Below are 144,179 nucleotides of genomic sequence, written 5' to 3'. Positions count from 1 at the left end.
GGCCACCCTAATCCCCTGAATACAGACTTCAAAATAGAACTAACACTAAGCTGCAAAATCTTTATAAGAAAGTCCAGTGAAGTTATGGTGTTTCCCCATGATATTTACATGGGTGCTTTTTTAAAATCTCAAATATTGAGCTAGTTTAACTAGTGACTCTTGTACCAATTCTTATAAAGTAATTCCACTATTGGTTAATTTTAATTTCACATTAGAATCACCAAACTATCAATGCCTGGGCCCAAACTCAAATCAATTAAACCAGATGCACAAACTATCAATGCCTGGGCCCAAACCCAAATCAACTAAACCAGAATATTTGGGGGTGGCACCTGAGCATTAGTAGATATGTGAAAGCTCCCCAGGAGTACCTAATGTGCAGCCAAGATTTAAAACCCGTCCTACAAGTGTGTGTGTGTGTGTATGTTCGGGCTTACCAGTGTGTGTGTGTGTGTGTGTGTGTGTGTGTGTGTGTGTGTGTGTGTGTGTGTGTTTTCTATCCCTCTCAGTGTTATTTCTAAATATTTATTGTGAGTGAAATACACATACAAAAGATCCCAATTATATGTATGTTTTTTAAAATAACAACAGGAAAAAGATACTCGACCCAAAACACCAAACTTGTTGAGTCCACTCAGCTAAAGAACTGGGATGTTTCCAAAATACACAAAGCCTATTTTTTGTTTCCCTATTTTGTTCCCCGCCAGCCAGGTAACCACTATCCGGAATTTTGCTTCTATTCTTTCCTTCTTTTCTTTATGTTTTTTTTTTCATAGATTTTGTACTTCTACAAAATATTGTTTACCTCTGCCTGTTTTCAAATTTTTATACCTGAATTCCTACTAGATACATTCTCCTGCACCTTGCTAATTTTGCTCAAAATTATGTTCTGAGAAATTTTACATGTTTTTCATTTAATGCCCTCAACAACCCCATAAGTGAGTTTCTGTAGATAAGAAAACCGAGGCTTGCAAAGGCAACTACTTTGGCCAGAGCCACATTCTAACAGTAGCAGAAATGGAGTCAGAACATAGATCTGTCCATATCGAAGCTTAGCCATTGAACTACATTGGCTAATCACCATGCTGAACTTGCCACAAAATCGTGAGGAACATGAGAAGTCAAGTCTCTGTATAACAAAATTAAGAGTTAGAAACACAAATTATGCTATTTTACCATGTCTATGCTATGCTGTGTTCGCTGAAATTGCCAGAGAAAGTCATAAAGTCCTGTGCAGAATTTTGGGAATTTTACATCTTCCCATAGAATGGATGTGTTCATTTCACTTACAAAGCAAGTGTATAGAACTGATGTACATTCTCATTTCTTTGGAACTACTGAACTTTAAAGTGCTAAACTGATGACCATATAAGACATGTCTACCATAAGATTGACCTATTACTGTACAGTATAACCTTGGATTGCAAATAACTTGTTCTGGAGTTTTCCATAAGACAAGCATATTTTTCTAATCACTTTTAACTTGATAAACCAGCAATGTCTTGCAGTACAAGTAGTACGTGATGCTGAACATCACGTGATCACAAATCTCCCTCTCTCTTCCTCTCTCTCTCTATCTCTGGGGGATTGTGGGTGATTGTCTGCCATGCTCAGATGCCAGGTCTCAGGCGGTGATGTTTGGTAGAAATCAGTAATTTTTCAGAACATTGGAAGGTGCCCACAACTGGCACTAGTGTATTTTTTGCCACACAAAGCACCTATGGACAGTCCTCTGCTTTTCCATACAAGAGTAATAAATGCTTTGCTTCATTCTAGGTCAGTCTGCATGCAGATGTAGACCATGTCCTCTGCTTCTTTATTTCCAGTTACATTAAATACAGTATATGACAAGAGTTTATTAATACTGTATTGTAGTCAACATCTGTACAAGCATATACAATGGCCCTCATGCAGATAAAGACTCTATTCAGCCAACAGATAGCAGTGATTCCGTTAGTGATAGTCAAAGTCTTCCTACACAATAACCTTCCTCTCTCTTGTCCCCCTCACACCAGCCATGAAAGTTTTCAAAGGTAAGTGCAGGTTAATTTATTTTTCTTTATATTTTGCATTTTCCTTATTATTTTGTATTATGTCACAGTATTGTAATCAGTTTCATATGAATATTTTTGGATTATGGAACAATCAGCTGAGTTTCCATTATTTCTTATGGTGAAATTCGCTTTGCTATATAAGTGTTTTGGATTACAAGCATGTTTCCACAGAAAATTATGCTTGCAAACCAAGGTTTTGCTGTATATAGATAAATGCTAGCAATTCTCTTATCCATTTTACCATATTAAATAAAGATAAATTTTTCCCACAAGCAACTGTGAATTTTATAAGTTGTAAATTATAAATAAAATTATAATTGTAAAATTATAAATGAAATGTGTTATTTTAAAGACAAATCATGCCTAATAATTCCTTCCATTTATATATCTGTTGCCACCTTAATTTGGTTAAATTATCATCCAAAATCTGCTATAAATTTCAAGGGTAAACATTATGACTTGATGTATATATCATGTGCATTCTTTTCTATTCTTTTTTGTTGCTGTTGTTAACTTAGTTGAGATTCACACTATAAACCTTCAGACTGTTGTTTGGAATAGAAAGTTTTTGGTGAAGTTGGAGTGTTGGTCAAGACATTTGTTTTGATATATTCCTCCTATCAAGGTTCTAACCTCCAGATCTTGCCTACAGCTAGGGACTGAAACCTTTCACAGGCTGGTTTACAGAGCGTAAACCCAAATACCTATTTATTCCTTAGCCATGAGAAACTCAATGGTGAAAAGGTCTAGGACACTTGCATCACTGGGCAAAACAAGTAGGAAACCTTTGTATGAATGGAAGTTTGCAGAGTCAACAATGGAACCAGAAAAAGAGGGAGCTGCTGGCTGATTCTATAGGAGACGCTTGCTGCTGGCACCGGAAGAGTCTGGGGTTCTGGACTCCCCATTTACTGGCCAATATTGGCTTAGCATCTCCTGGTTCATGCTCCTTGGACTTCCCTTTGGTAAGCCCTGAGCTGACTATCTTCAGGAAAACCTTTCCTGGTTGTCTATGACGTGGATTTAGATACAGGTGTAACTGCTGTACTAACTCTGTGATCTTACTTAGACATAAGTGCTTTAAGCCTGGGTCTCCTTATCTATAAAGTGAAAGTAATATTCTTCCCTTTCAGGATTATATGAGAACTAAGTGAGATAATAACTTTAATGCACTTAGAATAGTGCCCATGACTTAGTAGGTGCTTACTATATGACATCTACTATTACTTTTAAAAACAATTTTTTAAATAGAAGCATATATCATTTAAAATGTATATCTAATATTGGCATCTAACTTCTTCATGGAAGGAAAAACAAAGCACTATTATCTGCTCATTGAAATGAACAACAGTCCTTAGAATAGAGCTTTATGGGGATGCCTGGGTGGCTCAGTTGGTTAAGCATCCAACTTTGGCTCAGGTCATGATCTTGAGGTTCATGAGTTCGAGCCTCAAGTCAGGCTCCGTGCTGGCAGCTCGGAGCCTACTTAGAATTCTGTGTCCCTCTCTCTCTGCCCCTCCCCCCTCTCAAAAATAAACAAACATTTAAAAATATATAAGGGCGCCTGGGTGACTCAGTCAGTTGAGCAACCAATATAGACTTAGGTCATGATCTCACAGTTCCTAGGTTGAGCACTGCGTCAGGCTCTGTGCTGGCAGCTCAGAGCCTGGAGCCTGCTTCAGAGTCTGTGTCCCCTCTCTCTCTGCCCCTCTCCTTCTCACACTCTGTCTCTCTCTCAAAATAACAAACAAACATTTAAAAAACATTTTTTAATATAGAGCTTTGTGCAACACTGGGGATCACCTCTTTTTATTAAAGAAGGAATATTTATGGGCACAACTGTAATAAAAGCAAAAAACAAAAGCACTGATTGTGTTTGTATGTGAGTAAGGCTTGTAAAATACTTCTTCAATTCAGAGTTCAGAAATGCAGAAAGGAAAAAGGACTTCAGGGTCAAAAAGTGTTTCTGTGGGTCATTTCATCTACATGAAAGGGAATATTTAGAAAACCTAAAAAGGTCAAAGTAACCTGAACCCAAATTTTATTGACAAAAGCTTAAGCTACCTTTAGCATATGTCATCACACTATAATCAGGACCATCAACAAATATTTACTGAGGGCCTCCTGCACCCCACACAGCAGTGTGGGCCATATTTATGGTTACGTGATCTGGAGAATTACTAAGAACTATACAATAAGCCACAGCCTTGAATAAATACAATCTGACTTAGGGAGACAGGACAGAGCATAAAAATAAATCTGTAAAAAAAATTATGGAAAAAAACCCAGCTTGCAAAATTTTTCAATGTTTTTTAGAATGTCCTTGTATTACTATAACAGAAAAAATATTTTAAAACAGAAATCTTAAGATGAGGGAAAGACTAAACAATTCTCTATCACAAATTTTTTGTCAATAACCTCACAAAACAAAAATTTCAGATCAAAAAAAAAAAATTTCAGATCGAATGGTATGAAAATGCCAATTTCAACCATGCTTTTTTACATGGGAACAAAATTTTATATGGTTCAGCCTTTGTTACAGTGAGTCATTTTTTTAAAGTCAAATACGTATTGGTCTATGTTTAATACCTATAATCTATCTACTCTAAAGTCCTGCTTATTTCTTCTGGAGCCTATTCAGATATGAGGCAATTTGGGGAGAAAAAAAATTACTTAATGTTTAAACTCTGGGATTGAAAAACTAGCACAAAGAGTTGATCAGTGATGCAGAAAAGTTTCACCTAATACATTTCATAAGGGACAAAAATTTAAATGCACATGGTAGATCCGCTCCAGCGAACCTTGTTAGTACAGTGATATTCTCTAACAACCAAATTTAAGAATAATTGCCCTCCAAAGAATTTGCTTTGCTTCGAAGATTATGCAGATTGTGAACATTCATGGAATATAATTGCCATCCCAAATATATAACTTCACAATAGACAGTAAATTGTTTCAATGTCATAGAATGGAAAAAGTTTTCATATCTTTAGAAGGTGTCCAATTTGACTAATGTCCCTTTTGTCCCATGCAATGAATCTTAAAATCCAAAACTCATCTATATCTTGTTACGTATTTTCAAAACAATTTTCAATTCCCACACAACATTAATTACCACCAGAAATCTAAAATCTGAGTTTTTAAGAATGACATGTGATCACCTTACTTGAATACACAAAGAAAAATTTAGCAAATAAACAAAGTATAGGTAATATATTGACTTGTTTAATATAGTTAAAGAGTTGTTTGACTATCATTCTTTGATCATCTAAAAAGTCTCATGATATGAAAGACTGTCATCTAATTTATGAGCTTTGAAAATCTAAGGACCATGTATCAACTCCTTGAAGACACCAACCACTATGCCCAAAATATATCCCAACATTGAACCAACATTCATGGTTCAGCAGCACTTCATAAGGGACAAATGCTCTTTCTGCTTTATGTGATTTTAAGACAATCTGTGAGGCACTGGTCTGATTACATCTTTTCCTAGCCATTTTAACATTAGAGTATCTGATATAAATTTAATAACATAGGGAAAAAAAACTAAAACTTACCTTCTTTGAGAGTTGGAGAATATAATTCTTAATCAAACGATTGGTAACAGATTCTGAAGATATTTGAAGCTACATGTTCATTTATCTGACTGATCAGAACCTTAGAACCTACCAAAATAAGATCTATAAACCAAATGTTTTTTTTGGACAAAGCTAATACTGTTTATTTAAGAATTGATAGCTTGCCCAGGAGATTCATTTCTGTTTTCAGATAAGTTTTGTTTACTAAAAGAAAGCACAGAACAACTATCTCAAAAACCATCAATAATTTTTTTCCAAAAGATAGCAAATATGCTATTCATAGGGAAGGGAGATGCTAACCGCCACTGGTATTCATGGCGAACACACCACAAACTGGCAACAAAAGTGGAGTTTGCAAAGCAACAAGTATTTTTCATTCTGAGCTTCAGAGGTGAAAACCTGTACTGAGAAAAAAGACGCTTCAAAATCCCAATTATAATGGAAAACAGGTTAATATTCTTAATAGCTAAAGAGCTCTTTAAAATCTATCTTAAAAATAACACATGTGACGGGCCCCTGGGTGGCTCAGTTGGTGAAGCATCCAACTTCAGCTCAGGTCATGACCTCATGGTTGGTGAGTTCGAGCCCTCCGTCGGGTTCTTACGCTGACAATGCAGAGCCTGCTTGGGATTCTCTCCCTCCCTCTCTCTGTCTCTCCCCCACTTGTATGCACACACGTGTGTGCTCTCTCAAAGTAAATAAACTTAAAAAAATAGAACATGTGAACAGAAAAACTAGCAGAAGATTTATAAAAGACAGAATACTTAAAGGCTAATAAACATAATTTTTTTCAAGTTCAACTAGTAACGAAAGGATTACAGATTTTTTAAATGGTATGTCACCAGTCTTGAAATCACATTTATGGTCTGATGACAGGAAACAGGCAATGTGGAATACTACTGGTGGAAACACAAGTTGTTACAGCCTTCTTAGAATTGCCTTCAGCTCAAAATCTCAACACACTGAAAGAAAGAAAAAGCTTTCCTATTGTCTCATCTACATTTCAGAATAATATAACTGAAAGCCTACTTCATTCATACAAGCAAAAAAAAAAAATCCTTTCTAGCCATAGATAAAATCTCTAAAAATATATAATGGTACAGATTCAGAAACTTAATATTATGAATGTTACTATATTTCCAAAATTTGTTTCTAAACTGAGGCCTCCTAGAGGAATAGACACATGAAAATAGCCTAACCATATATGAAAAGAAATAAGAGAGTTACCCCACAGTTATTGGCAAGCATTGTTTTAAAACTAAGATTGATGCAGTGAAAGACAGTTCATTAATGCAACCAAATTACAAATAGAACTGTTAAGGACTAAATGCATCTACCCAAAATTCATAAGTACCTCAGAATCTTGATTATATTTGGTGATAAGCTTTTTAAATAGGTAATTAGGTTAACATGAGGGTCATTAGGGTGGGCCCTAATCCAATAATGACGGGGATCCTTATAGGAAGAGGAAATTAGGACATGTAAAAACTGGCAAAATCAGAATAATGCCTGTAGATCAGTTAACACTATTTTACCAATGGCAATTTCCTTATTGTAATAATGTGCTATGTATGGTTCTATGAGATGTTACCATTGAGGGAAGTCACATATTACAGGGAAACTCTCTGTAATATGTAAACTTCTTGTAAATCGATACATACTCTAAAAGAAAAAAATTTTAGAAGTATACATTGTAATAGACCTTTTTTTTGGGGGGGGGGGGCAGGAGGAGGCCCACTTAGTCAACCACTCCTCCTTTCTGAGATCACTTGATTTCCTTTTAGAGAAAAACGGTAAAAATATTGCCCCACTGCACACAGACAATGGAGTTCTAAATCAAGGAGCTTTTATACTTCCAAGCCTCATGCATCTATATTGTCCATCACGTATGACGCCAGCAAGAAAATTCCTCTCAGAGCCAAGGTGTAGGGACATGATCCAAGCTGGTCTAATCAGACTCTCCAGGGCTTTTCACTTGGGTCAGTGATGCAACAAAGGAAAGACAGTCAGGGGTTATTCATTCCTAAGTGCCCACAAAGCTCTTGTTGCCCTGGTCTTCCAATGGCTTGTTACCCTGTGATCTACTGAGCATCTTTTCAGTATATTCCCTTTTGCTTGAGTTAGCGGACATGGTAAACAAAGAACTGTAACTGAATACATGGTGTCTTATCCAGGCTTATTTTAAATAAAGAGTTAAGGGAACTTGTCCTCCTGTGAGTTCCCTCTCCAATTAGGGACAGTCGGTTACAGACTCTCATTGCTTTGCATGAGAGCTTAAATTAAAATATTTTCATCTCTGTCAAAACTGAGCAGCAGATTCTTATCATTTGAGTCCGTTGGGTCTCCAGACTGATGCTTTCAGGAAGCAGTTTTGCCCACCAGATCAATTTTTTGGACAGACATCTGAAGATCTTTGGTTTCACCTCAGGAATATTATCTATCAAAACTAAAAAACTTCAAGACTTCTGCTCACCATTCTCTGGGACTTTATTTAAGCAAAGGAACTCTTACGTGGTCACACATAAGACAACAGACTTTCAAATCCAACAGACCTAATTGGACGCTGTCATCAATCACTGTGTACTGGTATTCAGAGCTTGTGCAACAGACCTGACCTCCTTAAGCTTCTGTTTTCTTCTTCAAAAACTAAAGGTAATATCATTACCCTGTGGATTACTTGGAGTATTAAATAAGAGTTTCCAGGGACACTTGGCTGGCTCAGTTGGTAGAGCACATGACTTTTGATCTTAAGGTCATGAGCTCAAGCCCCACGTGGGCTATAGAGATTATTAAAAAAAAACTTTTTTTAATAAATCAGTATATGGAGTTGAATCATTTTATTCCTTTAGTCTCTTTTCCAACCAACTTTATTGACATTTTATTGCATCATAACATTGTAGGAGTTTAAAACTTTAAAAAATTGCTTTATGAAATAATAAATAAATAAATAAGAGTTTCTATAATACCCCTGAAGCCGTCAGGCACTAAGTAGACATTCCTTAAACCTTTGGCACTGCATCAGACAACTTAAGCAAGAAGAAGGAGGAGGAATAAAGAGGAAAAAATATGCTCCTTCCTATCCCTTAAAGACAAGGGAACTTACACTGTTTTAAGTTTTCATGTCACTTTATATACATTATTTCATGTGTTCACATCATACATGTGAAATCAGGCAAGTATTCTTTTTCCTGCTGTAATTGGGAGACACTGAGGCATCATGTTGAGTTAGAAGCAGAACCAGGTCCAGAACCAAAGTTCCTACCCTGCTTCTCTGATGCCCTTTGCCAGATCCACATTTTTCTTTATTTGTTTTAATGTTTGTTTGTTTGTTTGTTTTGAGAGAGAGAGAGAGAGAATAAGTGGGGGAAGGGCATAGAGAAAGAGGGAGACACAGAATCCAAAGCAGGCTCCAGGTTCTTAGCTATCAGCACAGAGCCTGATGGGTGGTTGAATTCATGAATCATGAGATTATGACCAGAGCCAAAGTCAGACACTCAATCCACAGGGCCACCCAGGCACCCTGGTCCACATATTTTTAGAAAAATTATTTTTTATACATCTACAAACACCTGGTTCAGAAATATCAAACTCCCAGGCCAAAAATCAGGATATATTTGTCAACTGGTATTGTAATTTGAGTAATCTCTTTGGCTATGTGTGTAAAAAAAAAAAGTTTTATATGTGTATAAAAGTAACAGATACTAAAATCGTCCTCTAGTCTAGTCATAAAATTGGGACAATTATATAGAAAATACTTCAGATTGTGTTAACTAAAGGATGTAATTATATGCATATTATATGATGTATCCTTCTGAGCTATACCAGCTATCTAATCAGGCCAGAACAAAAATCTGACTTCTTACTGCTCCTCTGTTAGAGAAAAGATGGCCTCTTAAAAAATTCTCTCTCCATATTTTGTATTTTGTGACTTCAATAATATCCCACTTGGGGTAGGAAAAGCAAGATCATTCTAGCAAATGTATTATTGCAATAAAGTACAGCAATAAAAGAAGACATAGACCATAGAATAATAGCTGGCTCCCATCACAATTTCAATAATACAAGTAAGAGTCTGGAGTAATTTATCAAAATGTTTAATCTATCAGTGGAGGTGCAATTCAAGGTAGGTTCATAAAATGTTAGATTTGAAGAAACATTAGGGATTATGACTATAACCATCAACCCTCCTCCTCCAATTTTAGATTGTGAATCTGAAGATCAGAGAGGTTCAGTTAACATTGCAGGGTAACATAAACCCAGACCAATAAGATGGTGGGAAGATTTCAAGATAGGAATCTGGAATTTGAGTTGTGTCTCTGCCTCATGCCACTTATATCACCTTTCATATGTTATTTAATAATCTAGACATAATTTATAATAATTTATATTTTGCCACTTGGGGGGAAATAGTCCAACTGTTTTCTCAAAGTAAAATGGTATAATGATGAAAAAACGCAAAAATAATTCCTATATCTGAGGTTGTAGTGAGAATTAACCAAAATGCCCTTCTATCAAAAAGCACTTTGCAATCCATAAATTTCCATGCAAATGTTGGTTATTAGTAATAGGATGCTGAGTGTTAGAAATTTCTTACTGTTTTTCCAAACTGTTGGATTCTGCTGAGAGTTCCAAGATTTTCTTATTCACCATTGTTTCCGAGAAACTTGTCACAGTGTATGGTATATAGAAGGCAGTCAACAACTATTTGTTAAATTGGTATGTTATTTTTGGAAATTATGTCTCATTCCATAGTTCATATTACTACATAATTCTCTGATGACTTTTCTTTTTGATCTCAAGGAAAATCTCTGTGTCCTCCAGAACAGGCTTTTCAGTTAGCTAGGAGAGAAACAAGATGGTGGACTGAACTGCCTCCTGCCAACCGCACATCACTAAAAATGAGGGGGAAAAAAAGTGAAGTCCAGTTCTACTTTTTTTTTAATGTCCTTTGGGCTACATTCTGAGAAATGCTTTGACCTTATTTTCTAGTTCACTAGCTTACCCCTTATCTGGTCTTGATGTCTGTCATTCTTCTCATCTATTGAAGTCTCTTTTTTTCCAACGTCATATTTGTATTTTCTAGAGTCTTTATTTTTTCTCTCTTTTGGACATGGTAGCTTTCACATCTCCTTGAAGTGTTTAAAGATACGTGATATAACCTATTGTAAAGTCTGGTGCCTTTTTTTTTTTTCATTTTTTTTAATGTTTTATTTATTTCTGAGAGAGCGAGGGAGAGACAGCATGAGCAGCAGAGGGTGAGAGAGAGAGGGAGACACAGAATCCGAAACAGGCTCCAGGCTCTGAGCTAGCTGACAGCACAGAGCCCGACGCGGGGCTTGAACCCACGAACCGTGAGATCATGACGTGAGCTGCAGTTGGACGCTCAACCTACTGAGCCACCCAGGTGCCCCTGTAAAGTCTGGTTCTATTTGTTCTATTAACTCTGTGGATAGAGTTAGAAGCCTTTTTCTTTGTTGGTGATTTCTCTCCTAGATGTTTAATGTTGGTTTCATACTTACCTTTTAAGTTGAGCTTTGTCATTAGTTCGTCTGTGATTTATTTTTTTATCAAAACCTCTTCTTGGATATATCAGCGAGTGGAATATACTGCCACAGGTAAAGTAATTACTAGTTTTGGTGCATGACGCTCCCCATTACTCTTAGATGATGCTGAAGCCAGGGGACTTCATGCCCATCTGAACCAAGACTCCACATTCACAGTTTCTTCTGGAGGATAACAATTTTGACATCTGCTACATGGCTCCTGCCTATCTCTTCTTGGAGCTGTTTTTCAACCTAGTACCCTCTCCTGTGTCTTCTTAGTCCTATCTCTGATTAGGGACATATCTAGAGCCACTGTTACCTTGCTAGCACTCTTCCCCTGTACATGTCTTGGGCAGTATTTTCCTCCTATATGTTTATCTCAGAACATATGTTTGGTGTGTCTGGGCTTTCTCATAGCTCTTGGCCTACCAAGAGCACCCCTTCTATTTCTAGCATGGCTATTGGTTAATTTTTTTAATTTCATTTTTAGGCTAGATCCAAAATTTCAAATATTTGAAAATGAGAGTGCCTATAGGAGAGAATAGAGAGAATGGAAGAGAGAAAATACTCAATGCAGTAGTAAAAAGAAATATTCCAGAACAAACAAAAAAAAAACCCTCAGACTAAAAGGCAAAAGTGAATAAAAAATGAATCACACTATGCATTACTATAAAAATTTCAATACACCAAATGCACAGAGAAAATCCTGATGTCTTGCAAAAAGAGAGAAAAAATAAAAGCTGATCATCAACTAAGAAAACAGAATCATACTGACAATAAACTTTTCTTCAGTAACTCTGAACACAAGATGACAGTGAAGTAGACATTTCAAAGGTCAGAATACAAATATTTCTAAACTCAACCAAGATGTAAGAGCAAATAAACACATTATCACACTCGTGAAATCACAGAAAATTCAATAGCCACAAGCTATCATTTAAAGCATTACTGGAGGGGCACCTGAGTAGCTCAGTTGGTTAAGTGTCCGACTTCAACTCAGGTCATGATCTTGCAGGTTGTGGATCTGAGCTCCACACTGGGCTCTGTGCTGACAGCTCAGAGTCTGAAGCCTGCTTCAGATTCTGTGTCTCCCTCTCTCTCTACCCTTCCCCAACTCGCATTCTGGCTCTCTCTCTTTCAAAAATAAACAAATATTAAGAAAAAATTTTAATAAAAAATGAGTAAAGCATTACTGGAGATGTTTTAAAGAAAAAAAATTTATCCAAAACAGGGATGTGAGAGCAAAAGCAATGATGATGAGTACAATGAGGGACATAGACCAATGGAATAGAACTGAAAGTCTAGAAATAAACACAAGCATTTATGGTCAACTGATTTTGATAAGGGCACCCCAATAATTCAGTGAGAAAAAAAAAGAGTCTTTTCAATGAGACACTACTAAATAGTGACATGCTTAAGGATGAAACTGGACAACCAGCTTACCCAATATACAAAAAATTAACTCAAAACAGATAAAGTATCTAAATGTAAAAGCTAAAATCATAAAACTCTAAAAATAAGTCAGAGGTGTAAATTTTCATGTCTTTGGGTATATTTTCTTAGATATAACATCAAAAGCATACAATAAAATTTAAAAAAATGATAATTTGGAGTTCACCAAAATTAAAACCTTTGGACTCAAAGGATACTATCAAGGAAATGAAAGCACAAAGAATGGTAGAAAGTATTTTCAAACCATATATCTGATAAAAGATTTGTATCTAAAGAGCTACAACTCAATAATAAAGAGACATATAGCCCAATTTTATAAATGGCTAAAGATCTGAACAATATCTCTAAGGAAGCTATACAAATGGCCAATGAGCACCTGAAATGTGGTCAATGTCACAAATCTTTAGAGAAATTCAAATCAAAACCCCAATGAGATATTACTTCATACTTACTAAGGTGACTATAATCAAAAAGACCAACAACAACAGATATTGGAGACGATGTGGAGAAATTCCCTCACGCGTTGCTGGTGGGAACGTATAACAGGACAATGGCTTTGGAAAACAGTTGGGCGGTTCCTCAAAAAGACATACATAGAGCTATCATACGATCTAGCAAGTCCACTCCTAGGTATATAAACAGGAGAAAGGAAAAACAAACATCTACACAAAAACTTGTACAAAATGTGACAGCAGCATTATTCACAATAACCAAAAGTTAAAGCAATCCGTATGTTCACCAACAGATAAACAGATTTGAAATGTATCATATTGAGGAGGCGCCAAGATGGCAGAACAGCATGGAAGGTATTTTTTACATCAGTTGTGTCTGAAATGCAGCCAGATCAACACTGAACCATCCTGCACACCTAGAAAACTGACTGGAGGGTTAACACATCAATCTGCACAACCTGAACCACAGAACCTGGCAGGTACCCAGCAAAGAGAGATGAATCAGGGGAGAGAGGAGAAGCTGTATTTGCTTGCAAAGAGAGGATGGAGATGGGGGGGGGGGGGCGGTGAGAGTAAGAAAAAGCACCCTCTAAAAGCAGCTGGAGAGAAAATGGAAAAGTGGAAACAGCCACAGGGACTGAACAAAAAAGGGAGAAAAAAGAGGGTTTACATTCCATTAAGGCTCTATAAACAGGGGGCGCACAGAGTCCGAAACTCCATAGCTCGATACCTGGTGGTGCTCTAGTGGGAAGGGCGAATCCCCAGGAGCGGAGAGCAAGGTCCGAGGGATCCACGGGCCATACGGAGAGTGGCGGTTCCCCTGCAGGGAGGACATTTGGTGAGGCTGTGAGGCTACCCCTCAGGCAAAAGTCCCAGCAGACCCCAGAGAACAACCACATTCACTAGTGTTGGAACAAGGATGTTAAGGGGGAAGCCTGGCACTACATGTGTGTTGCGATTTACCATAAACCCTGAAATGCTGCCATTACAAAATCATGGGAACTTTTCCTGAGGCGGGCTGACACCACTGTTGTTTAACATAGTGTTGGAAGTCCTAGCATCAGCAACTAGACAACAAAATGAAATAAAAAGCATCAAAATTGGCAAAGAAGAAGTCAATCTTTCACTTTTTTGCAGACGACATGATAATCTACATGGAAAACCTGAACGACTCCACCAAAAGACTGCTAGAACTCATACATGAATTCAGCAAAGTCGCAGGGTACAAAATCAATGTACAGAAATTGGCTGCATTTTTGTATACCAATAATGAAGTGACAGAAAGAGAATTAAAGAAACTGATCCCATTTACAATTGTACCAAGAGCCATAAAATACCAAGGAACAAACCTAATCAAATATGTAACAGATCTGTATGCTGAATATTATAGAAAGCTTGTGAAGGAAATTGAAGAAGACCAAAGAAATGGAAAAACATTCCATGCTCATGGATAGGAAGAATAAATATTGTTAAAATGTCAATACTATCCAAAAAAATCTACAGATTCAATTCAATCCCAATCAAAATTGCACCAGCATTCTTCTCAAAGCTAGAACAAACAATCCTAAAATTTGTCTGGAACCACAAAAGACCCTGAATAGCCAAAGTAATATTGAAGAAGAAAACCAAAGTGGGAGGCATCACAATCCCAGACTTTGGCCTCTACTACAAAGCTGTAGTCATGAAGACAGTATGGTATTGGCACAAAAACAGACACATAAACCAATAGAAGAGAACAGAGAACCCAGAATTGGACTCACAAATGTATGGCCAACTAATCTTTGACAAAGCAGGAAAGAGTATCCAATGGAAAAAAGACAGTCTTTTTAGCAAATGGTGCTGGGAGAACTGGACAGCAACATGAAACTAAACTACTTTCTTACGCCATACACAAAAATTCAAAATGGATGAAAGACCTGAATGTGAGACAAGGAAACCTTTAAAACACTAGAGTAGAAAGCAGGCAACAATCTCTTTGACCTCAGCCGCAGCAATTTCTTGCTCGACACATCTCCAAAGGCAAGGGAATTAAGCAAAAATGAACTATTGGGACCTCATCAAGATAAAAAGCTCCTGCACTAAAAAGGAAAAAATCAACAAAACTAGGGGCACCTGGGTGGCTTAGTTGGTTAAGCGTCCGACTTTCGCTTAGGTCATGATCTCGCAGTTCGTGGGTTCGAGCCCCGTGTCGGGCTCTGTGCTGACTGCCGGCTCAGAGCCTTGAGCCTGTTTCAGAGTCTGTGACTCCCTCTCTCTCTGACCCTCCCCTGCTCATGCTGTCTCTTTCTCTCTCTCCTAGAAATAAATAAAACATTAAAAAAAATTTTTTAAAAAAAAAAACAAAAAAAAATCAACAAAACTAAAGGAATGAGAAAAGATATTTATTTACAAGTGACATATCGGATAAAGGGTTAGTAACCAAAATTTATAATGAACTTACCAGACTCAACACCTAAAAAACAAATAATCCAGTGAAGAAATTGGCAGAAGACATGAATAGACACTTTCCCAAAAAAGACATTCAGATGGCCAACAGACACATGAAAAGATGCTCTGCGTCACTCAGCATCAGGGAAATACAAATCAAAGCTACACTGAGATACCACCTCACGTTGGTCAAAATGGCTAAAATGAACAATCAGGAAACTACAGATGCTGGCGAGGAGGTGGGGAAATGGGAACCCTCTTGTGCTGTTGGTGGGAATGCACACTGGTGCAGCCACTCTGGAAAACAATGTGGAGGTTCCTCAAAAAATTAAAAATAAAACTACCCTATGACCCAGAAATAGCACAACTAGGAACTTACCCAAGGGATACAGGAATGCTGATGCATAGGGGCACATGTACCCCAATGTTTATAGTAGCGCTTTCAACAATAGGCAAATTATGAAAAGAGCCTAAATGTCCATCAAGTGATGAATGGATAAAGAAGATGTTTTGTGTACAATGGAATACTACTTGACAACGAGAAAGAATGAAATCATGCCACCTGCAGCAACATGGATGGAACTGGAAGGTATTATGCTAAGTGAGATAAGTCAGTCAAAGAAGGACAGATATCATATGTTTTCACTCATATGTGGATCTTGAGAAACTTAACAGAAGACCATGGGGGAAAGGAATGGGGGGAAAATAGTTACAAACAGAGAGGGAAGGAAGGAAACCACAAGAGACTCTTAAACACAGAGAACAAACTGAGGGTGGATGGGGGGGTGGCATAGAGGGAAAATGGGTGATGGCCATTGAGGAGGGCACTTGTTGGAATGAGCACTGGGTATTGTATGTAAGCCAATTTGACAATAAATTATATTTTAAAAATAAAATAAAATAAAATGAAATAATAAAATGTATCATATTATCCATGCAATTGAATAATATTTGGCCATAAAAAGGAATGAAGTACTTATGCATGTTACAACACAAATTAACCTTAAAAACATTATGCTAAGTGAAAGAAGCCGGTTATAAAAGACCACGCATTATAAGATCCCATTTACATGAAAAATCCAGAAAAGGCAAATATATAAAGACAAAAGGAAGAGTAGTGGTGGCTTACGAGGACAGGAGAGAGGAAAAGAGAGAGGAAATAGGATTTCTTTCAGAGGAAACAAAAATATTCTAAAATTAGACTGTGGTGTTGGTTGTATATACTGTGAATATGCTAAAAAGACTGAAAAATGCATTTTAAACACATAAATTGGTAAACCATAATTGTATGAATTTTTTTCTCAAAAAAGCTGTTTTTTAAATAACTGGATACTTTATAGTGTTATGCACATTGGTATATGTTGAAAAGGATAACAATAAGCTGTGAAGAGGGAAAGCCAAGGCTTTGCCACTAAAGCAGTATTCAGGGGGAAAGTCAGTGCCTTAAATGTATTCATTAGAAAACCAAAATGCCAAAAGGAAGAAAGAGAGAGAGAGAGAGAGAGAGAGAGAGAGGGAGGGAGGGAGGGAAGGTGGGAGGGAGGAAGGAAAGAAGGAAAGCAAGAAGAAAGGAAGAAAGAAAGAGACGAGGAGAGAGATGGAGGGGGAAGGAAGAGAGAGAGAAAGAAAACCAAAAAGACTAAAAATAAATTAGGTAAACCTTCAATTCAAGAAATTAAACAATTGGGGCACCTGGGTGGCTCAGGCGGGTAAGCGTCAGACTTCAGCTCAGGTCATGATCTTGTGGTTCTTGGGTTTGATTCCTGCATCGGGCTCTGTGCCGACAACTCAGAGCCTGTAGCCTGCCTCGGATTCTGTCTCCCTGGCTCTCTCGGCCCCTGCCCCGCTCGTGTGCGCGTGCGCCTGCATGCGTGTGCGCATGCTCCCTCTCAAAAATAAACATTAAAAAAAATTTTTTTTAAGGAAATTAAAGAACAACAAAATACCCTCCCAAAAAAGGCAGAAGAAAGGACTGAATAAATAGAAATGCAGAAATCAATAAATCAACAAATAAAACTACACGGTTAGTTTTTAAATTGCTAATCAGTAATATAGCTTTTTTTTCCTTCTTTTCTTTGAAAAGGACAGTAAGATTAGGCATAATAATATGAGGAGGTGCTCTCTATAGGACTTACTTATTTTCTATACTCTCACTGCAACGTTCTCCCCAAAGCACCTCCTCGCACAACGCACCCCTCCCCCAACCCTGCAAAATCCGCATCCGTCCGCTTCCTCTACCATCTCCAGTGATGCTCCTGGAAACCACCTCAGCCAGTGCGAAAGTTCTCCGACGTCACACTACCCTGAAGGTTGTGAAAGTATACCGCCAAGAGGGGAGCGCAAAGACAGTCGGTGGGATGGCGGGGACCACTGAGGAGCCCTCACTTTGAGACACTGTGCTGAAGTTCTCCGGGCGGGACAACAGATGTCAAGGTGACCTCTGGTACTGGCCTAGTGATAAGCCAGGACGTGCTGAGTTTCACAAAAGAATCTTACAGAAGGCACATCAACGATCACATAAAATTCATCAGAGACAAACTCAAGGAAACAAAGCCATACCGAGTACAACCTTTAGGAGCAGAGCTACAACAGGTAACAGTTAGCTGTGCCAGACACCGGTTTAAGTTCTTTGCGTGCATTAACTCATTTAATTGTCACAATATGGCAATATAAATACTATGATTAACTCCGTTAATCTTAATCTCCGTTAACTCTTACTTACAAATAAGAATCTGGGGCAGAGCATTTAGTCTATTTGCACTAGGTCACAATGGTAGTACGTGGTAGAGCCAGGACTTGAATGTAAGCCTCTGGCTCTAGAATCAATGCTCTGAGCCACTCTAAATAATCCCAGTAATTTAAAAAGCAACAACAGATATGAATCCAAATGGCAGTAGAATACTTTACCTAAATAAATGATTTTATTTATGGAGAGTTTTTAAAAAGAAACATATTGGGGCACCTGGGTGTCTCAGTCAGTTGAGCATCCGACTTCAGCTCAGGTCATGATCTCATAGTTCATGAGTTGGAGCCCCGCATCGGACTCTGTGCTGACAGCTCCAAGCCTGGAGCCTGCTTCAGATTCTGTCTCCATGTCTCTCTGCCTTTCCCCTGCTCCCGTACTCTCTCTGTCTCTGTCTTTCTCTCTCTCCGTGTGTCTCTCTGTCTTTCAAATACAAGTAAACACATTTAAAAAAGAAAAATAACAATTGTGGCCAATAAAATGTCATCATAACTGTCTATTGCTTTCCTCTTCCACTGGAAATCAAGATTTAGATTTTGATTTATACTTGTTTGTAATAGAGGCTTTTAAAAAAATTCATGTAGGTTAACCAAAATAAAACATTAATTTTTTAAAAGTGGAATAAAAAAACATAGTAAATGTAGAGATTCTGAAAAGTAAGGGCAGACGAGGTAAAAATTAGTATCAAGAAAAGTGAAACAATGAAATATGGTTAAACTTCAAAAAAAAAGTATCAATTCTGATATATGAATAAATAAAGTTAAACATACCAGTCATTACATAATAAATTAGAAAGTGAGTCAAATTCTATCTCCTAAGAAAAGCACTGGATCTGAATAGTGTAACAGACAAATTTTTCAAAATTTTCAAGTAATAAGTCTTATAAATATAAACTAACCAACAACAGTCAGGATACTATAGCATATGAAGGCCTGTCACCTGCTTTTGTAAATGAAGTTTTATCAATACACAGACACATGCAGTCATTTTGCACATGGTCTATGGCTGTTTTACTGCTACAAAGGCAGAAGCCTGAAATACTTGTCATGTGACTCTTTCTAGAAAACCTTGACCTAGAGGAAGGGAATCCAATGGTCAATAAACATATGTGGTGGCCATGAAAATGCACCACTCAGATCTTCTGCTGTGGAAGGCACAAATGACAGACATCCTGATGGCTGCTATGGCCAAATCCATTGCTGTGTTCATACGGAGGCCATGATTCTCTTGAGCTGCTTCAAACCAGTGACTAAGCACGGCTGGGCTGCTAGGCACAGGTTTCCTGTGAGGCACAGGCACAAGATTCCTCTGACAGGTGACTAGCTCAAGGGCTCCATATCAGCTTGGGTGAGGTGTGCTTAGAACCACACTGTAGTCTAAGAGTCTGCCCACCCCACCTTCCTTCCCTCTCCTTGGCCCTCTACCTCCACCTCTCTCTTTTGTGGGCCTAGACCTGCATGGTGATCTGATGACCGCATCATTTGCTCTCTCCTCTTCTCTCCTCACAAGCATTTTCCCTAATCAACCTCTTCACATCTAATCTAGTTTTGGTTTCTGCTTCTCAGAGGACCTGAAGTAGCATAGCATGTTAAAACTCCTATCCCTGATTATTCCTGCATCAGGGAAATGCAAAATAAAACAACCACACACTACTTTTCACTCGCTCAGGTTAGCAAAATTTTCTAAATTAGATCCTATCAATTGTTGGTGACTGTGGAGAAATGGATTTTCTCATACTCTTCTGGAAGTAAACTGGTTCAGCCACGTAAGAAAGCAAATTGAGGAGTGAGTGCACGTGTTAACCAAGTTATTCTGCATCTCCATAACTGTCCTAGAGAAATACTGGAAATATTTACAGTAAGCATGCATAAGGTATTTCATTGCAACATTGTCGGTAATCATGAAAAACTGGGAATATCCAATGGTATGATTAAAGTTATGAAATGTCTCTGTAATGAAGTAGGCTGCAGGATACCATGGGAAGGGAGATAGATCTATGTATTTTGAGAGATCTACAGGACATCATGTTAAGTGATAAAAGGTGAAGAGGAATACATAGTATATAATACTGTTTATGTTAACAATATGCTAAAAAATATCCCTCTCTTTCTCTTTCTGTCTCTCCCCCCATCATATTTAGGTAGAAGAATAGAACTAGGGGTGGTAAAGGAAATTTTACTTTACTTGATATTTTGTTAATACTCACAAGGAGATTTTCATGGAAAAAAATATATTTTTTTTTAATTCAAGTGTGATGGGCATTGAGGAGGGCACTTGTTGGGATGAGCACTGAGTGTTGTATGTAAGCAATGAATCATGGGAATCTGCCCCCAAAACCAAGAGCATGCTGTATACACTGTATGTTAGCCAACTTGACAATACATTATATTATTAAATAAATAAATAAATAAAGTCAAGTGATAGCAATTCTTCTTTCTCTCTATGGGGTGCCTGGTAATACCTGAGGCTCCATAAACACTGCATGTAATGGCATATATTACATATGCAGGATCTATCCACTCCTCCAAAGATCAAGGTTGCAAAGAAATCGCATTATCTAGGAGTTCTGTGTCTACTAAGTCAATAGAAAAACACTGCATGGTTATCAGAGAAGAATCCATAGAACACGTACTTCCAACAAACTTTATACATGGTTAAGAGAGCCCTCATTCAAGATAAGTAGATAGGTGGTTAGATAGATAAAAGATAGATAAGAAGAAACACATATATTCAATCACTATCTAGATAAATCAAAATATACATTACACTAGTGTTTGTAATTTGTAGTCTTATGACCCGGACTAAGCATCAGATGGAAAAATCTGACAGGTCAGGAGCTGTACGAACTACTGGCTGTCAGTCTTTGAATGTGGTAAATGCTCCTGTCCTTGAGACTCATAACCAGATAAACCATTTTATGAAGAACAAGTCTGGAACCACAGAACATTACCCAGACTGTATACTGGTTCTTTTTCTACTTCAGCCACCGTACTTTCATGAGACTCATTTACTGAAGATGAGATCATCTATCTATCTGCCCATAGTTCTCCATCTGCCCCTGTTATCTCTCCAGTGAAACCTTTAATACCACATGAGCGGGACATCAATTCCTAATAGCAGCAAGAGCACATATTTTGGCTTCCTCTGTAAAAACATCAATAACTCAATAGTTAGCTTCCGGTCACCCTGAGCGCTCTCTTCCATATTAGGCCACAGTGTAAACTGTGGAGCAGGATTGAAAATCATGTACGCAATAATGTTTTCTCAGTGGTTGGGGTTTTATGACTGTTGATAGCAAACTACGAGACCCCTGGTAGTGATGAATCAATCTGAATCCCAGGAATTGGAGACTTCAGGGTTCTATAGGAGTCTTGTAGGGTCTGTAAAGACTAGTGAGTCACTGCGGCCTGGCAGTGACTTCTAGGAGTGAAGCTGGCTCATAATCGTGTCCCTTTACTCACTTCTGCCCTGCCTGCAGTCAGAATATGCCTGTGCCACTGGAATCCCTAAGTGCAGTGCCCTTGGCCCAAAGTCAACTAAGGTAGAGAGAAAGAATATCAGCAGAAAAATATGCTCACCCAGGGCACCCTGTACCACGGCAAGGTTCACTCATGCCTCCTAGCATCTTGTCCTATTTAACTGTGCCTTTGGATCCCTATCTCTACCTGGGGTGTGCCTGCCCGTACCAGCAAGACTTGATATTCCTCCTTCAACTTGTGCAAACACAATATTATTATTGTTTATGCATCAGGTTAGCTATTTTCTTTATAACATAATGACCAATGATCTGTTGAGGCGCTACCATCGACCAGGCACATTCCACCGGTGTTCTTACATAATCTTCACAACCACCCCAAAAGACAGGCATTACTTTTGGTCCCACTTCACTGCTGAGGATAAGAAAGATACTTTACCCAGGGATGCCTGAGTGGCTAAGTCAGTTAAGTATTTGACTCTTGGTTTTGGCTCAGGTCATGATTTCATGGTTTCGTGAGTTCAAGCCCTGCATCGGGCTCCCTGCTGACAGTGCAGAGCCTGCTTGGGATTCTCTGTCTCTCTCTCACTCTCTGCTCCTCCCCAACTCACACTGTCTCTGTCTCTTTCAAAATCAATAAATAAACTTTAAAAAAAGAAAGAAAGATACTTTACCCAAGAACACACAGCTTGAAAGTGGTGAATCAGAACTCAGAGCTGGATCTCTCTGATTTCAAAGTCCAAGCCCTTAACCACTATATAATAGGGTCCCCAAATGTGCTAGCACCCCAGGCTGGTCATCAAATAACATTTAAGATTGTTTCTGACAGGGGCGCCTGGGTGGCTTAGTCCGTTGGGCGTCCGACTTTCACTTAGGTCATGATCTCGCGGTTCGTGGGTTCGAGCCCCGCGTTGGGCTCTGTGCTGACTGCCAGCTCAGAGCCTGGAGCCTCTTTCAGAGTCTGTGACTCCCTCTCTCTCTGACCCTCCCCTGCTCACGCTGTCTCTCTCTCTCCTAGAAATAAATAAAAATATTAAAAAAAAAAAAAGATTGTTTCTGACAGATCCAATTTCATGGAGACTATAGAACTTTTTTAAAATTTTTTAATGTTTATTTATTCTTGAGAAAGAGAGAGACAGAGACAGAGCACAAGCAGGAGAGGGGCAGAGAGAGAGGAAAACACAGAATCTGAAACAGCCTCTAGGTTCGAGCTGCCAACACAGAGCCTGATGTGGGGCTCGAACTCTCAAACTGTGAGACCATGACCTGAACTGAAGTCGGATGCTTAACCAACTGAGCCATCCAGGTGCCCCTGAGACTACAGAATATTTTAAATTCGTATATATTCATGCATACACCAGAATATATTTATTGGAGGTCTGCTCTGTCTCATTACAGATGCAGCAAAGATTCAAGTATTAGGAAGATATTATATCTCAAATGTTCACAGTCTGGCAGAGGAGACAGACACACATACCATAATCCAAGGAGATAGAAGCAAAGCAACGGAAATACAACCCCAAGTTTCTTCTGCTCTACAGATTTTCCTTGTTGTCTCAGCCCTTACTGGATTATCTATACTTTTATAATTTTCATAACTACATTTTTGCATCTCACAAAGAATTTTTATATTTTCTCTCCTTCATCTAAAATTATCAGATTTGTTAAGGAACCCACAACCTACCAATGCTTTGCCAAAATTTTATACTTGTAATTGTTCTTAAAATTGTTCATGATTTCTTTCCACAATGCTAAGATTAATTTAAGTGTCCCAAAGATTACTAACTTAAAAAAAACTGTTATGGGAGAAAATATTTGCAAAAGACCTATCTGATGAAGGACTATTACCCAAAATTAACAAAGAACTCTTAAAAATTAACAATAAGAAAATGAACAACTCAGATTAAAAATGGGCAGAGGCACCTGGGTGGCTCAGTGGATTAAGCGTCCATTTTCAACTCAGGTCATGATCTTAGGATCATGAGTTCAAGCCCCACGTCAGCCTCTGTGCTGACAGCTCAGAGCCTGGAGCCTGCTTGGGATTCTGTGTCTCCTTCTTTCTCTGCTCCTCCCCCACTTGTGCTCTGTCTCTCTCTCTCCCTCAAAAATAAGTAAACATTAAAAAAATTTTAAAATGGGCAAAAGATCTGAACAGACACCTCACCAAAAAAGATATACAGATGGCAAATAAATACACGAAAAGATGCTCCACATAACATTTCATTGGGGGATGTAAATCAAAACAACAATGAGATACCACCACATACCTACAAGAGTAATCAAAATCTGGAATACTAACAACACTAAATGCTGGAAGATGCTGGCAATGATGTGGAGTAGGAGGAACTCTCATTCATTGCTGGTTGGGATGGAAAATGACACAGCTCCTTTGGACGACAGACTGGCAGTTTCTTACAAAATTAAATCTACTCTCACCATATGAGCCAGCAACCATGATTCTTCGTATTTGCCCAAAGGAGTTGAAAACATGTCCACACGAAAACCTGCACACAGATATTTATAGCACCATCATTCATACCTGCCAAAACTTGGAGCAACCATGATGTTCTATCAGTAGATGAATAAATGAATAAACTGTGTTAATCCAGACAAGGGAATATTATTCAGTGCTAAAGAGAAATGGGCCTACCAAGGCATCCAAAGACCTTAAATGTATATTTCTAAGTGAAAAAAAGCCAGTCTGAAAAGGCTACATGCTGTATGATTCCAACTATATAACATTCTGGAAGGAGCAAATCTATGGAGACAGTAAAAAAAAAAAAAAGTCAATGGTTTTCAGGGTTGAGGGGAGGGATGAATAGGTGGTCCACAGAAGATTTGTAGGGCAGTGACTGTGTGCTACTATAATTATAGGTACCTGTCATTATGCATTTGTCAAAACTTCACAGAATGCACGAAAACAAGAGAGAATCTTGATGTAAGCTATAGACTTTTGATGATAATGGTATGTCAAGGTAGGTTAATTGATTGTAATACATATACCACTCTGGAGCGAGATTTTGATACTGGGGGAGGCTAGAGGTGGGGAGGAGGGGAGAGGGGAGGAGAGAGTATGGGAGAAATCTCTATATCTTTCACTCAGTTTTGCTGTGAACCTAAAACTTCTCTAAAATGTAAAGTCTATTTAAAAAAAAACTTCGATCAAAATCTATTTTGGTTTGTTTATTCTATCTAGTCATAGATTAAATGTATTTTTCCCGTAAGGATTTATAATCCTCTCCAATGTCCAAACCACTCAATTCATTTCAGCTAAATGCAATGAATAAAAGCAGCTCCAGAAAGGGAATCTGAATCATTGAGATGAGCAGCGTTCAGTGCGTGTACCTGAGTCAATCCACGTAGCAAGATAAAGTCACATGTCACATCTATTAGGCAGCCACAGGGCAAACAGGCTCTTGTCCCTTCAAATACAATAACGTCCAATGTTATTTAGTCAACCTCTTAGAACTCTCTGGAAATGGCCGAGTCCTTCCTCTACTCTTCTTACTAACCACATGTTTTGGAAAAATACCATTAGGGTGCAACTGGCACTGATATTTTCCAAATAAAACATTTATTTCTGAAAATATAAATTGTCTTATTTTTCTCTTGTAAGCACTGGTTTTCTTGGCAAATGGAAATATGAGTTGCAATTATTGTGGCAAGGCAGTTGGAGCGCCTGTGGGTTTTTTTTCCGTATTTCCACAGGCTGGTGGCCATGGCGATGGCTTTCCATCAAGCAGAAGTCTTGGCAACTCCCCAGGTGCCTCTGATCGACTTCTTGGCAACAGGACATGGGCCCATGATGCAGATGTGCTACTCTAAGTTCCTTGAAAACTCATCTCTTTCTTCACAGCTGTCCATTTGCCATTGGGATTATAGTATTTCTGCTATGTTTTTATAACTACAGGTTTGGTAAACAGTTATGTTTCACAATATTATCCTCTGTGTATCACAGAGCAATCATCCATTGCTACATTGCAAACCACTCCCCAAAAATCAGTGGCTTACAACAATACTAATTTATTATTTCTCATGACTCTATGGGTTGCCTGGCCAGTCCTTCCATTCATTGCTGGCATCCCCCATGTAGTTGTACTCAGCTGAAAAATTGCCTCAGGGTTGGGCTCAACCAGAACACTGGGATAGTTAGGCCTCTCTCACTATGTGTTCTTAGGATCTCTCTCCAAACAGACCAGCCAGACGCAGTCTTCCTTGCATGGCGTCTGTATGGCGAGAGGGCAAGCCCCAGGGTGCAAGTGCTCATCAAACTTCTGCTTACATCACACCTGCTGATGTCCCATTGTCCAAAGCAAGTGATATGGCCGAGCCTGGAGTCCTGTGAAGTGGGGAAGGATTGTACAAGGGTATTAATACTGGGATGTGTGATTCATTGGTGGCCATCCATGTAACAGTCTACCCAGAAGGAGGAAAAAATAACTATCTGATTGAGGTGATTTAGTTTAACAACAAAGGTAGTAAATATGCAAACATAATGGTTGGGCACATAAGGGTGTAACTTCAGTAACAACTAATATATAAATTGACAGTTATGATATGCCAGGCATTTAGACTAAACATTTCGTATTTACTATTCCACTTAACCCTCATATCAACGATACAAGATGGGTCCCCTCAGAAATCCTCATTTTTCGATGACAGAACCAATCTCCAGATATGGGAGCACACGGTAGAACGCAGGGTTCAGGTGAAAGTCCAGTGAATTTAACTCCAAAGTTCATGCTTTTAATCCCCAGGTTATCATACTTGTAAACGTATGGTATAGAGGTCCCCACTGTAGTGACAGTGGCTGGTTAAAATTTAACCTTTAACATTAAATGGAAGTCAATCATCCTAATTCCCAAACTAGTGAGTCAGAATGGCCTCCTGTCAACCAAGGTCTCTGCTGAACAGACTGCTTTTCTCCTCATCCAATTCACCTAGATTTCCCTTAGACCGTTACTTCAGCTTTAAAAAGAAGCTAATCACAGTGTCTGCGTCAAGAGTTTAGGAGAAGGTTAAATTAGATAAAGTTTACAAGCAGCTCAACTGCAGTCTCTGGTACAAAAATAAATGGTAACTACTATTATTTAGGATTAAGTGCTTTTCAGAACTTCTTTGGAAGCTGCCTTTTCCTTGCGGGCCATATATTCTGTGAGAAACATTCCAGAGACTTCCACCGGGGGAGGAACTTTCTAAGGACAAACAGCAGAGCCATGTAGACTATATGTTAGCTTACTTGTAAGAGATAGTCAAGGAAAAGTTTTAAAGAATCCACTTGACTTGGCCAGGGGAAAAAAAAAAAGGCAATGTGGTTCCCAAAGATATGTGAACCATATTTCCCAAAGTCATATATTATATATCCCATCCGTTTGTATGTCACCTCAACCTCTGTGCTGAGGGTAATAAAATCAAACTGCATGGGTGAAGAATGACATTGAAATGCATTCTTTTAAATCTAATGTTTTGCTCAATTTTATGTATTCTTGCTAAAAGAAGAAAAATTCAAACACAAACATTGAGTTAAGAGTCGAATGAGTCTTTAAAAGAGGCATAAACACTTCGTAGTTTTTTTTTCATGTATTTTACAAGCTTAGCATTCCTCACATTGCAACAACCGTGAACAACTAAAGTTCCACGTGGACGACAGGCCATCATGTTAAGCTTATAAAATGGGGAAGTATTTTATAATTACTTACAAACTCTTCCGGCCCCTTTAAATATATCACAAGCAAAAGGAAACCATGAAAGATATGAAACCAAAATAAAGCCCGCAAGATAATCTTCACAATTCCCTGTTGCTTGTGTATCAGGGTCGTCTAAGGAGCTGAGGGTGGTTTAGGAAACTTAAATAAGTATCCATTCAAATGTCTCTTTTTCTAAAACATGAAAATTTCAGTCTTCTCAATGAAGCCTGTTTTGAGTACTTTTTTCCACTTTCAGTCACTTTGAACAAATAATGAAAGCAGTAGGGCCATCATGGTACAGGAGGGAAAGCGAGCGCTGAGTCTGCCAGAACTGAGTGTGAATCCCACATCCTTCCACCCGTTTGTTTCACGACCGAGAGTGAGTCCCTTTTAATCACTCTAACCCTTTTCCCCCCATCGGCAAAAAAATGAGAATCCTAATTCTTCCTTTAATAATTCATCTGAAGGGGGTTCCTGGGTGGCTCAGTTGGTTAAGTGTCCGACTTTGGCTAGGGTCATGATCTTGCGGTTCATGAGTTCAAGCCCTGTGTCGGGCTCTATACTGACAGCTCAGAGCCTAGAGTCTGCTTCAGATTCTGTGTCTCTGTCTCTCTCTACCCCTTGCCCGCTCACACTCTGTCTCTCTCAAAATAACATTAAAAATTTAAAAAAAAAAAGAATTCATCTGAGGATGGGGTGCCTGCATAGCTCAGTCAGTGAAGCATTTGGCTTCTACTCAGATCATGATCTTGTGGTTCGAGAGTTTGAGCCCCACTTTGGGCTCTGTCACAGAGCCTGGAGCCTGCTTCAGATTCTGTGTCTCCCTCTCTATCTCTGCCCCTCCCCCACCAGTGCTCTGTCTCTCTCTCTCAAAAATAAATAAACACTTAAAAAAAAAGAATTAATGTGAGGATTAGATGAGTCATTGTAGATGAAAATGCTTGGTACACCATTTGGCACAGAATAGGCATTTGTTAAATGTTTATTTTGTTCTGCTTTCTCAGTAGGCTTTCTTTCTTAACACCAATTACCTTCAAACCTACAGCAAATTAGAAGAAAAGTCCTTATTAAAAGCCTTAGTCATTGGCAAATATAAGCTTTCACCTAAAAGCGTTACATTAAGGGATTAAATTCTTTGCAAACCTTAACAGCAAAATTAACAATCACCTTCCAAACATGGGGCAGGTGAACTAATCATACAGTTCACGTTCAATACATACCATCTTGCTTTGAGAATGAATCATTAGATTTTATGCCTATGTACATAACCAGGAACTTAATTGAAGCCAGCTAACTTTTTTAGGAGTACAACAGTTGATGCACAAGTGCATTTGCTGCCAAAATAGCCCTGTGGGCTTAATTCGTCCTCTACAAAAAAAATCACAAGATCCCAATTATCCATGCTCAATTTTTCCAGGTGCCAGTAAGTTAGGTCATTAACACACAGAGCTACTCCAATGCTCTATGGAAGGAGGGACAGCTGTCAGAAGGACTGGAACCCATTCTCCTGACTCTCTGGCCACTGCACACTGTCACATCACTAAGTCCCTCTCTGAGCAGCCTTAAATCCTTTTTGTTAATTTAGGGGCAGGAGAGGGAGCAATACAGTAGAGTGGATCCTGGGGATTGGCACTCAATATGCACTTCTTCCTTCTTGTAGTAATTTCTTTTTCAAACTGCCAGTTGCCATCCTTTAGTCGGTCATGAAATCAACTTAGGATGAAGACTGGCATTTCTTCATGAAGTGGCATAGCCCATAGGAGTACAGAATTGCACAGCAGAGACTAGAATAGAATCTGTCAGGGCATCCCACTGTTTTGTGAATCTTGTATTTCAGGTAGACATGACAGTGACTCTATGCGTGTGTGTTGAATTTTAGAGTAAAGCATATCATAAAGTTTGAAAAACAGTGTTCCAGTATGCCTTTCTGTACCTCTGACATTGGGAAGCTAAATACTGTTTCCCGGAATCCCTTCAGAAAAGACTCCAGGTGTAATTTGGGTTTTGACAGTTAGAGGCCCAAGTGTGAGATCTGGAAGATGACAGTAGTCACACCTCTACTGCTACTGCTATTTCTGTTGGCAAGCATGTGGTGGACACTTTTGGTGTTCGCTGGCATCATATGCAGAAGACCCAGCAGACAGTCACAAGGTGCACAGATTCTGAGAGATAAGGCTCAAGGCATCCATTTCCTTCTGGCCCAGGTGGCAGCAGGAAATGGGAGTTAGCAGCAAGAAAGGAGGCATCACAGTAGCTTCCAGATCTTGGTAGGATCGATGAGATTCTGGATCCTCTGGCTTTCGGACTACAGAAGTAGCAGCAGCTCTTGGTGGTTTCGTTCTGTGGTGTGCCTTTGGGAACTGCAATGGAAAATTCAACCTCAAGTCTATTCTTCAGCCTTCACATGATTCTGCAAGCCACTTAATACCCTCTAGTAAATCCTTTCTTGGTTAAGCTACTTGGAGTAGTGTCTATTCTGACACTACACTGTTAAAACTAAGAGAAAATGGAAATATAGAATAAAATCTTTTGATACTCAACACTATACTGGAAACTAGTTATGAATCTCTATAGAGAATTCTAAAAACAAGGAGAAAACCAAGTAATTTAAGTCATTGATATTTGGGGGCTTTTTTGTTGTTGTTGTTCTGGTTTTTGTGAGTCCTATACCACCAACTGATCAATAAACACATGTTCATGGATAAAACTACATGATGGAAAACATCAAATGGCTTCATGTTTTCATAATTAGTTACAAGAAAAATGAATGAATCTGTCAAACAAAGCTAAGCCCCTAAAAATGGTCCTGGAAAGACCCTGAGATGGGAATTTGGAGGCAGAGGATTTGCTGAATTGCACATTTAGAACAAAACCTGTAAGAAAGTAGGAAAGCAGAGGAAGCAGCTGAAGTATGATGCACTTGAACAGAGGACTTGGCTGGTCTTATGGGCTGGTGTAGTTCTGAATGACATGACCCTTCAGAGTGGTCTTGAATACAGGAAAGAAGGCCAGGTCTTTGTACTCCCACACTGACCAGTCACTAGATACAAACTGCCTTTGGGAAAAGTCTGACCCAGGATGAGGTAACTCCCTCCAGCCAAGGGCAAGTCCTTGCAAGGAACTCAGCTATGGATTGTCAAGAGCCAACAGCTCTGGGCAGCTGAAGGCGTGCTTGAGTCCTAAAGGGGGAGCCTGGGTGGTGAATTACAGCATCTGCTCAGCACTCAGAGAAGTCTGAATGAGTAAGAGATAATGGGGTGGAAGGAAAGAGCAGATAGATAAGGGAGAAGAGGTAGAGCAGATAAGGCTTTGTGATTTATCCAATGTGGGAGGAGGAAGAGGAACAAGTCAGATTCCCTCCCTAAACCCAGCCTTGGACATCTGAGCAGATGTCAGGCCATGGGCTGAGGCAGGGAGCCCAGAAGAGAAGAAGGCTATTGGCGAAAAGATGATAGAGGCAGAAATTATAAATTCAACATTGCAAAACAATAAATTAATTAAAATAAATTTAAAAATGGGCCACCTGGGTGGCTCAGTTAGCTGAACATCTGACTCTTGATTTCAGCTCAGGTCATGATCCCAGGGTTATGGGATCAAGCCCTGCATCTGGCTCCTCACTGAGCACAGAGCCAAAGATCCCCTCCCTTTCTCTCCCTCCCCCCCACCCTTCTCCTCCACTCTTGCTCTTTCTAAATAAATAAGTAAATAAATAAATAAATAAAATTCAACATTGCTCAATAATGCTCTACATTATTTAATCCTTATAGTAATCTTGTAAGATGGGGCATAATTTTCCCCATCTTCTCCAGTTCCACAAACTGAGCGGTTTAAACAATATAAACATACCATCTCACAGTTCTGGAGGCCAGACGTCTGAGACACCAGCTGAAGCAGTAGAAACAGAGACAGAGGGAAGTTGAGTCTTCTTGGTATCAAAGGAAACCGGCAAGCATAGGGCCCGTAAGGGAACCCAGCTGTGACAGCCGCCCTGTACCCTGCATCTGGTGCTCCAGTTGCTGGACTGTCAACCACATTCTGGTTTCTGTGCTGTATAACTCTTCCTCCCCAAATTCCGACTGTGAGGTCAAGATTCCCACCCCACACTCATATCCACACTTATCTTTACATTAACCTCTCATTTCACTTTTGTTTCCTATAACCTTAAAATAATCTGACTCGAGCACCCAGAGAGGCTGATGATGACAGCGCAGAACCTGCTTGAGATTCTCTCTCCCTCTCTCTCTTCCCCTCCCCCACTCATGTTTGCTCTCTGTCTTTCTAAATGAATAAATTAATTTAAAAAAATTTAATGTTTATTTTTGAGAGACAGAGACAGAGCATGAGCAGGGGCGAAGCAGACAGAGAGGGAGACACAGAATCTGAAGCAAGCTCCAGGCTCTGAGCGGTCAGCACAGAGCCCGATGCAGGGCTCAAACCCATGAACTGTGATATCATGACCTGAGCCAGAGTCAGATGCCTAACCAACTGAGCCACCCAGACACCCCATAATTTAAAAACATGAGCTAACAAAGATTTGCTAACAAAAATGGGAGAACTGGGTGAGTGGAGACCGAAGCCTTCACACAAAAGATGGTGTGAAGAGGAGGTGAGACCAGAAAGACAGGGAAATAAAGCCCTAAGGAGAAGTTGTTGGGAGAGTAGAGAGACTGATTTAAGACACACATATTTAAATGCTGAGGGGGAAAAAAGCCACAAAGGAAAGTGAGGCTGAAAACACTTTCTAGACAGAGGACAACTGATGGGATGAAGTTAGTGAGGATGCCAGAGACCAGCCGGAGGAAATAACCAGAGGCAGGAAAAGGGAAGGAAGCCACGATGCACGTACACACGTATCAGGCTATTTTAGGATCGGATATTAAAGATATTTCCTGTAATGGCTTCTATTTTGTGGGTGAAAGAGAAGACAAGATTATCTGCTGACAGTGAAGAAAGAAGACAGGTTAAGAGCCTTGAGGAAGAGAAGGGTATTTGCAATGACTAGTCATTTTGGAAAATGGCCGCGAGCTCTAACTGGAGAAGTGAGAAGGGTGACCAGTTAGCCCAGAGGGCTCAGGTGAGGCCAGGGGCCTGAATTGGCAGGGCACCGTGATTCCCTCCAGTCTCGTCCAGTGGGGCAGGAAAAGCAACAGAAACTGTTAGTTGGGACTAATTCACATCTGAGGGACGAGGGGCAAGGACACAAGGAATTGAAGACGTTGGGAAAAGAAAAGCTGAAGAAAGGAACCAGAGTATCGAGGCTGACCCCTGAAGGCAAGGCTAGTAGGGAGAAAACGTGAGAACCAAGGAAACCCGAAGAGCACCCGTGTGGGGGTAAGAGATGGAGGTCTGCGATGGTAAGAGTTTATGGAGATTGTAAGATTTTAGAGGTGGAGACATGGGAGGTGACTAGAAGATCCTAAATCTGACCACGGGTCAGAGATGTGTGCTGTGTGCCTAGGCGTCCAGCTCTCCTTCTGTCATTACATACAGTTCTGGTTGAACAGGTCACCCCGGACCCTCACCCCACCCCCCTCGCTGCAGCGGTTGGCATGGGATGCAGGCCAGTGAGTTCATCCCCCCGGCACAGGGCTCGGTACGGAAGGAGAGCGTGGCCGAGAAGAGATGATCAGACTCTTCTTCCCTGGCATTCCTGCCATGAATGTTGGTGGCAGACAGTGTCTCATTTTCTCAGCTCATGAGTTGTAAAGACCATGTAGCTGCTGGTGATCATCTCTGCTGGCAGCACAGAGAAACCCACCACCAGAAGGAGAAAGGGAGACCAACATGCAAAGACCAGAAAATCAAGGAGTAAAGAAGATGGGTAGAAGCAAGAAAGAATCCAAATAACAATTTTAAATCCCTGGATCTAGCTGTGCTGAAGCTAGTCTACCCTTGAATCTTTCAAATGAGCACCCTCCCCCACCCCCAAATTCTCTTTGACTTACAGTAATGTAAATTGGATTGCTATAAACTGCAATCTAAGGTGTAAGCAATCTAAGGTGCCCCAAAAAATGTTTATTTATTTTTGAGAGAGACAAGATGGGTGAGGGACAGAGACAGAGGGAGACAGAGGATCCAAAGCGAGCTCTACATTGACGGCACAAACCATGAGATTGTGACCTGAGCCAAAGTCAGATGCTCAACTGATGGAAGCACCCAGGAGCCCCACTATGAACCACGAAGAACATACAGAATGTTAACAGGCAACTTCAGGGGCACCTGGTGGCTTAGTCGGTTAAGCGTCCAACTTTCACTTAGGTCATGATCTCGCGGTTCATGGGTTCGAGCCCCGCGTCAGGCTCTGTGCTGACTGCCAGCTCAGAGCCTGGAGCCTGTTTCAGTCTGTGACTCCCTCTCTCTCTGACCCTCCCCTGCTCANCTGTGACTCCCTCTCTCTCTGACCCTCCCCTGCTCAAGCTGTCTCTCTCTCTCTCCTAGAAATAAATAAAACATTAAAAAAAAAAAATTAAAAAAAAAAAAACAGGCAACTTCAATGAGGACCAAGAGAAAAGTTATATTCAGTTAGCAAGGAGCCTCAAACGAGTAATGGTTTTTATACAAAGACACGGGCATAAGAGTGTAGAGGCTGCATAGGGGAGAGAGAAGCATACGGACCCCATTTACTGAGGAGAAGCTAAGCGGGGTTGTGCAGTAATGTGGATAAGATCACTATTGCATAGAGTGGGCAGAGCCTTCCCAATCAAAGGTTATATAGCCATGAAATGCTTCCCGGTGAAAATTAAACTCCACTTCCAAGTCCTAAGTATTATTACAATATAAATAATATAGACATTCTTTAACCACTTTCCAGCCCATCACCCCTTGACCTTGAATCACTCACTGTTCATCTGTAAGACAGATTGACCATAAGGTAGAACTGATCAGGTTTAATTCTTTTTTTTTTTTTTCCTAATGGAGCTACTTTATGCATGCATTTAAATGTCTCAGACAATGACCAGAATAATAACCTCAAAAGCAATTATCACTCAAATGTATTTGGTAGAAGAGTTAGTGTTAAATATTTTAAAACCCTTGTTTAGAAAATCTCATCACCATAACATGTTTTATTGGCCAACATAAAATATACATGGATAGAAGAACAAAATCTAACACAAAAATGTGAGGCTGGGCTGCCAGTTCTCGAGTGAATGCCACAGAAGGAAAGCCACCAGTCAACTGGCATTTCAACAAGGAGGGAAATGGCTTTATTAAGGGATTTCGCTTCGTCTAAATGACAAATAGTTAATGTGCATATGGACTATATACAGAGACAGAACGTATTTTTCTTATGCCATGAAATGGGAAAATATTTTTATGACAGTTTATGGTTCCGAAGTGATGTTGAATAGTGTTGAAAATAAATTCACAGAGAAATAAATGAAGGTCATTAAAGATTGTATTTGGAAAATGAGAACAAAGGGAAGGTATAAAAACAAGCCATCCATCTCTGAGCACCCCCCACTGTTCTAGGAGCGGCTAAAGCAAGGGCCACTCGGCAACTCAGTCCTCTAGGGACCCAGACAGTAGAGTCGCCTCCTCTGCTCTGAGTGTGGGTCCAGGACAGCGGCCTCTGCGGAGCATGGGAGGGGGTCTCCAGAGCCTGCATGACTTCCGCTGGGAAAATCCAACGCTGCGGCTCCAGCCTGTTGCGGACCTAGCTGTACCCTCAGTCAGGGCTGCGCAGGTGTGTTTATCCAGTTGCAAAAGCTACTTTGTACTGTCTTTGCCCACGAGGGAGAAAGTCCGGCAACCATGACCCCTTCCCCAGGGGACACCCTTGGTTACTCTTCCTCTGTGTGATCTGTCCTCAGTAAATGTCAAACTCATTTCCTTTCCACTAAAATTTGCTTTTCCTATATTTTAAAAAGTTTTATTTATTTATTTATTTTGAAAGTGAGAGTGCACACACGCACCAGCCTAGGAGCAGCAGAGAGAGAGAGGGAGAGAGGGAATCCCAAGCAGGCTCCTCGCTCTCAGCACAAAGCCCAACTCGGAGATTGATCTCAGGAACTGTGAGATCATGACCTGAGCCGAAATCAAGAGTCAGAGGCTTAACCAACTAAGCTACCCACATGCCCCATAGAATTTGCTTTTTCTCTGGTTGGATGTAATTTATTCTCCCCCCTCTCCTTTCGTGAGACACCAATGCTTTTTTTCAGAAACTATTAAAAAAACTCATATGGCAAAAAATAAGGTAATCACCCAAGAAAGTAAACGTTTTTCTCAATAAAGTTAAAAACATGGTTTCCTGAAAAATATCTGTGAAATAGAAATTTAACAAGAAGGCAGAAAATGAAAGAAAGTCATAAAACTCCAATCCGAAAAAAGTACCCATGCTGTCCGTGCCTCTGATAAACTGGTGAATAAAATTGTGTAGGATATCATCTGACAGGATTCACGTTCAAGGTTTCATTTTTCAAGGACTGAGATCAACCCTCCTCCAACATGAAAAATTGCTACCAAATGTTGATCTGGCAGCCACATTTCAAACAGGTAACTTTCTTATAGGACCTCAGGCCTAGGTATGTTTTACTAAATAAGTTGGTATATTGCTTTTTAAAGAAATCATATGGGTAATGTTCATAAATCTGTTACGTTTTGGGCTTCAATTCTTGATTGTAGGAATGTTTTCCTTGCCTTTCGGGAGCAATTTTCACCTGGATCTCAGGAATTCAGGAGAAACTGGAGAAGTGTAGTGTAGCAGAGAAGTCACAGCCTTTGAACCAGAGCCAGCATGGTAAGGCTTCTGGTTCAATTACTAACCAATTGCAACCTTGGGTAGGTAATACCCTCTCTGAGCCCCAGAGAGGTTATAAAATCTCCACATGGCTATTATGAGAATTAAATTGGGTAGTAAAGCCCCTGACTCATAAAAGGAATCCCATCAATGTAAATTTCCTACCACCATTACCCATTCTAGTTGGCAATCTACTGGGACTCTTCTGGGTCCCAAAGTGCTAGCAAATAAAACAATAGGTGTTTTCAGTGTCAAACATTTCCCTACAGCTGGCACCTCTGAGATCCCTTTTTGTAAATGATGGATTCTTGTTCTATCATCAAAGTATATGGTATTCACATACTGATCAGATTTCAAAAGTTTAGGGAATTAGTGAAATTAGAATTGTCTGCCATCCCTTAGCTCCACCTCGTTCAAGAGACATGGTGTTCAATGAAGGAGTTTTAAGTGACTTTGTGGGTGCCTATCTCGCTCAGGCGTCACATCTTTGAGGCAGGCACAGGTGACAAAATGATGATGATGTGAATGGATCAGTCTTTCAAGACATTTGATGATTTCATAGTCAGGAAGTGCAAGACTGGTCATGTTCAAGCCCAGCATCTGGGCAACCACCTCCCTGAAGTCCACCAGCTGCAATATCAAACACACACGTTAAGGGTGAGAACAAAATGTACTGATTCCTGCTAGGCTGAAGACAACCAAACAAACAAAAGTCCCCGGGAGGGACATAAGGTAGGCAAATTACTTACTGTTTTGTACCTTGGGCCTCTCACTTATAAAATAGGAAGGGGAATCTACTAAACCCTAAAGTCTTTCAGGCGCCAGCTCTCAGTGATTTCATAGTCACTCTTCTGATGAGCCCATTAGTGTGACACTGGCTACCAAGTCAAGAACCTCAGTGAAAAGCAACCATGAATGAGACCCATGTCCTCACTTCCAGAGGGGAATAACCATGTGCCTACTTCCCAGGGCTGTTCTGAAATTCAGATCAAATGAAACAATGACTGTGTATGTGTTCTGTATACTAGGAAGTGCTTTGCAAATGGTTGTAGCCATGGGTGGTAAGTGGAATTTTAAGTGGGCATGGAACCACTAAACTAAAGGAAAAACAAAGGGCAAGAAACTATGAGCTGATGAAAAGAGAAGGACTTCTAAATAATGACCAAATGACATCACATAAACAGCATCCTCACAATCTATAACACTGGACCCTCTGGAATTACTCTCTGTCCATCACAAAAAGAAAAATGGAGAGGTGGTGAGCTTGGAGACAATGGATGAAAAGATGCCTCACAGTCCTTCAAATTCTCCTCCACGGGTCACTGTGATTCTGTGCTCAAGTAGGAGAGATACGTCAGGGATATCTGGGCAACCCCTTGCCAGAAGTACCTTCCATTTTAGAAGAGATGCGATCCAATATGAAGACAGATGTTACCCCCATGAAAACTGCCTTCCAAACATCCTCACCACGTGTCCATTCACATCCCAACCTCCTTCCTATGCTGAGTCCAACTTAGGGAACATAATACCCTCTCCACCCTAGTGTCCCTGGGAAGAAAGCTTCCCTCAAATGTTTCTTCCCTTTCAAATTTGGTCAAAGCTCTTAATTCCTGAGAGGTTTCCCTCTGAGAAGGCGTATGTTAGAGTTTGGCCTTCCTCAGCTCTGCCTGACATGTGAGCGAGAGCAGAGGCAGCCAAAGAGAAAAAAATATCCTAGGATCAGAGTCCATTCTCTGCCCTTTTGAGCTTCAGAAAGAGAGGGAGATGAAAGCCAAAAGCAATGGGGGTCAGACTGCCCGGTACAGTTCTTTGTGCCTGACCTCCTGATGTGCTCACCAGATAAAACTCTCCTCCTTGCAACCAGCCAGCGAGTGAGGGCTGTTTTATGGCTTCCATCTGGGCTAGATTGGCCATCGAGTCTGGGTGCCACTGTTTGAGAATTGGGACCGTTTCCTGCCACTGATCTCTGCTGGAGATAAGCTTTCCCTCCTGAGGCTGAAGCCTGGGATGATGTGAACTTCAGAGGCAATCAGGGAACATAATAAAACCTCTCCACAACCAGAAACTGGCGTTTCACAGGCTTTCCGCTGCTTTGATAAGAACGTCTTTTTCTTTTCTACAATTCATTCCATGAACACATGAATTATTATTCTTAGCAGAGTAAATCATAATGGTTATTTTAGTGCCAAAAAGATGTGAGAGGGCAGGCTGATACACTGAAATGGTATAGAAAGATTTGTAAATTGTTTTTGAAGAAATGTATGAATAATTTTCAAGCTTTTGAATTGTCCTATCTTTTCTAAACAAGATTTCACCACCAGATTTCTACGCACCTGCTTTTCTCTCTTTTCTGCTTCTTCCAGAGATGTTTTTAGTGTCTTCATTTCGCTGGTTACCACTTCTATCATGTTCCTGGCTCTCTCTTTATCCTCCTTAGCCTCATGCTCTGTAGAATACAGTTCTGACTTGACAGACATTAGCTTTTTCTCAGCTTTCTCCTTCATCTTCTCAAGTTTGTCTCTGGATTTATTTAGGTCTTCAATGGCTTTGGTCTGTTCCAAAGTCTTAATCTAAGAAGTTAAGAGAATGCCAATAATTTCTTTTATATTGATTTAGGACAATTATATCAACAAGATAAACTAGAAGTCAATGAAATGCACTTAATAACTTTTTTATGAACAAAGAATGGAATTCGCCCCAGTTATACAGACTTTGCAAAGCATACATGCTGGGCAAACATGTCTTAAGGCCATTTGTCAACATGTCAGAGAACCATTTTGGAGGATGTGGAGTGTGACGCACATTGTCTTTATAACAAAACAGGAATAAAAAGTGTTGAAATTCTAACAGATACTACAACATGGATGAACCTTAAAGACATTGCAAGAAGTAAACTAAGCCAGACACAAAAGGACACCTATTGTATAACTCTGTTTATAGGCAGTACCTAGCATAGGCTGGCTCATAGAGATAGAAGGTAGAACAGAATTCCATCCCCAGTGGAGGAATGGGGACTTATTTAATGGGCACTGAGTTTCTGCTTCAGATGATAAAATGTGCTAGAAATGGATAGCGGTGATGGTTGCACAACACTGTGAATGTACTTAACACCACTGAATTGCACACTTAAAAATGGTTAAAATGGTAGCTTTTATGTTCTGTATATTTTACCACAATTTTAAAAAAAAGAAATGGAGGTAGTTTTGCATATTTGACACAAAATTTTTAAAACTGACTATAAAAATAAATATGAATGAGCTACCACTTAACATCCACTGCGATGGCCACAATCAAAACGAGACACAAAACATAGGACCCAGCAATTCCACATCCAGGTTTATATGTTCAAGAGAACTGAAAACTTACATCACATAGAACATGTATACAGAAGTTCACAGCAGCACATTATTACCAAAAAGTCAAAACAACCCAAACACCCATCAACTGATCAGCAGATACATAAAATGCGGTCTCTCCATGCGCTGGAATGTCATGTGGCGATAAGAAGGAACGAAATCCTGACGTCTTGGATGAATCTCGAAAACATTATGCTAAGGGGGAAGAGGCAGTCACGAAAGACCACTGACTATATTATTCCATTTATATGAAAGATCCAGAAAAGGCCAGGGACTGGTGAGAGGGTAGATTGGGGAGCAACTGCTAATGTTTTTTTTTAAGGGTGATGAAAATGTTCTGAAATTAGATACTGGAAATTTGGTTTCATCCACTAGAACACACAACTTCTTAAGAAATTCAGCTCTTTTTCCAGCAGAGAGGAGGCTGATGGCAGACAGGCTTGCACAAACTCAAAACTCCGAACTGGTTCCATGCAGGAGACAGGTGGCCCTTGGGAAACTGGCCGCTGCTGGGGGGCTTGCAAGCAAGAAGGCATAAACACCACTGCAGCTTGGGAAATCCGCAGGCAATAAAAGGCCAACAGCTGGAGGAAGGAACTCTGAGTCCGTTTTTGAGCCAATGACATGGCACTAGAAGACCAGCCACTTGAGTCAATTTAATAGCACCCACTAAGTGCAAATCTACAGAGGCGAGCCTCGGAGATCATTCATGTATTTCAAGTTATCAGAACCCATATCTGAATATGGCCAGCATATTAGATGCAGCATAATGAGTATTCCCTTGATGACGCTTCCTGAGTGTGATGATGTACAGTGGTCACATAGAATACTCTCAGTCTTGGGGCACCTGGGTGGCTCAGTAGGTTCAACATCTGACTCTTGATTTTGGCTCAGGTCATCTCACAGTTCATGAGATCTGTCAGTCTCTGTGCTAACAGCATGGAGCCTGCTTGGGATTCTCTCTCTCCCTCTCTCTCATTCTGCTCCTCTTCTGCTTGCTTGCTCGCACACATGTGTACCTTTCTCTCTCTCAAAATAAATAAGCATTTTAAAATAAATAAATAAAAAGCCTTAAAATAATTTGTGACATGGCTCAGGAACCATAGAAAATATCCATAGTTCAGCAATTTGATCATCAACTTGAGAATTTAAAAAAAAGAAGAAGAAAAAGAAGAAGAAGATTCTTGGTCTTACGAGATACCCAGCAAGTATTTAGGAGTGAAGTGCCATGATGCATGTAACTTACTCTTAGGTGTTTCAGCAAAAATGAAAACTTCCCACCCTCATTAGGCAAAACACAGCAATCAGTCAAGTGTTAACAATTATTCCATAAATCATTATGTGAAGAATAAAATACTGTCCATTATGCTACTCTTGCAACTGTTCTATAGATTTGAAATTCCTCAAAATGAGAAGTCGGGAAAAGGAACTTCTCCATGCATGATCAATACAACATGCATCTTCTCGGTAAATGTTTTTTAATATATATGTATATTTATATCTAAATTATACAAGCAGCTGCTCTAAATAATATATTCCATGGACTGTCAAACATTTTACAAATTGGGGACATTACACGAATGAAATCTCTCAATTTTAAAACAAAGCCATCTCCCTTTAAGACAAAGACACTTGCTTCATATGCAAACTATCTCCCTGCTGCAGAGAAAATGGGCGGCAAAGTGGGAAGTTGCTGCGATTAAGATACCGAATTCAAAATCTTGTTAGTAACAGATACATGCAGCCTTTCTGCTCAGATTGGAAAAATATTTACAGTGGACTATCTACCAAAAGTGACAGAACACAGCTTGGAGAGCTAGAAGTACATAAATCAGGTCCTAATGAGAAGAATTCATAGCCAAGACTTTCTGAAAAATATGAAACATTATCACAGTCCTAAGGGCTGCCTCAGTTCTTGTCATCAGGGAGCAAAGGCAAGTCAAGGAGCTCTGAGCCAAGCCACCAGAAACAGAACTGAAAGCCAGTGGACGACAGAGACCTCGGATTCCTAACTTAGACTCAACAAACAAACGAGACGTGGGAGTGGGGGTGTGGCTAAGCTGGTCTCTTAGTCCCTCCTAAAGGAGCTTCCCAGATTCAGCCCAGAGTTCAGCAAGAGCCTGTGCCTCTGATAATCTTCCAGTGGGGCAGAACTGGTCATAAACAACACTGACATGCCACCCAGAGCCCAGCAAGGATGGAGAAGGTTCTGAGTGTACGTTACTTCCAGTGACCTCCATATCTAGTATCAGCCTTCTTGAGAGAAAAAAATATCAAAATCTGGTGAACAATTCTCTGTCATGTTAGAAGAGCCGAAGGCCCTCAAAGAGATGGTGATTAAATTTAAAATCTGATGTGTTGAAGGCCCCCCTGCCCAATCCCCCGAAGATCTAAATTCTCTAGCTAGAGAGTTTTCAAGAAACTGCACAAAAAATGCAAATCTGCAGGAAGGAGCTAGGCACCGCACACAGGCTCCCCAAAGACAGTGGGGCAGCAGAGTGGGAGAGTATCCCCATGACCCGAATTTGTGCTATGTCCCTACTAAAGAGAATGAACCACAGGGATCTTACCAGAAGGAAACTGAAACCAAAATTAAAGAAGGGGTTCGTGTGACTTTGCACTATGAGCACACGTCCACCATTCTACAACCCACTCTATAACCCATTCTACCACCCATTCTTTAACCTATTCTACAACACATTCTACAACCCAAGAAGTTCTTCCTTGTGGGTTCTGCTTGGTGTATACATTCACAGTGGGGAGAGCTCAGAGCGTTTCCAGGCCCATGAACCTACCTCCACTGAATCCAAGATGGTAGGTTACACGAAATATATATAAAGAAATGCTGCACTCACTGGGCTGGATATAGTTCTGGAGTGGAGAAGGAGCATGGGGAGCAGCTATCTTGTGTGCAAGATTATCAAGAGAGGTAGCAAGAGGGAGAGACCTTTGCTGCTGGCTGACAAATGTTATTCCCTTTTGGGGTTTCCTTGAGAGACTACAATGAAGATAACAATGGCTCTTCACTGAGTTTTTGTCTGTTTTGTAGTCTGACTGCTGATTTGGGGGCACAGCTCCCTACCAAAATTGGGCCACATGGTACAGATTGAAAGTTGATGCCTCTCCACCAAATATCAATTGTTTCTTTTGTTCTTACTGCCCAGAACTAACCCATTTCTCAGGCTGACTTCATCTAAGTGAGGTCCAGGGACTAAGTTCTGGCCAATGGAGAAATACAAAGCATTGTACTGTCCCTGAAAGTGGCCTTCAGGGTGTCCCCACTTTCGTCTTTGCTGGTGGCTGGAATGAGACCAGAGCCCCAGCAGCTAGCTGTGTTAAGAAGTGGCTCTGAAGATAAAGGCTATGGCTAGGACAGTGAAGCAGAAAGAAAAGGCAGGGTTACTGATGGTGATCCTTAGATCATCCTACTAAGCATGGCACTGTCTTCCTTTTGGTGAGAAAGGAATAAACATCTCTCCTATCTAAGCCACTGTTAGAAGGGGCTGTTTCAATACATTTAGCTGAAACTAATCATAACCGACGCAGGCTAAGAAGCAAATGGTGTTATGTGAGTTACACAAAGCTTTCTGGATCCTCTGGAGTCCTGCCACATGATTTCAGTGCCTGTGTTTGCATTTGTGCAAAAACCTATATTTGTACCAATTAGTAGCACTACTTTAATTATTCTAGGTTAATGAGAGAAGAGCAAAGGTGGAGTTAATACATAAATAATGTGTTCGTGCCAAAGGAAGGCCAAACTATGTCATGATGCATGTGCAAACAAAATGTCTGCAGCACTGAATTAAATCACAGGGTAGCATAAATGCTCTGTCCTTAGAAAACAAACTACAGGCATGCCAAACTCAAAAGAAACTGTACTGTGAGCAATTGACACTACACGTTCTTACTCATGATGACTGTAGGGAAATAACATAACTTGGCACATTGAATGTATATCTTTAATGTGTTTAATTTATTTTTTACTTCATTTTGCTTTCTAAATTGATTTGAAATTTGCAGTGGTAAAACTGTAGCAAGAATAAGAAATTCCTATACAGTGTTAAATTTGTATATATGAAAGCAATACTGTAAGAAAATTATTGTGACTCAACACAGGGAGAACCTGTAAAAGAATATTTTTCTTTCAAAAAGAGATTTCTATAATAATCAGGTTTGCCTGCCAACTTAAAATTTAATAACTCATCTGGAAAGGCCCATTTTTTCCTGGTCAAGACTTTGGGGGGAAATTTACTGCATGAGTCTTTAAAAGGGAGATTGGGATAACCTAGGAGTCAAGGTCTTGGAGCACAATTTTGCAAAAGACAGAGAAATGCACGGAAAAACTCCACACAAATGTTCCCAACAGCCTTGTTCATAATAGCTAAAAAATGGAAACAATCAAAATGTCCATCAAATGCTGAATGCATAAACAAAGTGTGGTATATCCAAATGACGGAAGAGTATTCAGCATGAAATGGTACTGTGATGGTTAACATTATGTGTCAACTGGACGGGGCCACAGACCCCAAGTATTTGGTGAGGCATGGACATTTCTGTGAGGGTGTCCTGGGGTAAGATTAACATTTAAGTTAGTGGACTTTCAGTAAAGTATATTTCCCTTCCATAGTATGGGTGGGCTTCATCCAATCATTAGAAGGCCTGAATAGAAAAGTGACTCTCCCTGAGCAAGAAGGAATTCTGCCAGAAGACAACCTTTGAACTTGAACTGCAACATCAGCTCTTCCTGCCCACCCCTCCACCCCAGGTTTTGAACTTGCCAAATTCCATAATCATGTGAGCCAATTCTTTAAACCTAGTCAATCTCTCTGTAGCTCGCACTCTCCCCCTCTCTCTCCCTTCTTTTTTCTATGATATCATAAAATTAAGCACCTCACACCTTTCAAAATGGCTAAAATTAACAACTCAGACAACAACAGATGTTGGCGAGGATGCAGAGAAAGAGGATCTCTCCTGCACTGCTGGTGGGAATGCAAACTGGTGTAGCCACTCTGGGAAACAGTGTGGAGGTTCCTCAAAAAATTAAAAATAGAACTCCCCTATAACCCAGCAACTGCCGTACTATTTATCCAAGGGATACAGGTGTGCTGTTTCAAAGGGGCACAGGCACTCCAATGTTTATAGCAGCACTATCAACAAAAGCCAAAGTGTGGAAAGGGCCCAAATGTCCATCGACCAATGAATGGATAAAGAAGATGTAGTACACACACACACACACACACAATGGAGTATTACTCGCCAATTAAAAAGAATGAAATCTTGCCATTTGCAACAATGTGGATGGAACTAGAGGGTATTATGCTAAGTGAAATTAGTCAGAGAAAGACAAATTTCATATTACTTCACTCATATGTGGAACAGATTAACATAACGAAAGGGAAGCAAAAATAATATAAAAACAGGGAGGGGGACAAAATACAAGTGATTCTTAAATATAGACAACAAACTGAGGGTTGCTGGAGGGGTTGTGGGAGGGGGGATGGGCTAAATGGACAAGGGGCATTAAGGAGGACACTTGCTGGGATGAGCACTGGGTGTTACGTGTAGGGGATGCATCACTGGACTCTATTCCTGAAATCATTATTGCACTATATGCTAACTAACTTGGATGTAAATTGAAAAATTAAAAAAATAAAATAAAATAAATAAGTAAAAGGAGAAAGAAAGAAAGAAAGAAAGAAAGAAAGAAAGAAAGCCCATGATTTTACACCATGTTCTCCAAACTTTTACCTAATAAAGCTGACATTTGGATTTTAAAAAAGTGAATTTCACAGCATGTGAATTATATCTTGACTTTTTAAGACACAGAAATGAAATGCAAATGATTGTTTTTAATGTTTATTTTATTTTTCGAGAGAGAGAGAGACAGAGCACAAGCAGGGGAGGAGCAGAGAGATAGGGAGACACTGGATACAAAGCAGGCTCCAGGCTCTGCGCTGTCAGCACAGAGCCCTATGCAGGGCTAAAACCTATGAATGGTGAGATCATGATCTGAGCCAAAGTCAAATGCTTAACCAACTGAGCCACCCAGGCACGCCCAAATTATTTTTTATATTGATCCTCCATAAATGGTGAAATTAATTCTTAATTTACTAAGTGTACCAGGCTGAGCAGTGCCCCTCCCCACCAAAACATATATGTCCAACCAGAACCTCAGAATGTTACTTATTTAGAATAAGGGCCTTTGCAGGTATAATTAAGGTAAGGATCTCACGATGAGATCATCCTCGATCAGGGTGGGCCCTAAAACCAACAGTGAGTGGCCTTATAAGAGACAGAAAAGGAAGGACACAAGAGGGGAAGGTCATGTAAGGATGTCAGCAGAGAGGGATTCCACAGGTGCAAAAGCCAACGGCTGTCAGCAGCAACCAGGAGCCAAGAGAAAGTCATGGAGTGGATTCGCCCTCAGGTTCCCCAGAGGGAATCAACCTTGTCAACATCTTCATTTCAACCTGCTGGCCTCCAAAATTATGAGAAGAAACAATTTCTATTGTATTAAGCCACCCAGTTTGTAGTAATCAGTTATGGTAGCCATAGAAAATGAATATAGAAAAGCCATCTTTGCTAACGTTCAGAAATGTTACCTTATGAATAATAAATACAGAGACAAACACAGGCAATGTACAAAGATGAATAATTGATATCATTAGTCTGTCTTGGACACTAACATTATATGTTCAAACAAAAACAAAAGTCATTTGTAACTAAAATCTCTGATAAATTCATGAAGTTGGCATTCGCTGTGTTCGTTAGATCTCTATTCTCCACTAGAAAGCAGACTTAGCTTAGCATCCAATTTAAATGTTTAGGAGCCCGAGTAATCACTGAGTCAGTCAAAACCCACCTCTCCTATACCTTCCCTATAATCTTAGCTATCAAAAGGTGTGGATCTAAAGAAAAACAAATGAACACACAAGCCAACTTTATTTACTTTCCCAACTCTTCCCTCTTTTATCCAAGAATTCCGGAAGAGCCGGCCACTGACTCTGTGTCTTCTTCTCCTTCATCTCTCAGCCTACTGGGATTTGGCTTATTCTCAAAGTCCTCACCCACTACTGCTTCAATCTACACTACTCGTGCTTGAGCCATAAATGTCCCAATGCCAAGTGCAGTGAAGAGTCCTTTGGTCTCTACTTTACTGCTACTTTTGATGCTATTGGCCACAGTGTCATTCTGGAGCCCACCTGTTCTTGCATATCTCTCAGTTTCCTTTTAGTCTCTTCCCTGATGACTTCAGTCTCCTCCCTGAAATTGTCCAGTGGCTCCCCAGGACCCAGAGGACAAGTCCAAACATCTCTGGAGATACATGAGACCCTGGATGGTCTGGTCCCTGTCCACTGCTCAGCTGCTTCTTCCACCACTCCTTGACTCTGGAAATCATCATGGTGTCGGCAACAACCAACTAGAGTTCTGTTCACCTGCTTACTGCATCAAATTCCCACTGGTATTTTCCCCTTCTCCAATCTATTTGTCTATAGCTCATTTATTCCCATTCCACCTACACAGTTTTTGCCATATCCACATATCACCTATGGTACTCATTTTTTTTCTTTAACTCAACCACCTTTTTAACTTACCTTAATTTCTTTTTATGAAGTTTATTTATTTGTTTAGAGAGAAAATGCAAGTGCTGGGGTTCGGGGGGAGAAAAAGGGAGACGGAGAATCCAAGCAGGCTCCGCACCATCAGCATGGACCCTGACACAGGGCTCAAACCACCAACCGTGAGATCATGACCTGAGCCTAAGTCAGACACTTAGCTGACTGAGCCACCCAGGTGCCCCTGAATTCACTTCTATTAAAAGGAATTTTATATGATTTCACTAGAATTTGCCACAACAGTAAGACATCCATAAAACAAACCCAGGGGTGCCCTGGGTGGCTCAGTCAGTTGAGCATCTGACTTCAGCTCAGGTCATGATCTCATGGTCCATGAGTTCGAGCCCCGCATGGGGCTCTGTGCTGACAGCTCAGAGCCTGGAGCCGGCTTCAGATTCTGTCTCCCTCTCTCTCTGCCCCTCCCCCACTTGCTCCCTATCTCCATCTCTCATAAACGCATGCATATTAAAATAAATTTTAAAATTAAATAAAAAATAAAAGAAACACTGTGCAACTTATTATGAGGAACAATGAATAATGTATAGGATTGTTGATCACTATATAGTACACCTGAAACTAATGTAACACTGTATGTTAATTATAGTGGATTTAAAAATGTTTTAAAGAAGTAAAGAGCCACTGCACAATAAAAACAAAACAGTATTACTTGGTACTGTTTCTTGTGCTCAGCACTGAGCTTAAGGCTTATTTTTTGTTTGAGAAGTAGACCAGCAAATGTTCTAGAGGCATAAAAACATAATAACCTCAAATTAAGATTTTCTCCTTGTAGTGAAAGAATTGAAAGAAAAATTAAAGGCAGTCCATTTTTCACTTCAAGAGTGAACATCACACCGTGCCCTGTCGCGAACCACCTAGAAGCATTTTATATGCCACAAGGGGTGCACGCCCCATACTTGGAAACGTTGCTTTACACCACGGACACCGGAATAGGAAATCGTTCCACCAGACACTCCCACCAGAACCACGCGTTGCATAATCATACCACCCAAAGAGCAAAACGTAATTACGGAAATCAGGCTTGCTTGTGAAAGGTTAAGTGGAAAGACCACTTGCAGATAATTACAATAATCCCGGGGAGCTACGGTGCAGAGCTGAGGCAGACACCGTTGGGACCAAACAGGAACATATTCTATAGACACAGGACTCAACTTCCAGTAGCTGTTTTCCAACTGCTGCTACGGAAAGTGTGGGCCACTCTTTCCCCAACGCTATTTCCGACTCATAATGTTGTCTCAGCCTGGGGTCCCAGCCCTACTGCCAATAACCGTAGCCTGGAAGACGCTCTCCTCAGACCATGGCCCCAATGGGCCCCCACACTGCCATGACCCAGGAAGTGCCCCACCTCTCAAACCACTCATCCCTCACTCTCACCCAGCGGGTGCTGGGACCCGTTCCTGGGTGTCACCGATGGGAAATCCCTTGTCCCATCATCACGTCCTCTGTCACTAGACTGAGTGCTGCCATGCTCCATGCAAGCCGATCTCATTCAGGCCCCTGAGCTATGGTAATTCTGAAGACTCTACGAGGCCCACAGAACAAGAGCCGCACAGTACAACTGTCACCCTCAGCAGTGATAAAATTAGCTAAAATGGCAACCAATTTTCGTGTCTGCTTTATAGAATATTCATTCACCACATTATTATATTTTTTTAATATAACTTGGTTTCCATATAATACCCAGCGCTCTTGTTGGCACATTATTATACTTTCACTTTTCGGTATCTGGAGACACGCAGAGAACGAGCTGGGACCTGCACATTCATGTCAGAATCCTGACACTAGAGCCCAGGCTGCTACATTCAGAGATGGAATCTCAGTTTTTGGAAACTGGGAAAAGCAAGGCAGGCCTCTAGTATCAAGGGAAGCAAGGGGCTCTGAGATGATGAGCAGAGGGGCGGAGTAGAAAGAACACAGCAGCGACCCAATTATGGAGAACCGGTGCTCCGACGCGAGCCGCAGAGGCAAGGCCCATCTCAGAGCTAGGTTAGCAGGAAAATCAACAGCGAGGGTGACTCAATCCCGACTTTTTAAATTAAGTTTCATAATTTCTCCCGGGGACAGAAAACCCTCACTCTATGAGAAGGGGGAAATCTGTTGGTGGGGACCAGATGTCCTCAGCTGGAGGGTGGAGGGGGCTGGGAACGGGAGGCCAGGCAGCTCGCACTGTAGCTACCAGCCCCGGAACGCGTGGTTTCAGACACAGTGGTGGTCTAATTCGGACATCCTCACTTCAGTCCTTCCTCCAGGAAGCCCGCCTGCATCAGGCTTCCTCCGTGTCCCTCCTACTTAGTTATCCTTAGGAATCACCCAGACTGCTCCACCTTCTCTTCTCTGGCTTTCTGGAGTTCAGCAAGCTCAGTGTATGAAAATCCCCAGTGCGGGGCGCCTGGGCGGCTCAGTCAGTTAAGCGTCGGACTTTGGCTCAGTCCATGATCTCACAGTTTGTGAGTCCAAACCCCGCACCCGGTAAGCCCCGCTTCTCTCTCTCTATTCATTCATCTCTCTCTGCCCCTCACTCACTTGCACCCTGTCTCTCTCAAAAAAAAAAAAAAAAAAAAAAAAACCAGTGATATTTCCCTTTCCTCTATATCACAGATTTCTTTGAAGAATTTGAACTCTTCCACTGAAACATGTTTATAATGAAACACGTCCCTTTCTTGATGACGGAATTGACCTCCCTGTTTTGAAATCCGGGTTCACCTTATTTATCATTCCTAGTCTATGTTTTGGTATGTGAATATTTAACACCAATTTTGCGAACTATTCTCATCTTTCCTTCAACATGAGGAAGCCAATGAGTAGAACAGAATCTTCTTGGGCCCAAGGCCGGAGTATAGCAAGAATAGCAGTAAAGACATAATAACCCCTTCTTTTTTTTTCAAGTTAGTTAACATACAGTGTAGTCTTGGCTTCAGGAGCAGAATCCAGTGATTTATCTCTTACATAGAATACCCAGTGCTCATCCCAAAAAGTGCCCTCCTTAATGCCCACCACCCACTTACCCCAACCTCCCCCGCCCCACCAGCAACCCTCAGTTTGTTCTCTGTATTTGAGTCTCTTAAGGTTTGCCTTAATAACTTCTAATTTAGATTTTTCTCCTTGACAATGGAAGAATTGAAAGAAAATTAAAGGGCCCCCATTTTTCACTTCAGGGCTGAATACTATGTAATGCCCTGACACACACACCCTAGCGACACTCCGTATCCAGCACAGGACATTTGCCAAACCTGGTTTTACGACACCGACGCTGCCTCAGCATCTCCTGTCCCTTCCAGCAAAGGGGTTCTACCCCGACCCCAGCACACACACACCCAAAGGTCAGTCTCAAGGCATGACTTATCTTGATATTTGCTTCCCAGACTTCGCACCCCATCAGCTGCTTTCCTTGCTTCCTGCTTCTCTTATTTTTAAATATGTCCCCTCCCCTGGGTGTCTGCTTTTTTTTTCCTCTGGGGAAAAAAATGCCTCAACTTAGAAAGGTTTCAGGAAAAAAAAAGCTAATGACTCAGGGGAAAAAAATACAGTAGGAAATATTTCCTAAAATATTGTCCCCACTACACATATTGAAGTGCTAGCTTAATTCCAGATTCATTTTCCCCACTGGTCTGTTTCCAGACTCAGAAACATTCCAAAAGTCCATTGCAGAGAGCTCATCTGTAAAGCGCTAAGACATTATTCTCATCTCTATTCATGACACGCTTCTCTGCCAGAAAAAATACATGCATATGAAGTTACATATTCTTTCCAGTGGCACACATATGTGACATTTAAGGATTTTGATTAAATTCTTTTAAGCTTTAATTCCTTTCTTCTCTGTAGCCATTAGAAGTTGAACACCTCAAATCCAGGAAGCACACTGCCCAGTCAGGGTCCCTTCCTCACTTCTGGGGACACGGACGACATCTCACAGAGCACAGGACCCAACGTTGGCTGGCTGACTCTTCTCAGTGAAGAGCTGTGCTCATTTTCTCATTTCTTGCTATGCATATTCCTGCGTGCGAAGTCCCTGATCCCAAATATCAGAGTCACCCATGCTTGGAAGAAATGTTTATATTTTCTGCACTTAACATCACCTTTTGTTTTGTCTTGTGATTCCAGTGTAATCAACATCCGGTATTATATCAGCTTCAGTGTAGTGATTCTGCACATCCCTATATTACTCAGGGCTCATCGAGAAAAAGTGACCTCTTCATCCACTTCACCCTCCATCACCTGTTTCTCATGGGCTTTTCACACAGCAACTATGGCTTCATTCCAAGAATTGAAGAGACGCTAAACTGCCCTCCTGTGCTGGTTTTGTGTCGTTTTTGCATTTTTTCCCCCAACTCGAGAAGATCACAGAAAGCTTTTATCTCTTCTTCTTTTCTGGTGCGTCTGCTATAAGACTGCCACGCTTTCACATAAACCGCAATGGTAACTTGCACAAAGCAACAAGGGAGTGAAGATGGGCACTTGCCTTAAGCTCACTGGTATCAGCCATTTGGGCTTTGAGCTCAGTGTTCGATTGTCGACATGCACTCAGCTCCTTCTGCAGCCTCTCCATCTTCTTCTGCAACTTCCTTAGGGTGAGATTGGCCTCGTCCCTCTCTACCGCCAAGGCCGAACGCACCTGCTTCTCCTGCTCCAGCTGGGCGATTTTCTGCCGGAGGAGGTTCATGTGCAGCTCTCTGCTCTCCAGTCTTTCTTTCTGGGTCTTGAGCTGATTTGATACAAACAGGGATTTTTTTTTTTTAATAATCACTGAACAGTCAGTAAATATAAATGAATTGCTCAGATCACGTTGCTCCTTATCTACACTTCAATGAGACTCATTTGTAAACCCTCAGAAAAGGTGATTGGATTCCTTTATTGACTGCATTTTTTATTCCTATTTTTCCAAGAACTAATTCTGTAGCTGCAAAGTAGGAGACAAAAAAGCCACAGAAAATGCACAGAGAAGTAGGCCTTCTGCCGCGTACACCGCTACAGACACGTAAAATGATGTTCCAAACTACGAAAATGGGCTTGTCAAGATCAGAACAAGGTAGAGAGACAAAATCCTCTCCACCACCCATGGCAACTTTGCTTGCACTGGTCTCTGCCAAAAGAAGATAGAGTGCAGGTTAGTGCCAAAAACCGCGACTGAGTAACGTCATTGCCTTAGACCCAGACTGAGTGCCATCAAACATGAGAGTTGATCTCTTTTTAAAGTAAGTAATACAAGGGAGCATGTAAAGAAAGCTGTATTTATATGTTTTAGATCTTTGAAATAGAAAGGACTTCAAGAAGCTTTTAGTTCATTGGTGTCTTTATTATCTGCCTGGTCTATACCAGCCACAAACCCTGCAGAGAACAAGTTTTTCAGACAGCACTTTTCACTGACAATCAAACTTGATGAAGGAATTTATAATGGATTTTAGAAAAAGGTTATGGACTCTAAAAGGGAAAGTAAATCCTCCTGGATTGTGATGTCACAATTAGTGAGTAGAATATTAAGTACAGAAACCTCTTACATCTGTTGCAAATGTTGGGGACTAGAATCATGCAGAATTCTAGAATGTTAGAGCTGAAGACCGTCACATTTTCTCTAATTATATACTCTGTACTTCTCAGAAGTGTGAAGGACAGACTGAACTGCAGGCCTGTGTATCTTGTCTCACCGTGGCAGCAATGTCCGTAGCCAGATCCATTTTTAACAAAGCCCTTTCCATGTCTCTCTAACCAAACTCCCTTCCTTGAGCTTCTTCATGTCAAATTCCTCTCTACTGCATAATTGCCCTGGTGAGTCCTGTACAACTGGTAATTTTAATAATCACACAGTACTTCAGAAGGAATGATGTTGGAGATTGAGGGGAAAATCAATTATCTAAGGAGAACTTCAGAAAGAACTGTAGCTCAGTTTAATGTCTCTGATGGTAACAGGGGTTAGCTGTTGTCTTTTATAAAGTAGTCCTAAAAATCTAGTAAATGGAGAAGAGGTCAAGTGTGCACAGAGCACAGTCTATGAGCCAAGACTTTAAAAATGGGCCTTATTAAAAATAAACAACCTCATTATGTAGATATCATTCCCATCTCAAATATGAAGAAATAGAGACAGAGAGGTATGTAATTTGTCCAAGGTCACACAGCTTGGTGGAACCAAACTGGAATCCCAGATGTGACCCATTACACAGCCTGTACACTATAATTCTACCACAGAATTTTCTCCTAAGAACTATTATAAGAACACATCTGTGTTTTGCTCTGTCTTTCACCAATGCCAATAATTACATAACTACTAATTATATTTTTATCCTTTTCATCTACTCATTCATTTATTTAGTCTAAACTGTTTCTAACTCTTCTTTTGAGTGAGTGAAAAGTAAACGCTTCTCCTCGATTTTCTCCCCAGTGCAGAAGAGTTTGTCAAATCGGAGACTGCTAGATATTCCCAAGTCCTCCTCATCTCCCTTAATAACAGAACAGTGAGCTTCTTAGGTAGGCAAGTGGCTACCCAGAGTAAAGAATACAGTTTTCCAGCTTCCCTTGAAGCTTATTTCGGTCATCAGAATCATGGGATATAAACACAAGTTCATGTGGCAAATTCCGGAAGCCTCCATCAAAAGACACCTCACACATGCTCTTCTGCATCCCTCTTCTTCATCCCTTTCTTCTCCAAACTTCTGTCTGGAACACATAGGTACCATTTTGAGCCATGAAGGTGTGAACCACCCTAGGGATGGGAGATTAATGAGCTGAAATGAACCTGGCTCCTTGAAAACTTGACAGAACAGACTCACCACACTCACCCTGAGCTGTCTACTTCCAGAAATTTATGGGGGTGGGAAGGAACCACTTTCAGTCATATAAGCTGCCATTATTTTGGGTCTCTGTGACTCACAGTCAAATATAACCTTAGGTGATATATTTACCATCCCTCAGGCTTAAAACAGACACTCGAATTCCAAATACATATGTATATATTTCCTAACCACAGAGGTAAATACAAGGAGAAGTAAACTATTTTCCTATATTTAAGTTTCTCAGCTATTCCTTCTCTCAACACTAATAAGTTTCTTTCTTTCTTTTTTTTTTTAATGTTTATCTATTTTTGAGAGAGAGAGATACACAGAGTGTGAGCAGAGGAGGGTCAGAGAGAGAGAGACACAGAATCCAAAGCAGGCTCCAGGCTCTGAGCTATCTGCACAGAGCCTGATGCGGGGCTCGAACCCATGAACTGTGAGATCATGACCTGAGCTGAAGTCAGCCCCTTAACCAACTGAGCCACCCAGGAGCCCCAACACTAGTAAGTTTCAATCCCCTACCTTTCTCTGTAAATTGTAGGCGATAGTCTTGTTTTCAATGACTGCATTGCTCTCGAGGCGGACCAGCTGCTCTGTGCGAGCTAAAACTACATCCAGGCGCATGTCAAAGCCAAGTTCAGCAGCCATCTGGTCCAATTTCATTTTCTCTGAGAGCTGATCCAGAAATTTAAGATACTAAACCCAAGAACAAAAATGAAAATGAGGCACAAAAAACGATGTTAATAGGTGATCTCACAGAATCCTTCTCTTCCTCCCAAGCTTACAGATCGGTCCCATTAAACCCAGTATGCAGCCCGGCCCCTGACCCCAGTTCCCTGTCCTGATGCTTGTCCAAATTCACTTGACTCTCCTGGTCAGTGATCTTGATGTTCAGTGTAACATTAGACACTCTTCTTAACCCTGCCATGTGACTAATCTGACATCCTCCTGACAACACATGCATCTCTCTGCTTTGGCGACAGGCTGCTGCCCCTTCCTGGCTAATCCAGCTCCTGGGATCTGCTCATCCACAAACCTTACACAGCAATTTTTCCATCCTGTGGGTCCTGGCCTCAAATGTGGAAAACAAATGACAACTTTACTTACTCTCCTCGGATTCTACCGATCACTCCAAAACCAAAGCTCTCCATACAAACACACTTGGACAATGTTTTTGGTTGTTTTCTTTTTAAGTTAAAATCCTAGACCCAAAAAAATGTCTTAAAGAGTTTTTAATGTAACATAGTTTAAGGAACAACATTGTAAACTACAGCTGTATCAATGAGGTCAAGGTTCCTATTTTAACAAGCTAATGTTACAAAATTGTTCTAGGATCTTCCTCTACTTGATTTCTTTTTTTCTTTCTTCTATTTAAATTATTTAAATTCCAGTTAGTTAACATACACTATTATATTAGTTTCATATGTACAATTCAGTGCCTCAACACTTACATGTAATGCCCGGTGCTCAATACAAGTGCATGCCTTAATCCCCATCACGTCTCTAACTCATCCCCACACAGACCTCCCCACTGGTAACCATCAGTTTCTTCTCTAAGAGTCTGTTTCTTGGTTTTCCTTCTTTTCTTTCCTGTACGTTTTGTTTCTTAAATTCCACATGAATGAAATCATATAGTATTTGTCTTTCTCTTACTTACTCTATTTACTCTTACTTATTTCGCTTGGGTAATACTCTCTAGCTCCATCTGTGTCATTACAAATGGCAAGATTCCATTCTTTTTTATGGTTGAGCAATAATATTTCATTATTTATTTTTATTTTTTTTTATACACACACACACCACAACTTATTTATCCATTCACCAGTCAATGGACATTTGGGCTCTTTCCATAATTTGGCTACTGCTGATAATGCCACTAAAAACATCAGGGTGGCATGTAGCCCTTGAAATCAGTATTTTTTATATCCTTCACTTAAATTCTGTGGGTTATCTGGCCATGCCAGACAGAGGAATGCTTACTACATGCCTGTTGGATGAGTGAACCAATCAATGAACTTTCGGTACCATCACTTCATGATTTGGGTTCTCTGTTTGAAACTTTCTTCTCCCTGCAGTAAGTCTTCATCTATCTGGCATTCTGAGACAACTCTATGTTTAAATATGTATAATTTCTGGATGACCGAAGCGTGCCAGTGTAGAGCCCAGAACTATCTATACTTTCAGTCATCAAGACGAAATTATTTGTGAGTGAGTACTTTCAAATTTTGTTGAATGGCATACCTACAATGGAATCTCTCCTTTGTAAGGCACCGTCATGGGAGGTATTGCTGATCTGCTGTGCTACACAATGGTAGGTGGCCGTGTGGTGCTACAAGGCCATGACCATACGCTGCTTTTGTTTCCACACCTTCTGTTTCTCACTTCTTAACGCTATGTCAGCGCTCCCCTTTGGATTATTCATTTTGAAGGGGTGAATGAGAGTAAAAATAATTGCTGTTGTTTGTTTTGTAAATAAAATAGAATCGGGACCTTTAATGTGGAAGCAAAAGGCCTCTTTTGCTATGTCTACATGTGATGCATCCACTTAGCATGCAAGGATCTACAATAGGCAAAACGGGACCAGGGCAGGACCACGCCCCACCCCACGGAGCAAGTGCCCGTTTCAGAGCTCTTGGCTCTGCCTCAGGAAGGGAGGGTCATTGGAAGAATTTACTGTACACCTTATTTATTTGAATCACAGTTTGGCATAAATATATTCTATTCTGTGTGCACCTCAATTACCTATATTTAAACTTAAACTCCGTATAACTTTGCTTTTCACCTTTACATGCCTATTGTCCTTACCAGGACATGTACTTCATAGGCGGTTATCTACAGAATATTCACCAGGATGGAATCCATTTACATAATTTGCTTTCATAACTGCAAGTTCTTTTGGCACAATCTCAACGAAAATGAATGAGTCATTAAAATAAAAAAAAAAAAAGGAAGAGACACCAGTCCACCTACATTTCTTGCCTTTTATATTTTTCTTCACAATTTAGATACTACTCATGGACTCTTCCCTAAATGCTGGAGAAACCAAGAAAAAAGAAAAAAACAAAGATTTCCTCTGACCTCAAGAAGCCTGGAGTTGACTGGACGAGACGGATTTTAAAACTGAAGACAATAAGGGTGATAAATGCTGGGACAGATGCACATGTTGCATGAAGGAGACCTAAGTCTCTAAGGGAAGGCTTCCAGGGGAAGTGACATTGGAGCCAAGTCTTCAAGGGACAGCTATTGCCAGGTGAAAAGGTAAAGAGGACATTTTCTCAAAGAGAATCATAACCTGCAATATAGGATGCCAAAGGGGATCCCCCACTTTTTTTTTTTTTTGGCCATCCAATTGTTTTTTATACATGTGACTGTGGACGTCTTTAGACTCAGAGATCAATCACCACACACCCATGCAGGCCCCTGCTGGTCCCCTGAAGCCTTGAGCTTGCCACCATGGGCTGGAGAGATTATGGGTGATGGCAGGCCTGGAGAGAGGAGACCTGGCCAGGTCACAGAAGGCTTAGCCACGGAAAGAAGAAATCTGCAGCTGAGCCTGAGGGCCATCGAGAGCCCCTGGCCAATATTATGGAGAAAGATAAGATTGGACACACAATTTATGAAGACCTCCCTGGCAGCAGTAGGGAGCTATTGGAAGGTTGTTTGGACAGTCCACACAGGTGATTATTATGTTTGGAGTCACAGCGCTGCCACTACGTGTAGAGACTGGGGGTGATTTATGAGATATGTTAAGGAGATGGAATTTACAGTGTTCAGGAATTGGTTAAAAAGAAGCATTAAGGATGACCCCGGGGCTTTGGGCACGGATGCAGGGAGGCAGATTACCTCATCATTCCTGAGGCAGGAGGGGGCAAATTCGTGGAGAGGTGATCATTTCCATTCAGAAAATGATTAGTGCATTGTGTTCGTGGGACTCTAGGAGATGGCTCAGCAGTCAGATTTCTTCCAATGTAACATATTACACTCAGGTGCAACATTTCCTTTCAAACTCAAAGTTTCAATCTGCACATCTTTTTCATATACTCTTCACCCTCCCCAATTTGTCAAATCTACCCTTTCGTTCATAAAACCACTACTTGGTCCAAATCTTTATTAGCTTCTGTTCTGCCATTCTAACAAACCCCTAGCTGGGCTCCGTAGCTTTCATTTCGAGGCCAGCCTTCAGAGAAATCTTTCTTTGACTCACAGACCTTCTATGGCTTCCCGTTACCTATACGATAAAGCCCTGGGCAATTACTCTTCCCTATCTCAATTATTCCTACCTGTCTCCAGAGCCACCTCATGCCTCTGGCCTGACCATGCGCCATGTTCAGTCTCCCTGTGCCTCACTGGTCTCCTGAGCAGGTCACAGCAGCTCCCTCCTGCTACTCTCTGTACTGTGAATCCCTTCCCAGGGAATCTGCCTGGAAGATTCCTACTCATTCTTTAAAGCCTCTCATGAATGCTACCTCCGGTGCGAAGAGGGCTCATTTCCTCACTCACAGAAACAGGAAACTTTATCCAAGTTCCTGTTGACTTTATATTTACCTCCATTAATTACTACTGTGTTCTGGTTTACCCGTCTCATCCACTTAGACTAGGGCCTCTTACACAGCCGTGCCCAGCCAACCCTCCGCGTAGGCATGGTGCTGCCTCAGCTTTTTGAAGTACAGAAAAATGAGGATGAATGAGTTTCCAGAATGTAGATTATTTTTAACCTAAGGGCATTTTTCATGCCAAATTCCAATCCCATTTGTCTCTTTTTCTCTCTCTCTCTTTTTCCTCCTGTGACCCACAAACATGTACCTTCTCCTTCCATCCAATAAAACCTTCCTTCGGTCTTCCTGCTTCATGCCTTTTCTCTCTCGTCACCAGACTTCCTAAGAATCTACTTCTACACTCAGACCTTTGCTTCCCACTCACCCCTCAGCCCAGACAGAGCAAACTGGCTTCTGCTCTCCGCCTCTCTCCTCTAACTGCCTCTGGACGGTCACAGATGATCTCCCCACGGTCAAGTCATAAGTGGGGGGCCCCTTCTCACTGTACTCTCCGTCCCTGGCACTGGGTTATCCCCATTAGCATTTCTGAGTCTGTCCCTGCTGTAGCTTCAGCTTCATAGTGACATCACGTCATCCTTCTAAAACACTGCAATGCTCAAACTCACCTGCTACACTTCATATTCTACAGAAGTGAGAATAAAGAATCCCCATAATCCAAACCATGCTCGTCTTCTCTCCCGCCACAACGCCATCCAGAACGTCGTGTTCCAGCCACATGGGAACAATCACTCCACACTATGACGATACTATGCACTTATGAGCTTTCATGCCTTTGTTCGCACTGTTTTCCCCTACAGTATCTGCACCTTCTACTCCTCTAAAACCCTACTTATCCTTGAAGGGTGAACTCCATTATCTTCTCCCCTGTAAAAATCCTCCCCTTACCCAGAAGTTATCATTCCCTTCGCTGAGCTCCTACAGCATTTTGTCAATCAATACACCTCCTACGACATGTACAGCTTTATAGTCACAGCAAATGACAAGAATGTCTGTCTCCTCGAGTGAATTAGGATCCTTTTATGATCAAGAACTGTGTGTTATTCATACCTTAGCCTTCAAACCTTCAGGGTCTCATACATAACAGGCGTTATACCTGTTGAGTTTAACTGGATTAATCTGAGTCAAAAAAAGCCTTAAATAATAGGAAGACACCCCCAAAAGAGTTCCTTGACATTTACTCATTAGTCAGCCTTATTCATTCTACTGAAGTACTGTAAAATGCAGAATATTTTCAGGTAAAAATTTTTAAACTGCAACAGATGTTTCTCCCCATGGATATACCCTCGGGTTATTACTTTTTGTTTCTCAAAATTCAAGTTATCTCGAAAAACATCTCCAGAAGCCAGCTCTGCCTCCAGGCGTGTCAGCTGACCCTGAAGAGTCTCCAACTTGCTTTCTGCTTTCTGGGCTCTCTGAAGAGCTTTCTGGTGAGACCCAGACTCCTTTCCCAGCTGCTCCACAAGCTCAGATATTCGGGCCTCAAGCTGGGAGACCATCTGGAAACAAAGAAACAGACAAGGATAAGCCTTGTTTCGGATGCAGCAAAGTGTTAAAATCCAGTGCTCAGCCCAAGCAACAGAACTATTTATAACACCAACTTCCAGATTCTTTGTAAAAATTAAATTAAAAAAACAGGTAATTTGATAGCTCTATCTGCCTCTGCTTGAAATAAATGTGTATTCATTACCTAATAAAATATTTTTATTGGTATTTTTTAACATGTATATAATCCCTTAAACAGGTTAGTCTCGATAACTATTTATGGGTGATATTTACTTACCCCTAAAACTGCCATTGATTTAAGAGCTTCAAAGCTTAGCTGGGGAAAAAAAAGTTCAGACAGAAAGTGCTTTTAAAACCTCTGCAAGTGTCGTTCTCCGGACAAACTCCTCCACCATATACGGTGGATTAAAGATTATCCAGTGAGTTGATTTTATAGTAAATTTATCAGGAATTTGAGAGCATAAAGATATTTTTTCAAGTTTTTTTCATTTTTCCACTGAGGATCGGTTCCTCAAGCACCAAAGTTCAGTGGTGCTGTCTCTGTGCTCTGCACTCACATAGTGATGTTATCACTTTAGCATGAAGGTCAAATTTAATACAGCGACTCTACATGCAAGAAGGCAGGAGAATCTGATTGTTACCTCCTCTGCTACAAAATGAAACTACAGTTTCTCCATTAACGGCCCCAACTCTCTCCACACACCCCTCATTTCCCAGTGTTTCCATCCTTCCCTGAAGTCTCTCTCTTTTGTCCTGACGTCCCCATCAACAAGAACCTAAGTTGGCCCAAGACCTCAGGTACACGCCGAGAAGACTCAAACTGATTCTACCACATCCAGTTTTCGGAAAACACTGAATTCAAGTTTGAGGTGAAAAATTTGTTTTGTTTTGATGGTTGGTTTCAGAAGAGGAAAAGAAAGAAGGAGATATTTACATACTACTCAGCACCATTCTTGCAAAACTTGAAATACCTTGATGGTTTCAGGTTTACAGTTTCAGTTAAAAAAAAAATCTGCTTACCTATCAACAACCATTTTAAAAAGCAAGAAGACACTCCAGCCACCTTCAAATATTTTGTAAGACTATCATATGGAAGAACAATAGGGTTTGTTCTGAGTCGCACTCAGAGCTTAAGTTAAGAACCAACAGCTACAGGGGCGCCTGGGTGGCTTAGTCGGTTAAGCGTCTGACTTTCGCTCAGGTCATGATCTCGCGGTTCGTGGGTTCGAGCCCCACGTCGGGCTCTGTGCTGACTGCCAGCTCAGAGCCTGGAGCCTGTTTCAGTCTGTGACTCCCTCTGTCTCTGACCCTCCCCTGCTCACGCTGTCTCTCTCTCCTAGAAATAAAACAAAAACAAAAAAAACCCAACAGGTACAAATCAGAGAAATAATTCCACTGCTGTGTAAGGAAGCATTTTTCCTGGTCCCCAAAATTACAAAGTCATATATAATCATGATAAAAGATTCACTAAGAACAAAAAAGAAAGTTTAAGTAAGGGAAAAAACCCACTCAGAGGTAACAACTATTAATAGTTTCAAGTAATTTATTTTTATGCCCTGTTAAGAGTGAGATATTACATGTGCAATTTTATGTCTTTGTGTTTACCTCATATTTTAAGCATCTTACCATGGTGTGCAGTGAATGCCCCATCACTGGAGATGGCCCCAAATGGGCCAACCATCTGTGAAGAAGGTTACGGAGTGGACTGGAAGGCTACGGTCAGGATTGTTAGACTACTCGATCCCTAAATGCTCAAATCAAATGCTTCTGTGGCTCTTCAGGTCCCAGGCCTGCAATTCAATTAATTCTAGACTTCTGTGGGTGCCATCAAGTTGATGGCAAGCTGCTTAGCACCACATCCAAGGAATTATGTTCCCCTAGGAAATTCCAATTTTAACTACAGAATATGAGCCTCTGAGAACACCCCATTTTGTATTTCCTACCACTGGCATTTACTAATAAGAGATGTGATCTTTTTTTTTTTTTTAATGTTTATTTGTTTTTGAGAGAGAGAGGGAAACAGAGCATGAGCAAGGGAGGGGCAGAAAGAGAGGGAGACACAGAATCTGAGGCAGGCTATCAGCACAGAGCCTGATGAGGGGCCCAAACTCACAAACCATGAGATCATGACCTGAGCTGAAGTCGGAAGCTTCACCAACTGAGCCACCCAGGCGCCCCAAGAGATGTGAGCTTAATGCAAGAGAAAGGTACGCTTGTCTTGGTACAACATACAAAGTCACCTACAAAACAACAACCATCAAACAATACCCCCAAGATACTGCCTTGTGGGGAGGAGGGCTGTTCAATGATATGCTATTATACAAGGCAGAACACAAGATTCTGTGCAGCAGAAAATATGTTTCACATTCGACTCCAAGTTAGGAAGTGAGTCTTTCTACCTGAAAGTCCTTCAACACTTCTCCTACCCCACAGTTAACCTAACAAAGAGAATGAAACCAAAGAAAAAAGAGACACAGAAAACCTCAGCTGGAGAGATGGAGAACTGGGTCAGCACTTAGCCACAGTCAGCATACTGATGAAGGTCCCAGAAGAAGGCAAAGCCTTCCATAGAAATCAACCAGGAAAGACTTCCATTTTGGGGCCACCTGGCCGGCTGGCTCAGTGAGTGGAGCATGCGACTCTCATCTCAGGGTTGTGAGTTCCAGCCCCACACTGGGTGTAGAGATTACTTTTTTTTTTTAACGTTTATTTTTGAGAGAGAAAGAGAGACACAGAGTATAAGAGAGGGAGGGGCAGAGAGAGAGGGAGACACACAATCGAAACAGGCTCCATGCTCTGAGCTGTTAGCACAGAGCCTGATGCAGGACTTGAACTCATGAACCGCAAGATCGTGACCTGAGCCAAAGTCGGACTCTTAACCGACTGAGCCACCCAGGAGCCCCGGGTGTAGATATTACTTAAAAAAATAAAATCTGAAATGCGCAAATGTGCAATCGCCCAGTTACATTAAAAAATAAAAAACAGACTCCCATTTGGAAGATGACACGTCAGGCAACGGCTGAAAGTTTGAGTACAGTAGTGATAATGACCCTGAAGGAAGAAGAGGACATCCTGATGGAGACCCGACTGCGGCACGGGGTCTTTGGTTCCCACTCTACTACTTAGCAACATGTTAACTGAAGTAGGCAATCAGCCTCTCTGAAACTTCAGGTCTTTGCTCTGATGATGAGATGATAATTTAGATAATTTGAGTAGCGCAGTATTTCACACCTTGACTCAAGTTCAATGCATTGCATCCATTTTTACCACCAGTATCCCTACTCCAGTATGTTGGTCCAGTCAATCTTCTGCTTCTGTCATAAAGAGTTAAAGGGGCCCTTCAGGAATTGTCCTACATCGTGTTTCTCAAACCATTTGCAGCCCAGAGAGCCTGTTTTTCAACCAAAAAACCTTTCTGGGAAGGACAAATAAGGCACAATGTGCTAAATCAAACGTGAAAAGGACGCAGGAGTGCTCCATGGAACTTGAAGACTCAGTAGAATATAGCTTTTAAAACCACCGGTGGGTAGACAATCAAACCGTGTAGAAGCTACAAGCTCAAGATTCCAGTGTCCAGGGAGGAGCGAGCAGCTGGGAACCCCTCCATATTCTACGCGTCACAGAATTTAGCTTCTGAAGCTTATTTTATGTCTCAGCACATATGATCCCACCCATAATTTTCAGAGCTCCATTTACATAAACGTAGTCCAATAAATTAACATTCTAATCTGACTTGGTTCCCGGGAACATCAAATGCCTGGGTGAACATACGGGTCTCGCCAAAACTGTGAGGCTGTGTTGTGTTTTTCACACCAAGAACTCTACAGAGTCAACAAGCTTCTCTTTTTTATTTTCCCTCTTTTTCTTAGTATCATCTGTTAACACATCCCTGATATTCTGTGGGACAAAATGTGCCAGGGATTTCAACACGAGAGGTGTAGGGAACTGAGGGGAAGGAAGAAGGATTATAATAAAGAAAAGACACCTCATTTTTTAAAATAAAAATAAAAGCACTGAAGTGAATCATACTTCAAAAACAAGCAGCTTGGTTTGGGGAGGTGAAGTCATAATGCCCTAAAAAATTTCAGTCACTTCCCAAGGACAAGTAATTGTTGATTTCACAGAGAGACACTTTTGCCCTAAAATTAAACCGAAGAAAGCACAAGAGTTTTAAACTAAAGAAAGAACCACTTGGGTCACTTAAGGACCCGTGCCTTTTGGACATACAACTCTTTTCTCATTAGTCAAGCTATCATTTTCACTTAGGAAATATATAAAATAAGTTGTCAGGAATCAGGAATAAAACATCAATCAAATTCCTTTTTCTTATTATCAGTTTGTATGGCCAACTCAACTGACTGGCTATTCCTACTGTCTCCATTTTGTGCATGTCAACTTTTTTTTTTTTTGAGGGGGTGGAGAGGGAGGGAAGGAGAGAGAGAGAGAAAGAGAGAGAGAGAGAGAGAGAGAGAGAGAACCCCAAGCAGGCTCCACACTCAGCGCAGAGCCCAACACAAGGGTCAATCCCACAACCCTGGGATCATGACCTGAGCCGAAATCAAGAGTTGGAATCTTCCAACTGACTGAGCCACCAGGCGCCCCATATCGACTTTTGTTACAGGTTAAATTGGGTCCTCCAAAAAAGAGGTACATTCAAGTCCCCCAGTGTCTCCGAATGCGACCTTATTTGGAAATACAGTCTTTACAGAGCTGTGTGCCCTAATGCAATGTGACTACTGTGCTTATAAAAAAAGGGAAAAAATGTGGACACAGAGACATATGCAAGTAGAAGGAAAATAATAGGAAGATGTAGAGAGAATGCCATTCATAAGCCAAGGACCGCCTGAGACCACCTACCACAAGCCAGACAACAGGCCCGGAACAGATTCTCCCTCACAGCCTCCGAAGAAACCAACCCGGTTGACATCATGATGTTGGATTTCCAGCCTCCGGAACTGGGAGGTAATACACTTCTGTTTGAGCCACCAAGTTACAGGTACTTTGTTATGGCCATCCTAGGAAATTACTACACTACAGATGTCAGGAGAGCCAAAATCTCTATCTTTTTATTCTCCTAGATGCCCCTGTAGTTAGGGGTGACCACATAACATAATTTGGGGCAATGAAATGTCAGTGGAAGTCTGCCAAAGCTTCTGGGTAAATGTTTGGTTTCGTGTATTGGAGAATTAGGAACAAAGCAGAATGACTGGATCAGATAAGGGAGCAGGGAGCTGTCGGGGGAATCTCAGGTCCTTTAGGGCATCAGGCTGGGTCCCCACAGCTCTCCCAGAGCCACTGGACCAAGAAACACTCCGGTGGAGGAAATAAACCCTTATATGTGCCTGAAGAAGAACAAAAGATCTGTCTAGATAAACGTTTGTATGAATTGTCTTTAATTCAAGAAATGACATAGAATCCAATCACAGTCATGTCCTCTCTGTACATAATCACTTCTCACCCAGCTGATGAGCCAGTTAGCAAACAACTAAAAAGTAAGGAAAAAAATCTTTCATCATTATTTCAAAAACACCTGTTACAAATGTACTGAGATTTCAAGGCTAAACATCATGCAAACACTCATTTGGTGTTCCTAGGAACCCAACAGCAGGACTTTCCTCTCAGGGAGTGGCTTCCAACCAGGGGTGATTTCACCCTCCGGGGATATTTGTCTGGAGACCTCACTGGTCATCACAAATTGAGGCGGGAAATGGTGCTACCGGTGCTTACTGGGTAGAAGCCAGAGATGCTGTTAAATACCCTACACTGTACACACAGAGCAGCCCCTCGGCGAAAGACTACCCAGCCTGAAACAGTCAATAGTGCCCAAGACTGAGAAACCCTCCCCCAAGATTCGGTAAAGCTTTTAAAAAGAGAATGTGACTTGGCTATAAACAGAAAGGCAAGGACCCAAATAGTAGTGACTTACTGAAAATGTGTGGGTAGCGTCCTGAATTCTACTGAGAACTACAAATATAGGAGAGTAAAAATGAATAGCAACAGGGTAAATGAGAAAGGCAAGGTTCGCAAAGTAGGAGTCGGCATGAAGCGTGAATTTGCCAGGCCCAGCCCGAACCCACCATTGGGCCTTCACATGGGTATTACTCAACTGTTGAGTGTGTGTTTAACCACAGCAGCTGGCAGGGGTGCACAGCCCTCTCAACAAACAGACTCATCCATCTGTGAAGCTCCCATTCTTTAGAAACATTTCTAAGACAATATACAAAATCTATTTTCTCCTGATTTTACTTGAAGATGAGTCAAGCTATACGCTTGATTTCGGGCTTTTAAATAGTGAGAACAGCTATTGAAAAAAATTACAGGGTAGAAAAGACAGACAAAGGCACTAAAAAGACTCTGAATCATTCTGATTTTTATGGGGAGTAGGGGAAGGCACAGCCAGCTTAACCAATTTACATCATTTTGCTTCAGAAAATAAACATATACATCATGCTGACAATTTTATGCCATGCTTCGCATGCTGAATTAAAATAGTGTTAGGAAAACATTTGGAAAACCAGAAGAGGGAAGCAATAAAATGAAATGGTTAAGGACCATTAGCTACTGAAGTGCATCTCTTACTAGTCAAGGTAAATAACTTAATGAAATTGTTCTGGGTCCTGGAAATAATTTTCTATTGCAATCCGGGACCAATCACAAGAAAAAGTGAGCTACCCTCAGAGACCTGTACATTTTATACCCACAAAAAGAATCCTACACTTGGACAAAGCGGTCACCTGACTTGATCCTAAGAGCCCACACGAATTTTGGAGAACTTTTAAAGGGGTGGAAAATGTTTTATCATTAAAGGAAATTTTCAAATGCAACCCTGAATTCTGAGTTAGTGATGGTTCTGAGTATTTTAGAAACATCCAAAAAGGGAAAAATGCATTTTCTCCTTTGAACCAACACAAACTCCCGGAAGAAGTAGATCATAATGGAATTATACTTAGAATTTGGATATTATTTACTTTAAAACCTCATTAATTAGGGGCGCCCGGGTGGCTTAGTCGGTTAAGCGTCCGACTTTCACTCAGGTCATAATCTCGTGGTTCGTGGGTTCGAGCCCCGCGTCGGGCTCTGTGCTGACTGCCAGCTCAGAGCCTGGAGCCTCTTTCAGAGTCTGTGACTCCCTCTCTCTCTGACCCTCCCCTGCTCACGCTGTCTCTCTCTCTCTCTCTCTCCTAGAANCAGAGCCTGGAGCCTCTTTCAGAGTCTGTGACTCCCTCTCTCTCTGACCCTCCCCTGCTCACGCTGTCTCTCTCTCTCTCTCTCTCCTAGAAATAAAAAAAAAAAAAAATTAAAAAAAAAAACCTCGTTAATTAGGCCTTCAATAATTTGCATTGGATGGTAATTTAGTCAGGCTGAAGTTGACTCTGCTCAGCAAAGCTAGACAGTAAAGGAGATTTTTTGTTTTAAGTTTACTTATTTTGGGAGAGAAAGAGAGCAGGAGCAGGGGCTGGGAAGGGAGAGAGAGAGAAAGAGAGAGAGGGAGAGAGAGAGAGAGAGAGAGAGAGAAAATCCCAAGTGGGCTGCACTCTGCACAGAGCGGGATGCAGGGCTTGATCTCAAGAACCACGAGATTATGACCTGAACCAAAATCAAAAGTTGGTTGCCTAACCAACTGAGCCACCCAGGTGCCCCAAGGAGAATTATTAGTAGTATAAACAAGATAGCAAAATTAAAGAAGCTTCAATCATATATATGAATCAAACTCCCTATCTCAACTTGTTCAACAGGTCCCCTCAAAGACTGTCCCCGGCACCAACGCATTATGAAGAGAACAAGGAGAGAGAGGAGAAGCCAGGGCAGCAACAGTTAATATTTATCATCATTACGTGCCCAGCACTGCACGAAGGACTTCATAACAATTTTCTTTTCCATTTCCTGCTTTCAACAAACAATAACCTTATGGGGCAGATACTCTTACAGGTCTAACCACCCTTATCTGCAATTCCAAAATCCACAAGCATCTGGTAGCAGACAGCTTTTTTCGTAACTCACTTGCTGATAATGCTTGACCTGACCAGCTCTGGCAGCCGACCTTGACCCTAAGCGACACAGAGCTCTTTTGCAGCCCTGGTGCATTCTGTGTGATGGGCTTGTCACAGCTCATGCTGCAGAATGATGAACGGAGTTGACTGTGGGGTGCTGCCTCAGACCCCACTGAGGAGGGACGTGTAAAAGAGAGCTCCCTCCATTACTGTTTAATGCATTCTTACCTTCGTACACGCTGAACAAGTCTCAATTCAAAAACACATTGAACCCAAGGGGTTCATATAAGGGGTGCGGCCCCTGGGCCCTCCATGTCCAGCAGATGAGAAAACAGAATCTCAAAGGCGGGTTCCTAGGAGCCTGGAGTGAGCGAGTGTGCAGTCCAGACAGGATTCAGCACGGGCAACTCTGATCCCAGAACCTACAAGGTCGTTAGCTGTCACGTGAGTGACTTCCCAGGCTCCCTAAGTACAATATACAGCTGAAAGTCATAAAAACCACATTTAAATGACTAACTCAGCGAACTACTGTCCTTAAGAATCTCAGAAGTCGCCATCTCCCACTCACCCTTTTCTGGCTCTCTCCCTGGCTGGTCATTTCTCGGATCCTTTCCAAAATGGCATCCTCCGTTGGCCCAATTGTGCCCCCGACGCCCCCAAGCAGGGCTGCGACTTTCTCCCTAAACGAGGAGTGCTGGTTTCGCGAGGCTGCCGCTGCATCCAGGCTGGCCTCCAAGCTCTTCTCCAACTCGCAAGAGCTTTTCTTCAAGAGGCTCAGCTCCTGCTTCGAGGCATCCCAGACCCGCTGGCCAGCAAGCAGCCTTTCTTGGAAGAGCCTGACCTCCCTTTCAAGAGCTTCCTTAGTCTCTACAGCGCTGAGCAAATCCTGAAACAATTACAGAAAGTGAAGACCGGTAGGTTAGCAGCCACTGAGGGACACACGCATTTGCTTTTCACCTGCTTACTGACTTCACGGAGTTAGGATTAAATCACAACATGCCTTGTTTACCTGTGAGTCCCCCACCATCTCTTCATAAAAATTGTAAATTGTAAAAGCTTAACACTGGGGCGCCTGGGTGGCCCAGTCGGTTAAGTGTCTGACTTTGGCTCAGGTCATGATCTCACGGTTCGTGGGTTCGAGCCCCACGTTGGGCTCTGTGCTGACAGCTCAGAGCCTGGAGCCTGTTTCAGAGTCTGTGACTCCCTCTCTCTCTGACCCTCCCCTGCTCACGTGCTCTCTCTCTCTCTCTCGCTCTCTCTCAGAAATAAATAAAACATTTAAATGAAATAAAAGCTTAACACTAAAAAATTTTTTAATTAAACAAATTAAGTTGTAAGGGTAAATTCAGGTGTCTAAAAAAGAGAAGGGATTAAAAAAAAAACAGGGCTAGGAAAAGAAGGAAACTGGAATATCAGCCTTTTCTATGTGGACCTCTAGAAAGACTTAAGAAAAACAAATGGTTGGCTAACATGCTGGTAGAGGCAAGCCATATATAGAAAATGTTTACAAAATGATCTGCTGTAAAGTTTGATAAACATGGAAATTGATTTTGAATAAACAGTAAACCCTCAGAGTCCTATCTACACACTAAAATTGTTTACATAATGACTCCTTAATACTCTTCTAAATAATAGAGGAGCATTTTCAGAAAAACATCATTGCATAAAGGAAAATCAGCTCTTTCTGTCAATATTCATTTACTGTGCATATCGCCTTGTCTCATAAAACTGATGAACCTGAAGAAAAGAGACATAAATATCTAGCCATTCGGTGGGTGGGAGAAATAAAAGTAGAGGGAAATAAAGTACCACACCGAGAATAATAATTTTAAAGAATAAAATGTGTATCGTTAGGGTCACAAAAATAAATGAAGGGCATCAGGGAGGCCACCTGTGCACCCACCTCTATTTACTAGAATCTAGAATGGTCCAAAGAGGCATGAAAAGGGCATCTTTAAAGTCATTTTTAAAAAATGGGGCACCTGAGTGGCTCAGTCGGTTGGGCATCCAACTCCTGATTTTGGCTCACGTCATGGTCCCAGGGTTGTGGGATCAAGTCCTGCATTGGGCCCCATGCTGAGCATGGAGACTGCTTAAGATTCTCTCTTTCTCTTTCTGCCCTTCTCCCCGCCTTACACGCTCTCTCTCTCTCTCTCTCTCCTCTAGAAAACAACAAAAAACAGAAAACTAGCAGACATCCATTTCCACAATACATGAGTTCACATTAACTAACATTAAGCAAATGGTTAACCAACATTGCTTCAGTATTGCAGCCTAGTTAACTAGCAAAGAATATTTTGTTTTTTATTAAAAATACTATGTTAGGAAAAAAAAAATACTATGTTAGGGTTGGAGCGCCTGGGTGGCTCAGTCAGTTAAGTGACCACCGTCAGCTCAGATCAAGAGCTCAAGTTTGCAAGTTCAAGACCCACATTGGGCTCTGTGCTGACAGCTCAGAGCCTGGAGCCTGCTTTGAATTCTATGTCTCCCTCTCTCTCTGCCCCTCCCCTACTCACGTGTTTTTTTTTTCTTTCTCTCTCTCAAACATAAATCAACATTTTTTAAAAATTTCATACTATGTTAGAGTCAAAAACAACGAAAAGGAAACCATATCTTTGAAAAACAGATTCTACATCTAAACAGGCCGGTAACATTTCAGGCTACTAGTTAAAATGCACTCATCTGTCCTGCATCAGAATTGGACTTTAAAAGGAATTTATCTCCACCAACAGCTTGGAGACAGGAGAGATGTTTCTCGAAATGCTACCGCTTTACTTTTTATTAAAAAAGAGAATATATTGTGGTTGGCTGCACAGCTCAGGGGTTAGAGCACTAGTCTTTTTTTTTTTTTTAATTTTTAAATGTATTTATTTTTGAGAGAGTGAGCAGGGGAGGGGAAGAGAGAGAGGGAGACAAAGAATCTGAAGCAGGCTCCAGGGTCTGAGCTGTCAGTACAGAGCCTGACATGCGGCTCACACTCACAGACTGAGATCGTGACCTGAGCTAAAGTCAGGTCACTTAATTGACTGAGCCACCCAAACGCCCCAGCACTGGTCTTTTAAAAAAGAGAATATCTTATTTTTTTCTTCTGATTTTTTTAAAATCAAGGAAGTCTCCAGCATCAATTTGAAATAAAAGCCATCGAGTGGATAGGTGGGTAGAGAAGGCTGCCTTATTCAGAGATGTAATGGCTAAACTAATTATGGATTATGGAACCTATTTTGTGAAACACTTTGCTTCTCAAGGTCTTGGCAACAGCTTCATTTCCCGGCTCCCTTTCAATACTAGTCTTCCACATGGAGAAGCTCCACTACCGCTAATTAACTTATGGCCCTTAAAGTAGAATCAAGGGCACTTTACCCCAAATACAATATTTTAACATTTTACAGATTTCTTTCTCAGATAGTAATACAATAGCTGCTCCATTTGGGTAACCAGTATCAGAGCTAGTGATAATAAATTAGAACAATATTTTACTTTGAAACTATAATCTATCATGTGGTTAGAGACTTGAAGTCCCAAATTCAGTGATACACAGCTCTAAAAAAACAAAAACAAACAAACAAACAAACAAAAAACCTCTAGAATATTATACGTTGACTTTTATATTGAAAGAAAACCCCTAATGCAAAAGAGGGGAATTTCCATGACCCAGAGAGTGAGCGATATTTTTAACTAAGTACAAAAAGTCCTCAAAATACACACAGAAATATACCAGACACTTGAGTACTATAGACACACTGTCCGTGTGGCATATATTAACCAGCTGGAAGCTTACACCAAGCGACCAATAAATACAGTTAAAATATTCCAGCTAGGAGGAACTTTTTCCACCCCAATATCAGATTATTATTTCCCCTGCCCTAAAGACAAGACAATATCAGATTGTTATTTCCCTAACAAATTCAACGCATGAAACTTTATGTCTGATAAAAATCAGAAAATTCATTTGTGACCATGACATACAGTAGCACGTGTCAGCAGGCTAGATTTCTCTTCTGGACACATTTCCGCCCAGGGAACTATAGGCTGTTTCTCACACGAAGTGCAGACCTTGGGAGCCAGTGACAAGGCCTTGGGGATGGCCACTCCCTCGGCGCTCTGATTAAGTGCTTGAGGATTCAGGAGCACCGGCTGATCTACTGGGAACAGATGTCCTCAGACTACAGATGCAATTACCTGTAGAGCTAGCAGAGACGGCGCTGGGGTCCGGTTGCATGGCTACCTCAAGGATACACTTATGTAATATGACATTGGCATCACTGGCCAGGACCTGGGGACTGCTGTCACACTACACTGACATACAGAACAAGAAACAAGTGGCTCTCTCTAAGCAAAATCAGGGCTGACCTCCACAGAGGAAATCATATTTGCAAACGAGGACAGACCTTAAAGAGACAATGAGGGGATCCCTTTTTTCTTTTCCATTGTTAACTTGTCCTTATCTTTAGCCTTACTAATGCAAGAAATGAATAACAACCCATTCACAATTACTTTTAACAAAAACAATTGTAAACAATATGATTAAGGTGTTTGAGTTAGCTTCCCAATTAAATGCATGTCTGTATTAATTCCGAGATTAAATGCATTACATAATAAAACCATTCAAAGCTTTGTATGTATGTATGTATGTATGTATGTATTTATATGTGAGGGGGAGGGAAGGGGGAGAGGGAAAGAGAGAGACAATCTGAAGCAGACTCCATGCTCAGTGTGGAGCCTGAAGTGGCAGGGGGTGGGAGTGGGGGAGCTCAATCCCACAACCCTGGGATCATGACCCGAATGGAAACCAAGAGTCAGATGCTCAACTGCCTGAGCCACCCAGGCTCCCCCAAAGGTTTATTTTTAAAATACAAGCGTTTCCTATTTTAATGTGGTTACCTGTTATATGGATTTGCATATACATGAGATCAAACTGCCTCTCAAAAATATATGACTAATGATCAACCTCTGGCTTGAGTTTAATTCATCCAACTCTAGACACATTTTGTGAAGTTAAAAACCAGTTGATTACCTACTGTAGTTAAAGTTAACAAAAAAAGCTCAGAAATTCCCACAAACAGGTGTCCTTATTCATTATTGGTAGAAGTGCGAATAGGTGTAAGTCTGGAATAAATATCTAACAAAGTAGAATATACACATACCCTGTGGCCCTGCAAGTCCAGTGTCAAGAACAGATCTGTAGGCTAGTTTACTAAATATGGAAAGTGATGTATGTGTAAAGTTATTCTATTACAAACAGCAAAAGATTGGCTACTACACAAATATTCAATGATATGTGATTAGTTAAACAAATATGAGACACCTGTACCATAGAATGCTATGTAGTCCTAAAAAGAACGGAGGAAACCTTTTATGTACTAATATGGAAGACTCTCCAAGGTACAGTTAGTGAAAAAGGTAAGGTGCCTAACCAAGTGTCTCGTGCCATTTGTACCTACATCAATGGGCACCACTCTAGAAACAGTGCAAGCAAGTGCCCATTCTGGAGAAGGGCCATCTCTGGAGAAGAGCCCTGTTGCTGGGGGGATAACTGGAAGGAAGATATGACAGAACAGTGACAACTATGAAAACACCCAGAAAATTCTGGTCCCTGTAAAGTGCTGAGTCAGTAGTGATGGGAACACCCACACACATACACACATGCCCCTCTGGCTGTCCCACTGGCATCATCAACCTTGGAAAGTCGTAATAATTCAACTTAAGCTTGAAATTCTCATTATTGACAAACTCAATACAAGTTGACAATGATTTTAGCTGCTTGTGAGGCCAGTGTGTTCCTGGGCTTCACCACAGTACTGCAAACACTCTGCCCTGAGCTGGTCAGATTGTGCCTTAGAGGACCATGGACAGTTCCCAGCTGGAAATTTTAAGAGGGACACTGTCAAAATGGAATGGATTCAGCATCCCATGCTAGGATTAGACTCATAATAAAAATATTTATGTGCTTATGGTATTTTAAATGCTGTTTTATTTTATTTTAAAACCATAGAATGAATCTAAAGTCAAAGCATGGAAGACTTAATTATAGTTACAGAACACAAAAAGTAAGTATTACAAACCTTGACAACGTAAATACAATAATAAAATAAAACTGGAAAGAGAAGGGAGTAAAAAGTAGGAGGCATTAAATTCCTCCCCCACCACCGCAGAAAGTCTAAAAATACTATCTCACGTTGGTGAATCAGGAACAGAAATGTATTCCTTTTAAGTCTCAATAGTAACTATTAGAAGCTAAAACAGGAATGCTCCAGTGAAGCTAGGGGTGGAAGGAGAGAGGGTTTTAAATTTTACTTCAGAGTCTTATGAATGGTTTATTTTTTAATAATCTGAGAAGATATTATTTTAGTGCTTATTTTCATTTTAATCCCTCATTGGGGGGCTAGAAGTCTCCCAACCTAACAGATGATAAGAAAGAAGATTCAGGGGCGCCTGGGTGGCTTAGTCGGTTAAGCGTCCGACTTTCGCTTAGGTCATGATCTCGCGGTTTGTGGGTTCGAGCCCTTTGTCGGGCTCTGTGTTGACTGCCAGCTCTGAGCCTGGAGCCTGTTTCAGTCTGTGACTCCCTCTCTCTCTGACCCTCCCCTGCTCACGCTGTCTCTCTCTCTCTCCTAGAAATAAATAAAACATTTAAAAAGAAAGAAAGAAAGAAAGAAAGATCCAAAATCTGAAAGATACAGGCTGTTTAGCCAAAAGAAAAGACTCAGAAGTCCATACTAAATGTCTTTAAAAAGCTTGAAAGTTAGCCATGAGGAAGAGATTTCAGTTTATTCTATGAAGTTTCTTTAAGATAGGATGTGAGTTATGACTTGCTACAATGAAGAACTGTCACAATTGAACTACACAGAGAATATGAACCTCCTTGTTCAGGAGTGAGTTTCTTGTCTCTGAGAGAGTTCAAGGGAAACATGGAGACTAGCGAGACAGTGACATTTTAAAGATGACTCTGATTTCACATAGAGAGTTAACATGATCTAGACTCTAAAAGACCTTTGGGTCACTTCTAACATCATGATTCTAGGATTGTAAAGAGATCTTCAATTTCTTTAGCAATATATCCTATATTATAAGTCCTTACTTCCAGAAACTTATTTCCATATGCCTATACTCTTAAAATAATGTTATGTTTCTTTGGATCCCTGGGTAAAAGAAATAACTAGAAAAGGAAATAAAAACACTGAGCATTGACTATGTGATGGACATGTCTTGAGTACTTCATGTATATCAGTCAACGCTAAGACTAATTGTAAGAGATAGATCCTTAAATTATTTTTCTATTTTACACACAAAAAACTGAGGTTCAAGGAGGTAAGGTCAGATCACATAGCCAAATGATTCTGGAGCCTGGATAAAAACCAGAGAGCCTAGCCTCTTAACCACTCTGCTCCCTGTTTACTGTCTCATGCTGTTCTCTCTCACATTTGCTACTTTAGGGTAACACACCAAAAAAAGCAGAAGGGACATCCTTCCAAACCACACCTGCCTAATTCCAAAACCAATATTCTTTCTTAGTCTCAATTCTAGCTACCAGAATTAAAGAAAATGTGACCAGTGAAGGAAAAGAAACCATCTGAAATCCTATATATAAGTTTAATTTCTGATCTACTGATCTGAATTTGTACCATCTGTGGGAAACGTGTGTGTAGCTTGTGTAAAGTGCCTATGTCTTTCAACACTGAGTTATTTCAAAATAACTGAAAAAAAAGGTGCCAATCTTTGATAGCTGTTAAAACATACTTCAATACTAACTACTAAAGATTTTTAAAGAATGTATTCTCTATATGTATAATAAATCCCCTGGATTTTTATTTGGGAAATTTTCATAAAGTAACCTAAATAGAGTAATTAAGAAAATCAGAAAAGTTGAGTTTGGTAAAAACAGCACCACAGCCAGCAGATACTACTACTTCTGTAGCCATTCTGGGCTTTGCTAATAAAGTAAGTTTCCTACCTCAAAAACAGAGCTTTAGAAAGCATTATGAAGACTCTTCCTAGGGCCATTAATGTGTCAGTAAAACCACTTGACAGTATTTTTCAGTAGTAAATCCTTGGAGTCATAATCCTATGAATGAGCACTTTATTAAAGACCTCAAGTTTTTTTATTGCCCATATTTTTTTAACAATTTTTATTATTTTGGCAAGAACTTCATCCCAAAATGAATGTGTTTCCAAGTCTGAACAACATTGCATCATTTACAAGTAAAGACACATATAAGAAAAGGAATAAGTTCTGCTTTTCTTATGTGCTCTTATAACACATTTTCATTTCCTACTGCTAATCTTCAGGCATGCATTTTTATAAATAAATATAAAATTCTTCCTAATTTTCAAGGCTTAATATTTAACAATTACTATTTATAACTGAATTAAAGTTATTCATTCACTGAGTATGTCTGCATAACTACATATTGTTGTTCCACTGACAAATAATTTTTAGCATCAGACTGGTACGTAGGGTACAGCTGTGAATATACATGTAGGATGTAGCTGTGAACATACATGTAAAGGGATTATTGTTAAAAGCATAATAATTTAATGGCCAGGCTTCAAATCCTGGCTTTGCCACTTAATAGCTATGTGAACTTGAGCAAAGCACTAACTTCTTTGAGCACTTAGCACAAGGACTATGCTAATGGTAAGTGATCAATAAATGGTGACTATTATACTAATATTTCTGATAGTGTTACTGTAAAAAATCTGGGTGACTCAGTCAGTTGAGTGCCCAGCTCTACATTTTGGCTCAGATCATGATCCCAGGGTCATGGGATCAAGCCTTGTGTCAGGCTCTGTGCTGAGCATGTAGCCTGCTTAAGATTCTCTCTTCCTCTCTCTCTCTCTCTCAGAGCACCTGGGTAGCTCAGTTGGTTAAGTGCCGACTTTCGCTCAGGCCATGATCTCACACTTCATGGGTTCAAGCCCCATATCAGGCTCTGTGCTGACAGCTTGGAGCCTAGAGCCTGCTTCAGATCCTGTGTCTCCCTCTTTCTCTGCCCCTCCTCTGCTCATACTCTGTCTCCCTCTCAAAAATAAAATAAACATTAAAAAAAAAAAAAGATTCTCTCCCCTCATTCACTCCTCCCCCACTCCCAAGTGCTCTCCCTCCTCCCCCTCTCTCTAAAGTTAAATAAAGGAAGGAAGGAAGGAAGGAAGGAAGGAAGGAAGGAAGGAAGGAAGGAAGGAAGGAAGGAAGGAAGGAATCTGAGAGACTTAAACTTCACTCGGAAGTCTTACTGGTAGGTAAAAGATGAAAAACGTAATTTTGAAGTAATTTTATATATACTGAAAGAAAAATCAAATGAGTAAATATTATGATTAGGATTCAAAAGATACTACTATAAAACAAAAGATATTTTTAAAACTCTAAACATCACTTTTAACTTAAAATACCAGTATTAAGTTATTACTAAAAATATATTTCTAGCTCTGGCCACTGAAAGAAATGACATCCCAACAGCAATGAGCACACTGAAAGCCCAAATCTTGTTTTTAAGCACCATTCTCCTGTAAAAGGCACCGAAGCCCCCTACAAAATAGGCTGACTGTAGTTCTGTGGTCTGAAAGATGCAAAGATGTCATGACTTCTGTCAGAAAAAGTGAGGAAATGTTAAAAGACTAAGGGATGAGTTTCAAGGTCACAGAGACCATCCTGAAGGGGCTGCTTCTAGGCCAATTTAATGAATTTGGAGCACGCACACAAAAAAAACAGTAACTGATTATAAAAATAAGTAAATAAAAATCCATGTGTCCATAGAACTGAAAAGAAACAGAAATCTTTTTTAAAGCTTTAAAAAAAAAAAGAAAAGAAAAGCTTTCTATTTCTTTTCTTTACAGAAGAATGCCAGCTAATAAACAAAAGGAACAGTAACAGTAGATATTACCTTTTCGTCACCCCTGATGTCAGTTAATCCAGGCAAGAATCAATGATGGTAACACCACTTGGTAAAGTCAATGGGGAACAGAAATAACCTGCTAATTATCAGAAATGATCTGCCCAGAGATACCTTACTTAAATGCAAAAGAAAAAAACATACCTTTACGCTAAGGAGACGGGCACACAGTGTCAGCAACAAGGAACAATCTAGCATGTATTACTTGCCTGTGATATGAAGTATACAACTTAACCTTTGAAATACCCTTGCCAAAAGCATTTGACCTGAATCCAATCCAGTCATCACCTCATTTTAAACCACATCTCCTTTATCATTTAATTGCCTTCTATATATTTTATTAACTGATTGCACTGGCTCACTTTCACTTTTGAAAACATCATTATTATTAATCCCATAATTAGTTTCTGTCACAAAAGTATAAAAATATAATTGAAGGATTCTATAGTGTTAAAAAGCATACCATATTAATTTGCATGCTCAAACAGGTTTTAGGTAATTTGCAAAGATCAAGCAATTCATTGTACAAAGAAAGGTTTAAAATTAAGAGACATTTCCCTTTGACAGTCTCTCTCTAAATAATACCTATAACCTTTGACCCCACAAGTATACCTTGAGGATTTTGTCTTACTGATACATTCTCATGCATGACAATATAAGATTATTCACAACAGCCTTGTTTATAACCGTGTGCGGTATATTACCATTTTGTGTTAAGAATAAAAAGAGAAAAATGTAATGCTGACCATGCTGTCATTTATTTTAAAATTAAATAAAAAGAGGGTACCTGGGTGGCTCAGTTGGTTGAGCATCCAACTCTTTTCGATTTTGGCTCAGGTCCTGATCTCAAGGTTCGTGGGATTGAGCCCACTACCAGCTTTACCCTGGCAGCTCCCTGTTTGGGATTGTCCCTCTCTGTCCCTCACCTACCCATGCTCTCTCTCTCAAATTAAATAAACCAAAAAAAATTAAATAGAAAGAATATGTATATACATCACAGAATATTTCTAGAAGAGTATATTAAAGATTGTTGACAGAGGTTGCCTCTGAGGAGAACAACTGGGTGGCTGGAGGAAGCAGAGGGGCAGGGGGAGACTTTCCCCATATACCCTTATGTCCATGTAGAATTTTGAATTTTAGAAATGGATGCATTAACTATTTGTTAAAAAAATTAATATTTGATGTTTTAATATTTTATTTATTTCTGAGAGAGAGAGAGAGAGACAGTGTGAGCAGGGGAGGGTCAGAGAGGGAGATACAGAACCTGAAGCAGGTTCCAGGCTCTGAGCTAGCTGTCAGCACAGAGCCCAACACGGGGCTCGAACCCACGAACTGCGAAATCATGACCTGAGCCAAAGTCGGACGCTTAACCGACCGAGCCACCCAGGCTCCCCAATGTTTGATTTTTTAAAGTCCTTAGAGTCTAAAGTAGGACCCATTCTCTACAAACTCTACGTTCAAACATGTCATATTTCTTTTTCCTCTAATTAGAAAAAAATGGGTATCAATGGTCTTTTCAGGTCACCAAGTCCCGTGCTGTTCCCACACCCGCCCCCCCCCAGCCCTCCTGCGGACAGCAGCCCTTTGAAACTGTGGTCAGTAACCGCCAGTGTGCTCACCCACACCTGGCTTTCCATTTCTGCTTCATAACCACCACCGCAGATGCACACGCACACTTCACATACTGTACCTGGCTCAGCTTGTCTTTTTCTTCAGCGCAGGAGGCGGCTTTTTCCTGCTCTCTGTTTACTTCTGAAACAAGCCTCATGATGGTTTCTCTGCTAGCTTTTGCTTCCATCTCATGGACATTTATAGTCTCTTCAAGAGTAACAATCTGTCCTTTTACGAGTGCGTTTTCCTTGCACAGCTCTCTAAGCTGAAGAGGAAGCAGTTACAGTTGTCCTGTAAAAATTAACAATTTCAAAACACTTCCTCTAAGCACCTCTGATCTACACACTCCACTGACTGCATTATCGTGGGAACCGATAATGGGGTCCCTCCATCCACTCAAAGGAACACATTTTCAAAAGCAGCCTCTAAACTCTGTTGTTATGAGCAGACCCAGAGATCAAATTAAAAGTAATTAAAAGATAGCTACGGGGCAACAGTGAGGACAATCCTGCAAAAGGCTTCCCAACAGAGCAAGCGTCAGCAAGCCCCTGGCTTCAGTAATCTGGGGAAGCTGACATTCTACAGACATTACAGCAGGTGAGGGGGCGTGGGAGTTCTCTTCTGCCCATGACCCCTGGCACTGCCTGCAAGGTGCTACCTGGCATGGGGGGGGTGGGGTACATATGGAGAAAAAAGCAGGATTCTCTTTTGAAAAAGAAAATCCTTCTAATTACTATCAGCATAGAAAAATCTGGAATAACATGCTCACACAGTGGCTACCATTGGGCTGAGCAGAATTTTTCACTCCCTATGTTGTGCATTTGAGTTGTTAGCTGGAAGCATTAAGAAGCTTTGTAAGATTTACGAGGAGGGAAGATGAAATCAGACAGGCTCCTTGGCCCTGAGGACCTAGCGCCCCCCCCTCCCCCGCCCCCTGCAGACAGCTTAGCCCCTGCGGAAGCTCAGAGGAAGGGCTGAGACCCCACACTCCAGAGTCAGCATTTGTGTTAGGGCTCCAGGGGGAAGTGACCCATCGTTCAGCCTCAGTGCTTTGTCACTGTGCTGCCCTGCACACGCCTCAGGCTGTGCCCTCTCTCCTGAACACTGTCCCGCCTATGTGTGCACTCAGTCCCCAGTAGCTTCCAAAGGTCCCTGCCTCAGAGTGGCACTCCTTGGCCAGTCTACCTACACTGGCCTCCCACACCTCTGACCTGCTTCCCTCTCTGTCCCCACATCCTGATGGGTTTTTCTTCCCCTTTTCCTACATGGGAGAATACTGGATATTTGTTTATTTCCCCCTCATCTTTATCTCACAGTAATGAAAGCTCTAGGAGAGCACAGCTTGGGTCTTAGCTCATTCACTGCTGCACCACCAGCACCCAGAAATGTGTCTAGTGTATAGTAGTCACTCACTAAATATCTGCAAAATGGATGAATGTCAAATAAATCCTTAGGAATGCCTCCTTGGTTGGGATGTGGGAGTGTGTGGTTTGGATGTGGTTGCTCCCGGGAGAGTCTTTTATGAGGAACTGGCTAACCCTGGGTGTCAGACTCTCCTGGGTCAGCAAGGCCCCAGATATCAAAGCCTTTGAAATATAGAAAATAATAAGGCATCATGGACACACTACCAACACCCAGATTAGCACCTGGAGACAGTCTCTGATGGGAGGAAAGGATGTCATGAAAGAAGGAGTTTTTTCATTCTCTTTTCTCTTCCCTATCACTTGCCAAATGACCCTGCACAGGAGACTTTTACAGCCAGGCTCCCGGTCCCAGGTGAGCAGTAGGAAGAGCTGCACCCAGCGCCCTGGCGCTTATAGGTCGACTCTAGGCCTGAGCTATGGAAACCCAGTAGTGAAGAGGGACACTTCCTGAGGGAAAATGAGATTATTTTGCAGTTTTTAGGAAGTACAGTTGGGAAGCTTACTCCTAGAACTCTGAGGCATGGTCTTTAAGAATGGCAGCATGGTGCGCCTGTGAGGCTCAGCTGGTTAACTGTCCGACTCTTGGTCTCGGCTCAGGTCATGATCTCATGGCTTGTGAGTTCGAGCCCTAAGTCAGGCTCTGTGTTGACAGTGAGGAGCCTGCGAAGGAGTCTCTGTCTCTCTCAGCCCCTCCCCCGCCTATGCACATGTGCACTCTCTCTCTCTTTCTCTCTCTCTAAAAAATATATAAACTTAATTTAAAAAATGGGCAGAGGACCTGAACAGACATTCTTCCAAAGATGACCAACAGACACATGAAAAGATGTTCAACATCATTGATTGTCCAGGAAATATAAATCAAAGGCACAATTCATCAGAATGGATTATCATTCTTACATCCATCAGAATGGCCAATATCAAAAAGATAAAAACTAACTATTGGTGAGGCTGTGGAGAAAAAGGAAAGCTTGTGCACGGCTGGTGGGCAGGTAAACTGGTACAGGTACTGTGGAAAAACAGTATGGAGGGTCCTCAAAAAATTAAAAATAGATTAACCATATGATTCAGGATTCCACTTCTCAGTATTTATTCCCCCAAAATAAAAATACTATTTAGAAAAGATATATGCACCCATATATATGTTGCAGCATTATTTACAATAACCAAGATATGGAAACAACCTAAGTGTCCATCAACAGATGAATAAAGATGTGAGACTATATATATAATATTATGTATTATCTAATATAATAATAATTCTCTCTATATAATAGAATACTACTCAGCCATAAAAGAAAATGAAACTTTCCCATTTGGGACAGCATGGATGGACTTAGAGGGTATTATGCTAAGTGAAATAAGTCAGAAAAAGACAAATACTCTATGATTTCACTTATATGTGGAATCTAAAAAACAAAACACATGAACAAACAAAACAAAAGGGCCCCTGGATAATATGGAGGACAGAGCGGTTGTCGCCAGCGGGGAGGGGCTGGGGAAAGGGGGGCGAAATGGGTGAAAGGGGGTGGGAGGCACAGACTCCCAGCTGTGAAATGAACTGGTCACAGGGATGTGATGAGCCATATAGTGACTACAGTCAGTGGTATTTAGTACATATTTGAAAATTGCAGGCAAGCAGATGTTGAAAGTTCTCATCACAAGAAAAAAATAATAAAATTTTTGTAACTTTTTACGGTGACAGATGGTGACTAGATTTACTACGGTGATCGTTTCACAATGTATACAAGTATCGAACCATTAGGCCATACACCTGAAACTAATATAATGCTGCATGTCAATGACACCTCAATTTTCACAAAAAAGGATTGGCTGTGAGGACATCTGCGGGGAAGCAAGGATATGCAAGGTGTGAAATGAGCCCCAATATGGTAAGAGCCCCAACACTTTCAGGTGCCCTATGGATCTCTATGTGCCAAGTCAATTATTCACTTGACTTGTAATTTCATCTTACTTGTAACCTACCACTAAAGTAGGACTTTTATTATTTGATCTCAATGGAAAACTAAAAAGTACTTTAGAACTAATCTTAACCTTATACTCAAGAAATGTCCCCAAAATGACATAGTTGTGTGTGTGTGTGTGTGTGTGTTTCTGTCTGTAACTGCAAAAAAAACAAAAACAAAAACAAAAACCTCCCTAAAAATGCATTAAAATGAATAATTAATTGTATTCGGCAACCTGAACATATTTTAGACAAAACAACTAATCCTTTCTGGAGTGCAATTAATCCCAAATAATGTTAGAAAGGATTTTGGAATTGAGTCAGAGAGGTGATTTAAGGTTTATCTTAGGTCACATAGTCAAGTAACTCCATACTCTGGCTACCATCCCATTCTCCCGCCACCCTCACACTCAGCCCCAACACTTTCTTTCATGGCACATGTCAGAATGACCACTACATTTATCTCCTTTTTCATGTGCATACAAACACCTTTAGAATTAAATCTTCATCTGACGCCTTTTCATTCTTCTTGTCCGGATCTAAGCAGTCACAAAGTTGAGCTAGAAATTCTTCATGTCTCCTGCAATTCTTTGAGATTTGCTTCTTATTCTCCTCATTTTCCTTTAAGCATTTTCTATAGGGCAAATTAACAAACAGATCAAGTGTTAACACCATACAAGAGATGATTCATCAAACAACGTTCAAAACTTAAGCTCTCTGTAATCCTATCATTATTTTCAACACAATACAGTTTCTCAGACACAGAGCACATGGTTGTCACACTCTCCCATAAGGGAAGGAGAAAAGTGAAAACCATCCTGGCTATCTACACTTCTCAGAAATGTAGAGAAATCTTCATGGTGTCTTAGATCTAATAACAGCAAAGGAGACAACTCTCTGCCTCTTGTCCTCCATCATTTAGGATTTGCACAAATACCAATAAATCTCTAGAACACTCATGGATATATTTAGTCATGGGTCTCCTTTGGGTTTTCATGAGGAAGAAGAACAGTGCTGCTATATTCCTTTTTTTTTTTTTTTTTTAATTTTTTTACGCTTACTTGTGTTTGAGAAACAGAGACAGAGCATGAGTGGGGGAAGAACAGAGAGAGAGGGAGACAGAATCAGCAGGAGGCTCCAGGCTCTGAGCTGTCAACACAGAGACCAATGCAGGGCCCGAACTCATGAACCGCGAGATCACCACCTGAGCCGAAGTCAGACGCTTAACCACTGAGCCACCCAGGTGCCCGCTGCTATATTTCTTGTAGTGTATCATCCTTTGTTTTATTTTCAGACATTACACAGTGATCTACAAGAGTTAGTTAGGGCATTCCCTAGTTCATGGCCAAGCATATCTATAATAAAAAATATATCGGGAGCAGGAGATATTCCCCCTCTAGAAAACAGAGTTCCCCCTCTAGAAAATAGTTAAATCACCAGCAAAGACTATTATTAATTTTCAGACATCCAAAGTTTTTAAAGAGTACCAATATGGGCCAGTCAAGGAAAATCAGTTGATTATGCTCTGCTATGAATATTTCATTTCAAATCTCAGATAGGTTTGCTGAAATAGCATGGTCTACTTTTAATACTTCAAATGTTAGAGACTAAGAGATCATCAAAAAATAGACATACTTTGAAGGCAAATTAGAATCATTTAAGTAATTTGGTATCGTTTTTTACTACCCTAGATAATAGAGATGATTATTGCTTTCCCTTTTTACCATGTTGAGTGTTTACTGCAAATTCTTTCACTCTATTCAAAGATTAACAAAGCATATAATTGCATATACTCAAAAGCATATCATATTTCTATTTAGAAAAATGTGTAACAATAAAAGACCAACATCAGTATATCTCTAAGTTCTTATTTTCAGCACATAAAAGGTAATATTTAGTCGTCTCTCTGACTCATGGAACACACAGTTAATGCTATGATCCTGATTGATTTTTGTGTATGATTCCACACATTCCCTCCAAGATTTCAATCTTGTTTCTCAATCCTAAGAGTTGCTGAACTATTTCCACTTCTATTTGCATTTCACTTCGACCCAACAAAGTTCCAGGAATCTACCCTAAGGACATAATCACATAAATGTGAAAATATGAATGCATATGAATATTCATTGCATCTTGGTTTATAATAATTTTTTTTTAGTAGAACTAACCTAAGTGCCTATAGGAAATAGCAAAAAGAAAAATTTAAGTAAATTATGATATTTCAGGCAAATGGGTATCATGGGCTATTAAAATGATATAATAAATGACTTCTTAAAATATCCGCAACATATTATTCAGTAAAAAATAGTTCATTACATGATGTCATTTATGTACAACTATCTGAAAACCTGTCCACCAAAATGTTAAGTATAAATTTTGAGAGAATCGTAAGGTCTTGAGTAATTTTAACATTTTTGGCAATCTTCTATATTAAAAGATATATTTTTACTACATATCATTTTATTACTCATTTATTTAGTAAATATTTATTGGGTACTTACTATGGACAAAGTCCTATTAAAGGCACTAAAGACATGGTAGTAAATAAAACAGATGAACATCCTGTCCCTCATGGAGCTAATGTTCCAGTTGTGAAGATGGACAATAATCAAAATTAACGTATGTAAAATGTATACTATGTTATTTAAAAAGCTGGAGAGAAAAAAATTAAGCAGGGAAGGGAGTGAGAAATATTGGGGGGGGCAGGGTAAAATTTTAGATGTAGTCACTCGCGGAGGACCTCATGAGAAAGTGACTTCTGAGTGAAAATCTACAAGGAGCAGAGGGGCAGCCATACAATACCTGGGGAAAGAGCTTCCCAGGCAAAGGGAATAGCAAGTGCAAAAGTCCTGAAGTAGGATCACACCTGCTATGTTCAAAGGACAGCAAGGAAGCCAGTGAGCTGAAATGGAAAGAAAAAGAGAGAGAATGGAAGCAAAACCAGGTCAGGATGAGCCTTCTAGGCCACAGACTATCCTTTGTCTTTACCCTGAATGCAAAGAGAAGTCATTGCAGGGCTCTCAGCATAGGACCGATAAGATCTAATTTGAATGTTATTATAGGATCACTCCGGCTACGAAGGGCACATTTTCCTAAGGAAAATCACTTAGGAGGCTACTACAAAAATCCAGGAGAGAGACGGTAGTCGCTCAAATCAGTTTACTAGCAATTAGGGCAAAATTTAGATGTATTTTAAAGGTAGAGAGGATGGGACCTGTTGAAAGATCAGACCTGGAGTGTGAAAAGCCAAGAGGACTGAGGACGATTACCGAGATCGTTGGCCTGCTGGACTAGAAGAATGGAATTATCACTGAAGGAGATGAGGGAAAGCACAGGAGGATTCTGTGGAAATAACTTCTGTTTCCGCCATGTTAGGTTTGAGATGCCAGTTGGACATCCACGTGTGGATGCTCAGTAGGTAGTAAAATACGTGGGTCTTGACTCTGAGAAGAGATTTAGGCTAGACACAGACATGTGGGAGGCACGAGCATTTAGATCATACTTAACGTCAGGGGAGCAGACGAGATCAGCAAGAGAGCGAACTTAGAAACCAGAAGAGAACCGAGGTCTGAGTCGTGGGGCGTTCCAGTCTTCAGAAGTCAACGAGATGAGACGGGAAAAACAAAAGCGACAGTAGCAGGGCAGCAGAGAGGACGGGAACAAAGCGGGCAGGCGTAGCGTCCCGGCAGCCAGAAGAAGTAAGTGGTTCAAGAGAAAGACCATCTGTGACCGATGTACTGGTAGGTCTAGTGAGACAAAGACAGACTATTTAATCTGCAATGTGCAGTCACTGGTCACCTTAGACAGAGGGGTCAGTTGAGTTGACCCCAGAGAGGAGAGGAGGAGAATTGGAGACAGTGAGTCTATACACACATTTTAAGCAGTTTTCCTGTACGTAGAAGAACAAGAGGAGAAGAGTTGGAAGTGCTGGGATATTTTTTAGGATTCATTTTTGAGAGAGACAGACAGAGTGTGAGCAGACAAAGGGCAGAGAGAGAGGAAGACACAGAATCTGAAGCAGGCTCCAGGCTCCGAGCTGTCAGCACAGAGCCTGATGAGGGGCTCGAACCCACGAACTGTGAGATCATGACCTGAGCCGAAGTCAGACGCTCAACTGACTGAGCCATCCAGGCGCCCCAGGATTGGGGTTCTTTTTTAAAGATGGAATAAGGAAAATAAATACAAGTATCCTATTATTAAAGTTATTTAAGTTATTACACACAGAATTTTAAAAGTATATTTTAGGAACAACTAGTTCCCAATTTTGTCTCAATAATTACCTTTTGCCAGAACTAAGTGTGGAAAAACCCAGATTTCATGAGTTCTCTGCATAAATTGGCAATAAAATCTAACGAGGAGTGTTCGGGGTGGTCTGGAGTGGTCTGGGCTTCTGGGGTATTTTTATAGCGAGCTTTTGAATAAATGCCTCCCTCTGTGTGCTACTCCCCACCGCCTCTGGTTAAACCTCTACTTAAGAAAATCTTCCAAATTATGTATATAAGCATCTGCAGCCCTAATCAATTGGATATAAACATGCTCAGGACAATGCCTTGTTTGTCAAGATTCCTGGTAACATTTAGAAATGAGCTTGAGACACATTTTCAAGACTCCAAAGATACTTGAGGTCAATAATTTTGTTCTTCAAATTGAGTTTCAGGGCCAAATAAGGCAAAACGCCAGCACCTTCAAGGGTGTGCCCTGCTATCAGAAGCTAGTATTTTAACACTAACTCGACTAAGAAATACACTGAAATACCCTTACTGTAAGTTCTCTTCTAGTTCTGCAACTTTCTTCTTCAACTCCTGGTTCTCCTTGATGGCAGTGTGAGCTGTGATTTCCGTTCTAATTTTAGAAGTGGTAAGTGCTGCTGATTCTTCCTCCAGCTCCTGAACTCTGTCTCTCAGAGAGGTGAGGAGAGATGATTTTCTAGCATTATTTTCTTTGTAATTCTCCATTTCAGCTTTCAACTCTTGACAGGAGGCTTCTTTCGAAAGCATCTTGGATCGGAGTTCTCGAAGCTAACATGGAAAACCCATAAAAGAAGGAAAAGGATTTAGTGGCATATGTTCAAAGTACTTCTAAGAAACCCAAAGCCATAGGGACCCTGGGCGGCTCAGTTGAGCTCTGATTTTGGCCCAGGTCATGATCTTAGGGTTCCTGAGTTTGAGCCCCATGTCAGGCTCTGCTCTGCCAGCCAGGAGCCTGGAGCCTGCTTCGAATTCTGTGTCTCCCTCTCTCTCTGCCCCTCCCTTGCTTGTACGCTCGCTCTCTCTCCTCTCTCTCTCAAAAATAAACATTAAAACATTTTTTGTCATTAAAAAAAAATAAGGAAACCCAAAACCATAATTTCTTTTTTTTTTTTTACAAATAGTTTATTGTCAAATTAGTTTCCACATAACACCCCATGCTCATCCCCACGAGTGCCCTCTTCCATGCCCATCCCCCCTCCCCCCTACATCCATCAGTTCTCAGTTTTTGTCAGCATTCAAGAGTCTCTCATGCCCAAAACCATAATTTCAAATCTCAAGCTTTCGTCCATGACTGAATCCAACTTTTATTTTCTTTTTTTCCTATTTGTCTCTGTATCACCAGATGAGAAATAATGCCTAAATAATGGACTTCATACTCTGTCTCTTTCAAAACCAATGGAGCAATGTCTTGGGGGGTGATTCAGTGTCACTCAAGAGACATTTGTGGTGTGTTTTGCAAAAAGCAATAAAATATTTTGCAATGGCAACTGATTTTCTAAGTTGGTATGCTGCAATTGCTGCTGACAGACAATGCAACAAGCAACTTACAAGCACAAGCTAAAATACTTGCCATTTCATGGCCACAACTGGTTCCTAAGTGGATACAGACTATTTGATATATCACTGTATTCCACTTGCCTTCTAGATCCTTATTGTGGGCAATAAAATAATAATAATAATAATAATAATAATAATAATACTCAGATTTCCAAGAAAAATATGGAAGAATAGGAAAATCCTTAAGATTTATACAAAAGAAACATTTTAACTTTTATGAATTCTGTGGCATCAAAATACGATGCACATGCCCTAATGGGATGTCAGGTCCCCCCATAAGAAAACTTGATGAATGCACATACTGATTTGGAACTGTGAGTATACATGCATACAATTTCTCACACACACACAAGGTATCAAATCAACTGTGGGGTCCTGGCAGCCTAGTGAAAACACTAGTTACCTCATAGGCAAGCCTAGGACTCCCTCAGGGCCACCTGGCTGTGAAGAGAATGGATCTAGAGAGACTCTCTCAGAAACTCCACAATAGCCCCAATTCCAGAAGGTGGATGGATCCCAATCATCATCCTAGAATTTCCCCAGCCAGCCAGTCAGGACTACCACTATTCTAGGAATCAGAATTCCATCCTAAGAGCTCCAGATTACAAACAGTCCACATTAAAGGAATATATTCAACAAGATGCTAAAAATGCCCCAAACCCAAGACAGCTTCAACCAAAGCCATCAGATGTCCCCAAGTCTCTCAAGGCTGTGAAGCTCTTCTGACATCAAGGATGCAGCCATGTCACCTTGCTTCGCACCACAGCAAATGCATCACCTTGCAGGAATTCTCTACAAGGGGCACAGGTGCACCATGACGGAGTAAGTATAACCTTCACCAGAAGCTGTAAAGCTGTATCTCCCCTTCCTGCTTGTTAAAGTTTCCTTATTTATTTTGAGAGAGAGAGAGAGAGAGCATGCACAAGCAGAGGGGTGGGGGCAGAGAGAGAGGGAGAGAGAGGATCCCAAGCAGGTTCCGCACTGTCAGCACAGAGCCTAACACGGGTCTCAATCCCACAAACCATGAGATTATGACCTGAGCCAAAGTCATGAGTCAGACACTTAACCGACTGAGCCACCCAGGCGTCCCATCCTGTCCTATTTCTGATCACCTCTACACTCTACTTCACTCTATAAGAAACTGAAATGGTCCATTTCTGAGTCACGAAGATGCACAATCTTACCTCAGACTGAGCACATTCAAATTTGACCAAAGTTGCAGCAAGTTCACTTCGAGCATTTTCAGCCACATTCCGGTAGTGGTGTAACTGCTCCCGAGTGACCGGGACTTCCAAGAGATGGTCGTAAATTTCCTGACAGGGTTCCCCCAAAAGACAAAATAGAAAGAAGAGTTTGAAACAGTCTTTTCTGTGCAGCTGTACAAAACAAGATTAAACACATTCTTTGTGGTCCCAACATCTAGAAAATGCTGCCCAGGGAAGTGTCTTGTCTAGATCATTTCATTCTCAAAATTCTGAAAGAGGTGGCAGGCAGGCAGCCCAGGAACGAATGATGTGCTCCCCCAGGATGGCATTTAAGAACCGGCCTTTGCCAGTTTAGAAGGCTTCCCTCCACCCAAGTCAAATGCTTTTGGACCTCTTTCCAGAACTGATAGAGTCCACAAAGAATTGTCAGAAGGGATGCAATGTGACAGGGTCCACAGTGAAGAGGGAGTTTTCACTGTCCTTCTGTTTCCAGACAACAAAAATCATCAACTCATCTCACCTTTTGAATAACGTGTGCCATCTGTTTATCAAAGAGATCATGTGAGTTAAATGTAAAAGACTGTCCCCGTCAATAATTATGTACCACATACGCTCAGCCTCACTGCCTATCTCGGGGTCATGACAGTGACTCAGATGAAATGCAGAGACCGGTGACAGAAAGCAGTGCCTGGGGACTCTCTGCAGAGACTCAGCTCCGCTGACGGCTGCCAGTGCAGAAACGTGGATCCCAAAGTGGCCAAATGTTTTCCAATTTTTCAAGACAAGTCATATACCCAGACTTTTGGAAGTAAAAATCCCGTTTTTGCAACTTGGCAACTAATTTAAATGTTTAAAAAAGAAACACCATCTGATCCAAATAAACACATCTGCAGAGCAGATTTGATGGGTTTGGCCCACGGGTCAGAGTCTGCAGCCTCTGGTTCTGTTTCTGTCTTACTCAGAATTGTTCCTGAGCTTGGACAGCTACCTCTGCCCACCTCTGTGAAGTTTCCAGGGCTTGTGGTCTTTGTGAAAGACATACAGGAAAGCCATTCATTTTTGAAGGAATATGAAAGAGGTCACATAGAGGAGGGTTTCCTGGAATTATCTAAGAGGCCTCGGGGGACTCACTAGTAAAACTGGCTTATGGCTGCCCAGCTACTAAACTGCCAAAGACTACTGTTTGGAAATACTCCTGAATGCAAAAGTCATCTCAAAGCCCTTAACTGTGTAACAAGCATTGTCATGACCAGTGTGTTTCGATCCATGAAATGCCAAACAAAACCTTCAGTGCACTTAGTAACAGCCGGTGTTTGCCAATCACAACATATCCAAGAATATGGTGGGTATGAGCTTTTGGGGAGAAAGCATAAAACATTTCACTAGATCTAATAAGAGAACCACATCCTGTTTGGCCTCACTTAATATTCAGAAGTAACTTACCCACACTAACCACCATGGCAGCATTTTCTAAACTAGGCCACATAAGGACTTCGGCCCCTTAGGAGAGGTGTGAACTAGGGTACGTAACGAATTATAAAATTTGTTAGGAAAATAAGTTCTTCAACAGCTATGATTATTTCTTTCAATGACTAACATCCTTTTTCAGTGAACGATGTCATCATTCCATAAAGTCATACCTCCTTCTTAGGAACAAACAGTGTCCACTGGACACCATATTACAAGGCACAGAAGACAATTTTAGGTATGGCCCTCCATTTTAGGAGGTTACCATCTAATGCAGAACACTATCAAAAAGCATTTACATCCTCCAATGTGTGTGGGTGAAAGAAACAACCCATTAAGATCTCATTACCTCTGCTCCTGGAGCAGGACCCACATGAGGCAGACCCAGAATACTGACTTTCGAAGACAATGTTGGGTTCAAATCACCCTTTAAATCAAGTGGACTGGAGATTATTCACCAACACATATTTACTAAAAACTTACTCAGGGTCAGGCACTGAGAGTACAGCCTACTAAGAAAAAGAGCATTTATCAGACATCCTTAATCATGATTGCATAATTACAAACTGAAATACATGCAAGGAAAGAAAGCAGCAGAAAACAAAGGAAACTGACTTACGATCAGAGAAGAGGGAAGGAAAGATTTCCCTACAGAAGTCATGACTGAGTAGGTATTAAATAGGCAAGGGAGCGGGGGTGCCTGGGTGACTCAGTTGGTTAAGAGCCAATTCTTGATATGGGCTCAGGTCATGAGCTCAGGGCACAGAGCCTGCTTAAGATTCTCTCTTTCTTTCTCCCTGTCCCTCTCTCCCACGCATGTGTGCTCTCAATAAATAAATAAACAGACAGACAGACAAGAGGTACAGAAGCAGGCACAACAGACATCATTCAAACAGCCAAAAGTCTCAGCAAAGGTCCTGTGGCAGGATGATGCTCTGTGTGGTCCACAATCAGAGCAAAAGCAGTGAGACTGAGGGACAAGAGCAACCTAAGAACAGTGCCTTGAAAGGCAGCTCTGAGCTCGTTCACATATGTTAGTGCCACATCGGGCTTCTTTTTCAGAATATTCCAGGCTACTCTAACTTGTGCCTTCTGCCGTGTGAACTTTAGAATCAGCTTATCAAAGTCCCAAAAATCCTGCTGGTATTTTTACTGGGATCAAGTTAATTTTACAAATAAACCTAAGGAGCATTGACAACTTTTAAATACTGAGTCTTCCAACGAAGGTCATTTTTTCCGATTTGCTCAGAAATTCTTATATGTCTCTTAGTAGGTTGTCTTATATGTCAACTTGACTGGGCCACAGGGCTTCCAGATACTTGGCTCAATATATTCTAGTTATGTCTGTGTGAGTGTTCCCAGTGAGATTAGCACTTGAATTGGTAGAAGAGTAAAGTAGACTGGCCTCTCCAGTGTGAGTGGGTCTCATCCAATCCTCTGAAGGCCTGAATAGAAGGAAGAGGCTGAGTAAGGAAGAATTCGCTTTTCTCTGTCAGACTGTCTTCAGGCCGGACACCCGTCTTCCCCTGCCTTTGTACTGAGACTCGGATTGAAGCTGAGGCCAGCTCTTCTTGATTTCCAGAGTGCTGGGTGCAGATCTTGGGAGAGCTCAGCCTCCATTATGCACAAACCAATCCCTATCATAAATCGTTTGAAGTATATTTAAAATGTCAATATTAAAGATTAGAAATAATATCTTTTTTTTTTAATGTTTTATTTATTTCTAGAAGAGAGAGAGACAGCGTGAGCAGGGGAGGGTCAGAGAGAGAGGGAGTCACAGATTGAAACAGGCTCCAGGCTCTGAGCCGGCAGTCAGCACAGAGCCCGACGCGGGGCTCGAACCCACGAACCGCGAGATCATGACCTAAGCGAAAGTCGGACGCTTAACCGACTAAGCCACCCAGGTGCCCCAATATCTAACTGATAGTATAATTTGACTATTTATAATCAAGTGTATTATGAGATAGTTCAAAAAAAAAGAGCAAAAGAATTCTATGAGAAAGACATGCTGACACACTGCTCATAGAAAGATAAGCTGACACTAAATTTCCGGAAAAAAACTGGCAGTATGTAGCAATGAAATTTAAAGTAATACTATTTGCCCCCAATGAGTTGCCTTCTTATAATCTTATCTAAATAAACGGAAATATGGGGCACCTGGGTAGCTCAGTGGGTTAAGCAGCTGACTTCGGCTCAGGTCACAGTCTCATGGTTCTTGACTTCAAGCTCCATGTCGTGCTCTGTGCCGACATCTCAGAGCCTGGAGACTGCTTCAGATTCTGTGTCTCCCTTTCTCTCTGCCCCTCCCCTGCTCATGCTCTGTCTTTCTCTCTCTCTCTCTAAAATAAACATTAAAATTTTTTTAAAAAAATAAACAAATGGAATACACCCAAAGATTAAATACAAACATATTCAGAGTGGTCATTAGCAAAATTTTCCCAATATATTCAACAACAAAATTACAAAAACAACTAGAGCTCTACAACAAAAGCGTGTTAACATGAAGAAGAAAAAGAAAATGTCATATTCACACAATAAAGTTATATTCAGTCATTAAAAATCACATCATTGGAGAATCTTTAGTGATAGGGGACATGCAATATAATTTTTAGTGGAAAAAGACAAAATATAAAATTACACATAGAGTTTCATCCCAGTCAGGTACAAAAATTTATAGGTATCGATCACTCAATGCCAGATTGAAAGATATTGTCTTATATATATATCAAACAAAGGATTAAAACCTAGAATATTTTGAACACCTCAAACTAATAATAAAATCAAAACTCAATAAAAATAAGTATATATATATATATATACAGAGAGAGAGAGAGAGAATTCTCATTAAGAGAAATACAATGGCCAAAAAATATATGAAAAAATGCTCCAACATCCCTAACAGGGAAATAAGACTTAAAACAAAGACACATCATTTTTGGTACATCAGTTTGGAAAAATTAAAGGTTTGATAATATCAAGGATTGGCAAAGTGTAAGGGAAGGGTTATCTTCATATATATATAAAATGGTTAAACCCTTTTGATGGTCTACTAGCTAGACTGTATTAAAATCAATGTATTACATCTATTAAATGCAAATACCATCAGACCCAGCAGCTCTATTCTCTCCCCATGAAAAGTACTCCTACATGTACTTAAAAATATGTATAAGGATATTCATTATGCCATTATTTATAATAGAAAAAAGGGAAGGGAGGAGGTCTGAAACCATACAAATTCCCATTGACAGGACAGTTACTAAAACAAGGCATTTCCATACTGTGAAATACTATGCAGCACATAGTATGAGCTATGTATGTTTGAACATTATCACCCAGATATATCATTGAACAAAAATACGAAAGTGTAGATCTAGGGCTTGACATTCTTTTTCCTAAAACATACAAAGGTGGGAATATACTATACATTTTCTATAAATATATTTAGACAAAAAAAAAAGAAAAAGGTCCGAGAGCATACACATCACCTCAGTAACAGTACTTACCTCTGGAGGTGATACTAGAATTCGAGCTGGGGGTAAAGAGAACGTAATGCTTTGTTTTTTTTCAAGAAGGGTGTATTGATGCACTATTTGTACAACTAAATAGAATTTAAAGAAAAGAAAAATAGTGGAAAGAAAATGTCAACTGTAGTTATTTTTTAGTTATAGAACTAGTTTTATTCTCCTCCTTAGTCTATATTTCCATATTTTCCAAACCCTTGACGTTGACCACGTATTACTTTCATAATCAGTATAAACGTCTCCCCCTTAAATTAAGGGGGAAAAAAAAGGGACCAAGGACAAGGAGAAACAAAAATCACACAGCCTACTATGAAGTGTCTTTATAAGGAACGCGAGAACTGAGAAGCCACTCTAGACAGCACATACGACTCAACACACGTGAGAGCAGACATTTCAGGGTATTTGCTCTCTTAATTAAGCCTTTGCATAAGGAGCAAAATTTTGTGAAAATTCTTCAACTTCTTCAATAAGTATTATATAACCCTCACTTTCAAAAAAACTAATTTTACCCTATTCAAAATGGCAAGATTAAAAATTCACCCATTTCTCCTCACATGAGGACAATCTAAGTTATTAGGTATCTCTCGGCTAATCCATGAAGCAATTTTATATTAATTTTAGAAAGCTGACTACATATTATTTGATTCTACTACTGATATTATTATGATAATCATTGAAATTGCCTCACAGGGTGGCTCACAGTCTTTTCAGGATAAAGGATGGTTTCAAAGCTCAATGGCATAGAGAAGAGATAAGTTTATTCATAATTTAGTACACAATGTGCCCAATTATCTGACCTGGGGACAGTGTCTTGGGCCAGTCTTGCTACTATGATATTTAGTTGTCTTATTATCCCATGGACAAAAAAAAGAGAAGAAAATCACTGCCTACCTCTGACACACAAAAGCTCCTAATCCATTTGTATCTCCCTCTCCCATAACCAATCTTTCCTTTGTTCCAGCATCATTCCACACTCCAGCGCACAAGTGTGTGACTGTGGCTCTCCCGGTATGGAGTGCTTCTGGTAGCCTCTCTCTCTCTCTGTCTCTCTCTCTCTCTCTCTCTCTCTGTCTCTCTCTCTCTCCCCCTCCCTGCTCTTCAGGCCTCCAGTGCTGTCCCAGTAAGCAATCCCTTCTAAGACCCTTTCGTCTACTCTCCAACTTCTTCTCACCAAGTGGTTTCTTCCCTAATTTACAGTGTATACATTAAGGTTTTTTTACAAATTGCATTCTTTCAGCACAGTCAATGCTCCGGTCAATTTTTGACCCTCATCAGTTCTTCTCCCTAATTTGAGGGACTTTCCTGGTCCTCCTGCTTTCCTTTCTTTGTATACGTGGATTTGGTCTCTGGGGCTCATAGTGCCTACAGGGCATAGTGTGATGGGTGTGGAATCCCAGGAAGCAAATCTGAGTATCTGCATCTTAGCAGAGTGGGAAAAGTTTTAGATGAAGACATTTCTACACAAAATCAAGTGTTGTGGAAAAGCTGATTATTTTTACATTATTTTCCAATCTTTTGCCTCTTGGATGTCACTCTTATTCATTAATTCAACTACGGCAAAGATGGCAGAATAGGAGGACTCTACGCTCACGTCATCCCATGGACACAAGTGGAAAACAGCCGCGTCAGTGTAAATAACCCACAAAATGACCCAAAGCCTGGTTGAACAGACTTTCCACAGTAAATTTTTTTTTAATGTTTTATTTATTTCTAGGAGAGAGAGAGGGACAGCGTGAGCAGGGGAGGGTCAGAGAGAGAGGGAGTCACTGACTGAAACAGGCTCCAGGCTCTGAGCTGGCAGTCAGCACAGGGCCCGACACGGGGCTCGAACCCACGAACCGTGGGATCATTACCTAAGTGAAAGTCGGACGCTTAACCGACTAAGCCACCCAGGTGCCCCTGGACTTTCCACAGTAAAATGTAAAGATGAGGTCACATGGAAAAGGCTAGGAAGCACAGAGATGAAGTCAGGAATAAAGAGACCTACAAGACTGTCCCCAGAAGGGAGGGATACCCTGGTGCAGAGAGGGGAGAGAAACAGACTTTCACATGAGGGAGCCTACATGGGGAAGATGAACCCCCATAACATTTGGCTTTGAAACCCAGAGAGGCCAAATTTCATGACTTCTTACAATCAATGGGGTTTAAAACCTGGAACCTTAAAAATCAGCAGGTTTGTAAGATAGCCAGGAACACAAGAGGAAACTGAGTCCCTGTCCTTAAAGAGATGGCCACAACAAATAACCCCATGGAGATATAGCATAGAAGCAGGAATTTTTAAATGCCTGGGGTATACAGAAGGGAGATCTGTTTACTAATTTCAATTTTCTTTAATGTTTATTATTATTAAGACAGAGAGAAACACAGCATGAGCGGGGGAGGGGCACAGAGAAAGGAAGACACAGAATCTGAAACAGGCTCCAGGCTCTGAGCTGTTAGCACAGAGCCTGATGCGGGGCTTGAACCCACAAACTGTGAGATCATGACCTGAGCTGAAGTCGGATGCTCAACCGACTGAGGCACCCAGGAGCCCCTGTTTACTAATTTCAGAGGGAGTGCTAGTGGCGCAGGGCTCACTGGGAGACAGAACTCTCCAGGAACAAAGGATGCGTTGGTAACATTTTTCCTCCCCACTCCTCATCGTAAGTACACAAACACCTGCGAAAACCATCCCTGGGCCAACACCCGCTACCTAATTTGCTAACAGTGTGCCCTGCCCACATCTTTTCCTGTGGATCCAGGCCTGCCTGCAGGTCCCCTCCCACAGAGACCCAGTGCAAACCTTGCTAACACCACACATCCAGACACTGCAGGCTTCTGAGGACCCACCTCCTCCAACTCAGCCAGCCTCGGTCCCAGCAGCTACAATCCCTCCCACCAGTGCAGACCTTGCTAGTACTGTGCACCCTGCTTCCACATTTTCCTGAAGTTCAGTGCTGCTGCATCTTTAATAAATGCCTGGTCTGACACAACTTATGCCCAAGGTCGCTTCAGACTGGCCAACTAACACCACGAAAACCACACATTGCCCATAAGAGGCAAAGAGAGCCATTACTGGTCTAAAAGCAAAAGGGGCTCAGCCACAACAGAAGGGCACACACAACACACATAGGAGACACCCCTGTGGTGCCACATTCTGGTAAACAGGGGACATTGCACCACAGGACAATACAGGACTGCTTCTTCATAAGGTCATCAGTATCAGGAGCAGGAGGCATAGCTGACTTTCCTAACACATAAAAACAAACACAGAGAGTTAGACAAAATGAGGAGGCAGAGGAATATGTTCCAAATGACAGAACAGGATAAAATCACAGAGACCTAAAATAAACAGAGAGCAGATATATGATATATGATATACATATATATATATATTATAAAAGATATATGCCTGATAAAGAATTTGAAAATGGTCATAAAGATACTAGCACTGAACTTGAGAAAAGAGTGAAGGATCTCAATAAGACCCTTAAAAAACAGACTGAAAACATAGAAAAGAACCAGTCATAGATAAAAAAAACTCAGTAACAGAAATTAAAAGTATACTGGATGGGATAAATAGTAGACTAGAGGAGGTAGAACATATCAGTGACTGGGAAGACAGAGTAATGGAAAGTAATCAAACTGAACAGGAGAGAGAAATAATAATAATAATAAATGAAAATAGAGGTGCCTGGGTGGCTTAGTCAGTTGAGTGTCTGACTCGATTTCGGCTCAGGTCATGATTCCATGGTCATGAAATTCAGCCCCACATCTCCACACAGAGCATGGAGCCTGCTTGGGATTCTTTCTCTCTCTCTCTCTCTCTCTCTCTCTCCCTCTCCCTCTCCCTCTCCCTCTCCCCGCCCCCACCCTTCGCCCCTGCTAACACTCATACTCTTGCTCTCTTTCTCAATAATATATAAATATTATATATTTATAATATTTTTTATAAAATATAAATATATATATATTCTTAAACACATGAAAATAGACTTAGGGAACTCAGTGACACCATCAAGCATAGTAATGTTCACTTTATAGGGATTCCACAAGTAGAAGAGAGAGAAAGGGGGGCAGAAAATTTATTTGAGGAAATAATAGTTGAAAATTTCCCAAATCTGAGGAAGGAAACAGAAACCCAGATCTAGGAGGCACAAAGAACCCCCAACAATATTAACCAAAAGAAGTCCATACCAAGATACCTAGTGATTAAAATGGCAAAAAGTAGTGATAAGAGAGAATTTTAAAAGCAACAAGAGGAAAAAAAAAACAGTATGTACAAGGGAAACACGATAAGGCTATTAGCTGATTTTTCAGCAAAGAACTTGCAGGCCAGAAGGGAGTGGCATAATATATTCAAAGTGTTGAAAGAAAAAACCCTGCAGCCAAGCATATTCCATCCATCAAGGCCATCATTCAGAATAGGAGACATAAAGAGTTTCCCAGACAGTGGCGCCTGGGTGGCTTAGTCGGTTAAGCGTCCGACTTTCGCTTAGGTCATGATCTCAGGGTTCGTGGGTTCAAGCCCCGCGTCGGGCTCTGTGCTGACTGCCAGCTCAGAGCCTGGAGCCTATTTCAGTCTGTGACTCCCTCTCTCTCTGACCCTCCCCTGCTCACGCTGTCTCTCTCTCTCTCCTAGAAATAAATAAAACATTAAAAAAAAAATTAAAAAAAAAAAAAGAGTTTCCCAGACAAACAAAAGTTAAAGGAGTTCATAATCACTAACTAGCCATACAAGAAATGTTAAAGGAAACTCTTTGAGTGGAAAGGAAAGACCACAAAGAGGAGTAAGAAAAGTATGAAACACAAAAGCTGTAAAAATAAGCATACCTATAAAGAATGTAACGTGTGACACCCTATACCTAAAATGTGGGGGGATAAGAGTAAAGAATGAGTTCAAACTTAAACGACCATCAACTTAAATGCTACATGCATGTTATATATAAACCTAATGGTAACCACAAATCAAAAACCAATAATAGATATGCAAAAAATAAAGAGAAAGGAATCCAAGAAAGCCAGCAAACCATGAGAGAAGAGAGCAAGAGAAGAAAGGAACAAAGAAGAACTATAAAACAACCATAAAACAAGTAATAAAATGGCAATAAATACATACTTATCAATAATTACTTTTAATGTAAATGGACTAAACATTCCACTCAAAGAACATAAGGTGACAGAATGGATTAAAGGAAAGCAAGACCCATCTACATGTTGTCTATAAGAGATTCATTTCAGACCTAAAGACAATGGAGATTGAAAGTGAAGGGACAGAAAAACATTGACCATGCAAATGGAAGTGACAAGAAAGCTGGGGTGCAATAATGACATTGGACAAAAAAGACTTTAAAACAAAGACTATAGCAAGAGACAAAGAAGGACACTATATAATCATAAAAATAACAACTCGACAAGAATATATAACAATTGTAAATATTTATACACCCAACATGAAAGCACCCAAGTACATAAAGGAGCTAATTACAAACATAAAGGAACTAATAGATAGTAACATAATAATAGTAAGGGACTTTAACACCCCACTTCCGTAAATGGATAGATCATTCAAACAGAACACCAATAACGATACAGTGGCTTTGAATGACACACTGACCAGATTGCTGTAACAGATATATTCAGAGCATTCCACCCTAAAACAGCAGAATATATATTCTTTTCAAGTGCACATGGAACATTCTCCAGAATAGACCACATATCAGACCACAAAACAAGTCTTAACAAATTCAAGATCAAGGTTATACCATTCATGTTTTCTAACCACAATGCTGGAAACTAGAAATCAACCACAAGAAAAAATCTGGAAAGAGTACAAATGCATGGAGGTTAAATATCATGCTACTAATTTTGAGGAGGACACTTGTTGGCATGAGCACTGGGTGTTGTATGTAAGCAATGAACCATGGGAATCTACCCTCAAAATCCAAGAGCACACTTTACACACTTTATGTTAGCCAATTTGACAATAAATTATATTTTTAAAAGTAATAATAATAAAAGAAGATAAAAAATGCAAGAAAAAAATAGCGTGCTACTAAACAATCAACCAAGAAATCAAAGAGGAAATCAAAATATACATCAAGACAAATGAAAATGGAAACACAATACCTTAGGGTTGCAGTGAAAGCTGTTTCAGGAGGGGGGTTTATATAGGTCTCTTGCGCGCACACTTTTTTTTAAGTGTATTTATCTGGTTTTGGTATCAGGGTAATGCTGGCCTCAGAGAATGAATGTGGAAGATTTCCTTCCTCTTCTTCAAGAAGAAAATTCTCAAATGAACAATCTAATCTTATACTTAAAAGAGCTAGAAAATGATCAAATAAAACCACTAGATGGAAGGAAATAGTAAGATTAGAGCAGAAATAATTGATATAGAAACTAAAAGCACAAACAAAACAATTCAATGAAACTGGGTGCTGGTTCTTTGAAAAGATCAACAAAATTGACAAACCTTTAGTCAGACTCATCCAAAAAAAAGAGAAAGACAGCAAGAGAGTGAGAGAGTGAGAGTGAGAGAGAGAGTGAGAGTGAGAGTGAGAGAAAGAGAGAGAGAGAGGACTCAAAATCAGGGATGAAAGAGGAGAAATAACAACCAACATAACAGAAATACAAATGATTATAAGAGAATATTATGAAAAATTATATGCCAACAAATTGGAAGCCGAGAAGAAACGGATAAATTCTTAAAAACGTATAACCTCCCCCAAACTGAATCAGGAAGAAATAAAAAATTTGAACAGACCAATTACCAGCAATGCAATTCAATCAGCAATTGAATCAAAAAACTCCCAACAAACAAAAGTCCAGGACCAGAGGCTTCACAGGTGAATTCTACCAAACATTTAAAGAAAAGTTAATACCTATCTTTCTCAAAACATTCCAAAAAAAATAGAAGAGGAAGGAAAGCTTCCACATTCATTCTGTCAGGCCAGCATTACCCAGATGCCAAAACCAGATAAATACACTAAAAAGGGAGAAAGAGAGAGAGAGAACTTGAGGCCAATATCTCTGATTAACATAAATGCAAAAATCCTCAACAAAATATTACCAAACTGAATCCAACAATACATTAAAAGATCACGCACTACAATCAAATGGGATTTATTCCTGGGGTGTAAGGGTAGTTCAATATTTGCAAAGAAAATTAAAAAATTAATTTGAAAAGATATACACACCCTTATGTTTATTGCAGCATCATTTACAATAGGCAAGCTATGGAAACAGCCTAAACGTCGACCAATAGATGAATGGATAAAGAAGATTTGGGGTGAACAGGTTTTGCACAGGGGGAGGAACCTGATCAGGTCTGCATGTCACTGCGTCTCCTGTGTGGCACTGAAAAGGTGAGATCAGTACAAAGGGAGATGGGAGGAAGAGAGATCAGCCAGGAGGTGATAGCATCTGCCTACATTTATTCTTGGATGAAGCTTTGGCAAGGCCATTTTGAAGCCTAATGTTGAAATGGCTTACAATTATTACATATATAACATATATGACATTTGAGAGCTTGGTAAGTTGGAGTTAGATAGATGAGCTCTCTACACTCAAGTGACAGGACACACTTCACTAGTCTCAGCAGGAAGCTGGATCCAGATGATGAGGAATGTAGTCTTAATACCCAGACAAGAGGTTCAGAAATATGTTTCTGATATTAACTAAATTAATGTTGTCAAATGGTATTCAGAGGATCAGCTGAAGAAGGTGCATTCATTCATGCTGTGCTGTACTTGAAGATCATCCTTGACAAGCCAGAACCTCAGTGAAGTGTCTAACTTGGACTCCACTGTTTTGACTCTACTATAAAAGTGCTTTTACTGAACAAGCGCTTGCATTACACCATTGCATTGTTTCACAGGTTTTGAAATTTGTCATGATTTCCCGTAGAGAACAGGTGTGCTGTAACCAAGCAACTTGTTTGCTTTACGTTGTGATCCTAGTGGATTGTGTGACTCCTGATGATGTGCTTGGAAGAGTCAAGTCAAACTGTGGTCCACCTCTTACAAGTGGCACAGCACCAACAGCATGTGCGTGATATGCTTTCACATCCTCTGATTCTTTCCCTCTTTCCATACTTCTTTACTGCCATTTACTTACCTACTTTCTTTTCTTTTCTTTTCTAACACTGGATGACAAATAAACGTGAGGGGTGCCTGGGTAGCTCAGGTTGAGCACTGGACTCTTGATTTCAGCTCAGGCTCATGATCCCAGGCTTATGGATCAAGCCCAAGGTTGGGCTCCACGCTGGGCATGCAGCCTGCTTCGGATTCTCTCTGTCTCTCTTTGCCCCCCTCCCCTACTCATGCATGCTCACTCTCTAGGAAGGAAGGGAGGGAGGGAGGGAGGAAGGAAGGACAGACCTGAAATTCTGGATGGAAGTTAGAAGTTCTCTGAGATCTAGACTTTTGGTAACCTGCAAAGATTATGGGAAACACTAGCAGGGAGGGGACTTGCTTTTGGTTTATGATCCTGACATGGTATAGAAGCTATTCAGTTACTGGAGTATATGTTTCAAAACACCCACAGAGTCAAAAAGAAGGCATCTCTTCTCCTGTCAGGGCTCTGACACACATACATCCATGGTTTTTGGTTTGTTGATGCTACTGGAGAAGCGTAGGCTGACACGGGCCATAGTGGAAGAATCTGTGGGCTTTTTAAACCAGCCCACTGCTGGGGCAAGGGACTCTGTAGCAGTCAATCGGCTGCAGGAGCTGATGGAATCTGGAAGAGGAGATGAGAACGGGACGAGATCGTGGAGTGAATCAAATGGGAGGACCAAAGTATTGGTAAGAACAGTCTTCCATCCATTCGTTCATTTATTCCACGAAGAATTATCGAGCATTTTCCTTGTGACGTCCCGAGTAGGTGCTAAGGGCGGCTTAGCAAACATCACAGTCTTCTGAGGGAGGGGGACATGAATACATGTATAATTTATCACTTGCCATTATGTTAAGTGTTGTGAAGGGAAAGCCTAGGCTGTGATGGAGAATAACTGAAAGACAGCAGTGGACGGGGGGGGTTTGATTGGTCAGGTTCCACAGAAAATTGGAGGAACAATGAGTTAGGGAGACTTAAACTGCAAATAAGAGGAGTGGAAAGACTGCTATTAAGGTGAATACGCTGTCCACCGGTAGGTTTTCTTCCTCGGCTCCGATCCCTCCTCCCACCTGCCCGAGCTGCCTCTGCCATGGCCCTGCGGGGCCGCCATGGAGGATGGGATGCAAGTCCTGGGGAGGTGGCGCTGAGCTCGGGTTATAAAGGAGACTATAAATGGGCTCCCTGTTTCAGAAGGAAGGGCTCTTGACATGGGAGTCTGCTCACTTCAGTCTGCCCTCCAGAGCAAGCCAAGGACATCCTCTGCCTCATCTTCATTAAGCAATGAGAGTTGCAACACAGTGAGGTTCAAGGTTTGAGCTCAGCCATTAATCCTATCTATCCTGGACACAAAACAGTGAAAAATGAATTCTAGAAACTTAATTGTGGATCTTGCTTTGTCTCCTTGCAGGAACTCTTACAGGAAGGTGAAATGTGATTTGATTTCTTTCTAAAGTGAAACCTGGAGGGATTATATGTTGCTACTATTTCCCTGCCATCCTCCCTCAATCTCTCTCTCTCTCTCTCTCCCTTTTTTAGTATTTCTTTTAAAGGCTGTGGAGGCTTTGTTGCCATCAGGAGTGTGTAGGCTGGACGTCATGGCTTCCTTCTAACAGGACAATACCCCCTAGAGTGATGAAACAGCATCATTTTTATTGAGTTTTCTTTGGGCTGAGCTAAGGGCCAGCCACCTTGGAAGAGAAACCACTTAGTGCAATACACAAGCTATTCAGGTCACTTTCTCTCTCTGGGCTTGTCCTTTATTCGTTGGAGATCTTTTTACAGTTAATGAAAAACATTAAAAATCACTGAATTCTCATTTTATTCCTTGAAGACACTACTCTGGCCATAATATTATTTATATTATATTTATTTTCATGGTGAACTTCCTGTCCCAAATGTAGTCAAAGCACTGTCATTGCTTAGCAAACACGTTCCAAGTATTGCTGGGAATTCAGAGATTCTTCTTTCCACTCTGCCTTCTTTGTGCATGCTGAGGTTCAAGTTTGGGGTTTCCTGTTGACTCCGCAGCCAGGAAGGAATGTACAAACATAGTATTCAGTTTCTTAAGCCTGAAGATTAGGATGTGACAGTTGAGAACCTAGTAAACTGCACTCTTTAAACATACTACTTCCAGTTGTCTTTGACTTAATTAAGAAATTAATTTTAATATTAAAATTAATAGCCACTTTTCTTTTAAAAATTAGAAAGTGACACATGGAGCTACAATTTCCCTTCTCCATGACCTCTAATCTTGACCCTCTTCCTCCATTCCAGAGGTAATTATTAGATAAGTTTGATGAGTATTAAAGAAATTAGATAAGATTAGATGAGTATTAAATATTTTTTTGCATTTTTACTTTTACCTAAGAAGATATATTATTTTACATAACATTTTTAAACATAAATGGCATCTGTTAGTTTTGCTCTCATTTACTTTATCTTAGAAACAGTATGTTTTTGGGCACCTGAGTGGCTCAGTCAGTTGAGTGTCTGACTTCAGCTCAGGTCATTATCTGGAGGTTCGTGAGTTTAAGCCCCACGTCGGGCTCTGTGTTGACAGCTCAGAGCCTGGAACCCACTTCAGATTCTGTGTCTCTCTCTCTGACCCTCCCACACTTGCACTCTGTCTCTCTCAAAAATAAATATTTAAAAAATATTTTTTAAACAGTATGTTTTTGAGATCTATTCATGTGGCCCTAAACAGACAGTTCAGTTCTTATGGATATACTATACTTGACCACGTCCTATACTGATGAACACCACAAACTGTAAACACTCACATAGAATTAGAAGGAGAATTGCATTCGTAGGCTATGTCCCAAAGTGCCTCCCGCACTGGCAGGATCATTTTACAACATCCATTCAATAAACCTACCTAGATGCATGTTTTAAATCATACACCACAGAAAAGCAATCATTGCCTCTAGACCTACTACCGGTTGTTTGTTATTTGGCACCAGAATTTCCTTTCCAGGCCTTAACTGCCTCATTTTCAGGTTCCCACTTACTTGTGAATTGTTGTAAAGAGTGAATGGAAATAGTCCCTTCCTCAGTGAATATCAGCTGGGATTTGTATATGCAGTACATATACACACTGTATATAAACTGTATATACTGTGTATATGTACTCCATATACTGTATATATGTGTTATATATATTGTATATATGCTGTATATACTGTGTGTGTGTGTATATATATACATATACTGTATATGGGTGTTTTTTTCAGCATTACATCAGGATGGTGTGTGTGTGTGCGTGTATTTGTATATATGTGTGTGTGTGTCTGTGTGCGTATATTTTAAAATTACATCAGGATTGAGAGAGGGAAAGGTGCTGAAGGAGTCCTGGAACAAATTATAGCAGAGAACTTCCCCGACCTGGGGAAGGAAGTAAATGTGGAAATACAAGAGGCTCAGAAGACTCCCCTCAGACGTAACTTGAATCAATCTTCTGCACGACATATCATAGTCAAAATGGCAAAATATAAGGACAAAGAGAGAATTTTGAAAGCAGCTAGGGAGAAAAGGGCCCTCACATACAAAGGGAAACCTATCAGAGTGGTGACAGACCTATCTACTGAAACTTGGCAGGCTAGAAAGGAATGGCAGGAAATCTTCAATGTGATGAACAGTAAAAATATGCAGCCAAGAATCCTCTATCCAGCAAGCCTGTCATTCAAAATAGAAGGAGAGATAAAAACCTTTCCAAATAAACAGAAATTGAAAGAATTTGTCACCACGAAGCCAGCCCTACAAGAAATCCTGAGGGGGATGCTCTGAAGGAAAGGTTGCAAGGAACAAAGATACCAGAGACACCACCACAAACATGAACCCTACAAAAGATACAAAGACTCTAAACCCACATATTTCAATAATAACACTGAATGTAAATGGGCTGAATGCTCCAATCAAAAGACATAGGGTAGCAGAATGGATTAAAAAACAAAATCCATCAATATGCTGTCTACAAGAAACTCATTTTAGACGGGAAGATACCTTCAGATTAAAAGTAAGGGGATGGAGAAATATATATCATGCTACAGGAAATCAAAAGAAAGCCGGAGTAGCGATACTTATATCAGACAAACTGGACTTTAAATTAAAGACAATCACAAGAGATGAAGAAGGGCACTACATAATAATTACAGGGTCCATCCATCAGGAAGAACTAACAATCATAAATGTCTACGCACCGAATATGGGAGCACCTAAATATCTAAAACAATTAATCACAAACAGAAACAAGCTTATAGATAAGAATGTGCTAATAGCAGGGGACTTTAATACTCCGCTTACAGCAATGGATAGGTCAACCAGACAGAAAATCACTAAAGAAATAATGGACTTGAAAGACACATTGGACCAGATGGATCTGACGGATATATTTAGAACTTTACATCCTGAGGCCAGGGAATTTACTTTCTTCTCAAGTGCGCATGGCACATTCTCCAAGATAGATCACATACTGGGACATAAAGCAGCCCTCAATAAATATAAAAGAATAGAGATCATACCATGCACACTGTCAGATCACAATGCTTTGAAACTTGAAATCAATTACAGGAAGAAGTCTGGAAAACCGCCAAAAACATGGAGGTTAAAGAACACCCTTCTAAAGAATGAATGGGCCAATCAGGCAATTAGAGAGGAAATTAAAAAATATATGGAAACAAATGAAAATGAAAACACAACAATTCAAAATCTATGGGATGCGGCCAAGGCAGTCCTAAGAGGAAAGTACATTGCTCTCCAGGCCTATTTCAAGAGATTAGAAAAAGCACAAGTCCAAAATCTAACAGCTCACCTAAAGGAGCTAGAGGCAGAGCAACAAGAACGCCCTAAACCCAGTAGAAGAAGAGAAATAGTAAAAATTAGAGCAGAAATAAACAACATAGAGACCAAAGAAACAATTGAACAGATCAATGAAACCAAGAGTTGGTTTTTTGAAAAAGTAAACAAAATTGACAAACCTCTAGCCAGGCTTATCAAAAAGAAAAGAGAGAGCACCCAAATAGACAAAATTATGAATGAAAATGGACTTATTACAACCAACCCCTCAGAAATACAAGCAATTATCAGGGAATACTATGAAAAATTATATGCCAACAAATTGGACAACTTAGAAGAAATGGACAAATTCCTAAAATTACATCAGGATTAGTACTTGAAGCAAATCTCCCAAAGGTTTAACCACTCAGTTTTTCTTTTTTTTAATGTTTATTTATTTTTGAGAGAGAGAGAGACACAGCATGAGTCGGGGAGGGGCAGAGAGAAAGGCAGACACAGAGTCTGAAGCCTGGTTCTAATCCTGTGTCTCCCACTCTCTCTGCCCCTCCCCCATTCATACTCTGTCTCTCTCACTCTCAAAGATGAATAAATGTTAAAAACATAATTTTAAATATTTATTTATTTTTGAGAAAGAGAGAGTGCATGTGAGCTAAGGAGGGGCAGAGAGAGAGAGAGAGAGTGGGGAGGGGCAGGCAGGGAGAGAGGGGAACAGAGGATCCGAAGTGGGCTCTGCACTGACAGCAGACAGCCCCATGCAGGGTTTGAACTCACAAACTGTGAGACCATGACCTGAGCTGAAGTCGGACATTTAACTGACTGAGCCACCCAGGAGCCTCTGGCATACTCTTTTTTAGTTTGTTGCAGATTTTATTTTTAAGTGATCTCTACACTCAGTGTGGGGCTTGAACTCACACCCTGAAATCAAGAGTCGCATGCTCCACCAACTGATCCCAGCAGGTACCCCATGATAAGTGTACTCTTAATCCCCTTCACCTCTCTCACCCATCCCCATCCCCCCACCCACCTCCCCTCTGGTGACCATCTATTTGTTCTCTATAATTAAAAGTCTGTTTTTTGGTTTGTCTCTTTTTTTTTCCATTATATTCTCTAGCTCCATTTATATTGTTGCAAGTGGCAAGATTTCATTCTTTTTTATGGCTGAATAATATCTCAGTGTATCTATATGTACCACCTCTTCTTTATCCATTCACCTATCAATGGACACTTGGGCTGCTTCTATAATTTAGCTATTACAAATAATGCTGCGATAAACATAGGGGTGCATATATCCTTTTGAATTTGTGCTTTGGTATTCTTTGGGTAAATACCCAGTAGTGTGATTCCTGGATCATAGGTTAGTTCTATTTTCAATTTTTTGAGGAACCTCCATACTGTTTCCTACTGTGGCTGCACCAATTTACATTCCCACCAACAGTGCAAGAGAGTTTCCTCTTCTCCACATCCTTGCTAACACTTGTGGGGGGGGGGTTGTGTTTTTTATTTTAGCCATTCTGACAGGTGTGAGGTGATCTCGTAGTTTTGATTTGCATTTCCCTGATGATGAGTAATGCTGAGTATTTTTTCATAGTCTGTTGGCCATCTGGATGTCTTCTTTGGAGAAATATCTGTATGTCTTCTGTCCATTTCATAGATTGTTTTTTTGGTGTTGAGTTGTATAAGTTCTTTATATATTTTGGATGCTAACCTTTTAACCAATATGTCATTTGAAAATATCTTCTCCCTTTTAGTAGGCTACTTTTTGTTTTTTTAGCAGTTTCCTTGAGACCTTACTCTGGTATAGTTTCAATAGTTTAGTTTTGCTTTTGTTTCTCTTGCCTGCAGAGACATATCCATAAACGTGTAGCGAAGGCCGATGTCCAAGAGATTACTATCTATGTTTACTTTTAGAAGTTTTATGGATTCAAGTCTTATCTGTAGGTCTTCTATTATGAGTTTATTTTTGTTTATGGTTAAAGAAAGTGGTCCAGTTTCATTCCTTTACACATAGCTGTCCAGTTTTACCAACACCATTTAATTAAACTGTGTGCTTTTTTTTAAAAAAAAGTAATTGGGATTACACTAAAATTGTAATTTTGTATCTTATATTCGTTGCTAGATATTAATGTTTCCCCAAGTATTCTTTAAAAATATTAAAAGCTGGAGGCGCCTGAGTGGCTTAGTCAGTTAAGGTCTGACTTCAGCTCAGGTCATGATCTCAGAGTCCAGTCTATGGGTTCAAGCCCCACATCAGGCTCTGTGCTAACAGCTCAGAGCCTGGAGTCTGCTTCAGATTCTGTGTCTCCCCCTCTCTCTCTCTTCTCTTCCCCTGTTCGTGCTCTCTCATTCTCTCTCTCTCTCTCAAAAATAAATAAAACATTTAGGGGGCGCCTGGGTGGCTCAGTTGATTAAGCGTCCAACTTTGACTCAGGTCATGATCTCACAGTTCATGGGTTTGGGCCCCACATCGGGCTCTGTGCTGACAGCTCAGAGCCTGGGGGCCTGCTTCAGGTTCTTTGTCTCCCTCTCTCTCTGACCCTCCCCTGCTCACACTGCCTCTCTCCCTCTCTCAGAAATAAATAAAAACATTTAAAATACATACATAAAACATTTAAAATATATTAAAAGCACAATATTCCATCATAAAGTTGTAATTTAACCTGACTATTCTATATTTGGACATTTAGTTCTTTTTCCTATCTGTCACTATTATAAATCTGTTAGAATTTCTGACTGTTCCCTCAGGATAAATTCCTGGAAGGAAAACAACTGGGTAAATTAAAATGTTAAGGATTTGGGTACATATTGCATATGAAGTAGATTATATTCCCAGCAATAATCTATTATAATAGTTTCATGGCACTAGAGTGACACCTTAACTAGTCCCTTCCCAAAATTTTCTGTACCACCATATGTTTTCCCTCATATGTGGAACAGGAGAATCTTAACAGGGGAGGGGAAGGGGAAAAAATAGTTAAGGAGAGGGAGGGAGGCAAACCATGAGATTCTTAAATACTGAGAACAAACTGATGGAGGTGGGGGAGAAGGGAAAATGGGTGAAGGACACAGAAGAAGGCTCTTGTTGGGATGAGCACTAGGTGTTATATGGAAACCAACTTGATAATAAACTATAAAAAAATTTTCTGTATCACTTTGAAGATGCCTGCATTTATTTATCATATGAATAATAACAATGGTAACATCAGTCATCTTTGTTGAGGACTTGATATAAATGGACACAATATGAGCATTTACTAACACTATTACAGTCAGTCCTGACAACATTTGACAAAGGATACAGAACTCTGGCTTGCCCAAGGACCTACACATTGTGAGTGATGGAAACTCACTTCAAACTCATAAGTCTATCTAGTGCTAAATCCACGCTTTCATCTTGGGGTCTGCAAATGTTTTTGTTTCTGCAACCTATCAATATGAATTTATGGAATAAATTTAAATATTTATTATATATAAATGACATATAAGTACTGTACAGATTAAGCACATTACAAAATATACACAAAAGATAAAGTAAAATGAGATTAAGATAAATAAAACTTGAAATATTTTCTTCCTGAACCTCTCCTAAATAATTTTGTGCACCCTCTACAGCCACCAGCCCATTTGGGGGAACACAGCCCTTACCGTCTACACTCGTTTTTAGGTCCACCACTTGAATGGACGCTCCACCAGGGCAGACCCCGTGTCTGTGTTTCAGCACTGCATCCCCAGTATCTACACAGCGCTGGGCACGGAGTAAGCACTCATGAAATACATACAGAGTGTTAATAAATGAATGAATGATTTGGCTACAAGGTTGTGGGTTTGAAGGCAGAATCTAGAAAGCAATTCTATTTGTATCCCTAGCACCATGTACCTTTCCTAGGATATGATGAATATCTCCATAAATGTCTATTGAATGGATGTCTACTGAATGTCTATTCAATATTTGTTGAATAAATGAATGGATATAGGAGTAAATGGACAAACAGAAAGGAAAGGCTTCTTCCTTTGTATACATCTCTAAGGTTACCCTATCAAACATAAAAATACCTACATGAACTTATTTACTTTTTTATAATAACACCTTATTGGCGCTAAACAATGGCCCCTTAGAAGAACGATAGGTGGAACTTCACTCACCTCTTATAAAAATAGAAAATAATAAACCTCATTGTTTTTCTTAATTAGCCCTGGCTAGAGATCAACCTAGATCAGAGACATAAGCTCTAGAAGAAGCTGGAGCTGACAAGAGACAGTTGACCAAGATACACTGGGGAGAAAAGGCCATGAATTATTCATCCACCTACTGTTAGATAAGGATACAAGTATAAAATATTTTAAAATGCTTATCTTGAAGGAACCAAAATTATGACGTTTAATCCTTGTTAGGATGAAGGTCCATTCCTACTTAATTTATAATCTTTCTGAATCTTGTTATGAAAATATCTTAGCTAATAAGTTTGCAATTATTTCTTTAACTCATCCTGCCCTCAAAAGCTTGTCAGACCATGAGAAACAGCCAATCTTGATCTCAAGGTTTTATATACTAGATGTATATTACAGGAAATTACATTAGTCAACTCTCTATAACTTCAGTATCTTTATTCTGTAACCTGACTGATATGTCATTTAAATTCACTCACTAATCAGAAAACATTAAGATGTTTTGTTTTCCCTTTTCCTTCAGTTGTGACTATAATAATAAAAAAAACTCACTTCTAAAATAAGCATAGGCCGCAACAAATTCTTACTCAATACATCCCCGGAGGCAGGGGAAACAAAAACAAAAATGAAGTACTGGGACCTTATCAAAATAAAAACCTTCTGCACAGCCAAGGAAACAATCAGCAAAACTAAAAGGCAACTGACAGAATAGGAAAAGATATTTTCAAACGAACTATCAGATAAAGGGTTGGTATCCAAAATCTATAAAAAACTTATCAAACTCAATACCCAAAGCACAATCCAGTGAAGAAATGGGCAAAAGACATGAGTAGACACTTCTCCAAAGAAGACATCCAGATGGCCAACTGAAACGAAAAAATGCTCAACATCACTCATCATCAGGGAAATACAAATCAAAACCACAATGTGATACCACCTCACACCTGTCAGAATGGCTAACATTAACAGCTCAGGCAACAACAGATGTTAGTAAGAATGTTGGAAAGAGGATCTCTTTTGCACTGCTGGTGGGAATGCAAACTGGTGCAGCCACTCTGGAAAACAGGATGGAAGTTCCTTGAAAAATTTAAAATAGAACTGCCCTATGACCCAACAATTGTACTACTGCGGATTTATCCAAGGGATACAGGTGTGCTGTTTTGAAGGGACACATGCACCCAAATGTTTATAGCAGCACTATCAACAACAGCCAAAGTATAGAAAGAGACCAAATGTCCGTTGATGGATACATGGATAAAGAAAAAAAGATGTGAGACATATGTATGTATACACACACACACACACACACACACACACACACACAATGGAGTATTACTTGGCAGTCAAAAAGAATGATATCTTGCCATGTGCAACTGTGTGGATGAACTAGAGGGTATTATGCTAAGTGAAATTAGTCAGAGAAAGACAAATATCATATGAGTTCACTGATACGAGGACTTTAAGATACAAAACAGATGAACATAAGGGAAGGGAAGCAAAAATAATATAAAAACAGGGAGAAGGGACAAAACACAAGAGACTCTTAAGTATGGAGAACAAACAGAGGGTTACTGGAGGGATTATGGGAGGGGGGATGGGCTAAATGGGTAAGGGGCATTAAGGAATATAGTCCTGAAATCACTGTTGCACTATATGCTAACTAACTTGGATATAAATTTTAAAAAATAAATTTAAAAAATAATAAAATTAGCATAAATGTGGAACTTTTCCCTGCAGCTCTTCAAACAACTACCAGCCCTTCTTTTTTTCCATTCTTAAGGTAGATATTATCACCCCACCTGAATGCAAACTCCATTAGTGAATAATTATTATTATTAATTATTATTATATATAGCCACTAGGTAGTGAATACTTATTATGCTAGGTCTGGATTAAGCATGACTTAAGTATAATGTTATTTAATTCCAAGAACAACTACATGAAGCAGTTACTACCATCCACATCTTATAAAAAATAAATTTAGATTCAAAAAGGATAAAAAATTTGATCAAATCTTACAGCTACATTTTTCTGGCTCCTCCCCTCCCCCTCCCCACCCTTCTTCCTCAACCTCTCTTACTCTGGTTGGCTCTACCCAGCCACCTTACGGCCAGCTTCCAGTCCTCCAATTGGCCTTCAGGAGCCTCAATCTAAATTACTCTTGTGTTATTTGATTTCATGGCACCCAGTACTTATCCTTAGGTAATCACCAGTTGTAGCTATTATTTATTTATATGATTATTTCATATCTACTTCCCCCACTGGACTATGAGGTCCACAGAGGCAGGAAAATGCCTGTTCTGTTTACCACTGTGTCCTCAGTAACTGGGTATCAGTTAAATACTATAGAGTGAATAAAGAATGGAATGAAATGGCACAGCCAAAACCAAAACCAAGGCTGTCTGACTCCAAAGTCCATGTTGTCCCATATATATATCTGGTTAAATGTTGAAGCAGTCATTTCTCTCTAAACTAAACTATTTTCTCACTCCCAATATTGCTGTCTGAAAATCTGGTTATTGTAATAATGAGATGCATTTCCATAGAAATCTTAAGTTCAAAGAATATAACTTTAATAAATTCATAAATAAACTTTCCAATTACTTTTTAGAAGATGCCTTCTGCTTTCTACAAGCTCATAAATGTTGTACAGGTCAGGTCCAGTCAATTTAGAAGCTAGGATTTTAGTTCAATATAAAGTTCTGTGAAGCTTTTTAAAATCTGTTTATGTCAGCAAGATTACTTCTCAGACTGGATTCAAGGAAAATTCACAGGCAAATTAACTTCAGGCAGTATTCTGAGTGCTAGCAGTTTCCAGCATTCATTGGATAGGGCTCCATGCGATGTAGTGAGTTTAGCTGTCAAGGTTAATGACTGCAGATTTGAAAACACAGTTACAAATGGAACAGCTTCTATGGGAGAAATGGTGGAGCCAAAAATCTCCGTTGACAACTTGATGGGATATCTTATTTGTCATTATCCTACACACATCTTTTCACGTGTTAAAGATTCCAGAACTCTTCCCAAATGGGATTTTTCACTCTGTTATAAAACACTTGATAAATTATTTTAAATTGAAAAAAATTTTTCAAAGTGTATTATTTTAGCTCATATGCTGAGTAGTGTCCTTCAAACTTGAATAAGCTGTTTATTCAAATAGAAATATTTCCCTTAGAAGGGACTTGAGATGTAATTTATCCTTTCTTCCAAAAGGGCAATTCCCTAACACCAAGAACTGTCATGAGGAGACTTCATTCTTGTGGGACTTCGTTTCAGTGCTCAATAGTCCCTGTCAATCTACAGAAGGAGCAAGCAATTTTAAGATAATTTTTCCATTACCTTTCTCTTAGTGTTACCTCTTCTATTACTTACCAGTGATTTCTAGGCAGTGTTTCTACACAGTTTCATCTCCCTGATGTCATAAACGTGAATAAATTGAAATAACTTTAATATTGCTTTCAAGGTAGTACCAGCCTACCCATTTTCCTTCATGAACAGGAGTATAAGCTTTGTTCTCTACCCAGATGGCATGGTTTTAAATCATGAACCAAAAAAAAACCACTTAAAATACTTAATTACTAAATTATTATCAGAAAACAATACAAAACAAAACAAAAACAAACAAACAAAAAATTTAACAGCCAATGTGGCCAAAACCATAATCATTGTTTTACCAGCTATTTTCTAAAATTCTAATTGTTGATTCTGGATAATTCCATCCAGTAAGTCAACTCATTCCATTACTTAGTGTACGGTGAGAACAGATACTGCCGGTGGGTCCCTGGGGATGCAGCTCTGGTTCACATTTAGAGGATCCACAGAAGCTGTCAAGTGCTATAATGCCCCGGATTTTCAGAACAGGGCTTTCTGAAAGAGAATTATTTAAAATTTCAAAAGCATGGCTTGCATGTAAATAACAAAGCCCTGAGGATTCCCAGCACAAAATTTATTCCTTTATATTGTTGCTATATTGTAGCGTAGAGAACAGCCTACACTGGAGAATCATTGCCCCACCGGAAACGGGACATGTGGCTCCAGTACCTGGAAAAAGGAGACATGACGAGTGCTTAGATGTTGCCCCTGTGGGGACCTGACACCCGAGATGAATAGGGAAAATAAGCAAAAAGCCAGCTAACTCCCTACCTTCCCACAATGGTGGAGAGGGATGCAGGCTGGAGAGCCAGCCCTAAGTGGCTGCTTAGCTCCTGGGCACGGAATGAGTAACAGTGATTGATCGCTGTGCCCTCAGGGTCCCAGGGCAGCTCCAGCTCCTCCACTCACTCCTCAGGCAGGGAAGGAAGACAATACCCTGGTTTCCCATTTTTCCAAGGAAAGCAGAAGGGTAGACATAGGTAAGACTATGGACACAAAGGGACTTGGGACGGGCATAAGAAACAAGCCACACAGCAGGACCTTCAGAAGCGAGAGCCAAGCCCTGGGTATCAACAGAGACTCATGCCCAAGTCCCCAAGGGAACTGGGACCTAAGCAGGCAGAGGATGGTCTTCAGCCCAAACGCTCCGGAGCCAGATACTCACAGCCACACCCATCGCCACTGCAGAAACTGAGCTCACCTAAGGGAGAGAGGGAGTGAGGAAAACAATTGGAAGAAGTTCCTTTGAATTGATGGTATTTTTCTTCTAAAGAGAGGAAATAGTGTCTCCTGGGTGAAGCCAAGTTATTAACAAAAAGTTTAATTTTTCTCTGCCTAAAGTTACATACTTCGTACTGGCTACCTATGTAGTTAGTATCCATACTTCAGGAACTCCCTAAGAGAGCTATCTATCCTCTGCTGAATACAAAAATAATAATAACAATTTTTTTAAATCCTGATACATGAGCAAGAAAACAACAGAAAGAGGTTAACTAGGCTTCACTCAGGATGTATAAATCAGAGTGGCAGAAACTATTTCTCCAGAGAAGTAACTTCTTTAAGGCAAAGGCTAATGTACTCAACTAATCCCATCATGGAGGCCCAGCCTCATGACCTCATCCAAACCCAAGCACCTCCTGACAACCTCATCCCCAAATACCATCAAACTGGGGGTTCGGGCTTCAACATGTGAATTTGAGAGCGACACAAACATTCAGTGCACAACAGACTCCCAAGTTGAATGGCATAGAGTGGGACAGGTGAATCCAAAGTATAAGCAGTTGTAGGGCCCTGAGGATTGAACTAGTTGATCCACGTTTCCATTCATTCAATTATTTCTTTCTGATTTCTGCCTGATTTCTTCCTACTTCCTAATCCATAACCATATCTGGCGATTCGCTTCCAGAGGTCTCTGGAAAGAATAGTTCTACCTCCATTGGCTGCCTTTTCTGTCATTGATTTACATGATTATGCCACTGCCTTTGTATTTTCCAGAAGGGTCCAAAAAAAAAAATTCTGCTCTTATTCCCAGCACTGTTGGTAAATGATGCCATTTTTAATTTTTCTTCTCTTTTAATGAGGTTCAGAGAAGCAACAGACATAAGTACATGTGCACAGTCTTCTAGCTTGAATGAAAAGTCCAGATCAAGGATTAATACTCAAAGAGAGATTCAGCTTATGCTGAGGTCTTAGCAAATGCTGAAGTCTTAGCAAATGCTGGGGCTGACTTATGCCATATGTTCTAACTTACTGTTTTATATGTTTGTTATAAAATATTTTGGAAGTTATGATTAAATTATTAATATTTCTTAGAAAACTTGTAGTGGAAATAGACATAAAGAAACCAGACTTGGACAGATTAAGTACTGTGCTCAAGATAACAAAGTTAGCTCATTTCAGAGTCAATAATATCCAGGTCTCTTTACTCCAAGGTTAATATTCTTTTGAGGTTAACAAATATTTGCTCAATAAATGAATAAATCGATGAGTAACCAATTTCTTAGTAGGTGCCTATAACAAGACGAATTTATTCCCTTGGATCCTTTCAGTTTTCCTGTCTGCTCCTCTTCAACCATCACATGTTCAAATTCAATGTTAATTTAAAAATTCCTCCTCATTCTCTCCCTGGAAAACCTCTTATTTCTCTCATCTTCCTTTATTAGTGACTTCAAGAACCATCCATGTGCTTATGAGCCCCAAATATATAACGATCCCCACCCAAAACCTCTCTATTGAGTTCAGGATCTCCATCTGACTGCCCAACAGATATAATCCAAATAGCACACAGAGACCTCCCACCCCCAACATGTCTAACACTGAAGTCACACTATTTTCCTCCAACCTGTTCTTTCTCCATCTTGGTGAATAGCAGCCCCATCCATGCAGTCTGAGAGCCAGAAGCCCATGCTTTACAATCTCTCTCTCCAACGAGTTCCAACATCTCTGCCTTGATTCTCACACCTAAGCAACTGTCCTCTTTCAACCTGCATACCTCCCATGCATGTCTAGATTACCACAACAGCCTCCAGATGGTCTCCCCAACATGAGACTTATCCCCACCCTCACCCCACACCAAGGTGCTAATCCATTTGTTGCCAAAGGGATGTTTTTAATTATTTATTTATTTTAAGTAGGCTCTAGCCCAACATGGGGCTTGAACTCTGGACCCTGAGATCAAGAGTCACACACTCTACTGACTGAGCCAGCCAGGTGCCCCCTAAATGGATCTTTTAAGAATGCAGAACTGTTCGATATAACCCAAAACTTCAAATTCTCCATTAGCGTCCCTCACTTTCAGAACAAAATCCAAACTCCTACAAAGTCTTGTATAATCTGACCCTTGCCTACTTCACCAGCTTTACTGCCCATGACTGTTCTCAGCTCACTGTCCCCTCCAACCACACTCCAGCCACACTGGCCTTCTGCAGTCACCTGAGTGGACTCTGCTTCCTCCTCTCCCATTGCCGTCACCTATGCTTTGTGCTGTGGAGAAGACTTATCCACCACAATCACCCCTGATCCTTTGCCTCACTGGCTCTTACCTTCCGAAGCTGAGCCTAAAATTCACTTCCTGGGGAGCATCTGTGTGGCTCGGTCGGTTAAGTATCTGACTTTTGATTTTAGCTCCAGCTCAAGTCATGATCTCACGGTTCATGGGATTGAGCCCTGAGTTGGGCTCTGGGCTGACAGCATGGAGCCTGCTTGGATTCTCTCTCTCTCTCTCTCTCTCTCTCTCTCTCTCACACACACACACACAATAAATAAATAAACTTTAAAAAGTTTACTTCCTACGAGAACACTGCCCTGAACACCAACTCCAGGGAACAGTTTTGCCCCTCCCCTGCCTTGACCTCCCTTTGCCATGTGCCACGCGGAGCACACTTTCTTTGAACTCTCCTTACTCCTGTCTCCCTCACCTCTCCTCTGCACCGCTCCCTCCTCTTACTTACTTGACCCTCCCCTCTCCATCCCTCCTGTAGCTCATCCCCCTCCCCCACTCCTTACCCTGGTATTCTCTGGGGTCCTGCCTGCAACCCTCTGTCACTGGAGATACCTTCTCTGACCAACTTCCTGCCCTTCTGAGATTTCAACAACTTCCGGTGTCTGATGGCTCCCAAATCTACACCTGCAGCTAGAGATTCCCATTCCCGACAGTCTAGTGACCATCATCTGCATGTCCCACTGGCGCTTCCCAGTCAACACCATGTCCCCACCACCTCCAGCAGCAAAGCTTGCCCACCTCCATCCTTGGGTGGGTCTATAAGAGCACCCTGTGGGATTGTTTGTTTGTATTTCCTTCAAGATCCTTATCTGAGACCAGGCACCCTTTTACTCCAGGCACCCTTTCCTCCATCCTTTTCTGAACTTTTACGTATTACCATGTATTGTTTATGTAACTACGCTGTGAGATCAATAGCTGGAAATGGTGTTTTCTCTGTTGTAACTCCATTAGTTGCGGGCACATGTTTTTTTAAGTTTTATTGCAAGAATAATCCAATTAACCCAAGTACATGCTTCACTTGGATTTACCAACTGAGAACATTTTGCCACATTTAACTTATTCTTTTCTCTATGTGTTTATTACAGTTATGATTGTCAATTCATGGGCAATTTGCCAACATCATGGCCCTTCACCCCAAATACTTCAGCATGCATCTCCTAAGAGCAAGAATAGCCTTTTGCACAAAATAGTCAAATTTCTGGGGCACCTGGGTGGCTCAGTCGGTTAAACATCAGACTCTTCATTTCAGCTCAGGTCATGACTTCACGGTTTGTGAGTTCAAACCCCACACTGGGCTCTGTGCTGATGGTGCGGAGCCTGCTTGAGATTCTCTCTCTCTCTCTGCCCATGTACACTCCCTCTTTCTCTCTCTTTCTCTCAAAAAATAAAAAATAGTGAATTTAAGGAATTTAACAATCACCATAATTATTCACCAATTACCTCAATACTGTTCTTTGGAGTAACTATAACTACGTTACATGTGTTGTCAACCACCTTTAGTCTGTTTGATCTGTAATAGGTTCTCAGCCTTTCTTTAACTTTCATAACATCAGTAAGGAGATAACCTGACATATAGCTCCCAACATGATACATTGAGTTGTATTCTCATAGAGAATTACCATAAATCCCAAAAATGATTAAGCTGAATCTATGAGGAGGAAACACTGGACATACCCCAACTGAGACACATTCAAGAAGCTGTGCTCTTTTTTTTTTTTTTTTAATATTTTTATTTATTTCTAGGAGAGAGAGAGACAGCATGAGCAGGGGAGGGTCAGAGAGAGAGGGAGTCACAGACTCCGAATCAGGCTCCAGGCTCTGAGCTGGCAGTCAGCACAGAGCCCAACGCGGGGCTCAAACCCACCAACCCGAGATCATGACCTAAGCGAAAGTTGGACGCTTAACCGACTAAGCCACCCAGGCGCCCCAGCTGTGCTCTCTTTCAACACACTGCTCTCATTCCTGCCTAAGGGCTGTGTGATTTCTGAGAACATTCCTTCCTAGGATCATTCACAATTCAGCACAGACATCATCTCCTTGGGGAGCTCTCCCTTCCCTTCTATGTAAAGTAGACCCCACCCTTCACTCCAGTCAATTTCAATCCTGTTGTCCTGCTTTATTTTCTTTGAAAGCATTTACTATTCTGGTGTTTTGTTTTGTTTTTTTTTACCATAAATTACCTTATCTATTTGTTTACTGTTTTGTTATCTATTCCCTCCACAAGAATATCTAAAGCAGCACCTGCTTTAAGAATCCGACTTCAGCTCAGGTCATGATCTCATGGTTCATGGGTTTGAGCCCCACGTCAGGCTCCGTGCTGACAGCTCAGAGCCTGGAGCCTGCTTTGGATTCTGTGTGTGTGTGTGTCTCTCTCTGCTCCTCCCCCACATGCTCGCTCGCTCTCTCTCTCTCAAAAATAAAGATTAAAAAAAATTTTTTAAGAAAAAAAATGGGGGGCACCTGGGTGGCTCCGTCAGTTAAGTAGTCAACTTTGGCTCAGGTCATGATCTCTCACTTCATGAGTTGGAGCCCCGCGCCGGGCTGTGTGCTGACAGCTCAGAGCCTGGAGCCTACTTTGGATTCTGCATCTCCCTCTCTCTCTCTGTTCCTCCCTCGCTCGCACTCTGTCTCCTACTCTCTCAAAATAAATAAAGATTTTTAAAAAGTTTAAAAAAGAAAAAGAAGAATACACCCGCACTTTATAGCTGCTAAAGGAAACAATCTCTGTACCTTTTTGTGCCTAACAGAAAGCCTAGGACTTAGTGGGTAGTTGCCAAATAGGTGTCTAACACAGCGTTTGATTTGCTAAGCAGATTATTTCTGGTTCAGATTTCCTCCCAGCTTCTCATTTTTGCTTACCTCAAACATTCACAAGATGTCAACATCAAGACTTCCTTTTTGGTATAGTATCCATTTCTTTTACCCTGAAGTAGAAGAGACTTAGGGAAATGTGACAATTGTTGTCAAGTCCGAAAACTGTTCCCCTTTGCACTGACACTGAGGTGAGGCTATGACGACTTGAGTATGCTGAAAAATGCATTTCTGCACCAAGTTAACAGGGAAGATTCAAGAGGGAACTCACAGAGTAAATTCAATGAAAAGGAAGTTAGTCACTCAGAAATATAATTCATGTATTTGTTTTTATAAGCAATATTTAAGATATTTTATTCAAGCACTATCTAAATGTGTAGCTACAGCAGCCATAATTGATAGTTCTGCTGGTGTAAGAAAGGGTATGTTCGGCGGGTTGCTGGTCCTTCTCAGCAATGCTGAAGTTCTCTACCTTAGATCAAAGCCACCAAACCAATTTTTAAAAGGAAAAAAAATTGGAAGCAAAACAAGGAAAAACAACCTTGGGTAAAGTACATAGCATAAATCATTCCTGGTGCAGCAAGTGCTACTCTTTTTTTCAAACAAAATATTTTAAGTCGTCCTTGAACACAGAAAAAGTAAGTCTTTCTAATCCGTCAATGAAATTCAAATACAAAGCAAGGCGCACTCACTAGAGTTTCAAATATACTGCACTTTGTATTTGGTAACATTAAGTAAATACAAACACATTTAAAAATATGCAAAGGAAAACTTGCTCTGTTTGGTGTTCAGAAAGCTCTGCTACCTGTCCTTTGAATGCTTTCTCTCATGCTGCGTTCCAAAGCCAGGTGGTCAAAGAATGATTAGGTAACAGAAGAAACTAAGTGTTGTAGTTAAAGTTAGATATACAGATGGTGGGTGTGTCTAATGGTTTCTCATGATCACAGTGTCATCATTTACCTTTTGTTTAAGTTTACTTATTTATTTTGAGAGAGAGAAAAGAAAAAAGAGAGAATTTCAAGCAGGCTCCAAGTTGTCAGCGTATTGCCCATGATGGAGCTCAAACCCACAAACTGCAAGATCATGACCTGAGCTGAGATCATTGCCTAAACCAAAATCAAGAGTCCATTGCTTGGGGTGCCTGGGTGGCTCAGTTGGTTAAGTGTCTGACTTCGGCTCAGGTCATGATCTCACGGTTCTTGGGTTCAAGCTCCATGTTGGGCTCTGTGCTGACAGCCAGCTCAGAGGCTGGAGCCTGTTTCAGATTCTGTGTTTCCCTCTCTCTGTGACCCTTCCCTGTTCTCTCTCTCTCTCTCTCTCTCAGAAATAAATAAAACATTTTTAAAAAGGAGTCCATTGCTGAACCAACTGAGCCACCCTGGTGCCCCTTAAGAGCTTTCTTACTAAATTTCTGCCTGGTTGATATCTCAGCTGATAACAGAGGTATGTGGAAAAAGTTCTACTCTAGTTTGGATTTGTCTATATCTTCTTACAGATATTTGCTTCTGTCAATATTTGTTTACATATTTGAATGCCAAGTTTTGATGCCATGTGATTGCATATATATTTTACAATCCTTAAAACTTCCTGTTGAATGACAACTTTGACTGTTGTGAGACAGTGATATAATTTGTATCATTAGAGTAACTCCCTTTATCTCTAGCAATGCATTTTTGCCTTAAAAGTACTTTGTATAGGGGCGCCTGGGTGGCTTAGTCGGTTAAGCATCCGACTTTCGCTTGGGTCATGATCTCGCGGTTCGTGGGTTCGAGCCCCGCGTCGGGCTCTGTGCTGACTGCCAGCTCAGAGCCTGGAGCCTGTTTCAGTCTGTGACTCCCTCTCTCTCTGACCCTCCCCTGCTTACGCTGTCTCTCTCTCTCTCTCTCTTAGAAATAAATAAAAATTTTTAAAAAAAGTACTTTGTATATTATTGTATCTAGTCAGCTTTCTCTTGCTTATTTTTTGCCTGATGAATCTCTTTATAGACCTTGTTTTCAACTTTTCCATATACTTTTGTTTATATGTCTTTCAGAGAGGCGCCTATGTGGCTCAGTCGGTTAAGCATCCAACACAGGTCCTGATCTCACAATTCATGAGTCTGAGCTCTGCATCGGGCTCTGCGCTGACAGCGCAGATCCTGCTTTGGATCCTCTGTCTCCCTCTTTCTCCTTCCCCCAGCCTGCGCTCTCTCCCTCTCTCAAAAATAAACTAGTTTTTAAAAATTTACTTTTTAGATCAAAAAAATTCAATCTGACAATTTTGTCAATCAACTGAGCATTTAGTCCAATTATTTTTATTGTAATTAATGATATATTTGTATTTATTTCCATCATTATTTTGTTATTTCCTTTTTTGCTGCTTTTTCTGTTTCTTTTTCTCTTCTTTCTTGCTTTTTTTTGGGGGGTGGGGGGATTTTTTTTCTTCATACCAAGAATAGGGAGGCTTCTAACTTAAACTGACATGAAGACATGTGATTAGAGTCATATCTTTTCTTAAACTTGAGTTTGATTAAAAGGAGGAAGGGGAAACAAAAGAGTAAACCAGGAGAGGGAAGAAATGACTCCTTAAAAAGCAGAAGTGGATACTACTTCATACAAATTAGGATGGCTACTATGAAAAGAAAAAAGAAGGAGGGAGGAAGAAAAGAAATACGTAAGTGTGAACAAAGATGTAGGGAGAAATTGGAACCTTTATGCATTGCTGATGACAATGTAAAATGGTTCAGCTACTATGGAAAATAACATGGCAGTTCCTCAAAAAGATTAAAAATAGAGACACCATATCATCCCACAAACCCGAAGAATGGAAAGCAAGGTCTTGAAGGATATTTGCACGTCCATGATCAAAGGAGAAATATTCACTATACCCCAAAAATGGAAACAACCCAAGTATCAATGGACAGATGAACAGATAAACAAAACATGATATATACATATAGCATTATATGTATATTATATATGATTAATATATATTAATATGAATATTATTTGGTCTTAAAAAGAAAGGAAATTCTGACATGCTACAATACGAATGAGTCTTGAGGACATATGTTAAACGAAATAAGGCAGTCACTAAATGACAAATACTGTATGATCCACTTATATGAGGAACCTAACGTAGTCAAATTTAGGAACAGAAAATAAAATGGTGGCTTCCAGGGCCACGGGAAAGACAGCATGGGGAGTTACTGTTTAGTGGGTACAGAGTTTCAGTTCTGCAAGATGAGAAGAGTTCTAGAAATGGACGGTGGTGACGGTTGTATAACAATATGAATGCATTTACAGCCACTGCACTGTACACTTAAATATGTTTAAGATGGTAACATTTAGGGGCACCTGGGGGGTTCAGTTGGTTAAGCATCTGACTTTGGCTCAGGTCATGATCTCACAGTTCGTGGGTTCGAGCCCCGCGTCAGGCTCTGTGCTGACAGCTAGCTCAGAGCCCGGAGCCTGCTTCAGATCCTGTGTCTCCCTCTCTCTCTGACTCTCCCTTGTTCACACTGTCTCCCTCTCTCTCTCAGAAATAAATAGATAGATAGATAAATAAATACATTAAAAGGACGGTAACGTTTATGCTATGTGTATTTTTTTTCATGATTTTTTAAAAGTAGAAATAGTAGATGGGGTGCTGGGTGGCTCCTCAGTTAAGCATTCAACTTTGTCTCAGGTCCTAATCTCATAGTTCGTAAGTTCAAGCCCTGCATCGGGCTCTATGCTCACAGCTCAGAGCCTGGAGCCTGCTTCAGATTCTGTGCCTCCCTCTCTCGGCCCCTCCCCCACTTGCACTCTGTCTCTCTCTCAAAAATAGATGTTAATAAAAACACTTTTTTTAAAGTGTAAATAGTGGAGGGGCACCTGAGTGACTTAGTCAGTTAGACATCCGACTTTGGCTCAGGTCATGATCTCATAGTCCATAAGTTCGAGCTTTTCATCAGGCTCTCTGCTGACAGCTCAGACAGAGCCTGGATCCTGCTTCAGATTCTGTGTCTCCCTTTCTCTCTGCCCCTTCCTTGCTCGTGCTTTGTCTCTCTCTCTCAAAAAATAAACATTTAAAAAATTTTTAATATAAAAAAAGTGGAAATAGTGGAGAAATAAAGGGAAAACTGACTCTACTTCCTTCATAATTATACTTGACCAGTTCCAAGTCCTTTGCTTTGAGGACCTATAGCTATTGACAAACTGTTGCTATTTACATTTTCTTCAACAGGCCCATCAGACAGTTATCCTAATTAACCTGTTTTACAGAGAGGAAAGAAACTTGCTCAAATTCTCAACAGTGGTATGTACCAGAGCCCTGACTTTGGTTCAGGTCTCCTAGGCATGTGAAAACACTGGCAAAGCAAAGCCACCATATGCCTGTGGCCTCTGATACCAAATCCAATCACATTTTACCAAATGATTGCTATAGCTTTTTGCTGACTGATATTATTTTAATAATGTGGTAACATTTTTCGGCTCCCATGCCTTATTTCAAATGCAGAGCAAAGTTACATTGTTCTGCTCAAAGCTATATTTGTAAACTTCCCCAAAGCATATTTCTGTCTTCCACGCTTGAGCTGTTAGACTTCGAGTTAAGTAACATTGCACTCAGTATTCATCACGTTCCCCAGCCTTGTAAAGTTCTGCTGGTGATTTGACTAGAGGTAAACCCAACTTGAGAAAAATGCAGCATTAAATCTGGTTCATGGGTGATACCAACGAAAGCCATCCGTTGGTGTGTCTGTTTCTCTTGATTGTGAACTCTTGATTCTTCATTGAGAGTAGAAACTGTCAAATTCATTTTAAAATTGTTTTTGATGCTTATTTATTTTTGAGAGAGAAAGAGAGACAAAGCACAAGTGGGGAAGGGGCTGAGAGAGAGGGAGACACAGAATCTGAAGCAGGCTCCGGGCTCTGAGCTGTTAGCACGGAGCCCAATGCAGGGCTCGAACTCACAAACCCTGAGATCATCACCTGAGCCAAAGTCGAATGCTTAACCAACTAAGCCACCCAGGTGCCCCTCAAATTCATTCTTTTACCCTCAGTATCTCACGCAGATCCTCAATTACTGATTGTTGAGGTGAATGGAGAATGAATGAGGTGAATGAATGGAGGTGTCAGTGATGGCAGTATTGAGGCAGATGCCAAGGCAAATTCCAAAAGCTATTATAGAGAATAAGAATAGCTAATATTCATAAGCACTTACTCTGTCACTCTGTTGGATGTATTACATACATTAACTGTGCAATCCCAAAACTATACTAGGTGGCAAGTATTCTGCTACCATATTTCAGATGGAGAAACTTAAGATCAGAGACATCAGTATTTTGCTCATGGCATCACCAGTGATAAGCCATATAATATGAACTGCTTAAACTCAAAACTAATACCTTCAGCCTCTGCAGTATTCTACCTCCTCATACAGTTGCATACTATTGTATTCAGTCTGCTTTTCAGTGCACGGTGGTGTACTAGGAACGGTACTAAGCTGTCAAAAGCAGGATATTTAAGTCCCGGCTACCTCAGCTGCTAATTGAGCAAGCTATTTCGACATCTATACAATGGGAAGTCCTTGCCTTACCTACCTGAGTTTTAAGACTGTCTCAGATGAAGTATTTAGCAAACTGAAAAATTAATTGTAACAAATGCTGGTCTTTTTTTTCTTTTAATTTTTTAACGTTTTATTTTTTTTTTATTTAGTTATTTCTGAGAGAGACAGAGACAGCGTGAGCAGGGGAGGGTCAGAGAGAGAGGGAGACATAGAATCTGAAACAGACTCCAGGCTCTGAACTAGCTAGCTGTCAGCACAGAGCTCAACGCAGGGCTCAAACCCATGAACTGTGAGGTCATAACCTGAGCCCAAGTCGCCCACCCAACCAACTGAGCCAACCAGGCGCCCCCTGGTGTTTCTGCTTCTACTTTTAGTCTCAAGAAAATTTAGGTCTTTCCGGTCAATTAAAATCTTAGGCTTGGTAAATATTTTCCTTTAGGTAGATAAATGTATCCTTAAAATCTCAATATGAACCAAAAAGATTGTGCAATATGGTCACTTATTTATTGCTAGAGCTTTTTTTTTTTTTCCTTCACTTTTACAGTGGGAAACTCTGGCAAATACCACCAATCAGGATCTCCAGAAGTGGAACAAAGTGACATCATGCACTTCCTGGTGTGATGCACCAACACACATCACTTTAGAGTATTTCTGCCAAAAATCTAATGAAAAACAATCAAACTTACTCTACAAGACAAATGACCCAGACTCTGTAAAAATATCAGTGTCATCGAAGCCAAAGAAAGACTGAGGAACTACTCCAGGTTTACAGAGACTAAAGACACATAACTAAATACAATGCATGATAATGAAAAAGTATTCTGCATTATTGAGATAATTGGCAAAATATTTGTAGATAGCATACATTAGATAAAATGAATGCAGCAATGTCAAACACCCTGAATTTGATCATTGTATTTTGGTTAGAGAATGCCTTTGCTGGGGCGCCTGGGTGGCTTAGTCGGTTAAGTGTCCGACTTTCGCTTAGGTCATGATCTCCCGGTTCGTGGGTTCGGGCCCCGCGTCGGGCTCTGTGCTGACTGCCAGCTCAGAGCCTGGAGCCTGTTTCAGTCTGTGACTCCCTCTCTCTCTGACCCTCCCCTGCTCACGCTGTCTCTCTCTCTCTCTCTCCTAGAAATTTAAAAAAAAAAAATTAAAAAATATTTAAAATAAAAAAAAGAGAGAGAATGCCTTTGCTTTTAGGAGGAAACCTACTAGAATATTTAGGGATGAAGGACCCTGATGTCTCTAATGTACCTTCAGTCGTTTTTCTAAATATAAATAATATAAAAATACTACATACTTATGCACGGGCTAACATATTAATTCATGGAGGATACCATAGTGGGATAAAATGTCAAGTGGAAAAATTAGTTATATTTGTACAATATGTTACTAATTCTCCACAGTAAGCCAAGAATCCGAGAAATCTAAATATAGGTCAGGTGTAAGGCAACAATCAAAGGTGCTGAATATTAGAATTCCTATAACATGTTGGAAAATCCACCCCGTTTTGCATCTAAGAGTGTCCCCAGTTCGAGGGATTTCTGTGGTCAGTACGGTGAGGCTGAGGACAACTGTCAGGTTATCAATCCAGCTGAACGCAATGCCTTCCCCCCCCCCAACCCCCCCAACCCCGTCTCTGGTAACACCCCTAACACACCATGTCTAGTGGGACCCTCACCCGGACTGAGCCAGCCCTGCCTTCATGTGCGTGCGTGTGCGCGTGTGTGTGTTACCGCACACCCGATGCCCCAAAGTCCCCAGTGCTTAAGGACCTCCTGAGAGCAACTGAATAAATAGATCCAAGGACAACTGAGTGACTGTTTACAGGGTGATTAGCAACGAAGAGGCCAGCACCTTTGCTCAGGGCCGTCATTAACCCTTCCATCACCCGACTTTGAAGAAACTGCTCCGAATCCGGTCTCAGCAGGCAAGCAGTGTAAGTTAATGAGCGCGGGGACGGGCGACGGGGGCGATCTTTAAAGTCTCACCCGTTTAAACTGAGACGCAAACCGGTACCGCCTAAACTCGGACGCACTTCACAAACTCACGACCTCCTAACTTCCTAGAAGTACCCAGCCGGCCGCGGCCACTCCCCAGGCCGGGCGCGACCCGCCACGGCGCGCCGACGCCCCCACGCACTGGGAAGAAGTTTGCAAACACCGAGCGCCTGCGCGCCCCGCGGCCGTTCGCCCCCGGCTGCTGCGCGGCGTTGGGAGGGGCCGCCGGGGCCACCCCCGCGCGCGGCCGGCGGGCTGGGACCGTACCTCGGGCGCGGGCGACGAGGCGCTGCAGGCGGCGTCGCGGGCCGGGTCGCGGCGCCCGGAGCCGGAGGAGCGGCGGCGGCTCATGGCGCGCTCGCAGCGCCGGCGGCGGGGAGCGGAGGGTGCGGGCGCGCGCGCGTCTCCGCGGCAACCGGCACACAGGCGCGGGCGCGCGCGGGAGCCGGCGGCGGGGAGCGGAGGGTGCGGGCGCGCGCGCGTCTCCGCGGCAACCGGCACACAGGCGCGGGCGCGCGCGCGGGAGCCGGCGGCGGGCGGGGCGGCGGGCGGGGCGGCGGGACCCAGCCCGTCCCTGCGGACTGCGCCCTGCGGCGCGCGGGCTCTGCCTTCGGCGGCCCCGGCGGCCCGGTCTGGCCTGGCCTGGGCTTGGTTGAGCGGCAGGCACTGGCCAAAAGACTGGGGGTCCCGGGTCTTCGCCGTGGGACTCCCCCGCGGGCGTGATTCCAGGTCTTGTCCCCTCTGCCAGGCCGGCACGAGTGAGAGCAAGTGGTCAGAGTTATGGTCAACGTTATGGTGCTGGCGCGCGGGATGTGTTGGCGGGTGCTGACACAAAGATGAAGAGCATTTATTGAGCACCTCCTGTGTGCAAACGCTGTGCTCCTTCGAGCTCCAGGGCCGGCTTCCAGGGCGTGCCCCCTGTGCACTTACACAGACCCTGTGCTCAGATGGGCCTCGCGCTTGGTTGAATGTTTGGCGGCTCCAGCCTTGGAATTCTTAACGATTTTGGAACACAGGCCGGTATATTTTTCATTTAGTACTGGGCTCTGCAAATTAAGTAGCCCGTCCTGGTGAGTGTGCTTGCATTTGACCTTCTCAACGACCCCGCAGGAAAATGTAAGTAATAGTATTAACTGGTGTTAGTAACAGCCACAGCTTCTAGTTCTGAAACACCGAAGTGTTCTTTAGAGCGATTCTAAGTGCTTTCCATGCATGATCTCATTGAATAAAACAAGATTATGAAGTGGACATCAGAATAATCTATCGCTAAGATGAGGAAATAACCACAAGGAAATGAAATAACTTGTTCACGAGAATACAGCTGGTCAGGGGTAGAATGAGGATCAGACGCCAGACCATGGGACTAAAGCACAGAGAAGGTGAGTATCCTGCGTTCGGTCCCACCAGTTGCAGCAGAGATGGAAAATGGAGCCCCAGTCACCTCACTGCAAAGCCCTGGTGGACATAGATGCTGTTCCAAAATGAAACAAAATCAGAGAGATAGGCACTCTTCTGGGATTCCATGCAGTTATCCTGCCTGTATCCATTATTGGCTGAGGATCCCTTGGCCTTGACAATGGCTTTTGATTTTACAGTTAATATTGCCACCTATCCAAGCCATAATCACTTCAAAGGCTTTCACTTGGAGCACCACTTAAAAAAAAAAAAAAAAAAAAGAATCCTTAAGGGAAACTGAGGCTTTCAGAAATCTCCTACTAACAGTATAATTTGGGGGTGCCTGGGTGGCTCAGTCAGTTGAGTATCCAACTCTTGATTTCTGATCAGGTCATGATTCCAGGTTCGTGGCACAGAGCACCCCCTCTCCAGCTCTGTGATGAGCATGGAGCCTGCTTAAGATTCTCTCTCTCCTTCTGCTCCTCTCCCCTGCTTTCTCTCTCTCTCTCTCTCTCTCTCTCTCAATAAAAATAAAAATAAAATAGTGTAATTTGTAGTAACCATGTTTTCAAGGTGCAGTCTCTCCTTGCAGTGGAATCGCTACACAGTTCTTAAATCTTCAATGAAAATACGCTGCCTGAGGAAATGCATAATTGATGAAACCCCAAAGCACCTGGCAGAGAAAGAAGCTGAGAAAGTCTCTTCTCTATTAACCCCAGCATCCAGTTGTTCCAGAATTCAATTTTATGAAGTCTAACCCTGGTCACTGTGGTCAACCTTGTAACTCTTCTTCAAGACAACGTAAGATATGAAAAGACTGAATTCCCACAGCCTTTTGAAAAGTCAGCATTGGTTGGGGTGCCTGGCTGGCTCAGCTGGTAGAGTGTACGACTCTCGACCTTGGGGTTGTGGGTTTAAGCCCAACGTTGGGTGTAGAGATCACTGAAAATAAAAATCTTTAGAAAAAAAAAGTCACTGTTGGTGATGGATGCATTAATTAACTAGATGAGAGGAATCCTTTCACGATGCATACATACATCACCACCACACACACTATACACACTGTATGTAACTTAAAATTGTACTTGTCAGTTACACTAAAGCTGAAAAAAACACAAACACACACAATAAAGAATGTTAATCACTGTTAAAAAGATTTTTCTTTAAGTAACAACAATGCACTTGTGTGTAAGTGAGAGCAGGAAAAGTGGCTGGCCCCTGTCCAGACGCCTTCGAACTTTCTGGGATGTCAAGACATGAGTCAAGTGACTCTTCAAGGCAGCATGTGCTGATGAGTCCTCTGAGAGTTGAGAGGGAGGTCTGAGTCTGGATGGAGGCCTGAGCTGGACCGTGGAAGGGACTACAGTTTGGGACCGGCTTGCCCAATGGCGAGCAACATGCAGGCTGCAGGTGGGGAGACCCTGGGCATGATGAGGGCGTAAGCAAGGGAAGGAGGTAAAGATGGACAAAGCAAGTTCCAGCCCAGATTCCTCACAAAGCTGCATGTGTGGACAGTACACCATGATACATCATATCTCTGCACAGACTTCTGCTTTTCTCTCTAACAACAGAGGCAGAAAGTTACCAGCTGCGTGACCTTGTGCACCTCATGTAAATACTTCTCCCGGATTCAACGCCAGGCTGAATTTGGGCCATGGTGTCTAGGAACTCTTCTGCTGCTCAAGTTTTGGAAGAGCACCAGGAGGAAGCTGCGTCCAGAGGAAGACAATGGGGCATCAGTAGGCGGGATGCATTGGAGGAGATGGAGGCAGGGTGAGGAGGTCTTCAGGATAGGCTGTCGGGGACCCCCGGAGAGTTGGCACTCATGGGCATGGGGGTGCAGGGGAGGAGGAAGAGGAGGAAGATCTGAAGTCTGAGCACCCAGCCAGGCTGGAAGTGGAGTGAGGCCTGAGAGGCAGCAAGGAGATAAAGCAGAGGAGAGAGGAGGAGAGAGAGTTCAGCTTGGGACACATTTGGTCTGAGGTTCTGATAGGGGAAGGCAAATATTTTGCAGTTTGGGAACAGGGAGTCCCCTGGGCACATCCAGGGTAAACCAGAATTTCCAGCTCATTCTGCTATACTGTTGAATTTTAATCCCAAAATGCATTTATAAACCTGGTATGCGGAGGTATAAGTTAAATAAACACCAACTCTGAGACACGATAAAAATGCCCCCTAAGGAGCTCTGGGAGACAATGAAGAACTAGGTGCCTGGGTGGCTCAGTCGGTTAAGCCTCCACCTATGGCTCAGGTCATGATCTCAAGGTTCGTGGGTTCGAGCCCTGTGTCGGGCTCCGTGCTGACAGTTCAGAGCCTGGAGTCTGCTTTGGATTCTGTGTCTCCCTCTCTCTCCGCCCCTCCCCCCGCCCACTCTCTGTCTCAAAAATAAATAAAACTTTACCAAAAAAAAAGGAAAAAAAGAACTATCTCTCTCCAGCACTCGAGGTCTTATTTCCTTGTGATGTCACACGTTTATTGCTCTGGTTTCTCCTTTTATTCGTTTGCTTGTTTGTCTCACAAGGTATACATGTTTCTCATGGGAAAATTTGTAATATGATAACTTTTAGATAGAATACCTGTCACGGAAAGCACTCCTTTTTTTATTTTTAATATTTTTTAATGTTTTATTTATTTCTGAGAGAGAGGGAGAGAGAGAGGCAGCGTGAGCAGGGAAGGGTCAGAGAGAGAGGGAGACACAGAATCTGAAACAGGCTCCAGGCTCTGAGCTGTCAGCACAGAGCCTCACACGGGGCTCAAACCCACGAACCATGAGATCATGACCTGAGCCAAAGTCGGATGCTTAACCGACTGAGCCACCCGGGTTCCCCACGGAAAGCAGTCCTATAACATGTTCGTTGTCTAAAGCTTGTTTTTAACGAGTATTATTTGATTTAAATATTTTCCTAAACAAGTGAATGAAATGTGGCCAAAGGCTGCAAACAGCCAGTGTTAGCTGAAAGCACCAGATCAAGAAATTATTAAATTCCCTGAAGAAAAATGGAGCAATACTGCTTACAAAAATATTTTGGCTGTTATACAGCAATATAATCTTTAAAAGAGACATTTACAGTACTGAAAGAATATCATTGCTGTATCGCTTTAGCAGATGTATTACAGAAGAATTAGAACTGATCCATGTAGTTGGATCGGAGGAAATGCCAGCCCCTCCCTGGCAGCGGGAAATAACAGACTACCAAGTGAAAGTGTTGTAGCATCAAGCATTTTCCCCTACTTTACCAAAGTTGGCAATCAGTAGATTCACCCTTACCTGAAATCAGATTATAAATGAAATCTAGTTCTTCTCATATATGGGGAAAGAAAGCACCCGCAAAGTATAAACTTGTGTGAGAGATCTTTTCCTTTTATAAAAATAGTAAAAAGTCCTTGGGTTTATCTCTGGACTTGGAGGCCCTCAGAGGTCAAGTGGATGGACACTTGGAGCCAGGCTGCCTGAGATGAAATCTTGGCTTTGTGATTTCCTAGCCTTGAGATCTCGGGTAAATTTCCCCTTCTATACTATAGAGGTAATAATAATACTTAACCCCATGGGATTGTTGTAAGGATTACATGAGTTAATGCATGTAACATACCTTAGAACAGCACCTGGGACAAAGTACAAAATAAGTGTTAGTGGTTAGCACTGTTATTTTAAAACACAGAGTAGAAAATTCCCTCAAAAACACTGCAGAAGAGGACTAGAAAAGCAAAAATGTTTACTCTTATTCTAAATCACTTAGAACTTTGGAAGATCATAGTCTTAAAAAAAATATTTTTTAACTACCCCGTATATAAGAACAAATTCTTAAAACATTTTCTTTCCTTTGAAAAATAACAGTATCAGAAAGAGTTTGTAGATAGCAACTGAAAGCGAGAGAGGTGACTTATCTCCAAGAACTTAGAAATCAGTTGGCTTTATTCGATTAAACAAAACAGAGATATTAAGACACTTTATAAGGACACTATTTCCCCAGCCAAGCCAGGACTCCAACTTAACTGAATACATTAACATTTATACACGAGGAATGCAGTAATCACAATAGACGTTATTGTACAATGGGAACTCGGGAAAGGCAGTGGACCTCCAAGGTTAATAATGTCTTGTCCACTTGATACTTAATTTCTCATCAAAATTAATGAATAGGATTTCGAGTTTTTAGAAGATGCAGATGCCATGCCCCAAGCCTGCAAACCTGCGGCTACAGTCTCCCCATCCATTCACAGGACATGTCAGGAATGTTCCAGAAACAGGACCCTCATGTCACAGTATATTCTAAAACAGCAATGAAAAAACAATGAATGCAGTTCTTCAGGATCTTTTTGCTCCCACAAGTTGGACCAATTGGGCTTGAAGGACCAATGTTAAAAATTCCACCAAAAGATAAGATAATTTGCCAAACATTCCATTAAATCAACTTTCAAAAGCAAATGTCATTTCTAAATTAAGCAAAACCCCAGCTTCTTCTGGATCTTTAAAATGTCTTTGTTATTTTGGAAAATCTTATCGCTTTGAGTGGGGGAGTGTGGGATCTTCCTGACCCCATTTTAGACTTGCTTTAAATTTCTTTTAAAATAATGCCAACTTTCAAAAAACAACAAATACTTCTTGTTAATAAAACATTTGTGAAAGTTGAGGGTGAAGAGTTTCTCATATGTGCTGCTCTGGCTTTGTCAGGATTGGTTCTGGCTTTTGCTGAGGTTTTCACAAAAATAAAAACATTTTGAGGATTTTTCTGATTCAGACCAGACTAGAGTTTATTAGCAACTGAGACTTAATCAACTATGTTACACATGATATATATTAAAACTATAATATATAAAGTGATCCTCATCTAGTCATCTCAACAATACAGTAAAAATAAATCAGTCTAATTTTTGAAAAGGGATGTTTATCTCCTGCTGATTCAGAGACTTAGCCTCAGTTGAAAATAACCTCTTGATAAGCTTGCATTACTAGTCATAAATGTCCTTGGTCTATAAAGCTTCCTCTAATAAAAGAGAAAGAGAAGGAAGAAAGATACAGAGAGCTGAGCACTCAGCTAACCATTTCTTTCTTTTTTTTAATGTTTTTTTATTTATGTCTAGGAGAGAGAGAGAGAGAGAGAGACAGTGTGAGCAGGGGAGGGTCAGAGAGAGAGGGAGTCACAGACTGAAACAGGCTCCAGGCTCTGAGCTGGCTGTCAGCACAGAGCCCGACGCGGGGCTCGAACCCACGAACCGCGAGATCATGACCTAAGCGAAAGTCGGACGCTTAACCGACTAAGCCACCCAGGTGCCCCTAACCATTTCTTTTTTTTAATGAATGCCTCAGCCTTTCCAGGGACAAATGTCTCTTGAGGTGTTCCTCAAAGCTCCATCATTGATACAAAACACTGATTTCTGAGGGTAAACTGCCTTTATTTCACTGGATCAATCAGCCACAATTACTTATCACCTGCTCCATACAGAACAGCGACCAGAATGTATCCAGTGAGTCAAAAAGAGAGGAAAAGGTATGTAAGTCTAACCTCAAGGACTTTCAGATTCATGAGGAAGCATGAGATGTGGAAAAGAGGAAAACCATAAAACCACAGACAAAACCAGTCACCGAGCAATATTGAGAACATGGTAAGTCATAGCTGGATGGAAAAGGACCTGATGATGTCCAGAGAAAGTCTTCACTGAGGAGCTGAATCTTACCATAACTCTGAAAGATAACGTGAGAAAAAGTAAGACTTTCCCAATTCAGTACATCAGGCTTCAGGGTGCGCCATCGTATAGCACCTATGTGAACAAAACTCTCCGAATCCGCTGTTATACACTGCAGTGTTCACACAGAGTCGCAGAAACTCAGACATCCGCGTAGCCTGACTTGCCCCAAAGCAAAACCAAATCCAGGGCCCAGGCTTGCGTTTTCCAGTTTTGACGTCGCAGTCATACACGTGGCTGAGACTGGTAAGCTGTTCCCCAAGCCTGGGTGGGCGTGGCCCTTGGTGTGTGGGTGGAGAAGGGCGTGGCTTCCACATTTGCCCTAAAAAGCTCCTGAGTGATTCTTTGTGCCCTCACTTCTCCTGTATTCTGGCTAGACCCTGATTCCAGGGTGACCTCCGCATACTGAAGGCAGTACAGCTCCAGCAGCCAGGATCCCAGAATGTCTGCCTGGAGCAGATACGCCATTACTTCCCACACACACATCCTGGTCAATTGGACTTCCTAAGAGTACCTTCTATTCTGTTAAACCACTGAGCTAAAACGACCAGCATCACCTTAACTATACAATGTGTCATTTTTAGGGGCGCCTGGGTGGCTTAGTCGGTTAAGCGTCCGACTTTCGCTTAGGTCATGATCTCGCGGTTCGTGGGTTCGAGCCCCGCGTCGGGCTCTGTGCTGACTGCCAGCTCAGAGCCTGGAGCCTGTTTCAGTCTGTGACTCCCTCTCTCTCTGACCCTCCCCTGCTCACGCTGTCTCTCTCTCTCTCCTAGAAGTAAATAAAACATTAAAAAAAAATTTTTTTTAAACACAGAAAACTAAAACAAAGAGACATGTGATCCTGTTGGATTTTGTTAGAGAATGTTAGAAATTTATGAAAGGAGCTGTATTATGAATTTATATTTGGGTTTTTTTTAAGTTTATTTATTTATTTAGAGAGAGACAGAGACAGCGTGAGTGGGGGAGAGAGAGAGAGAGAGAGAGAAGAAGAAGAAAAGAGAGACTCCCAAGCAGGCTCTACACTGTCAGCACAGAGCCCGAAGTGGGGCTTGAACTCACGAATCCGTGAGATCATGACCTGAGCCAAAACCGAGAGTCAGACGCATAACCAACTGAGCCACCCAGACGCCCCTCATCTTTAGATTTTTAAGTAAAAAAATAAAACATCTGAATGGTGGGTAAAATTAAACCTGTAAGTATATAGTTAGAAGAAAACACAGAGAGATAAAATTGAGGGAAATATTTTTTAAAACCAATCTGTAATAGAAGTAGCTGTTCTGCTCTCAACGCATCTGCCCTGCCCGCCATGCCTGCTATGCAGAGAGCCAGAATAGCTTCTGTCTGGGGTGGAGGCTCTTCATTCATCGAATAAGAAAGTTTTGAATGGATGGTTTCCGCCCCCTCTTCTTTTTTTTCTGGGTAACACTTCAGCGAAATTTCACAGGGAAGCAAATATATGAAACAGATCATCCTGGCACTGCTCTGGTTGAAGTACGGTTGAGTATGTGGCACCAGCCCCAAACTGTTCCTGGTAACCATGGAAACATCAAAACCCCAGGGGCACTTAAAACCAGAGTGTAAGAGCCACAATTTGTATTAATTCAATCACAAAATACTAAGTATGGTCACACTAAACATCCTTAGTTTCTCTTATAAGTTGTAACGATTCCTTTGTCTTGTACCAGTTTATCTGCATTTTTGGGAATTATTTCAATTTTCAACCTATGTAACATCTTACATGACACATTCCATTTTCATTTAAACTATTTTTTAACATTCATCCTTCTTCCATTTTTTGCTGCCATCAGCCTAGTCGAGGGCCAGATTTCATGACTCCTTTGCCTCAGTGTCTCCCCAGTCTCCCAATCCATCCTGCACACATTCTCTTGAGACTGTATTCTCCATCCAGCAGCATGAGTGGACTTTATGGAATATAAATCTGAGCAGGTCACTCTTGCTCAAAACCTTGCAATGGCTGGCCATCACCCTTTGAATAAAAATCCAAAGGCTTTTCAATGGCCCCCACGACCCACATAACGTGGTCTCATCTCCACTCCCTGGCTACTCTACCTACATCTCCTTGTTTTCTTCAAACATGGCAAGTGTACTTCCAGCCCAGAGCCCTTGACACTCAACTTGCCCCATGCCTGCCTCTCACTTCCCAGATGGCTGTGTGGTTTGCTGATGTATCTCATTCAAGTCTGTGGTCAGATCTCACCTGCTCATGGGACTTCCCCTGACCATTCTATTCTGTCTTAAATAGTCTCTTCCCCTTCTACCCCACTGTCGCGGTCGTAGACTCTGTCTTGTCCAGCAAGAGAGTAGACGCAGGATTAAAATGTGAGAGAGGCTAATGTCTGGGAGGAGACAAGAGCCCTGAGTAAGGGTCCTTGTATCATTTTTATTAGGATCAGAGGCTTATAAGCATGATGGATGTGCACAAAGAGACAATGAAACCCTGAACATTAACTCATGGGCTTGGAGGGTAGGGGGTTTTGAAGATATGCGGGGTTAGAAGTTTGGGTCAATACAAAACAAAATCTAAGCGCTGGGCAGACGGTTGTTTAGAGCAGTTGTGAGGCCCCACCTCTGTTTACCTGAACTGGCCTAAGGGACAAGAAAGAGCACTCTACCTCAGGGTCAACAAGGCACCTTTCTTTTGCTAATTAGCTCCCCTCTGAGCAACTTCACCCTGCTGTGGTCTATAGCCTGGTTGACCCGGTTACCTAATTTGGTCCTTCCGTCCTGTGAAATCATTTTTCTGCTACCGTATGCGTACTAAGTCGGGGGTGTTTCTGCCCTGAATACCTAATCTTGTTCCCCTCATTTTTGATGCTTCATCCTGAGGCTTTTCTATTCCTATATCTTTGTCCTACACTGGGGGGCCTTTGCCCTGTTCACCTAATCTGTGTTACCTAATCTTGGATGCGTAGAACCTGTGGCTTTCTATTTCTTTAGGCCTTGTTAACCCATCGGGGGTGGCAAGCTCAAGGAACTCCTAAGCTTATTCCCTGCACCCCGCTACCCACAGCATATGGCTTCCTAACGTTAAATCATAAATAAACTGGTTTGTTTGCCCTCACTGAATATAAGGTCTTTGAGGATGGAATTTTTATTTTGCTCATTGCTATATCCCCAACACCTGAAAGAGTACATAACAAGTGCTTGTTGCTCAGTAAATAATTCTATAAACGAATAAATCAATACCCCCAGAGAGTATGTCACACCTGATTATTACTCTTTTCAGCTCAAAACCATTCAGACCCCAACATTAGCAAGCGGTTTCTCTTTTGCAGCCTTCTTTCCCATCTCAGGGCCTCCTGGATGTTGATATAGCAACACAGATGGCTCTCAAAGGCCTTACATGGACTGAAAGCCTCTAATCTCGAAATGTCTGTATTGGATGATTCCACTGATATGACATACACAAAAGGACAAAAAACAAGATCCATGGTGCCAGAAGTTACAGGTGGGGATAGAGGCGACTTTATAAAAGGATAGCAGTGGAGGGAATTTTACAGGGTAATAGAACCGATCTGTATCCTGATTATAACATTGGCCAAGAATCTATACATGTGTTGAAATTCATGGAATTGTACTCGAAAATAGTAAAAAACGAAACAAAAAACCAAACCCAAAACCAAAAACAAAAAAACCCTAAAATATAGGGGTGACTGGGTGGCTCAGTCAGTTAAGTGTCTGATTTCAGCTCAGGTCATGATCTCGTGGTTCGTGAGTTCAAGCCCTGCATCAGGCTCTGACAGCTCAGAACCTGGAGCCTGCTTCTGATTCGGTGTCTTCCTTTATCTCTGCCCCTCCCTTCCCCACCCCCACCCCCACACGGTCTCTCTCTCTCTCTCTCTCTCTCTCTCTCTCTCTCTCAAAAACAAATAAACATTAAAAAATAAAAAATAAATAAAATTAAATAAATACTTCAGAAAAAATACTTTTTAGTCCTGTGCACCCTAAGGTCCAGAGAAGTTGAGTTTTTGCATCCCCCACCTCTTTCTATGATTTTCCTCCCCTCCCCATCTTCTCCTATAATCTCTCCTATTTCCATCCCCTCCTTGCTAAATCTGTCTGTACTAGATTCTCCACATTGAAAGTCTTTTGCAACAAAACTGCCAGATTGGTCTTTCTAGAACATGACTTTTACCACTTCCCTCCTCAGAAACTTTCAGTGGCTCCCTATCACCTACAGCGGTGGTTTCTAAGCCTTTCTTTCCCCTTTGAAAGCCAATAAATCTTTGTTCAGCTGCAGTCTTTCTCAGGAGCTCGGTATGCAGAATAGACTCATTTGGAGATTCCCCTGGTCACCCAGTGGACAAGGGGTGGGGTCCTAGAGTCCCACTAAAGTGCATCCCCACCATTTCCATCTTACACACCACCCCAAGCCCCCAAAATACCTCCACAGAACCCCCAAGAACTCCTAGAAGCACAAATTGAGAACCAGCAGTCAATAGGACAAAGCTTAACTTTCTAGAGTTGTGTTTCTTGGGTCGCCTGGGTGGCTTAGTCGGTTAAGCGTCTGACTTTCGCTTAGGTCATGATCTCGCGGTCCGTGGGTTCGAGCCCCACGTCGGGCTCTGTGCTGACTGCCAGCTCAGAGCCTGGAGCCTGTTTCAGTCTGTGACTCCCTCTCTCTCTGACCCTTCCCTGCTCATGCTGTCTCTCTCTCTCTCCTAGAAATAAATAAAACATAAAAAAAAAAAAATCTTTAGAGTTACGTTTCTGATCTCTAAGCTCTTACCACTGGTCCTAAAGAATTTATGGGACCATAGAAAGGTCAGAGGACTTGAAAGATTTGGCGTTCAAGCCCTGATCCAACCACTGACGAGCTGTGAGGAACTTGTTGAACCTCTGTTGCCCCATAGATCAAGTGAAGGTAATACTAACCTCTCAGAGCGCTCTTGTGACACCACGTAGCCTGTGAATTGTATAAAGTACAACGTGTCTTGCAAAATGTGTGATATTATTGGAGGCAATGTAAGTGGTGGCAAAAACTATGGGTTTGGGCCTTTTTTAAAAATTTTTTTAATGTTTTATTTATTTCTGAGAGAGACGGCATGAACAGGGGAAGGTCAGAGAGAAAAGGAGACACAGAATATGAAACAGGATCCAGGCTCTGAGCTGGCTGTCAGCACAGAGCCCGATGCGGGGCTTGAACCCAGAACCGTGAGATCATGACCTGAGCAGAAGTCAGACGTTTAACCAACTAAGTCACCCAGGCGCCCTAGGTTTAGGCCCTTTCGACCTTGTTTACATACAGGTTCTGTTGCTTGCTACCATTAGAGAGTTTCTTATTCTCTCAGAGTCTGTGAATGCACGTGTAAAATGGAGCAGATACAGTATCACACTGGGACATGGAACCCTCTAGGGGAAGAAGAAGAGGGGCGTCTCTTTCCATAATCCTTTTTTTTTCTTTCTATATTGTGCCTTTTATTCCCATGACTTATTCTTTCCATAACTAGAAGACTGTACGTCCCAATCCCCTTCCCCTTTTGCCCATTCCCCCCCCCCCCCATCTCCCCTATGGCAACCATCAGTCTGCTCTCTGTATTCATAGGCCTGATTCTGCTTTTTGTTTGTTTATTCATTTGTTTTCTCATGTAGATTCCATATGAGTGATCTGTATTGTGTTTATCTTTCTCAGTCTGACTTATTCCACTCAGCATAATACCCTCTAGGTATTTCCCACGGAGTCCTGTTGCTAAGCAGAGGCTCTTCAATATGATAAAATATTCCTCCATCCCATGAAGAATTTCTGTCTGTAGTCTACACTGTGGAATATTTTTAATCAATTGTTTTAACTGAAAATAAAATGTATCCTTTGGTTCTTACCAACATATTTACTTATATCTCTATCAATCTATCTGTAATATTAAGTAGCAGAGTAATTGAACACCTAACAGAAAACCACATAGTTAATTAGTAACAGAGCTGGGACTGGCATTCAGATTCCTTGCCCCAGTGACGAAGGCTTTGAACAAGAACCTACATCAGTAATGGAAGGTGGCTGCTGATGGGTCTTCTCTAAGATCACCATTATTGGGGTTTCAGAAATTCAAATCCCTTTCTACTTGGGAACCAATGAGAAAGGAAATAGAGATATAGAATTAAGGCATACTTTTACAAATTAATATAAACATGAGCCTCATTCAATTTGAAACAACTTATCAGTCCTTCTATCAAAGATGAGGCAAGAATTGAGATCGTTGATTTGAACATATTTGGGATTTCACCAAGATAGCAAAACCATTTTTATATCATCCCTCTGGTTGGAAGAACGAGCCAGTGCATTCTTGTGAAATCACTTCCATCTGTTCACAAAAATAATTTCCCTTCAAAATAACTACCCACTTGTTTTCAGCTGGTTGGTGGCCTGAAAGATGAGAGGCTTCTAATTCATTGCTGGATCTGCTGATGTTTAGCCCTTTGCACCAAAGTTCTTTGAGAAGACTCCCTCTGCCGGTGTGATGTGCAGCCTGTTGTAAAATTCCATGAGTTCGGATGTGCCCAATGGTACAAAATGTAATGATACAGAAAAACAATCCCTAGTTCTGCCCCACTCACTCTTGATCATTATTCTATAATGTATCATTGATATTTAGAGCTCAGGTTTTTTTCTACTTGTGCCTTGTATTCCCAAGACTTATTCTTTCCATAACTGGAAGCCTGTGCTAAGACTTCAACATATCAATTGCTTGTAATATGGCTTATGATTTGCATAATCTCATGACTCAAATTTCCAGTGATAGCATATTTACTCATTTTTTAAAATTATAACTACATGGTTATAAATTATGCTAAAGGCATAATAAATTCAATAATAGCCATAACATGGGCCTCCTGGGTGGCTCAGTTGGTTAAGCGTCCGACTCTCAATTCCGGCCCAGGTCATGATCTCAGAGTTCATGAGTTCAAGCCCTTCATTGGGCTCTGTGTGGATGGTGTGGAGCCTGCCTGGGATTCTCTCTCTTTCTCTCTCTCCCTTTCTTTCCCTTCAGCTCTCTCTCTCAAAATCAATAAAAACTTAAAAATAAAGTAATTAATTAAAATATTTTCAAGAATTCTAAATAGGAAAAAATATTTCAAGTACTTTTTCATCTCTTAAAAGAATCTCCTAATAATAAGGTTAAGGATGACTCAACCCATGTGCACATGTCATATCTTTCATGTCTTTTATTTCTTTTTTAAGGACCCCTGGTAGGTACCAAGCTGGATAGTAGCATTAGCATTAAGTGAAGGTTGAGATGGGAAGAAAAAATAAGTATAATATGTTTCCTCTTTGCCTCAAACAAACAAGCAAGCAAACAAACAAAAAACCCTATAAAAATAAATCCTGTAAGGGTGCCTAGGTGGCTCAGTCTGTAAACTGTCTGACTTTGGCTCAAGTCACGATCTTGCATTTTGTAAGTTCGAGCCTCATATCATGCTCAGAGCCTGGAGCCTGCTTTGGATTCTGTCTCTCTCTCTTTCTGTCACTCCCCTGCTGGCATTCTGCACTCTGTCTCTGTCTCAAATAAATAAATATTTTTAAAAGTTTTTTTTTAAATAAATAAATGGATCCCATTGTGTTTTCCACCAGCGTTACAAAGAGGAAAAGAGAAAAATCAGAGCAGGTGTTCTTAGACGTTTTTGTGCCATTAACTTCCCCAGATAAAGTGTCTTAATTTTTGACATAATATAAAACATTAATTCAAGACAACTGTAATGTAATAGGGAAAGAGCTATGATTGCCACAGGTGACAAATTACAGGTACCCTTAACATTGCTAAAGTCCAAGGCTCATATATAAAATTGAAGGAAATAATATAGAATAATATGAAAGGAAATGAGTTGAAAAATCGAGTTTGAGGGGTGCCTGGGTGGCTCAGTCGGTTAAGCATCCAACTTCAGCTCAGGTCATGATCTCACAGTTTGTGGGTTCAAGCCCCCTGTCAAGCTCTGTGCTGACAGCTCAGATCCTGGAGTCTGCTTCAGATTCTGTGTC

General features: G+C 41.0%; 1 protein-coding gene, 1 long non-coding RNA gene and 1 other non-coding gene across 3 annotated transcripts; 2 read left to right on the top strand and 1 right to left on the bottom strand.

The window, feature by feature from the left end:
• Nucleotides 1–35,469: 35,469 nt before the first annotated feature.
• CCDC170 (coiled-coil domain containing 170) lies at nucleotides 35,470–129,457 on the bottom strand. Its single transcript, XM_039240975.1, has 11 exons — nucleotides 129,374–129,457; nucleotides 89,832–89,960; nucleotides 87,602–87,858; nucleotides 83,330–83,474; nucleotides 79,533–79,718; nucleotides 68,524–68,841; nucleotides 59,757–59,957; nucleotides 54,428–54,601; nucleotides 51,601–51,843; nucleotides 38,485–38,721; nucleotides 35,470–36,781 (listed from the first exon to the last, which is right to left on the bottom strand). The coding sequence occupies exons 1-11, from the start codon at nucleotides 129,455–129,457 to the stop codon at nucleotides 36,581–36,583; spliced, it is 2,175 nt and encodes a 724-aa protein (XP_039096906.1). The 3' UTR covers nucleotides 35,470–36,580.
• Nucleotides 61,124–61,208, top strand: TRNAE-UUC. The gene has a single exon. It is a non-coding gene; the product is annotated as a tRNA-Glu (tRNA).
• Nucleotides 129,458–129,770: 313 nt separating the features above from the next.
• On the top strand, nucleotides 129,771–131,394 carry LOC120237583. Its single transcript, XR_005529990.1, has 3 exons — nucleotides 129,771–130,222; nucleotides 130,342–130,485; nucleotides 131,075–131,394. It is a non-coding gene; the product is annotated as an uncharacterized LOC120237583 (long non-coding RNA).
• Nucleotides 131,395–144,179: the final 12,785 nt, after the last annotated feature.

The sequence above is a fragment of the Hyaena hyaena genome, unplaced genomic scaffold (genome assembly GCF_003009895.1).
Source record: "Hyaena hyaena isolate Hyena2069 unplaced genomic scaffold, ASM300989v1 scaffold_184, whole genome shotgun sequence".
NCBI classification, from domain to species: Eukaryota; Metazoa; Chordata; class Mammalia; order Carnivora; family Hyaenidae; genus Hyaena; species Hyaena hyaena.
The sequence above is the reverse complement of the archived record's forward strand: the minus strand, read 5'-3'. Positions and strand labels throughout refer to the sequence as shown.

Coding starts and splice junctions, on each gene's coding strand:
- CCDC170 (XM_039240975.1), bottom strand. CDS start 129,457: ATGAGCCGCCGCCGCTCCTCCGGCTCCGGGCGCCGCGACCCGGCCCGC. Junction 89,961..129,373: donor CCTCGTCGCCCGCGCCCGAG/GTACGGTCCCAG, acceptor GAACCCTGTCAG/GAAATTTACGACCATCTCTT. Junction 68,842..79,532: donor AAAAAGACAAGCTGAGCCAG/GTACAGTATGTG, acceptor TAATTGTTTCAG/GATTTGCTCAGCGCTGTAGA.